Source organism: Sorex araneus, chromosome 6 (genome assembly GCF_027595985.1).
Source record: "Sorex araneus isolate mSorAra2 chromosome 6, mSorAra2.pri, whole genome shotgun sequence".
Taxonomy (NCBI): domain Eukaryota; kingdom Metazoa; phylum Chordata; class Mammalia; order Eulipotyphla; family Soricidae; genus Sorex; species Sorex araneus.
In genome coordinates, this window is record NC_073307.1 from 33,319,297 (window position 1) to 33,463,475 (window position 144,179).

A 144,179-nucleotide genomic window follows, 5' to 3' on the forward strand; every position below is an offset into this window, starting at 1 on the left:
GATCAGAGCTGCTGGGATTGCATTTGGGTATGTGGACCAGTGCTCGGGATTAAACTTGTGGCCTCACGCTTGCCAGGAGGTGTTCTATGAAATGCTGAGCAATTCTTGGGCTCCCTGTATTTTGTTCAGATCATTCCCACTTTGTATGCTTATTAGTACATAGGACTTCCTTATTGCCTTTGTGCCCTTTGAAAAATTTATGTCACTGAAATTGATTTTAAAATTTTCATATACAAATAATATAGAAAAATTTTTTTGCATGTGAAATGAGGCCACTGGGTAGGTAGTCTGACTAGTTTCTTCAGGGAAAGAGGCAATTTAGGGTGGGTTCGAGCCATAGTACAGTGAGCATGGTGTTTGCCTTGCACACAGCCAATCTGGGTTTGATCCCCAGCACTCCATAAGGGTCCCCAGAACTTTGCCAGGATTGATCCTCAAGTGCAGAGCCAGGAGTAATCCCTGAGTGTGGCTCCAAAAGGAGGAGACCCAGGAGCATGTGCAGACCCCGAAGCGAGGGTATGAGGCACGAGGCACAGAAGGAAGGTGGCTATCTACAAATCTGGAGGAGGACTCAGAAGAAAGCAAATCCACTCATGTCCTGAGCTGGGATTTCTAGCTCTCAGCACTGTGAGGAATCAGCTTCCAAAATCAACCACCACAAACATATTACTTGATATGTATTTATGTCTACCATTCCCCTGAGTGGTTTTCCTGGTGCATCTATTTAGTTTTTTTCTTCTAAGTGTCTCTGATATAGACTTTTGTTTCATGGTTATCAAGAGGAATGTATTCATCTCTCTGTATAGATAACAGCCTTTTTGTATGTTGTGTGCTAGTGTTTATTCCCTTTAGACAGATTCCATTCTATACTTTGTTGTTAATGTGCTGACTCATTTTATTCTTGTTTCAGAATTCTTACTATTTATGTCCATCTTCAAAGTTTAATGTTAATTTGCATTTTATTTTTTATTAATTTGTATTAAGATTTTTTGGTTTGGGGGCCACAACTGGCAGGTGCTGAGGTCTTACTCCTGACTTTGTTTTCCGGATAACTCCTCAAGGTGCTCAGGGGACCATATAATGTGCCAGGGATTGAATCCCAGGTTGACTGCATGCAAGACAAGTGCCCTATCCCCTGTACTCTCTCTCTCTTTTTTTTTTTAGCTATCTCCTCAGCCCCCCCCCTTTTTTTTCTTTTTGGGTCACACCAGGCGATGCAGAGGGGTTACTCCTGGCTTTGCACTCAGGAATTACTCCTGGCGGTGCTCAGGGGACCATATGGGATGCTGGGATTCAAACCCGGGTTGGCCGAGTGCAAGGCAAATGCCCTACCCGCTATGCTATCGCTCCAGCCCCTCTCCTCAGCTCTTAAAAAAAATTTTTTTTATTAGAGAATCACTGTGATGTACAGTGTACTCTCTCTATAGTCCCATCATTTGCTTTATATTTTTCTTTTTAAGCACTGCTGTCAGCAGTATATGGATGGTGGGGGTTGGGCTACCTTTATAGTAGTCAGAAGTGTGCTCTAGGGGTCCTTATATGGTGCCAGGGATGGAACTGGCATCAGCCTCATACGAGGTATATATGTGTAGGTTTACTCGGGGCTTTTTTGGATGCTGGGGTTTAAACAAGGACTTCACATTTGCAAGGCATATGTTCTACCATTGAATCACATGGCTGGCTGCTTCTAGACTCTTGATTCTGTTCCATGGATCTGCATACTTATTTCCTAATAATGCATGGTTCTGATTACTGTTGCTTTATAGTGTAACCCCAAGTCAGCAAGTATGATGATAACCCTATTTTAAAGTTTTTATGAAAAAATCATGTGGGGTTTTATGATTTTCTTTAATGGTATGTATAGTGTATGTAGGTTCTTTTTCATCTTCTCTTGTTATTTTAAGCTTTTGTTTTGTGGGTGCCATGAGATTTGGATAAAAATATCTTCCGTACATATTATTTTGTTTTGTATTATTATATTTTAATTTATAGCAATTTATGTTTGAATGCATTCCAAAGCGATGCATTTTATTCCTCTTCCATATGTAATATTCTTATTGTTATCTATTATTATGACTGTGATTATGAGTTTTATATTATTATGGGCCACACCCAGCAGTGATCAGGAGTTACTCCTGGCTTGATGTTTGGGGGTTCACTTCTGGTGGTTCTTGAAGCACCATATGGTGTCATGGACTGAACCCAGGTTAGGCACTTGATCTAACTCTTGGACTATCATCTCCAGCACACTTTATATGTTTGGTTGTTTTGTTTTGGGAAGCTACACCCAGTGCTGCTCAGGTTTTATTTCTGGTTCTGCACTTAGAGATCATTCCTGGTGGGACTTGGGGAACCATTTGTGGTGCTTGGGAACTTCTGTGTGCAAGGAAAGTGCCCTACCCATCATACTACCTCTCCATCCCCTAAAATTTATTTTTGTTTTGCTTTTTGGGTCACATCTAGTGGTGTTCAAGGCTTACTCTTAGCTCTGTGCTCAGAACATCGAACTCCTGTATGAGTCCTTTGAACCACATCCCCATCGCAGACCCGGTAAGTACTCTCAAGGTCAATTTAGAAAGAACAGTGAAAGTGAGACTTTTAGCAGAATTTGCAGGGGTTGAAGGCCTCCTAAGCTGTACTCTGGAGCTCTGGGGCCCTACCAGCATTTTTTGGCCAAGTGGGTATAGGATCAGTGCAAGGATTTGAGAATGCGAGGCTGCTCGGGTCCAGAGGTGCTGGGGAGTCCAGTGCTGGGAATCAAACCCAGGCTGGGAGCATGGCAGGCCTGCACCCTCAATCTATGTGGAATCTTAGTGAGTTCTGGGGTCCTGCATGACTCAAAACCATAGCAGACATTGTTTTTTTCTCAGTGGGAAACTGGGCTATGCATGACCACATGTGGAGATTGCTGGTGTGAGGGCTGTGTTCTGTCTGCAGGTGCATGTGTGTGCATGTGCATGCACGTGTGTGCATGCATGTGTGCATGCATGCATGTGTGTGTGTGTGTGTGTGTATGTGTGTATAGAGGTTGTACATTGTGGTTAGAAGCAGAAAAAGAAAACTTATCAAAAACAAGTGAGGGTTCTCTTTCCCCCTCCCCCGAAATTACAAAAATAGTCTTCACGTTGAAAAGGATTAATTCATAATTCATAATTATCAAGTTAAAAGAACATCAGTGAAGCCCATTTTGTAATGTGAAGTTTCACTACTCAAAGAAAACAAGCATTTTCATTACTTTGCATTCCCTTCCAGGGATCAGTACACGTGGCGGGGTGTTTTGACCTCAGAATTCTCCTATAATCTTGGGCTCTGAATTTTTTCAGTGAACAGGATAACATCAACCATCTCTACTGTTTTCTCCACTGTTCTTTGAGAAATGATGCTTTCCTAGAAGACAGAATTAGACTGACAGCCGTTTACAGCAGACCCTAGGGAGAATTTTTGTGGTATCAAGAGTAGGTAGAAACAAATTCTCAGGGGCTGGGCCAGGATGCAGGCCTCACACACACTATACCCAGAGTTCTGTCCTGCTACTTCATGGTCCCAAGCACCACCCCAAGAGCTAAGGGGGCTACTCTTCACTTGAGACTCACTCCTGTTGGTGCTCTGGAGAGCATGTGGTCCCAGACATCTAACCTGGACTCTTGCATGTAAAACACATTGTCTGGTGCTTTGAGTCATCTGTACACCCAAAGTTCTGTCCTGCTACTTCATGGCCCCAAGCACCATCCTGATGGTGTATGTGTGTGTGTGGTGTGTGTGTGGGGGGTGGTTCATGCAGTGCTGGGAATCAAATTAGGGTCCTACTCATGTAAAACATGTGCCTCCTTGTATGTTCATTGTAGCTCTGTTTACAATAGCCAGAATCTAGAAAAAAACCTGAGTGCCCGAGAACAGATGACTGGCTAAAGAAACTGCTACATCTACACAATGGAATACTATGCAGCTGTTAGAAAAAATGAAGTCATGAAATTTGACTATGGATGGATCAAAATGGAAAGTATCATGTTAAGAAAAATGAGTCAGAAAGAGAAGAACCAACATAGAAAAATTACACTCATTTGTGGAATATAAAATAACAGAATGGGAGACTAACACCCAAGATTATTAAAGATAAGTACTGGGAGGATTACTCCACAGATTAGAAGCTGGCCTTACATACTGAGGGAAAAGGCAGTTCATTTAGAGAAGGGATCACCAAGTAAATGGTGCTAGGAGGATCTGCTCGGGATGGGAGATGCACCCTGAAAACAGACTATAGACTATAGACTATGATGGCCACTCAATACCTCTATTGCAAACCACAACACCCAAAAGGAGAGAGAGATAGAGAGCAAGAGGGAATGCCCTGCCACAGAGGCGGGGTTGGGGAGGGATGGGGGGGATGGTGGGAGGGATGCTGGGACCATTGCTGGTGGACAATTGGTGGTGGGCACTAGTGGACGGATGGATACTTGACCATTGTATGACTGAAATATAAGCATGGAAGTTTGTAAGTCTGTAACTGTACCTCACGGTGATTCACTAATAAAACAAACAAACAAAAAACAAAAAACAAAAACATACTTCTAGCCTCTTTGATATCTTCTCAGTTCCTAAATGTTCAATTTTTATCTTTCACCACAACAGTTTGAATTTTTGCAAGGAGATTCCAAACTCTTCTCCCTGGCAACTGCACTAATTTACATTCAACTATGCATAAGAAATTTCTCTATGTCATTGCCAACATACATTTTTTTGTGTGTCTCTAAATGGTTTATATATTTTGGGACAAACCTGGCGGTGCTCAGAGTTTACTCCTGGCACTGTGCTCAGGAATCACTCCTTGCGGGGCTCGGAGGATCATATGTGGTGCCGGGAATGGGACCTGGGATGGCCCCGTGCAAGTGCCCTGCCCGCACTTGCACATGGTAAAGCACTGACATGGAAGTCTTATAAAAATAGAATGTTAAACTTGGAAAACATTTAAAGGAATAATGTAGTTTGTTTGAGAATGTACTTGTCTGTCACATTTGTGTGCTTTGGAGACAATTCTACTTTTAATCCTCGTAATGATACTTTCTCTTAGTACTTCTCACCTTACTAGTAAAGTGGGGGTAAGGGCCAAATACACTGCCAGAGGCCACACAACTCATGAAATATGGGCCTACGAACCAAGCATTCATTTTCTTACTTCAAAGTTCTTCTCTCCGCCCCCAGGCCCCAAGAAGTTAAATCATTTATGTGTTTTGAAAATGAATTCTTGGGAAGAAGGGATGGGGAGGTACAAGTAGTAGAGAGGAGGTGAGAGGCAGTTAAGAAGCCTGTAGTCTCATTGTAGTTATGAAGCAACAAAACAAGTGTTAGCAGCGCCTTTTAACCAATGGGTATTTATTCAAAGCAAAGGGTGCACCAGGCACAGTTCTTGTCCATAAGGCTAACAAATACAAATGACGTCACCAATTCACTTATTAGCTTATTTGATTGAATAAAATACATTTCATAGAAATGATTATAAAATGCATTGCAGATAGGAACAGAGTATCTCTTATACTTACAGATCTTTTGGTACCTAGAGAGTCACTAATAAAAACCCAGTCAACCCTTATGGAAAGTAGGAGTTAGCAAAACACCAGTTACTCATTTTAGTGAAAAATAAGAGCATGTTATTATTGCCATCTCAAATGGATTTTCAGCTTTGAGTTCAGCCAGCCTGTTAAATTCCAAATATCCTCCATCTATGATCTTAAGACCATTTGGTGTTTTTCATCTTATATCCAATCGTTGTGCTGTTTTTTTTGGCTTCAAGATTAGTTTGGGTTTCAAAGTTTAATTGAGCACTTCCACCCACATCTCAAAGATTCTTGACCTGGGTTGGGTGAGAATCAGCCCGATTATGTTAGAGAAACAAAAAGAAAGAGAAAAGCATGGGTGAGATGGGAGAGGTTAATCTCACAGTTCACACATGCAAGAGGGTCCTACGAGAACATCACAGCAGCCAGGAAGAAGGTTGGGGTTGGGGGATGGTTGGAAGTGAGTCTGTCCTTTGGAGCTGCCAGCTTTAGGCAGCAGGACACATGCCTCTGGGGCAGCCTGAAGTGTGTTTATGTGTGATGGAGCCTTTACTTTGAAAGGTGATGAAAGCAGTGACAGAAGAGAAGAGACTGGGGTTTTTTTTGTTTTCTTTGGTGGGGGACGGGGAAATGAGAAGCAGGGAGTGGAGTGTTGGCTGACTGTCACCATCACCATCTGAGAGGCCCCCCGCTGCCCCTTTCTGAGACCTCCCAGAGAGGTTAATGTGCTGTAGGCAGCAGCTGGGAAAACTCAGAGCCAAGGTCAACTTTTATTGCACAAGAACTGAAGCTCTCCCCACCCCTCGTTGGAGCGGACACCACCCTGGTGCACGTGGGCTCCTGTCCATCTGCTCGTCCGCTCGCTCACTTGCTCCTCCGCCAGCAGGGAGCACTTTCCTAGGCCCGGTCAGGAGCACTGTCTTCTAAGGGAAGCCCGAGGTTTCTTGGTATCCCAGGTCCTCGGGTTGGTCAGTCACCGTTCTCAAGTAGCTTTTGTAAGTTGTTTTGTATCTGGAAATAAAAAGAAGTTCCTAGTGTGAAACAGGATGAAGTGCAGAAAGGGCAGCCCAATTGCGGTGGCTTCCATAATGCTGGTGATTATTCTAACTTGATGAAAAAATTTCACAGGTTAAATGTAGATGAGGTGATTATACATAAATATCTATGACTCGGATTGTTTGAAAAAAATCCACTTTAGTTTTTATTTTGGGGCCATATCCAGTGGCGCTTAGGGCTTCCTCCTGGCTCTGTGCTCAGGGATCACTCCTGATGGTGCTTGAGGGGCCACAGGTGGTGCATGGGATCAATCCCTGTTGACTACTTGCAAGGCCTGTGCCTTAACCATCATCTTAGCTCTCTGACCCTCTAGGGATTTTTTCTTTTTTGTGTGTTTGATTTTAGACCACCCTAGCTGAGCTCAGGGGTAATTCCAGGCTCTGCACTCAGGAATTACTCCTGGCAGACCTCAGGGGCCCAACCATATAGGGTGCTGGGGACAGAACCTTGGTCAGGCATGTGCAAGACAAGTGCCCTACCCACTAAGCTATCCTGCTAGCTCGCCCCCCTTGGGATTTTTTTTTTTTTGGGTCACACCTGGCTCTGCACAGGGGTTACTCCTGGCTCTGCACTCAGGAATCATCCCCGGCGGTGCTCAGGGGACCATATGGGATGCTGGGAATTGAACCCGGGTCGGCCGCGTGCAAGGCAAACGCCCTACCTGCTGTGCTATCGCTCCAGCCCCCCCTTGGGATTTTTTTAACGTTTCCTCTTAGTGACTTTAAGAATACAGCACTCAGGGGCCGGAGCGATAGCACAGCAAGTAGGGTGTTTGCCTTGCATGCACTGACCCGGGTTCAATTCCCAGCATCCCATATGGTTCCCTGAGCACCACCAAGAGTAATTCCTGAATGAAGAGCCAGGAGTAATCCCTGAGCATTGCCGGGTGTGACCCAAAAAGAAAAAAAAATTAATCACCATGAATTACAAAGTTACAATGGTATTTGTGATTACGTTTCAACAGTATACTTTTCCAACAGCAATCTCTTCACCAGTGCTCACTCCACTCTACCAATATCCTCAGTTTCCCTCCCACCCACAACCAACCTCTATGGCAGGTACTTCTCCCCACCCCCCATTGTCTTAGTGTTTCCTTCCCTAACTTATCCCCCACTGCCCACTGCCCCCCCCCCAGCCCCCAGCCCCAGTGCCAAGCTTCCTATCGAAGACCAGTTTGTGAGTTTAAAAGAGAAAATTGCTGAATTTGCTCCTAGGCGTATACTGCTAGACTAGGATCATCCGTCATGCCTTGGTTTAGAAACAGAAGCTCTTTTGGCTCTGTCTTCCTTCAATGGTTAAATTCTAGACAACAGTTACTAATGCGAAACAGAGTATTGGACTGGTTTGTTTCGCATGTCTTCCAGGAAAGCATAATCCCACACTCACAGAATACCACCAAACATTGGGTATTCATGGTCGCAGTTTTAATGGAACAACCTCACTGTAAGCTAGGGCGAAAATGAACAGATCAAATGGCAAGTGGTAGCCACGCTGATTGGGTTTCACTTTGCCATGTTTCTGGTGGGCCAGCCTGTGCCTGGTCACGTACCTCTGCTGCGACCTAAGCAGGTTCCTAAGCCTGCGACCAAAGCTCTAGGAAGCCCTAGAGCTCCCCGTGGGAAGGTACAGGGGAGGGAAAGGAAGCTCTGTGGCCTCATCAGCAGGTTAGATTCTGAGGAGAGGTGACCAGAGCACAGCGCCGCGTCAGACGGACGTGGTTCACTGCCCCGTGTGCCGCCAGCTTGCTAGGCGCTTCTCCCTTAGCAAGTGTAACAGACGGGAACAGGGGCACGTGTCCCCAGCACTGCCACAGGGAAGGGATGCAGTACTGTGTAAGAGCCTGGGAGGGACACGGACACTGTCCCTGCAAGGACTCTGTGTCATGGTCGCATATCATCATAGAGGCAAACTCTGAACCAAAGAGGAAAACCAAAAGACCAGTAAGGAGGCTAAAACCCTTCCTTCCTTCCTTCCTTCCTTCCTTCCTTCCTTCCTTCCTTCCTTCCTTCCTTCCTTCCTTCCTTCCTTCCTTCCTTCCTTCCTTCCTTCCTTCCTTCCTTCCTTCCTTCCTTCCTTCCTTCCTTCCTTCCTTCCTTCCTTCCTTCCTTCCTTCCTTCCTTCCTTCCTCCCTCCCTCCCTCCTTCCCTCCCTCCCTCCCTTCCTTCCTTCCCTTTCTTTTTCTTTCTCTCTCTTGCTATTTTTCTCTTCTTTTCTCTTTCTTTCTATTTCTCTCTCTTTCTCTCTCTTTTTTCACTTTATTTATTTTTAAATTAGTGAATCACCATGAGGGTACAGTTACAGATTTACACATTTTCGTGCTTGTGTTTCCGTCATATAATGTTCGAGAACCCATCCTTCCACTGGTGCCAATTCTCTACCACCAATGAACCCAGTATCCCTCCCACCCCCAATCCCATCCCCCCACCCCACCCTGCCTCTGTGGCAGGGCATTCCCTTTTGTTCTCTCTCTCCTTTTGGGTGTTGTGGTTTGCAAAAGGGGCATTGAGTGGCCATCGTGTTCAATCCTCTCTCTCTTTCTCTTTCTCTTTCTCTTTTTCTTTCTGTTTCTCTATCTTTCTCTTTCTTTTTCTCCCTCCCTCCCTCCCTTCTTCCCTCCCTCCCTCCCTTCCTCCCTCTCTCTGTCTCTCTCTCCCTCCCTCCCTTCCTTTCTTTTTCTTTCTTTTTTTCTTTCTTCTTTTGGGGCCTCACCCAGCTGTGCTTAGGCCTTAGTCCCAATTAAGGGATTAAGGCTCAGGGATCACTCCTGGAAGTGCTTTAGGGGGACCATATGTAATGCTGGGGATCGAACCCAAGTCAGGCACATCCAAGGCAGATGCCTTCCCTCTGTATTATATTTTTTTGGCCCTAAAGCCCATCTTCTGTGTGGAAGTGAATTTTCACATTGCTGAGCATGGGACCTGCAGGCTGGGTGTGATCAGTGAGGCTTTCCTGCACACCCACGCTGGTGGCCCTGAGCTGCGGCAATCAGTGGCATGACATATCGGCCCCCGACACAGGAAAGAAATCAGTCACCTTTTCTAATTTCATTATGTTAGCTGTAAGCTCTTGGCAGAGGACCTCCACATTTAATTGAACTTGTGACCCCAGGCCGGATGGTGCTGTCTGTCTGTAAGAACAAAGAGAGAAATGATTGTGGGCAGGAATGGCAAAGACAGAAGCAGACTACACATGCTTTAAATTCATTTAAAACAAAGAAATGACCATGAGAGAAGAGAGTGAGCATCTAACTTGCTAACATCAGAAAGGCCCTGCGGTAACCCACAACTCCAGCCTCCGTGTCAGATCACCAATTCTCTCAAGCTAGCTGGAAATGTCACGGTAGAGGTCAGCGACTGCCTTGGCATCCTGACAAAACCCAGACAGTTCCTCTCTAGCATGCAGTTCCTCTGACACCATTTAGTATGGTAGCCTCTGACACGCTCTATCCCCTCACCCCAGCAGAGATTTGCAAGAATGATGGTGCTTCTCAGTTCTCGGTGAAGCTTTTGAAATGTTGAGGAATGTCTTTTTAAAGTATCAAATGCAATGTATCTTAAGAAGTGCTGCACAAGTAGAACCACCTCTATCGGAAAATGTAAGCATTAATGTACTGCAACGTAAATGTAAAAAAAAAAAAATTGTTTCCTTTAGCCATTTGCAGGGGTGGGGAATATCCTATCTGGGAAATCCTGGGATCTGGCTAGGTATGTGAGAATGCTTCTAGCCAGCTGTCTGTGGACTGTGGACTTGGATTGTGTGGCCTGTGAATGACATTCTAAATATCCAATGGCTCTTGGCAGAAAAAGGGGTCCCGCCCCTGATTTATGGTCTTATTCCATCTACACAGATCACCAGGCCAAGGCCAAAGGCCACTGGATTTTATTTATGTCAGCTGAAACTATAGAAGATGGGGAAGATGTGTGCATTTTCTTGGAGAGCTGGTCTAAAGTCATTTGCCAGGTCTTCACATTAAGAATAAAAACCATAGTCTGTATCTTCTCTCTGTGAATTGGATATAAGTTAATCTGTTGAGTAGTTGATTAGCAACTATTCCCATTTTCCACTGTGTCTGTTTTTTTATAATTTATTTATTTATTTATTTATTTTTGGCTTTTTGGGTCACACCCGGCGATGCTCAGGGGTTACTCCTGGCTTTGCACTCAGGAATTACTCCTGGCGGTGCTCAGGGGACCATAAGGGATGCTGGGAATCGAACCTGGGTCGGCCTCGTGCAAGGCAAACACCCTACCTGCTGTGCTATGGCTCCAGCCCCTGTATCTGTTTTTTAGATACAGGAACTTGGTAAGCTGCTGATGACTATCAACACTCAGTTTTTCCATTTATCAGAACTGAAATCTTTCCCTAGCCTTGATCTGTACTATCAAAACCCGAAATCCCTTAAAAGGAAGTGGAATCAAAATATTTCCATTTCTAGATGAGAAATCTGAGACTCAAAGAAACTGACTTATCAGTGTGAAATTCTGACAGCCTGTAGGCTGAGAGTGTATTAATAAAACTGGTACAACACAGGGATCTAAAAGAATCAGCCGCAACTAAAGAGTGATTGTCAGTGTGCCTTTACCTTCTCGGGTGGCAGGATGGGCTTCCCAGGATGACTTATATCACAGAAGGTCAAGTCCTGTAAATGTATTTTATGTACTCTCACTTTTTAAATTTTTTTATTGCTGTGCTTAGGGGGGCATGCGGCAGGGATGAAACCAGGGTCTCATACACACAAGGCAATTGCTCTTGATTCACATTCCAGCCCTAAGTCTATTTAATTTTATTTGGGGCCACCTGGCTGTGCTCAGGGTTTACTCCTGCTGGGACTCAGGTGACCATATATGGTGCAGGGGATGGATCCAGGGTTGGCTGCATGCAAGACAAGCAACTGACCCGCTGCTCCATTGCTCCTACTCCTATGTGTGCTTTATTAATAGACCTTCTGGTAATGGGTGTTTTCCTGACCTCATGTCACCTGTGAGCTTTGTCATTTTTTTTTTAAAGGATTGCATTTCATACTGTACTTTCTCCTGTGTTGATTATCAAAAGAAATATTCCATTTATCTTCTAGGAGTGGAATTTCTCCCTCTTATCACCTTGTTTATTAAGCAATAATAGGATATAAAGTACATTTCCCTGGTAAATCAGCCACTTTTATAATACTGGACCAATAGCAGCCATGTGGTGACCTCCTAGTAGAGTAACATTCTCAACAAGAGCTGAAAGCAAGGACAGAGTATATATATACATCTGTTTCCATTAATTAGGCTTTTGTTATCAACTGAGATGTGCATTTATATGAAAAACCACCCTGTGTATCAGCACCTGCATGAGCCACAGAACCAGACTCTTGGGTGAAATTATTTTAGAGCATGAAGAAAATGTGGCACCTAATTCTCAAAGTGATGACCCCTGGTCGTCCATATCACCTGGGAACCTAAATATTACTGCAAATCCTTAGCTGCCACCCCAAATCGATTGGGGTGCAAGTGGGGATGGGCCTTGCAGAATCACAACACCACTTTCTTTCTTTTTCTTTTTGGGTCACATCCATCGATGCTCAGGGGTTACTCCTGGCTCTTCACTTAGGAATTACTCCTGGCAGTGCTTGGGGGACCATATGGGATGCTGGGAATCGAACCTGGGTCGGCCGCATGCAAGGCAAACGCCCTACCTGCTGTACTATTGCTCTGGCCTCCACAGCACCACTTTCTTTTAGAACAGAGCCTGGATTTTGCAGCTGCAGCTTAGGTTTTCCATCTCTGGTCCAGGGACCAGTACTAGAGTAGGGTTGAAGTCACTAATCTAGGGGATCCCCCTACCCCTGCTCTAAAATCATGGCTCTCATGTTTGCATTCTTCCTTCCACACATATATGATGCACCCTCAATCTTGCTGCATCGTCCAGAAAGTTTACACACTTTTCCAGGAACCCAATTTTTGCTTAAAAGGGCACTGCTAATTTCTTATCATTGAAATACAAATGTTATTGCAACATAAATTAGTTTCAACTGATGAGCTGACTTTAAAAAATCAAGGCACCATGACTTATGATAATGTTAATGTTTCACAAATGCAATGTCACTATCATGATTTGACTTCTGTTCACAATGTGAATATACTGACTCCCTCTGATGCAGAATGATAAATCTGTGCCTCTTGATCCTCTTTAACCTTTCCATCCACGAGAGCCCCTCCCCTCGTCCAGAAGTTAACCAAGTTGTTTTCTGTATCTGAGTTTTGCCTACCGTTTAGATTCCACATCGATCAAAACAGTATTTTTCAGGGCCAGAAGGCAGCATGAAAAGATGTAGCACACTATTTTGATTTTAACAGCTTTATAGTACAGCCATGGAGTTGAATACTTTCCACATTGTGAGGAAGGCGGGCTTGGGTCACAGCCAGTGGTACCCAGGGGTCACACTTGACATGTGAAACCAGGAATCAAATGGGTTCAGTCACATCCAAGGCAAGAACTTTACTCCCTGTCTTCGTCTTTCCAAACCCTCCCCATAATTTTGTTTTGTTTTTTCCTTTCTAGTTACCATCTTTTTTTTTTTTTTTTTTTTGCTTTTTGGGTCACACCCGGCGATGCACAGGGGTCACTCCTGGCTCATGCACTCAGGAATCACCCCTGGCGGTGCTCAGGGGACCATATGGGATGCTGGGATTCGAACCTGGGTCGGCCATGTGCAAGGCAAACGCCCTACCCGCTGTGCTATCACTCCAGCCCCCTCTAGTTACCATCTTTTTATTCTGAGAATTGCTTTGACTATTTGAAGAGTTTTACTTTTTTTTTTTTTTTTTGCTTTTTGGGTCACACCTGGCGTTGCACAGGGGTTCCTCCTGGCTCTGCACTCAGGAATTACTCCTGGCAGTGCTCAGGGGACCATATGGGACGCTGGGAACCGAACCCGGGTCAGCCGCATGCAAGGCAAACGCCCTACCCACTGTACTATCGCTCCAGCCCCTGAAGAGTTCTACATTTACACACAAATTTCAGTAGCATTTATTCTTACTCCTTAAAGAATGACATCAGAATTTTAAAGGCAATTTCATGGGATCAGTATAATGCTCTAGGTAGAATAGCCATTTGACAATGATGATTCTTTCTATCCCTGAACATGGAAAAAGTTTACCATTTTTGTGATGTGTTCTTCCATTTCAGTAGAGACATAGTTTTTGACAAGTAAATCTTTCAATTCTTTTTTTTTTTTTCTTGTTTTTGGGTCACACCTGGCAATGCACAGTGGTTACTCCTGGCTCATGCACTCAGGAATCAGTCCTGGCAGTGCTCCGGGGACCATACGGGATGCTGGGAATTGAACCCGGGTTGGCTGCGTGCAAGGCAAACGCCCTACCCACTGTACTATTGCTCCAGTCCCAAATCTTTCAATTATTTAAGGTGATTCCTAGGCCTTTGATTTTGGGTACATCTTAAAAATTTTTTTTAAACTTTTTCTTGTAGTTTGTTGTTTGCATTTAGAAATGCAAGAAAATTTGTGTATTGCTTTTGTCACCCTCTTTCTTGGTGTATTTGTTTAATATTTGTCTGAGTATTTATAGTAAAGTCATTAGGGTCTTTAGGGTCAAATGATGACATCATTAGGGTCAAATGATGACAGTTTAATATCTATTTGGATTACTTTGTTTTCTTTCTTTGCTTGATTGTTGTGGTGAGGACTTCTAAGACTATATTGGAGAATAGGGGACAAAGGGACATCTTTCTTTGCATTGTGCCTTGAGTGTGATGCTGGCTGTGGGTTTCTTTATAGTACCATTACTATCTTTTTTTTTTTTAATAATTTATTTATTTTTAATTAGAGAATCACCGTGAGGGTACAGTTACAGATTTATACACTTTTGTGCTTATACTTCCCTCATACAAAGTTCGGGAACCCATTCCTTCACCAGTGCCCAGTACCATTACTATCTTGAGGTACATTCCTTCTATCCCGATTTTGTTTGTTTTTGAGCATGAATGATTGTTGAGTCTTGTCAAAAGCTTTCTTTGTATCTACTCCTCATGATTTTGATCTTTTTATTTACACAGCATATCACCTAAATTGATTTGTGTATATTAAGCTATCCTTTTATCCCTGGAATGAATCCTCCTTGGTCATGACAGATGATCCTTTAAAATACTCTTTGATTTGGCCCACTACGACTTTGTTTCGGATATTTGCATTGATGTTCATCACAGATATCAGCCTACAATCTTCTTTTTTTAGTAACCTCTGCATTTGGTATTTGGGTAATGCTGGCTTTATAGCATTCTGTTTGAAAGTTTTCCTGTTTGTTCAATGTTTTGTAAAAGCTTGAAAAGTACAGTTAATAGCTCTAAAGTAAATGTTTGGTAGAACTCACTAGTGAAACTTTCTGGATCTGAGCTTTTATTCTTGTGCCATTACTGTTTTCATTTCCTTACTTGTGATTGGCATGTTCAGGTTTTTCACTCATCCCCAATTCAGTCTCGGAGGTGGTATGATACTAAGAATTGATCCATTTCTCGTGAGTTCTCCAGCTCAGTGGAAAAATTATTCACATAACCTCTTATGCTCTTTTTTATTTCTTAGGTCTCTGTGTCATTTCTTTCCTTTCCACTTGGATCCTATTTATTTGAATTCTCTCTTATCTTGTGAGTCTACCTAAGGGTTTGCCAATCTTATTTATTCACCCTTTGTTTGTTCCTCATCTTAGAGTAGTGCTTCTTTTCATCTATTTATTTATTATTATTTTTCTTTTTTGTGTCACACCTGGCAATGCACACCTGGATTATTCCTGGCTCTGCACTCAGGTATTACTCCTGGCAGTGCTCAGGGGACCATATGGAATGCTGGGAATCGAACCCGGGTTGGCCATGTGCATGGCAAACACCCTCCCCGCTGTGCTATCGCTCCAGCCCCAGAGTAGTTTTCTCAAACTTTTTCCACCCACAACCCAGTTTTGCCTGATAAATGCAACATGGGTGAATAGTGCCAGACACACCTGATTCACTGTGAAGTTAATTTTTGTTTGTGTTTGGGCCACACTCAGTGGTGCTCAGGGATCACTCTTGGCAAGGCTCAGGGAACTGCATGTGGCACCAGGGATTGAACCTGGGTCAGTTACAGGTTAGGCAAGTACCTGCTGAACTATTCTCCCTCCTTATTTTGAAATCATTTTTGGTTGTGCATTTAGAAACTTTTTACTGTTGTCAAATATTTCCTATCTCATACATTCAGTTACCCAGAGCTTTAAGGAGCTGGGACTTAAGGGGCAGAGTGGTAGTATAGCAGGTAAAGTGCTTGCCTTGTGGCTGCCTGAGTTCAGTCCCTGGCATATGGTTCAAATACTCCATATGGGGGCTGGAGCGATAGTACAGCAGGTAGGGCATTTGTCTTGTACGCGGCCAACCCGGGTTCCCAGCATCCCATATGGTTCACCCAAGCACCGCCAGGATAATTCCTGAGTGCAGAGCCAGAAGTAACCCCTGTGCATCTCCGGGTGTGACCCAAAAAGCAAAAACAAACAAACAAACACAAACAAAAACAAATACTCCATATGATCCCTTGAGCCTACCAGGAGTGATTCCCAAGTGCAGAACCAGGAGTAAGACTTAAGCACCACTGGATGTGACTCAAAAACAAAAATAGATAAACAAGCAAAAAAAAAAAAAAAGAAATATTAGCAAAAAAAGGAAGCTGGGGCTTAGATGAAAGGCTTTCCACTTTTCACCATTGATTATGATGTTAGATATGAACTTGTTACAAATGCTCTATATTACTTTTTTTAAAAAAATTTAAAATTTTATTGAATCACCGTGAGATAGTTACAAGCTTTCATGTTTGGGTTACAATCTCACAATGATCAAACACCCATCCTTCCACCAGTGCACATCCCCCCCACCAGTATCTCGGGTATTACCCCCCCTTTCCGACCGTCCTCCTGCCTCTATGGCAGACAATATTCCCCATACTCTCTCTCTACTTTTGGGAATTATAGCTTGCCACACAGACACTGAGAGGTCATTATGCTTGGTCCATCATCTACTTTCGGCATACATCTCTCATCCCAACTGGTTTCTCCAGCCATCATTTTCTTAGTGATCCCTTCTCTATTCCATCTGCCTTCTTCCCTCCACTCATGAAGCAGTCTTCCAGCTATGGGGCAATCCCCCTGGCCTTTGTATCTACTGTCCTTGGGTGTCAGCCTCATATGATGCTACCCTACACTCCACAAATGAGTGCAGTCCCTCTAATTCTGTCCCTCTCTGACTCATTTCACTTAGCATGATACTTTCCATGTTTATCCATTTATAAGCAAATCATGACTTCATCTCTCCTAACAACTGCATAGTATTCCAACAAATGCCCTATATTACTTTGAGATAGATTCCCTCTAAAATCAATTTGTTGAGGTAAAATGTTATTGACTTTGATCCTGCTGTCTAACTTAACGTCAGATGTTAGTCATAAAAATAAGTGTCCGTACATACAATTTAACATTTACCACAATGTTAATTCCCTTTCAGGACCTTCTACCTGATTGGCACATTTATGCTCCTTCCCTTTTGGTAACTAATAATTTTCTCTTCTAGTTTCAAACTCATTTTTGTTTTATTTGTTTAGTCTACTCATCTGTTACTTGTTTTACTTTCTTACTATCCACACCTTTCTGGTGCTCAGGGAATCATGCACTACTGGGAGTTGTTCAGGGTTCCAGACCTGAGAGCTACCCCAGGCTGCAGTGAGCACGGTGGGGTGCCTGTTCAAATGAATGTCTGCATTCTTCAGGTATACACTTAGAAAAAGGTGGATAACTGGATTACACTATCTTTTCCTTTTCTCTCCCTCTCTCTCCTTTTAATGCAAACTACTCTCTGGAGTGATAGCACAGTGGGCAGGGCATTTGCCTTGCACATGGCTGACCCCAGTTTGATTCTTCTGTCCTTTTCGGAGAGCCTGGCAAGCTACTGAGAATATCCCGTCTGCACGGCAGAACCTAGCAAGCTACTCGTGGCGTATTCAATATGCCAAAAACAGTAACAACAAATCTCACACTGGAGACATTACTGGTGCCCTCTCAAGCAAATTGATGAACAACAGGGAAGACTGTGTTACAGTGCTACTCTCTCTAATAACCACAATACTTTACTCTCCCACCAGCAGTGGACCAGGGTTCCCTTCTCTCCACTTCCCCTCTGGCACTTGTTCTTTGTCTTTGGGGTGAATGTCATTCTCACAGGTGTGAAGTGATACCTTATTGTTCGGCATTTCTCCAATGCAATGCAATGCAAGATTAATTTTTTTAATCTGTATATTGTTTTTGGAAAAGTGTCTATTCAAATCCCCTGCCTATTTGATAGTTCTCTGGCTGTTGAGAATTTATTTTTTAATTTGGACATTAACCCTTTGTTGAATAAAGTGTGCAAATACCGTTACTTTTTCAGCAGTATCTTTGTTTTGATAAAAATGCCTTTCAGAGTGCAAAAGATTTTGAGTTTGGTGTTGTCCCATTTGTCTATTTTTGCTTTTGCTTCCCTTGCTGCGGGAGTCAGGTTCCATGCACATCTCTAAGGCCCAGCACATTGCTCATGTATTTTCAATCTTTTACTCAAGTCTTTAATCCATTTTGGATTTATATCTGTGTAAGACAGTGGTCTAGTTTCATGTTTTTGCATGTTGCTGTTCAGTTTTCTCAGACATTCCTTACTCCAGTGTAGACATTTGACCCCTTTGTTGAAAACTGATTGTCCATATGTGTGTGAAATTTATTTCCCAGCCCCCAATTCTGTTTCACTAGTGCATCTGCTCTTATTTCAGTACCACAGTATACTGATTGTTATTATTTTGTAGTATGATATAAAGTTGGGGAACCTGAGGAAGAATGCCATGGCATTGAATCTGTATATTGTCCTAGGTAACATCGTCATTTTAATTATTTCTCCAGTCCATGAGCATAAATCTTTTCTTTTTTTATGATTCTATTTATTTTAATAGTGTTTTCTAGTTTTCAGTGTGTAACTCATGATTAAAATATACTTCAAGACATTTAATTCTGTTTGATAGTTATAAATGCAAACTTTTTGTTTCTATTTCTGCTGGTTTGTGTATTCAAAAAAATAAAATTTGTTCTTTTATTTCACTTTATTATCCCTGTGACTCTTTATTAGAGAGTGATTTTTCATGTATATAATAAAGTCTGCAAGAGAATAATTTTATTCCTTCCTTTCCAGTTTGGATGCCTTTTATATCCTGTTTAATTATTCTAGGACTTTATCACTAGCATGAATAATTGTGAAGTGAACATCCTTGTTTCTGAGCTTAGAGAAAAGGCTTTGTTTATCACCATTGAGTATGATGCTGGCTCTATGTTTGCTCTAGATGGCCTGTATTCAATTCAAGTCCATTCCTTTTGTATCCATTTTATTGAAGGTTATTATGAAATGATGTTGTGTTTTGTCAAGTACTTTTTTTTTTTTTTAATCTTGGTGCTGTGTCTTTTTTTTTTTTTCTTTGCTTTTTGGGTCACACCCAGCGATGCTCAGGGGTTACTCCTGGCTTTGCACTCAGTAATTACTCCTGGCGGTGCTTGGGGGACCATATGGGATGCCGGGGATCGAACCCGGGTCGGCCACATGCAAGGCAAATGCCCTACCCGCTGTGCTATCACTCCGGCCCCGGTGCTGTGTCTTAAGACATGCTCCCCAGGTTTTTCTACTAGAATTCTAGCTCATTCCAATCTGGTTGGTGTGATTTCAATCTTCCTGAATTTGAGAACTTTTCTGTAGCCTTAAAAGAGATTCATCCTTGGGGCTGGAGTGATAGCACAGCGGGTAGGGCATTTGCCTTGCACGTGGCTGACCTGGGTTTGATTCCCAGCATCCCATATGGTCCCCTGAGCACCGCCAGGAGTAATTCCTGAGTGCAGAGCCAGGAGTAACCCCCGTGCATTGCTGGGTGTGACCCAAAAAGCAAAAAAAGAAAAAAGTGATTCATCCTGGAGAATATTCCTGTACAATAGAGGAATTTATATTCTTCTGCTTTTGGAGGGACTCTTCTGAATACACTATCCACTCTAATTCATTGTTTAAGCTAATGTTTCCTTGATTTTATGTCTGGATCTGTCCATTAAGTGGAATACAAAGCAGTTATTGTACTGATGTATGTCATTCCTTTAATATTTAAAAATAACTATCGACATTTACTCTGTATTTTTAGCTATTCCTATGTTTGTATTTCTGGAGGCAATACCTGGCTGTACTTAGGGGATCATATATGGTTCTGGGACTTGAACCAGGTTCAATTCCTCAACTGTTTGCATTGTAAGTGCCCCACCTACTGTACTATTTCTCTAGCCCCTGGATAAGTTATTTTTTAAGTCTGTCTAACCACTTTACACTTAAGCTTAGTATTGGTATTTTGCACTCCTTTCTATCTTGTCTCCCTGTCTATTCCTTCTGCAGTTTGATAAAGTTTCTTATTACACAAAAGATAAAAGGAAAAGAATATACTATAGGTTTTTCCTTGAGTTTTTTATAGTTAATTAAATAATTTTTTAAAAAGCTATATTTTCCTGAGTGATAGCACAGTGGGTAGGGCGTTTGCACAGTGGGTAGGGCATTTGCCTTGCACTTGGCTGACCCGGGTTCGATTTCTCTGCCCCTCTCGAAGAGCCCAGCAAGCTAGTATCTTGCCTACATGGCAAAGCTTGGCAAGCTACCTGTGGCGTATTTGATATGCCAAAAACAGTAACAACAAGTCTCACACTGGAGACGTTACTGGTGCCTGCTCGAGCAAATTGATGAGCAATGGGATGACAATTACAATGACAATGACAATATTTTCCTGATACTTGTAGGAGCTTTGGGTCATACCTAGCATGCTTGGGGACCAACCAGGATCATTTATTTGCATGCAAGGTAAGTACCTTAATCCTGTACTATCTCCAGCCCCGTTTAACATTTTGTGAAAGGCTGGTTTGATGATGAAGAACTCCTTTAGCTTGTGTGGGACTGTCTTTCATTTCTCCAATTCTAACTGACAGCATTGCTGCCTTAAGGATTATTTATGCGCTAGAATGTTTTAATTTCCAAGACATGAAGTGCTATTTTCTTCTGGTGAGAAATCCACTGATTTTTCTTATGGAAGTGGGGGCAGTCCCTGGTAAATGACAAGTTGATTTTCTCTTTCTAGTTTTAAACATCTTTTTTGCAGTTACTTGGAGTTTTAGGCTTCCTGGGATAGAGGTCTAATTCCTTCCCTTTTCCCTTGTTTGGAAATTTTAGTGTTTCTTCAACTAGGTTTTCTATTCTTTTCTCTTCTGGATTTCCCATGACTGAGACAGTATCGCATGGGTGCCTTAATTAAAGGTATCTCTCTCCAGTTCAACCAGTTAATTAGTAATAAGAAAATATATAAAAGTGTCCACTTCACTGATAAAGACAAATATGTAGTTTAAGGATATGGATAATCATTTGAGGTTAGTATCAAGGTTAAAGGACAAATTCAGAATAATGGTGTAAAGGTGGTGGGCAAATGACTAAGATAAAGACAAAGTAGTAAAAATAACTCTCATAGTAGTTCTAGATCTTAAACTGTTAAGAATACAGGTGGATTTCTGTTAGCTTCATGGTAATCAGAGGGCTAACACCAATAGTAGATACACAGAGGCTAAATGAATCTAAGCAACCCTTCTAAAGAAGACAGCCACAGGCAGAAAGCTGAGACCAAAAGGGCAGGAAGTACAGACCTACCAATAATCACCTTACTCAAAAAGACTATATGCTCTAATCAGAAGACACTGGATTTCTGGGTGTGAGAATGTCTCAATTAAGCATTTTAGCCTGGGGACATAGCTCAAGTAGAGTGCTTATAAGGTTCAGTCTCACCTACCATGAGTGGCCCTTATAGAAAATATATGTATGCATTTCATATTGTGAATTTTTAAGTACCAGAAAAATACTACAAAATTATTGGCATACTTAGACTTTTTTTACAGTTTAATGCTTTTATTATGATTAGAGAGGGAATGCTTTATAGGAAGTAACGTTTCACATGATCTAGAAATTCACTTCATATATGTTATTTCATTAACACAGGTTTACTGCAGCATGATTTATAATAGTTAAGATTTGAAAACAACTTTCATGTCGACTGACAGATAAATAAGCTATAAAGAACGAAACATTGGTATATGGACAATGTGGTTGGACATTGAAGGAATTATGATAAGTAAAGTACAAATTCCATAGGATCTCATTTATATGTGGGATCTTAACAACAAATTTTCAGTTATAAATAAGCCATGGGGGTGGGAAGAAGGAAGAGGTTTGTAAGGTACAGCACAGTGACTTAAAATGCCCATTTGAATATTGCTGAGTGTAGATATTAAGTCTTGTATCTATGTAAGCTGATGAAACCAGACTTGTATACTAAAAAAAAAATCAAAATGGGTAAAAGTATGCTTTCTAACATAGAATAATTTAATTTTTGGCACATTTTCATCCTCACATAAGTGGGTTAAAAAAAATAAGGATCCTATGTCTGAATAGATTTAGTTAGGTCAGGCATCTTAAAAATGTCTGGGATGGAAAATACTCAATTTCACATTGAACTAAGAGTCAGATTGGATCTTTGCAGTAGTCAAGAGGTTTACAAAGAGAGGAGTTCATAGAAAAGAATTATACATGAGTTATTTGAATTTCTGTTTTTCAATAAAGTCTTGACTCACTGACATTTTACACAGATAAATTTGTATATTATATATAATAAATGAACCAAGACCAACACTGAGCCTTAGGAGAAAAACTTAGTTTTATATTATCTGTTATCTCGGCTTGTCTCCAGTGCAAGAATCTACAGAGTCATATCATTCGTTTCTACGAATTTTCTACCTCTTCCTATATATTAATCTCCCCCTAGACTCTTAACGCAGTATCAGCCTAACTGCATCCTCAGGTTTGTTAGAATGGATGCCCAGGTTAAACAAACATGGTATTAGTCTGAATATCCAGCAGATGGTAGCACTATCTTACTCAGTAGGATGGGTGTCCATATTGGTGGTGAGTGACCCCAGCCGGTCCTCCAGGGTATTAATTCTGTGTCTCATGTAGAAGGTTGAGATGACTAGTACACAGACACTGGAAAAGGATCAAAGAGAAATTCTCAGTAAGTTAATGGAAAAAGCTTAGCCAGCACAGCATCTGAGGACAGACGTTTCCCCAAAATCACTTGGCCAAAGAGACTACGAAAAGATTTTTTTTTCTTTTTGGGTCATACCCGGCAATGCACAGGGGTTACTCCTGGCTCTGTGCCCAGGAATTATTCCTGGTAGTGCTCGGGGGACCATACGGGATGCTGGAAATTGAACCTGGGTTGGCCGCATGCAAGGCAAATGCCCTACCCGCTGTGCTATTGCTCCAGCCCCCGAAAAGATTTTTTTAGCAGACTGATGCTTCTCACTATAAGACTGAAAATCTTTTTTTGGTGGGGGGGGGCGGGTCAAACCAGGTAATGATTAGGGGTCCATATTGGATGCTGGGGAATCACACCCAGTCTGGCTGTGCGCAAAGCAAGCACTCTGTGCTGTATTATCTCCAGCCCTAGAGACTGAAATTCTTTTAGCCCAGCATTTCTCAATCACCAGTACTGTTCACAATGACAGGCTCCCTCAAGGCCAACCAAATAGATTTGCCAGCTGGTGGTCCTGGTAAACTCACATGCAGATGTGGACCTGGATCCCTGGGTTAGGGAGAGCCAGCTTTTCTTGTTCTTTGGGATCCATAAATGGAGGACATTCCCCTTAATTGTGAGATATAACCCTGAATTGGGCCAGGCTATTTTCAGCTCAACTGGTCACAGACTAGAGGCTTAAGAATAAGTTAAAAAAGCCAACACTGGGGCTGGAGTGATAGCACAGCAGGTAGGGTATTTGCCTTGCATGCGGCAAACCCGGGTTCGATTCCCAGCATCCCCACGCGGTGAACCCAGGTTCGATTCCCAGCATCCCATATGGTCCCCTGAGCACCACCAGGATTGATCCCTGAGTGCAAAGCCAGGAGAACCCCCTGAGCATCGCCAGGTGTGACCCAAAAAAAGCAAAAAAAAAAATGCCAACGCCCAGGTTTTCAATAAGGGGAATGACACTAAGTGTTTCCTGGACTTCTCTGGGCAAGGGGCAAGATGCTTCATAAGTCACAAAACACTTTCCCATCTAATAGTGGCAACTCTAAGTCTTTTCCTGGATTTGGCACATGTTACTTTCCCTTCTTGCCTTCTCATTATTTCTTTAATACTTTCTTTAATTATTAAAGAATTAAAGAAGAATAAGAGAAGAAGAATATGGACATAGGACTGAAACCTATGAAGGGTGGGGAAGAGGAGACAAAAAGATCTTGGTCATATTAAAGACAACTGAGAGTTATAGGGGCTCTTGGAGAGAAGAGAGTGTACTTTTGGGAGTTATTTTCTTAACTACTTATAGTAATGCCATTTACTTACACAAGTGCATAGAATATAAGAATATGGTGGACACTCAGACATTTCTGAGGCTTTACTTTGTGGAGGATCCCAGTGGCTTCTGGCTTACCTGTTGGGTAGAAAGCAAAAAAGCAATAGTTTGAAAAGTGTAACACACCTTGTCTTCATGGAGGAGGTTAGTGAGGGAGAGAATGGTTTCTGAGTTTTACTACTCGTTAATAATTAACTGAAGGCTGCTAGCATTGTTCTTTTTCCCTGGGGTGTCATTCTTAATGAGTCCTTAATAGCTCTTGAGTCCTTCACTTTGCACATATGGAAACATTTCTCATTGGCTGGAATGAATGGTCACTGGTGTGGATATTAACTTTGTGTTTTTTTTACTGGCATGTTCTGAATTAGTCTCAGAATTGTGAAGGGAATGCAATGAAGACCTTCTGCACTGCGTCCTCTACCCCCTGCCCCCATACTGGAGAGCACAGAATTGAGTGTTTTTGTTGAGTAAATAAATGCATAAAGGTCTACAACAGGAAGGGATGGGGGAGAAACCGTGAACCCCCCTCAACTGACACAGCTAATAATCCATTGATTACCATGTGCTGGGAGGCTCTTAGCTTTTCCTTCGGGCACTCTATTCACATGGGCATCTACCCGTGCTGGCTTGGCTTCTCCCTTGGAGACATTCAGAGCTGCCTGGGATTCGGCCACAAGGAAATCTATCAAGTGAAAATGGGTCTAGGTTATGTTTTATCACCAATATATCTCAACACACAGGATTGATGACAAACCAAATGAACCTCTTGACCATATATAATGGCCAAGAATATAAATGGATCTTCTCAGAAGCTGATTGGGACTGAAATCCATTTCTCATGCAAGGAATTGATAGAAAAAAAATTTGACAAAAGCTGATCCTTACTCCAAATCATGGGGGACCACTCGGCAAAATACTACTGCTGAAATAAGAAGGCGATATATTTTTCTTTCTTGCAATTTCCCTGGGCTGGAGCAATAGCACAGTGGTTGGGCATTCGCCTTTCACACAGGCAACCCGAGTTCGATTCCTCCGCCCCTTTCGGAGAGCCCGGCAAGCTACCAAGAGTATCGAGCCCGCTCGGCAGAGCCTGGCAAGCTACCCATGCGTATTGGATATGCCAAAAACAGTAACAAGAAGTCTCTCAATGAGAGATGTTACTGGTGCCGACTCAAACAAATCGATGAATTACGGGATGACAGTGACAGTGACAGTGCAATTTCCCTAGATTAAGTGTATATAAAGGGAATGGATTTTTTTTCCTCAGAGGGTGGGGGGGTTGTTTTGTTTTGGGGCTACCCTTGGTGATGGTCAGCACTTAACTCCTGGTGCTTGGGAGATCATGTAGGATGCTGGGGATAGAACCCAGACCACAAGACCACATGCAAGGCAGATGACCTATTTGCTGTACTATTGCTCTGGCCCTAAGGGATTTTTATTTTTTTAACCACACAGGCCTTTCTTTTCAAATTACTTGCTTCAGATTTCCTTCTCGTTAACTAGGAAGGCAAGTTTTATTTATCAAGGTTTATTTACTAATTTGTGTGATGCCAGGTGATGATCAAAGGACCTGGGGCCACTCAGCCAATCAAGCTGTACCTTGAATCCTCAGGAGGCCCTGGTGGTGCCATGGACAGAATCCAGGCCAATCTCCTAGAGCCTTGCATGCGCCCTAATCCTTTTACTAATAGATGGGATTAAGGACATGCCAGGGAGAAGCACATTTTAGTAAATAGAGAAAAAGTTTCCAGACCTCGAGAGTTTTCCGATTCTGGGGTCTGAGAACCAGAACTGCTGTAGCCTTCCATGTGTTTCCTTCTTTGCCGAACCACTCCATCCAGGTCTGAGAATTCATCATTGAAATCCTGAAGGGAAAGCATGAAGAGGCTGTTTTCCCACATGAAGTAGGCAGGCCTTTGATAACCCCAGGCCTGACCTACGAAATACGGAAAAGGAAGGATTACCCACTGTGACTGGGATTTTCCCAACCAATTGCTGAGTATATGATTACGGAAACTGAGACTTTTCCTCCCAGGGCACTTTGAATTCTGTCATTCAGTGGCCAACTTGTTTGAAACAACAAATGTCTATATGAAAACCAGCCAGTGGAATGCTGATGACTGAGAAAGATGTTTCTAAAGTGAAGCTGGAGCCGTCTCATAGGCACTGGAATAGACAGGTGAGAGAAAAACAAGGAAGAAAGCCTGAATGGCAAGTCTGATTGTGTAGACGGAGACGGGGATTAGTTATAGTTTTAAAAGATGTTTTTTTTTTGAGGCTTGGCGGGGAGGGAGTCATTCCTAGTGCTGTACTCTGGGACTATATGGGATGTCTGAGATTAAACCTGAGTTGGCTGCGTAAGTCATGCATGCTACTTCTTAAACTATTGCTCCTTAAAGATGTTTTAGAAATGAAAATATTATGTTTTCACAAATTGGATCCTAAAATTAAAATTTTAAACTTTTTTCCCTGTCTGCTAAATCAAAATAGGATTTAGCAATATGCCACACAAATGAAAGGATGGCAGAGTGGTAGCAGGAATGTTACATCTTATTTGTGTGTGTGTATGTGTGTGTGTGGGGGGGCACACCTGGCTTGTGCTCAGACCCATGAAGGTATATGCAAAGCATGTGCTCCAGCTACTGATGTGTCTCTTTGGTCCTGTGTCACTTTCTGCCTTACTTGTTTCCCCAAAGTACCTCAGAACTGAAGAGATAAGAAGTGTTATTAAAATGTCCTAGGCAAAAAAACCCACAAAAACAAAAACAGTGTATAAGGAAAAGGTAGTACAGCCTATTACTTTTTATAGATATTACCTTTTCCCTATTTCTTTAGTTGCCAAGAGACTTGTAACCAATCTTTCATCCTACTCTTTTCAATTACTAGTTATTAAATACAGATCTGGCTTTATGCAAAGATCTTTACGCTGATGACCATACCTCTGACCCTACCTCACCCTTACAGCCACATCACGAGGCTGGTGTTTTCATGGAGGGAAACAAGTCAGTAGTTAAAGAACCCTGTCTGTTGGCATAGTTCAGTGGGATGGAACCCAGATTTGAAATCAGCCTTGCTGGATTCCCAGTCAAATGTGTTTTATTCTGTTCTGTATTACTCCCACTACTCTTACCCCCCTCAAATAGATTTTTTTGGGAAGGGCAGATTTTGGGCCACCCCTGGTAGGATCACTGTATGATGTCGGATCAGCCCTGGGAAAAGTAAGCATCTTTTTGTTTGTTTGGGGGCTACACCCAGTGATGCTCAGGGGTTACTCTTGGGGAGCTCAGAGGACCAGATGCAAGGCAAGTACCTTACCCACTGTACAATATCTCTGGCCCCAAATGATGAGTTTTATGTGAATTTTAAGTGTGCAAGTACAGTAAGTGTTTTTTAAGATATAAATCACCACTACCTCATTTCAAACATTTCCATCGTCTTTTTTTTTTTAATTGAATCACCATGTGGAAAGTTACAGAGCTTTCAGTCTTAAGTCTCCGTTATACATTGCTCAACACCCATCCCATCACCAGTGCACATTTTCCAAAGAGTAACGCGCTCAAGAGAGAATGCGGGCTTCTCCAAGGGTGGAGAGAGCCCTACACACATCCTAGCACTAGACACGAAAGCATGAAAGTACACATCTTAAGAGGGGAGATGTGGGCAACACATGTGCTCAGGCACCGCATGTGATCAGCCATGTGGGCACAAGGAGCACATGGGCTCAGGCGCCAATTTCCATCATCTTAACAAGGATCTCTTTACCCATCAGTCACTCAGTCACTTCCTATTTATCTTTCATTCCTTTTCTAGGCAAATCATACACACACACACACACACACACACACACACACACACACACACACACACACACACACATATATATATATATATATTTTTTTTTTTTTTCTTTTTGGGTCACACCTGGAGAGGCACAGGGATTACTCCTGGCTCTGCACTCAGGAACCACTCTTGGCGGTGCTCAGGGGACCATATGGGATGCTGGGAATCGAACTCGGGTTGGCTGTGTGCAAGGCAAATGCCCTACCCTCTGTGCTATCACTCCAGCCCCAAATCATATTTTATAATGGATAAATTAAATTTTACTCTTTCAAGAGGTGAGAGACATTAGCAGTTGTTTTTATTTTTTGGCCATGGGGAATAATATAGCTGTGAGTTTTGTTGTGTATGTTTTTTGATCCCAGTACATTTGTTTGTTTTGGGGTTACACCTGGCTGTGCTCAGGGGACCATACAGGATGCCAGGGATTAAATCTTGGTTGGCTATGTGCAAGGCAAATGCCCTACCTGTATATATTATTGCTCCAGCCCCTATTCCACTACTTTTTAAATATCTTGCAAAGAGATGAATAAATGTTGAAACCATGGATTCATACCAAGGCATTTCAATATTTAACAATCATCAGTTAAGGAATCATCATTTGGACAAGATAAGTAGCTTTCTTAACAGCATGCAATATGGATAAATCTGTGCAAATGAAGGGGAGTTCTACTGTATAGGCACAAAGCTCTAAAAAAAGCAAAACATCTCTCTGTGCCTGGTAAAGTCTTCTTTCACACTTATTCCTGAGTGCTCTCCATCTTTCCTTCTGGTAAAGTCTTTGAAGGCAAGAACCAGTTTTGATCTTTCCCTGGTATCCTTCCACTGCACAACAGCATTGTGCCTCTTTGTAGGGGACACTCAAACAATCTTCAGGGAGGAATTATGACCTTTCCCAAAGAGATTTTTGAACCAAAACTATATTGCTGGGGACTGGAGAGAAACTACAGGCGGTGAAGTTGCATGCAGCTAACCCCTGGTTCCATCGCTCACACTAAACCATCAGCCTGGTTGGTTGAGAATCACTAGGTATGGCTCTGGACAGTTTTAGCACCAGTTGGGAGGGCCCCTACCAAAAAAACTGAGAAGCAAATGCAGCACAAGTTATGAATATGTATCTCCACTATTGTGGTTCTCTTTTGCAGGACAATCCTTCAGGTGTTTGGAATTCCCTTCTCCAAAACAGAAATACCCTGTTCCTTCAACTTTGCCTTTGGTTGTATGGTCCTGAGTTCTCCCACACCCCAGAGATGTACCACGATGGGGCCTGGGTCCTTTGTACTTAGTTATATAGGCAACTCACCAGAGGCAGCGACGAAGGGCGGTCTGCCCGGAAACTGTTCTCGAGAGAAGACGGATTGGGACTGTTAGCAACACTTGTATTCTGAAAATATTTAAAAAAAAAGAAAGAAATAAAGAAAAAAGAAAATCCGGTCAACTGTGGAACCCTATGAAAGAACATACAGACCCGATGTGGGAACTGTGACCCAGAGATGCCACACTCACCTCTAAGTGTCTACACACAGATTTTATTAGCTTGTAAGTGGAATCTCTGGAGAGTAGGGAGACAAATATGTACTGAAAAACAAAACAGAAAAATCATTGACCACTACTATCTGACAAAATGAAAACTCATGCATGCTAAATTGTTTTTGTTTTTTTTTGCCTTTCGTTATTTCATTTTTAAGTGATATAAAACAGTTCTTCGATCTGTATTCTCATTCTGCTGACTCAGATTATTTATTTTACTTCTGGAAGGAGGAATATATTCCCCCATAACCGCAACAAAACCCTTAAGCCCAGTTTAATTGACAAATGTCAAACAGAATGAAAGCTCCTGTATAGCCTTACATTGGTGCCCCAAACATGTTTCAAAGAGACAAGATTTTCTTTAAAGTCTCTTGTTTTTTGTTTTAATAACATTTCCCAAGGGCCCACTTTCCCTATTCTGACCTAATTTCCATTAAAAACTTCCCAGCAGCTCTTCCTAGTCTGGTTCTTTTTCTAGCCACTTCCAGATTCTTCCTTGTACAAATATGGAGATTTTTCTAGTGGAGGCTAAGTTGTGGGAAATAAATAAATCCAGAGCCAAACAAGTAATCTGGAGATTAGAAAAACTCACCCTCTCCTCATGTATTTGAGTCATACAATTTCTTTTTTAAATTTTATCTCCACAAATCTGTGCTATGATTCTCCCTTCTCTTTTTAGAACTTCATAGGATTCTCCAGCGTGTATTGTATTCCAGAGTAGCTAATATCATGGGTTCCGGCATTAGACATTCTTAGTTACAAAGTCTGAGTTTTCTACTTCGTCATTTGCCCCAAGCCACCCATTTACTTCGTGCCACCCCCTCTCCCCCCACGGTCCCCCCACCTTAGCTTCAGATTCTGTAACAATCTATACTTAGTGGCTGGGGATCTAAGGAGAGAACATTGAGTGCATGCTTGATGCTGGTTTTTAAAAAACAAACCTCAGTACATATTAATATATTTCCAAGACCATCAGAATAGCCTGTTTTAACTTTTATTATTTGGTTTTGGGTGCTGTCCCCTGTGCTCAGGAATCATTCCTGGTGGCGCTTGGAGACCTTTTGTGGTGCCAGAGATCCTTCCCAGGTCAGCTGTGTGCAAGGCCATCGCCCTACCATCTCTCTGGTCTAACAACAGACTTTCAAATATATTTCCTTGCTCCCTCCTTCCTCTTCAAGTTAACTAGCAAGGTCAGAAACAAAAGAAAGCTTTTATGCTTTCATAGAAATCTTCGATAAAATATTAAAGTATGCTGTTTGGAAAGAATGGTAATATGCTACTCCCTCTCTTGCCAAGCTCAAAGATTAATTTCAGTGGCAGTATTTCTGGTTCCACAGAATTCCAAGAATTTCTACAGAGAAGAGGGGCAGGTGAGACAACCTGGAAGCCAAGGGGGTCTGTGAAAGCCCCGAAGCTCTCCTAGCAGAAAGGACTGGATTTGGAGAGAGTCCGCTTAACCCCCAGTCTATCAACCAGGTGGTGGTACTTTCAAATCCCATTAAACTGCATGCGTCTAGGTGGCCTGGCCTAGCAGATGATAGGAAAGTTGAAGCATTTGCATACTTTTGATCTTAGTCAGGCAAGTATAATAAAATCATCTGGAATTTCTTCAGAAATTGGCAACTTTTCTGTTAGAATAAAAGAATAAACCGCCTTGTGAGAGTTAAGAACACAAGGGAAGTGTTTGAAGTCTGTGCTTGTAAAAATTGGTTTTAACGTCTTCTGAGTCATCAGAGCAAAGGAATTTCCAGCTCAGGACCTTTGTCCTTGGCCCAGAGCCTTTGAGGATCTGATGCCCTGAGCCCCGGCCTGGCATGCACTCACTCTGTCCGTGTCTGTGGTGATGACCAGGGCATTTGGCACCAGCAGGGCAGTTTTGGTTTTCTTGAGCTGGGTGACTGAGAAAGTCGGAATGGAGATCTGAAACAGAATTATCCAGAAGTACAACAGTTAATGCTGTGGTTCAGCCTTCACAAATCTCTACTTCTGAGCCTTTGAGTAAAAGCAACAACAAAGAGAAAGAAACCCAAACCAGCCACATCACCATCCTCAGTAATGTTGGGGGATAAATTCAGACCACTGGTTGTGCAGTGGGTCCTGAAACCCTAGGAGACCATAAAAAGGACATGGGGAGCAATGAACACTCCTGCAACTGATGATTCTGGATTAGATTCCGGGAAAGGAGAATTGTAGAACTGAATGGGCCCCTCAGAGCTCCAGAGAGGAAAGCTAAAGGAAGTGGTGAATGAATCCCAGTTAGACATTTTCTATGTTATTTATTTATTTTTTTGGTCAACTCTATCCACAAAAATGAAGTGTGGGAAAGAATTTGGGAATTATAAGTTGGGTAACTTTGGGGAAAAAAATGAATTCAAATATACAAATCTACCAACCTGAATGATGTAAGAATCAATTTAATTTTGCTTCTGAGCTATACAAATGTTTTCCCCACAATGTGTGAATCTTAAGGGCAAGGATTACCCCTTAAGAAGGAATTGTTGGGGCTGCGGTGATAGCACAGTGGGTAGGGTATTTGCCTTGCACACGACTGACCAGGTTCGATTACCAGCATCCCATATGGTCCTCTGAGCATCGCCAGGAGTAATTCCTGAGTGCATGAGCCATGAGTAACCCAGGTGTGACCCAAAAAGAAAAAAAAAAAAGAAAAAAAAAGAAAGAAAAAGAAAGAAAAAAAAAGAAGGAATTGTTAATGGCTACATTTATGAATCTCAAAATCTCAAATGACAATTAGAGAACCTTTGGGAAACAAAGTCTAATTCACTCTACCCTTTGAGTTGTAATGGGATGTGGCACATGCATTTAATTCTCCTAGATCTGAAGAGACAGATTAAATGCTCCTGATGAAACTAAGCCTACACTTTATAATTTCAGGGTGCTTAGAAATGTCCCTCCTGAGAGCAAACTTGTTGGCTGTAGTTTATATTGGGCCATGGTGCACCAAAGTCTGTTGGAGAGATAATCTGTCATAGAATTTAAGCCCAAATGTCCTTGACATCCTCAGGAAGGAAGAACATATGTCACTTTCTTTTCTAATCTTTGCACCTGTTACTAATTTTCAGTCTCTTGTCTGTGAGATCACATAAAGCAAAAGCAGTATGTACACACCTTTAAAAAACCAGAATGACTAATTGTGGGTCTTTTGGGTCTTTTCTCTTCTGGGTAGAAGTAGGATTAAAACCAAAAATGATTGCTAGAGCCGTGTTAGCATGAAACTGCACCTACTGGCCCTGTGAATTCTCCATCACTGCAAAAACCAGGTCTCTGCTCCGAGGTCTCCAAATATGCTGATCTGGTGAGAGGGATTAACTTGGCTTGGTTTTCTAAAAATTATCTCCATTAGAGTGAACTGGAGATCAAATAAATGCCCAATCTCCTTCCCCACCCCATGAACAAATTTTGATGTTTCAGAAATCTAGAAATTCTGGACTGGAGAGATAGCACAGTAGGCAGGACACTTACCTTGCATGCAGGCAACCTGAGTTGAATCCCTGACATCCCATGTGGTCCCTGAGCACTACCAGGAGTAAATCCTGAGTCCAGACCCAGGAGTAAGAACTGAACTGCCAGGTGTAGCCAAAAACCAAAACCAAATGAACAAAAACCAAACCAAAAAAAAAAATAAAAAGAAACAAAAATCTGCCTTGCATTATTCTGATTTGGGTAATACTTGGATCAAAATGATGGCTTAAGCTTCTCTATGTAATAAAGGAATGATAAAAAAATACTGAAAGAAGAGTATGCTGGTCTGTTGAGGCAACATTAATAAAGTGAAGAATTTTCATATTTATCACATGGTCTTCATCTGTAGGACTGCCAGTGGCTTTCAGGAGAGCAGTAAAAACAAAACTAAAAACAGAACCCACCATGTCACCCCCATAAAACAAGGTTTCTAATTGGATCCTTCATAAGTGTAAAAGCTGCTTCTTCAGAACCCTGAAAACTTGGGGAGATCAGGCAAACCCCAGGTAGTTTCTCTGCCTCCTGATTGGATGGTGTGATCATGGTACCCCAGCCCAGAGGAAGAGCTTCCAGTGGGCAGGAATTCTCTTACTTTCATGGAGAAACTGCCAGTTCCTTCAGGCTAGTTCCTAGAGTCTCAGGTGGCCATGGGCCTCTGTACCCTCAAATCTGAGCTTCGTGAGAAGGACAGGTGCCAATCAGTGTCCACTGGGCACTGGGATCAGAGGTGCTCCGCAGACTGGCTGGAAGAGTGCCAGTTTCTGTCCTTTGAAGTGTCGCTTCTCCCTTGCTGACCACAGCACCAGGTGAGGGCTGATAAGGAAAGGCCTGTTTGCTGAGACCTGGCTGATGGGAACTGAGGTGACTGCACCCAGAATGAAAATTAATTTGGGGCTTCCTGCACATCTTTGAAACCGACAATGGCACATCCTCAGCTGTCACCACAGCTCTCTGGTGATGTGGGGGAGAAGGATTAGAGACAGGTCAGGGGCTACTTGAAAAGGAGATGAGACAGTGGTGTTTGGGGGGAGAGTCAATCCAGAGGCAGTGTGAACAGCAAATTTGGAACAATAAGACTAATACAGGTACTTATAAACGTTGCTTTGCTGCAAATATTTACAATGTATAATAAAATATGTTAGCTTGAAAAGAAATCACACCCACCTTGGTGTCTTTCCCAAAGACCTTGGAATGAAAACAAATCCAGTTTTCTGATACAAAGAGCTTTCCTTGATAGAGTATTTCTTTCTGGAGAGCACAGGTAAAACCTGGACAAAAGAGTCCGAGTTGTAAAACCATAAAATCACTGAGAATTTCCGTTGGAGATAACACAGCAGTTATGGGGTGGGAGTTGTGGGGAGGCAAAAGAGAGCAGACACATGCTGAATAGATTGTCACTTGTTCTTAGTCACTTTATTCCCTTCAGACGGAGCAAGGCTGAGAGACGGAAAGTCTAGTTCTTAAAATCAGCCTTGAACTGATTTTGGCATGAAAGTCTGTCACCACTAGTGGAAATGAAAGAATGTTTTCGGCATCTGCACTGAGGAAGGTGGTTCTCCCCCAGGGATGACAGAGTCTCACTTCACTTTTGGGAGGAAAAAGGCTGGCTGGGGCCTGTGCTGGAGCAGCAGGACTCAGGGAAGGGGGTGAAGTAGGGTGGTTAGGGCGGCCCTCTGCCCCACACAGAGCAGGGACATGGCTGACTTGGGCCTGGCCATTCTGCTTCCTTTTCCCCCCATTTTTTGTTTGTTTCTGTTTTGGTTTTTTTGGGGGTCACACAAGGCTGTGTGCTTAGGGGTCACTCCTGGTGGAGGTCAGGGAACCATATAGGATGCTGGGACTGAACCCGGGTTGGCCTGCTGGCTGTGCTATCTTTAAGGCACTCTGCTTGCTTTTCATCTTTCTTACAGCCTCTCTCATCCAGTCCCATTATGATGGGGCATTCCAATCATCCAATCAGTGCCTTCTAGCAGGAAGTGTGGAGAAGGAGGGGATAGTTCTGGAACCATCTGGGATCATCCCACAGTCTGGACTGGCTCACTCTCTTTAACTTTTCTTTGTGGTGGCTTCGTTAGGGCACACCTGGTAACACTCAGGGCTTACTCCTGGCTCTGTGCTCAGGGATCACTCCTGATGGAGTTCGGAGGAGCATATGGGATGCCAGAGATGGAACCCAAGTCAGCCATGTGCATGGCAATCCCCTCACCCACTGAACTAACCCTCCAAGTCCATCTCTTTTACCTTTTGAAGGTACCTGGATAAAAGCAGAATGACGCTGACCCTTATTTCAGCACCAGGAGGTAGAGAGACACACTTGTCATTCAGTCCCCACACCAGTGCCCCCTTTCTCCCGAGATACCAACCAGCACCATTCCCAATATGTTGCCTACAAAGTTAAGAAGCGGCTGGGGAGCTCGAGGGTCCTGTGGCAGGGCGCAGGCCAGGCATGCGGGAGGCCCCACGTCAGACCCCTGGTACCATATGGCCTTGGAGCGCAGCCAGGAGTGACTCTGTGGCCCATCATCCCCAAGACTTGAACCTGAGTGAGCATCACTGGGCTGCCCGCCCCCCACACCCCCACCGGGAAAAACAGTGGCAAAACAGTGGTGGGAAGTCAGCACTTACTTTGCTGCAGCGGCTCCTCTGTGGGGACTTCGAGAAACACCTTGTGGAAGTGCATGTTGGCTTTGTACTGGAATGAGAATGAGCAGCGAGAGGTGAGGGGCTCGGCGCCCTCGTCTTCCAGGCCGTTGGGTCTTCCACACAACCCCTCAGCGGGAGCAGGGGAAAACTTCCCTCTGCTGTTCGGTCACTCTCCTACAGTCACAGTGCAGGGGCTGGGGGGACCGCTGGACAAGGACATCCCTAACCAGAAGTGACACGAAATTCAGAGGCGTCTCGGCAGGGACGGCCCGGGAGTCTCAGGCCACCAGAGGCGGGAAGGGTGCCCTCACAAGAGCACGGGCCTTCAGGCTGAGGTGATGTAGGGACTCACAGAGGTCGGGGGTTTTAAGTCTTGGAGAAATCTTTCCTTTGGTCTGTCTACTGAGCTAACTTCCGTCCAGGGGCCTCCCTTCCCCATGTGCCAGAATACAGAAGCAGTGCCTGCCTTGGGGGGCTGGAGGGTGCCAAGGGGCTTAGTGGAACAGTGTCAAGGTCTGGGCCATCTGCCCTGTCGCCATCAGTGGCAGAGGCAGTCAGGGGAGGGCAGACAGGTCTCCTGCAGGAAGCCTTTCTTCCGGCTCAGGCCACACAGAGTTTTGTTTTCAAGACACCTGGCTTCACAGCTGGTACCATGAACTTCCCCATGTGGATGACAGGGACAGACGGACGTGGGACATTTTCATGCCTGCAATTACCCAGGGACGAGTGTCCCCAGTCTCTGGGTCAGGACAGGGCCTTGGGGAGCTCTGTGACCTAGCAGGTGGCCCCTGGGGCCTCCTCCTGTGCCAGCCCTGCACCTCACACGGTGCTCGTGATGAGCAGTCTCAGGAGCGGAGCTGGGGGGAAGCGCGTGAGGCTCCCCTCCCTACTGTCTCTGAAGGAAGATGGGCTAGGGGGTGCACAGAGGGAGGCTATGGACGTTACCCAGAGGACAGCAGTCCCACATGAGCTATCTAGGGACAGACACCCCCCCCTCTAGCAAGCGATCTCACACCACCTCACCTCGTGCTGCTTTTCAGGAAAGGTATTTTGCATCCAGAGAAGCACTTGGTTAAAGTGAGGTGCTCTATGGGACTTCCCTGAGATTGGGGTTTTTGCTTGTTTGTTTGTTTGTTTGTTTGTTTGTTTGTTTTAACCTTCCTGGGAGCTCCCAGAGCTACCCTCTGTGGTGTTGGGGGTCAAACCCAGAGGCCTGAGCGTGGCTTAAACCATCTCCCTGGCCCTAACATTTTGGTTTTATTGTAATTATTTGTGATGTTGGGGATCAAACCTAGATCTGAGAGTTGAGTCTGGTTTTTATGGCCACTGTGAGCAGCCATTGCACAGAGGATTGCAAATACACACACACACACACACATATATATATATATATATATATATATATATATATATATATATATATGTTCTGAGCTTTTCTCTCTCCCTTTCCTTTCATTACACTTGTGTTTTTGAAGACATGTGGAGTCTTCAAAAAAAATCAATAGGTGGTGAGACTGATCTAAATTCAAACCCATGTGGCAAATAAGTATCACAGGACTCCTAGTGGAGACTCTCATGGGGAGAACACCTCTACAGAGGGCATCAGTTACCAGGACTGAGGGAACAGTTATTATTTAAGTTCTGATTGGCATGGCACTGCTGTGTAGTTGAAGCTGTGTTGTTTGCCCACAGCTTTCTTGTCTGGTTCTGAGAAGACACATTTTCAAACACTTAAGGGTGAAGTGTCAAAAAAATCCATCCCTAAACTATTGGCCCTGATATCCCACTGCTCGCTATGACCCAGGAGTGGGCAGGAGTTGTCTCTCTGGACACATGCTAGAGCAGAGTCCCCCATGACCTCTGCCAGAGTCGCCTCTTCCCTTGCATTCAAGATGTAACTCCCCTCCCTCCCTTCCTTATCACCCCTAACTGTCAGGCAAGTAGCACACAGTTGGGTGGTCCTGACCCCTGTTGGGTTTAGGGGTTACAGTGTCCACCTGCTGCTGGTGGCAGGGACGAGGGGCTCTTGACCACTCGCAGGGATGCGATGATGAAGACAGGCCAGCGTCCTTCCAGTGGTCTTTGGCTTTTTCCAACCCGAGCATTCCAGCAGGACTGGTGCATTTGGGGACACCCTCCAGCATGGCCCTTCCCACTGACCTGGCTGGAGGAGGATGATGACTTTTTCCGTTCCATCTTGGAGTCATTCTTGTCCTCTGTCTTACAGTCGTTCTTCTCACGCGCTAAAATGGCACCGTCAGAGCTGGTGGACTTCCTGGGGAAAGAAAATCCAGAGGGGGGAGGTGTGTTCTTATAAGGTGGCTCGTTGATGGGCTCCTACTGAATTTCATCTGGATTATTACACCATCTCACGGGAGGCTTTTCTCTTCTGGACAATGACAGCCACGCAGACACGCAAAGGATGCGGGCGCAGCACGTGTGGTGGGAGACGGGACTGGATTTGGCAGGCTGACGGTGCCAACTGCAGCGGGGGTGATTCATAGAGGGGAGAAGGAACAGTTGAGCAATACGAGCAATGATGTCATCTCAAAAGCATTTTTAGTCTGTGTGAAGACACTAGAAGCACATGTTTTGTTTTGGGGTCACACTTGGTGGTGCTCAAGGGGCTGTGTAGTGTTTGTGACCCAACCCGGGGTTCCGACATGTAACGCAGGCGAATGCTCCAGCTCCCCAGCCCTCTAGGGGCAAATTTTAAACAAGATTGTAGCAACAGTTCAATCAAAGAATGTTCTGTTTCAAACTCCTATTAATGTTTAAGAAGGGTTCATTGGATGGGGCATTGGGTTAAATGCCTTGGAGCACATAAGAGTCTTTATTCTTTATTGTTTGGGGATCCTACCCAGCTGTGGCCACGGTGCACTCCTGGAGAGCTTGGGGGACCATATGTGGTACTGGAGATCGAACCTGGATTGGCTGCAGGCAAGGCAAGCACCCTACCTGCTGTACTATCGCTCTGGCCCCAAGAGTCTTTATTCTTCAAGAGCCTGACTGCATATCAAACATCTTTTTTTTTTTTTTTAAGAAAATGGCAGTAAATGATGTGATGCCAAAACAATACAGGAATAGGGAGACAGTATGCTAAGACAAAAAGAAAGTGAGATAAGGGCCCAGTGGAGAATAGATATTTCATATGCTGGGACCAGGGGATGGGCAAGACTTGCATGTGCTGAAAGGGAAAAGGAAACATTTCTTCCATCTGTGGAAAACAGTGTCGTACAATCAGGATAACCCAAAACCATGCTTGGGAGGTGAATCTTCTTTTGTTCTACCTGGGCAGAATTTAGAGCTCCTGGGGTTCTTTCTAGAGGATTCTGCCTCTGGCTCTCCATGGTAGCAGATCTTCAACCCTATGATGAAAATCACTACAAAGTGGAATGCATGTACAAGTTTAAAAGGTATATATAAGAAACTTGTTTATGTGTGTTAATATATATGTACAAATATACATACATAGTTGTATATATTTTAAATAATTTATGGGAGGGGGGAGATGGTGCAAGAAAATGGTCATTCCATGATATAATTTCTTTCTTCTTTTCCTTTTTGGCTTTCAGGATCACACCTGGCGACGCTCATGGATTACTCCTTGCTCTGAATCAGGAATTACTCCTGGTGGTGCTTGGGGGACCATATGGGATGCTGGGGATCAAACTTGGGTTGACTGTGTGCGAGGCAAACACCCTACCTGCTGTACTTCAGCCCACCATAATACGATTTCTTGAAACAAATCATTTCTGAGGTGCCGAGGATTGGATTCAGAGACTCACACATGCAAGTACTCTACCCCTGAGTGGCATACCCCACCCAATATGACTTATTAGAAAGAGGCTGGGTTAAAATTGTAAAGAATTCCGTGGTATAAGGGTATGACAGCAGGACAGATTATGACAGCAGGACATGCATGGGGAATCAGAGAGTCCAGCTCTAGTCTTTCCGGCCAGGACATATGGACAGCATAATGTCTACCTCCCCCTTCCAGCCGCAGCAATCGGAGTGGCTGATGCTTGTTTTTTAGCTTGATGCTAAGGAACAAGCATCAGCCACTGCAATATCTCGGCAACTGTGGGTCACCTGACAGGGATTCATCCTCCAACGACGGAGTTAAGCCATGGCTAGAAATTCCTTTGGAATTCTATGGATTGTATTTTGTGACTGCTGGTGCTCTCCTTGAAAAACAAACCCATATTGTACAGACGTCGAGCAGCTGACTGAACTATCTCCTGTGCAGTAAATTGAGCTTCCCTCCCTCGCTGATTCAGATGAATAAATAGAACGTGATTGTTAAAAAAGGCATCAGAGCTGGCAGCCCTGTGGGTTGGAAGCAAGTTCTGCCGGGCAGGACAGCAGGGCCTTGTGCCTTCCTGGAGAAACAAGCAGATGGGGGCACATGTGCCTGGCATTGAGGTGGGCTGGGAGGGGTGCTAATTTCTTTGGGCCTCTCCAGCGGGAGAACTCTCCCTTCCACGGGTACCCGGGAGCAGGACCGGAAGCTCAGCTGAAAAGGCAGGGACGAGTAATTTCTGAGAGCGAGAACCGAGCATTAAAGCAGAAGCAGGCCTCTCTGAGTCACGGCTGGTGCCGTCAGACACGCGTGCCCGCCTGATGAGTGTGTCATTGTTATCCCAAGCCAGGGGACGTCAGAGGAAAACCAAGAGCATTTGTTTGTTTGTTTGACTGGGCTGGGGGGAGCTCCCAGGCATTGCTCAGGAGGGGTCCAGGGCGGGGATCCCTCCTGGCGGCACAGCTGTGTGGGCGGGCAGCTCGGTGCTCAGTGCAGCATGCCAAAAGCGTGTGTGTGTGTGTGTGTGTGTGTGTGTGTGTGTCTGCGCTCACATGCGAGTGTTTGTCAGCTGGAGCCAGGCGGCAGTACTGAAAGGGCAAGGTGGCATGCTGTGGGCGTCGGTGGGGGTGGGGGGTGGCTGATGGGAAAGCAGCTGGAGGGGAAAGAGGGGTCTGGAGGTGACAGGTAGCAGGACAGGCATGCAGGCGAGATGGAGCGTGCCAGGGAGGGTCAGAGAAGAGAAACGTGGAGGCCAAGCCAAGACTTACTCGTGGTCCTGAATGAAGTAGAGATTTGGAGAGAAGATGTGGGCTGGGCAGCCGGGAAGGAAGGGAAAAGCAGGAGTTACTGAACTGACCTTTCGAGGGAGAGGGAGCAGGGAGGCTTGTCGAGAAGGGCAAGAGTGACTGACCCTCACGGCTCCTCCTCACTCCTTCCCTCCTTCTGCCTCACTCCCCTCTCCTTTCTCTCCTCCTGGGCTCTGCGCTCTCCATCACAGTTCCTCAACATTTCTCTCACCCCGGCCCTCTCCAGAACGTCACTCCCACCAGACGGCCCCTAATCCTGTGCTCTGGCCTCTCCATTTATTTGATTTTCACCTGTGCCTGTTTTGGAATATACTAGGGGTACACATGGTCTGGGCTGAGGGGTGCTGCCTTCCACGAAGGGCCACTCCCAGGTGGAACAGAGCAGGGGCTGAACCATCTCCTGTGGCGTCTGAAATGCAACCAGAACCCTGCTACTTCCTTCTGCGAAACAAGTTTATCAACTGCTCTCTGAGACCGATGGGGACCCCAGATCCTCAGCCTCCTCCCTACTCTAGGGAGCGGGAACAGATGAAAGGCTGGGTTTCTGTGGGGTGGGGTGGGAGGGGTAAGGAGGAGTAAGGGAGAGAGGGGGCTCAGGTGTCAGGTCAGGCACCCTTCTTCCTTCTGCCCCCAGACCTACTTGCTCTGTCTGCAACCATCGTGAAACTGCAGACCCCCCACCCCCACCCTCCTAAATCATACAAACCCTGAGTGGCACCAAGAACTTACCGCAGGCAAATGATTTTCCTCTGGTCTGGGGACTCGGCCTCACTGGATAGGGTGGGGGACTGGACCGTTGGCGACCGGGACACCTTTTTCTTCTCCTCCACGCCATTCTCAGCCTCGGAGCTGGAGAAGAGACAGAAACGCTTCACCTTGGACATCCAGAGGCGGGGAGAGTGCAGAGGTGGGGCGGCGGCCTCGGGGGCCGGGGAGGTCCCAGCTTGGCGGCCCGAGAGCTTGGTCGGGGGCGAAGGCTGTGCCCGCTCCCAGTGGCCATGCACACCTCTCTCTGCCAGCACCTCCAGGACCGCAACCGCCGCTCACACCTGCCTCGGCAGCGAAAGGTCCAGTTTTATGCTGCAGGTGCACGTCAGAGTGAGCGGCCGGGCTGGCTCTGCGGCCCCATACCCTCTGGCACCTGCCATGGGGCGGGAGTGGCCGGGCACCTGCAGGCCGTGGGAGGGCCACTGTGTGCCAGCTCCGCATGCCCCACGCCCTCGCATGTGGCCTCCTGCCAGGTGTGAGCCGTGCTGCTGGGTACCCCCAGGCCCTTTGCTGACACTCTTCTCTGCCACTCATCAGCCTCCATTGTCCTGGTACAAGGCTCGCTCAAGGTGGGTGGTGGCATTTTTATCAACTGCCTGTCAGGAACTCGATGCAGCTCACAGTCCTCATGGGTGCCAGGTGAGGTGCACGTCCGGGAAGGGGGGAGCATCGGGGGTGCCCTCACTTACGGCCTATCTTGGTCCACACTTGCAGAACTGGCATCTGAGTTGGGGTTGGAGCTCAGAGCTCAGGCCTGCCACTGTGGACAGACACAGACGCAGACACACTCCCTCTATCATCCACCCACGCTGCCACCCATCTCTCTCGCTCCCTCGTGAAGTTGCAGTGGGCCTCAAGGACAGGACCTACACTCGAGGGACCCTGTGACTGATACAGACTCCGGGACCGTGCTGGCCTCTCTTCCAGAGAATGAGGTTTGACCTTGGCACATGGGTAAAGAGGAAGAAGTGGGTCAGGAGGATCTGCCCCCTCCCAAAGTACTCACAAATGGGGATCCTCAGTGTGTGTGTGTGTGTGTGTGTGTGTGTGTGTGTGTGTGAGTGAGTGACACTATGAGCATCCTTGTCAGGGAATGAGAGAACCTGGACTTAGGGTCACTGACTCCTGGCATCACACATGGGGCAGACATATGCCGAGGCACAGGCCTGCCCCTCACAGCACTCACCAGGAAGCCCCACCAAGAGGCTACTGTTCTGAGGGTTCGCTATCTCCCCCCTTTGCCGGTGGTGGACTGTCTGGCGGCTTCGGCTTCTAATGACCGCCCGGGCAGGAAATGTTCTCGGTTATGCTGAGCTCTGTGACCACTTGCTTTATGCTTTTCCCAGCTCATGAAAATTCTCCCCCAGACAACAAGTCCTATTGTGTCAAGTTATGACCAAGTACACCTGGCGAGACATCCCGGGAATGATCCACACCCGGGCAGGTGCTCCCAGCGAGTGGCGAGCACTGCTCTCGTCCTGAGCGGGGCGACATCCCGGCCAGAGGCCCAGCTTTCCACAGCCTTCATTTCTGTTGTTGTTCAGGGCTTTTTGGTTTGTTTTTGGGCCATGCACGGGGAACCGTATGTGGTGCTGGGGACTGAACCACGGGCAGCTGTGTGCAAGGCAAGTGTACCACTCTTTTTGACCCATCATGGCTTTTATTTTAATGAAAAGAAGCTTTTTGATTGTGGAAAAGGCTAAGTTCTTAGACAGAACTGCACTTTCTAGAAAAAAGGTTCACGGATGCTCTTGAAAAATTATTGGGTTAAAACGACATAGGTTTCAGACACCTTTTCTTAAATTTAGCATCATGCTAATGTCCGGATTTAGAAGTCCAGAATGGTCAGACAGCTGTGCAATTCACTGCCTTTCCATGCATCCTGTACACGTGTGTGGCTCATTTCTTCAAAAAGCCTCAGGCAACCCTCCACTGGGAGGCTCTATGGCAGGAGGCTGATTAGTTCCATAACGCATCTCAGTATTCATTCAGATACTGACTTGAATTGTACTGCAGCTTCACATGGAGGCTGGGGTTTTGCATTGGTAGGGACTCAGAGTCATATCTGCTTAGAAGCAGTCAGAAAAAACCCTTCTTCTGGGGGGCTGGAGAGATGGTACAATGGGTAGGGCACCTGCCTTGCACACGTCCAACCCAGGTTCAATCCCCAGAACTCCATTTGGTCCCTGGAGGCCCACCAGGAGTGATCCCTAAGCAGAGTCAGGACTAAGCTCTGAGCACCGCTGGGTATGGTCCAAAATCCACATGCACGCCCATGCACACATGCGCGCACACGCACGCACACACACACACACACACAAAGTTATTATCAGGGGGCCAGAAAGATAGTACAGGTATCAATGTGCTTGCCTTGCATGAAGCCCACCCCAGTTTGCTTTCTGGCATTGCATTCTGGTCCTTTGAGCATCACTGGGAGTGATCCCAGAAAACTAAACTTTAATGACAAGGACAGGAATGATCAGGTTTCAGGCAAATCATGACAAGACAGAAACTCGTTTTTGTTTTGCTTTTCAAGAAAACACAAAGATAAGGCCTTTTCAGGGACACGAAGGGGCAGCTTGAAAGATAGAGAAAACCAAACCGAAAACCAATCCTCTTCTTCGACATCATGTTTACTGGAAGGGCCCCTGTGAGTCTTGATCTAAGGCCCAGAGAAGCTGCGGGAGAGGCCGGGGACACAGGGCAGTGTCTCTGTCTGGAGAGAGGTGTGCCAGCTCAGGGGCTGCCACCTGGTGGTGGGCACAGGGCGCTCACACCGCAGCCACACTCCTGAGACCAACGTCTCACCAGCAACCAGGGCCACGGTTGCTCAATGCACAAACACAGCTGGTCAGTGGCTGAAAACAGGCTGCTGGTGGTCATTGCCGGGGCCTCACAACTTTGAGGGGGCACTGACTCTAGTCTGGCAGCTTTTCATGATTTATAATTCTTCGCCGGAGCCAAGGATCTTCCTCCCTGAGACGGGCTTCCTGGGTTTAGGGTAACCGAAGGCTCCCATTTCCTGTCTCATCTCCTGTCCTATCTCCTGTCCCATCCACCCACCCCTGGCCTTTCCACCTCCTGTTGACAACAGCCTAATACTCAGGTGTTGACAAGAGCAAGTCAGTAGCTTCCTGGCAGAAGGCTGACTCCACCACCTCACCCGTCAGAGCAAGCCGGCAAGTGGCACGACCCAGGCGGCAGAGCCCGGGCAGGAAATCTACCCACAGGCTCAGTGGGTCTAAGCCACAGCATCTAATTTGCCACCTGTCTGCAGGAGCAACGCTAGTTTTTCTTTTCTTTTTTCTTTTTTGGGTCACACCCAGCAATGCTCAGGGGTTACTCCTAGCTCTACACTCAGGAATTACTCCTGGCAGTGCTTGGGGGGCCATATGGGATGCTGGGGACTAAACACGGGTCAGCCGCGTGCAAGGCAAATGCCCTACCTGCTATGCTATTGCTCCAGCCCAGCAACACCAGTTTTCATGTCAGGGATCTAACCCCAGTGAATATCATACTCCGGAGTCCCTGCCAGCAAGGATATAGCTCTGGAAGAAGGAACTTTGTGTAGACCGTGTTGGAGAGCCGAGAGAACTAACAATAGCTGGGCTGGCCCAGATCTCACTGCTGGGCCTCCTGCAGCCAAAGGTGCTTGGCTAGCTGCCCGCCTGAGGGGCCCCTGGGGCTGGCAGGTCAAGGTGGAAGTACTTGGGGAGCAAAGAGTTGGGTTAGAGGGAAAGGGATGGGCTCCAGGGAGTGCTGGGCAGGTGCCTGAGGACAGGTGGACACATCAGTGGCCTCAAAGCAGGGATGCAGCTAGGGGGAGAAGAACTCAGAGAGTCCCAAGCCAAGAACAATACCCGAATCTCAGCTGTGCTAGCGGAGATGGGAGGAACAGCCCAACGCAGGCTCCAGCTGGCCCCAAGTCCTCTTTGCCCAGCCTCGGAGTTACTCTCCTGTCATCGCAGTGGACAACTCAGTGTCCCCAGGATGGACACAACTTCCTACCTACTGCCCACTTCATCTTTTCCATCCGCTGCTTTTCTTCCAGAGCCTCGGAGAATTGACAAACCTCTAAACAGGCTTTCCAAGACCAGGATTTTGAAGATGAAAGGGGCAGAACCCCAACTCAGCGCTTCTGCTACAACCACCACCACTAACCCTCCCGCATACAGACAGGGACTTTGCTTTGGCCGCTGCTGTAAGACAAGGTCAATCTGAGACAACAGCTGCAGTTAGAGCCCAGGCAGGACCTTCAGGTCTGCCCCTCTCGCTTTCTGAGCGCTCAGGGCCTGATTCCTGTACCCGGGACTGGCCTCCTGACGTCGGGCCTCTGCTCCCACCTACAACGGCTTCCAATGATGACCCAACAATGGGCGCCAAGCCCTTGAAAGTTGACCACTGCTCAACTTTCCCCCCAACCTAGCCCTCTCACAACCTTTTTTTTTTTTCTGGGGTGGGGGAGATCCTGGGGGCCCACAAGGGGGCAGCTGAGAATCCTACTAAGGAATGCTGCTCTGGCTTCTACAGTCTCCTGCTACCTTCCCAGCGCTTTCTCCTTCTCCAGCCCGTAGCTTGTCCCCTCGGCCTTCACCAGGACGATGCTCCCTGTTCCCTCCTCGACTACCCCCACCCACTGTTCCATGCCCAGCACACACCCTCAGACGGTTGAACCCTGAACAACACAGGTCCAAATTTGCGAAGTTCACACTCCATAGACCAATTTCTTCCCAGCCGAGTGCTCAGCATTTGCGGACTCACCCATCAAAACAAGGGTGGGCTGAGCTGGGAAAGTGGAATGTGCCTCTGAGGAGGGCCTGTGATGGTGCATCCGCTAGAGATGTTTCCACGGTGTTGGGGTTCTACACCTCTCGCCCTGTGTTATTCAGAACAGGCCAACTCTCAGTCCAGTGGATGTCGCTCCCAACCCTGTGCTTCTAAAAGCTAAAAAGCTGTGTTTCCAGACAGAAACAGAAATGTGACTCAGGGGAATGAAGCCTAGGAAACAGCACTCAAAGGACGGTATTAGTAAATCTTCTGCGATAATGGCAAATCTTCAAAAGGTGCAAGAAGTGATTGAAGATACCTCAGGAGCTTTAGAGCTATCAATGAAAAACCTCGGTGACAGAGCTGGTAATTTGGGCCTCTGGGATTATTTGCGGGAAGGGGGAAAATATAGAAATAGAATGTACCACGTGACAAGCCCTGTCATCAGGACTGCACAATTCTGGATGATTAGTGAATGTTTCCGAGCAATGCGTGGGAGGCTCCTCCCCACCCTTACCCCCAGAGCCTGTCATGGGAAGTAAATTCCTCTATGTTAGACTCCTCTTGAGTGAAATGCCATTTCTCTCACATTTCACCCCTCCACTCATATCATCTTAAGAGGAGGGGTGAGTCTCATACCCAAAATGCATGTATTTAGCCCAAATAGCCTTCTCTAACCTATTAACAGTGCAAAAACATTCCAGGTCACCCCAGGCCCTTTACAGCCAACATACTGGTCTGTGTGTGTGTGTGTGTGGGTGGGTGCGCTCGCGTATTAAGCTCTTCCTGGCCTGCAGCCCCACAGATAAGTTGGCTACTTTGGCCCTCAGCTGTCTGAGGAGGCATTTGGACTTGAACCATCTGAGATAGGAGCTGCCTCCTGCCACCCTGCTGTCACCGTGATGACTAAAGTGCATTCTTACTTCTAAAGGCTCTTCATTTCCTGGAACCGTGTTTTTCGGTTCCATGCAGGGAAAATGAAACTCAGAGAAGTGGAGGGAGGCAGGTAGCTCAGTGGCAAAGGGCACCTGCCGGGAAGAGTAAAGTCACGCATTCAGTTCCTCAGAGGCCACGTGCCATACCACAGCTCGGCCGTCTGCAGCCCCCTGCACCACAGTATCATGTATGCTCCCAAAGTGTCGGGAGTGCTCCCACAGTGTCAGGTGTGCTCTTGGGCATAGAGCCCCAGGCTGTGCAAGCACTGTCACCACCCAGGGGGAGCCGGCAGGGCCGCCATGAGAAACACCACATCTCCAAGGTGCGAGGGTACCTGGAGTGGGAGTATAGTGTCACTCGCCTCCCGCTCTGAGCGGGACCCAAATGTGTAGGAGCACTGCCAGGAACACCTCACATACTTGCTGCTATAGTTATTTTTGCAAAGGGATGTGTCTGGTCATGATGTAAAGCTTAGTTAATTGTGTCTGAGTTACTCAGGTTTGCTGGTTATGTGGGGAAATAATAGTATAGGAGTGACAATCCCCCCCCGCCCAGAGTGACACCCCCTCCCCAACATTGAAACCTGTACACAAACACTACAGCCCATATCGTCGATGGTGACACCCCACATTGAGACTACAACAAAGAGAAGGAAAGAGGACTCTATGTCATGTTAAAAGGAGAGACAGATAATACAGGGGTTACTGCATTTGCACTGCATGTGACCGACCTTGGTTCAATCCCTGACACCATATATTATCACCCAAATATCACCAAGAATGATCCCTGAGCAGAGCCAGAAGCTTTGAACACCCAAACATGCCCTCTCCCGCAACCCCCATCATTAAAGGATTTTTTCTTTCAATTTTTCCATTTATTTATTTATTTATTTATTTATTTATTGCTTTTTGGGTCACACGTAGCGATGAACAGGGGTTACTCCTGGCTCTGCACTCAGGAATCACCTCTGGCAGTGCTCAGGGGACCATATGGATGCTGGGAATAGAACCTGGGTCAGCCGCGTGCAAGGCAAACGCCCTACCCGCTATGCTATTGCTCCAGCCCCTCCATTTAATTTTTTTTTAAAGGGATACTAACACATTAGAAGAAAATAGTTTTCCCTAAAGACTTGGGTTTAAACCACTTCTAAACTATAAACATGAAGAGTTTTTGCTGTCCCAGAGCAAAATAAGAAAAAAGTTAAAAAGGACTTTTTAACTGAGCTGAAGTTGTCTCAAAAGTGTTCATAGAACCTACTTAGGAAAAGCCCATTTAATAGCTCTCTATCTGTATTTGTTTTTCCCTGTAACCAATCCCTGTGTTATGCACATGTTAATGTGAATGACGTGGAATTATTTCATATCATTGTCATATATATCATTCTGATATAAGTATTGATTTTCTCCATATTGTTACATACTTGTACAGGATCATTTTTATTATATGTATACAAGCATGAGCTAATTAGTACAGCTCCTCAGTGCTGTTGAAAAGCATTTATCCCAATGCTTCACAGACAACTAACTTGCCTAGGGGAGAAGAATTAGAATCGGTGTCATTTGTGCACGGCAATTAGTACTTCACTTTAGGAAATCAGCAGTAAAGCTAAATCTACTTCGCTTAAATCTTGAATCTCGACAGCCTGAACTTTCTCTCCTTCTCCACCATCAGAAAGTACACTCCCTGCAATGGTGCTCGAAGTTGAAGGCTCTAGAGACATCTGCTCTCTGCCATCTTCTCTCCGCCCCTCCTACTGGACACCCAGGAGACACAATTAAATGGCGGGGCAGGTGCTGGGCCCCACGACAGCCTTCGAGGCGCGGGTGTAACACAGGTGTTCCCTTTAGTACATGGTGAGGAAACTGGTGAGAACATTGAGGGATCCCAGAATCTGAGTGACCGGGATCCCCATCACTCTCAGACTTGGCTTTGTTTTCCCACACTCTGGCCAGGCTCTCCCCTCCCTGTCCTGTCCCACCTCCGCTGCCCTGGTTGGGGCTATTGGGGTCTCTGGCCAGAACCTCCCCTACCATGTCACCTTGAGTTATGTGCAACACTTGCTAGTTCCACTCCCACCTGTGTGAAGGTCACTTTGCGCTGGGATCGTCTGACCCAGCCCACGAACAGTTCCTTTTGGTTCTCCCTCCACTTCACGGAAGCCCAGCTTTCTCCTGGCTTGGGCAAACCAACCCTGCTTCCAAGAGTCAGCTCTGGCAGGGTGTCACCTAGAGGAAGGCTCCCAAATCCATTCTGTGCCCTCCTTTATCCCGTGCTTCTCCCCATCACTCCCTCAGCTCTGACCACTGTGGCAACTGGACACTTTCATGTACAGTGCATTTTTATGAAAATGATGGGTGACCCGCTGTCATTCTCTGTTTACACCACAAAGGCCCGGTCTTGTTTGTCTGTGTCCTGGGGCAGGGAGGAGGGGGGGGGGTGGTCAGGCAGGTGCTCTACTCATCTCCAAGAATTTCACAGTTCTTGCATGCAGGAGGCCCCATCCTTAAGAGTAATGCAAATCCTCCAACTAGTCCCCAAGGCCAGACTTTCTGATTTCTAGCCCTTCCCGGAGACAGTAGCATAAATAGCAACAGGAAGGATTATCTCACTCAGAATTCCTGGCCTTAGGAAAACTGGCATGGGAAAGGGCAGAGAAGTTTTGTGTGTGTGTGTGTGTGTGTGTGTGTGTGTGTGTGTGTGTTTCTCTGCTGGTGGTAAGATGATGATTATATTCTGACACACAGCCAAGTGAGGAGGGCTGCGGGGTTGTGAGGCAATGGCCCGCCCTTCCAACTCTTCCAGGCGAAGCCCTGACAAGTTAGTCCTGCAGAGGTTGTGGGCAAAGAGGAACCCAGTTATCATTTCTTCCCACGGAACTGGGTGAGAGGTGACAGTGCCAGCCTGGGCGAGGCCAAAGTAGCCATCATTAGTGCTGATAGTACACAGCTGAGCGTGCGCCTCTCTGCGTGAAGGGTTTAGAGAGCAAGGAAGGGGTGTGGGTAAAGGGGATGCACTTTTCCTCCTTTCACCCCTCCTCTGGAAAGAAGAAGGCAGAGGGAATTCCCTAGCCTCTGGCGAGTGGCATCTGCTAAGCAGCATGGTGCTGGGGTCTGAGAGTGGCTTCGTCACAGGGATGTTGATCCCGCTTCACTGCTTTAAGTGGGGGGCTCACCCCCATACCATGACCCCTCTCCCACAGTGCACAGTGGTCATCAGCCACATGGAACATGGCAGAGTACATGCATTGCATGTGTCAGGTCCTGGGTTTGATCCCCAGCGTGGCAAAAGCAAAGATCTGCATCTACAGCAGGTGCTTTTATTCTCTCTCTGTCTCTGTTTCTGTCTCTCTGTCTTCCTGTCACTGTCTCTGTCTCTCTCTTTCCTTTTTGGGCATTATGGTTTGCAATATGGATACTGAAAGCTTATCATCTATATTCCTTTACCTACTTTTAATACTCAGATCTTGTCCGGCGTGATCATTTCCAACTATTATTGTCACACTGGTCTGTTCTCTATCTAACCCAGGTTTTATCCCTCGCATCACATGTGGCTCCCCAAAACCACCCCCAGGGGTAAGCACAGAGCCAGGACTAAGCCCTGAGCATAGATGGGAGTGGCCCCAGAATTAAAAACAGAAATGAAAATCAATTGGGGGCAAGGGAGTTTAGAGAGTGCATGCATTTTCCATTTGTCCAGGGAAGAGAATCAGTCACGGATTTCATTAGGGAAACTCGGAGTGGCCTCTATTTTTGTGATTAACATTTGATTTATGTCAAGGCTGGCTGACTGGGTAATTAAACAGTGCCCATAAATTTTTATAAATAATTAGGAAAAATTTTCTGACACTAGGTGTGAAAATTTTATGGTGCAGGCAAAAGTATTCAGAAAAACAACTGCTTCTGGCCAACCTTATTTCAAGTATATCCCTGCCCACTCTGCTTCCCTGATGTTTGTTTTAATTGGAATATAATTAGCATTGGTTTAAGACGTACAATGCAATGATGCAACATTTGTTATTATTATTATTATATTTTTTTGCTTTTTGGGTCTCACCCGGTGATGCACAGGGGTTACTCTCGGCTCTGCACTCAGGAATCACTCCTGGTGGTGCTCAGGGGACCATATGGGATGCTGGGAATCAAACCCAGGTCGACCGCGTGCAAGGCAAACGCCCTACCCGCTGTGCTATTGCTCCAGCCCCGAAATGATGCAACATTTGTATGCATTACAAAATTTTAAGTTTTTGGGTCACAGCCAGCGATGTTCAGGAGTTACTCCTGGCTCGGCACTCTAGAATTACTCCTGGTGGTGCTTGGGGAGCCAAATGGGATGTTAGAGATCAAACCCAAGTCAGGCACATGCAAGAAAAGAGCCTTACCCACTGTACTCTCTCTCCAGCCCCTGCAACGCAAAATTATCACGAAAAAGAAGTCTATTCTCTATCATTTCCCAGCAGCTTTTAAATCTACAATACACTCTTACTGACTAGAGTCCTTTGCTATAGATTACATTTCATGACTTATTTTGTCATGAAATGTAATGACACTAGAAGTTTGTGTCTCCACCTATTTACTGGAAGCAAATCCTAACATTCTCTCATATCTGTAACTACTGTATTACGTAACTCTAAATGATAAGAATTGTGGGTGTGTGTGTGTGCCAGGGATTGAACCTACAACCGGCAGAGATGCACAACATGAGCTCCACAGCTCAGCCACATTCCTGGCTGAGGAGTCTTTCGGCGGGGGCCAGAGGCCGGCCAGTCAAGCAGGCTGGATGGTTCAATGCAAGGGCTGGAGAATGCAGTGCTGCTCAGGTTCTGCAGTGCCGGGGGCCATGTGGGCCACACCCAGCAATACTCAGGGACCAGGTGGTGCCAGGGATGAAAGCCCCTATATTACCTACCTGACTTCTCTAATTTTTTTTGGGGGGGTTGCACCTGGCGGTGTCCTAGGAGTTACTCCTGGATTTGCATTCAGTAATTACCCCTGGAGGTGCTTGGGGGACCATATAGGATGCTGGGAATTGAACCCGGGTTGGCCGCATGCAAGGCGAATGCCCTACCCGCTGTACTATCACTCCAGCCCCCAACTTCTCTATGTTTTTAAAAGATAAACACAAAACCAATAACAAGCTCATCAAAGATCAACAACTGAAATCACTAAAAATAAGTGCAGCCTGAGTATCATTTTGTGGGGTAGCAGCAAATGTCCCTGTCTGAGATTAGGACAGGCTTCCCCAGGATGCCACCAGGGCAAATTATTTTGAGCTGGAGAATGTGGGGAGAGGCTTTTGTCTGCATTCCCCTTGCTGCCTAATCAGGTCCTCCAAAAGGCACTCAGCTGCCCTAACCCTCGCCTCAATGTGGTTCGGCAGATAGAGATAACTGACTAGTTGCAGACAGGAGACTGAGGATAAAGACGAGCAGAGCAACTTGATGGCTAGCTATCCTCTCCCCACGATCCTTTTCAGGGAAGTATGACAGGAACACACTAGCCCTTTGGGGGCATCTCCTGCTCCCCAGAAATTGCTCTTGCATGCTTATTATCTCAGAGGGCTTTTAAGGCTCTTTCTGTAATCATTTAATTCCCCCTTCCTTTCCCTTCATTGTTGCTATGGCAAAGTAGATGGGAGCTACTTGGTCGTGGGTGCTCACAGCCTCTGTGCTCTCTGGGCGTTGGGTGGTACCCTGGGGAGGCGTGTTGTGCACTCTCTGGTAACAGAACTTGCATATCTTTAGCTGTGGTGTTTGTACACACCTGGCTGACTGCTGAAGCTCATACACCGTGGCAGTGCCAGGAGTTCCAGACGGTAGTGACCACGCTGGGTACATGTGGGTGGTGCCAGGGATTTAAGGTGCAGCCTCGTGCTTGCAGAACATGTGCTTTTGCCTCTGAGCCATCATATCTGGGTCCCTATAATGATTTCTTGGGAGTCTTGTTAAGATTTTTGGGGGGGACCGGGTTAAGGAGGTAACCAAAGGGCTGGAGTGCATGCCTAACATGGAGGGGCCCTGACATAAGCCCCAGAACCACACGATCCCTTGAGAACCACAAGGAATAGCCCCGGTGGCTCCCAGCAGGGAGCCAATCACACCACACAGTCCAGTATCAGTAGGGGTAGCCTGAGCCCCCCAGGTCACAAGTTCACAAGTTCACTATTTGTGAACCCCTGCTGTCCCCCATCCTAAATAGATTTTGGAATTGCAAGAACTAACACATTTAGAAATTTTGGACTGGAAATATAGGACAGTGGGTAAGGTGCTTGTCTTGCATGTTGTAGACCTGGGTTCAATTCCTGGCACTTCATATGGTCCCTTGAGCCCCACCAGGAATGATTTCTGAGCTCAGAGCCAGCAGTAAAGCCCTGAGTGCTTCTGGGTATGGCTCCAAAACCATTTTTAAAAAATCCTAAGAAACCACCTATCTTTACAATGCTCTAGTTTCCTCGTGAAGAAAGGAAATCTTATCATTTATTCAAGTTGTCTCCTTTTCACTGAGTGTGCTTCTTTCAGGCCTAATAAATTTATCTGGGGCCTAATATATTTCTGTTGCTTGTCTACCTTTTCCATCAGTTTCATTTTTTCAATTTGTTATTGCTGGTAAGGATGGTAACTTTTTTGTTTTTTTCTAAATTTTCTCAGGAACTCAGTCAACCGATTGAATTACGTGGGCTTCTAATCTCTGTAATGTTAGTTCGTTTAAATTTAACGAAGAAAATCAATCATTACCTATTCTCAGCATACAGGAAATCCGCCCTCCTGGGAGCCACCCCTAACTGCCCTCAGCAAAACGCTGATCACTTTCCCTTTCTTGAGGTCTCTGACAACTGGATTTTTTTTTTTTTTTGGGTCACACCTGGCAATGCACAGGGGTTACTCCTGGCTCTGCATTCAGGAATTACTCCTGGCGGTGCTCAGGGGACCATATGGGATGCTGGGAATCGAACCTGGGTCGGCCACGTGCAAGGCAAACGCCCTACCTGCTGTGCTATTGCTCCAGCCCCGACAACTGGATTTTTCAGTGCCTGTGAGCAGCACCCAACAACCTGGTGGTCATGCCCATGACCTTTGCTTTGACTTTGCATGGATCATGGTCAGGGCTGGCTTTCATCACCACACAGCTTGCTCCATTCAGAGAAATGCTCACGGGTCAGCCATCTGCACCTCCCCCGGTTTACCTCCTTCCTCCCTTACCATCCAACGCCTCTCCCTCACCACTCCCACTGCTTGTGTTTCTTGGCTGCAGAGACCGACCACATTGTACTTGCTGGTTCCGCACCCTCCTGGCCTTTTTATTGAGAGACTTAACTTCCTTAAGCGGGTCAGACCACACAGGTGCTTGGTTGCCTTCAGTTTCCTTCTGCCAACCTGCATAGTCCAACATTTCCCCCCCCCCCCCCCGCCGCCCGCATGTCAGCTCAAATGTAACCTGTCCACCTTCTGACCCTTGGATGCTGGACTCTGTCAAAGGGGGGGAAATTGGAAATTTAGCCTTGATAAGCCCAGTCTGGCCATGGCCTCTAACTGCATCGACCACACCCAGCTGTTCCTCTAGTTCTAGAAGACACGGATCATCTAGACTCAATGATATCCACATCACTTCCTTTAGTGGCCGCCTTCTCTCTCCTTCACACCTGAGCCAAGCCTCATGGAAGCGAAAGTCTGCACACGCTGTGTTGCTTGCTTCTTCCCCATTAACCCAGTTTACTGGGTCTGACCCACCATACCATTGCGCCACTACAGCTGAGTTCTATATTGCTAAATGCCATGGGCATTTCTTGGATTTCCTTAAGTGCTGCTCTTGGTAGCACTTGTTACTGGTGATAAGATTCTCCTTCCCTAGCCTGTTTTCCATGATTCTGTTCATTCTGTTTCATTAGGTTTGTTTCACCTACGGAGTTGCTTATTCTCCACCATTTTTGTGGCCTCTCCTTTTAATCTTTATCCCAGCATTGTGTGGTCCTCCACATTTCTCTCCATTGGAAAATTCCATTTACACTCATGGTTCTGACTATCACCTACATGCTCACAATCTTCAAGTCTATCTCCCAACACTGACCTGGTTAAGTTTTCTGACACCAACCACCAATTCCCTGATTAACTCTCCCAACTCCACCTGGGGATCCAACAACTCAATTTCATTCTGATGCTTCCTGGAGTTAATGCAGATCCGATTGGGAGATGGCTGCATACCACACGGGTGCCCCAGACCAGCGAGCTAGCAAACAGAAATATTTGTATTTCTTGGGTTTGTTTTGGGGACCACACCAGACTACCAGAGTGCAAAGAACCAAAGGAAGCACTTTATAGGTTCATTTTTCAGATTATATTAAAGAATAAATTCTAGAACAGCTACATGAAGAGGCCACATGAGGCTGGGGGAGGCTGACTGTTCCCATCTTCTGATTTCTTGGTCTCTCTGGTGACCAGTCCCATCTCCAGCCTAAGGGTTTGATCTAAGTCACCTCATAGCACAAATTCCATTTGGAATGAAGGTGTTTTCTATGAATAACAAAAGATACTCTCAAATCATTCAGGAAATTCCAAGTATTTGAGAAGCTCTCTATCAGGAATTAGGCCAAAGGACCAAACACATGTTTCAGTTTTAGCACAAACCTTCAGTCCCGTCTCAACTTGCACATGTGAGGTCCTTGGTTCCATGGAAGGCCATGAGCACTGCTGGGCTCAAGTGCTACCAGGAATGGCCTCAGGTCCTTTAGCACTGCTGGGTGTGGCCCCATAAGAGAAAAATGCCTGTACATATTCTTATCACAATAGACAAAAATTCACATTTACTCTTCTTCTGCTCAAAAACATTGAAATCTGTTCTAATGCTCAGTATAATACATCCTAATAATAAATAATACTACCTTTCAAAAATAGGATTCATCTAAAAAGAAAACCCAAAGCCCGTGCTCAGCTATCAATGAAAATAAAATTATTTAAAGGATATAAAATGCTTTAAAAGTTATATTATAGGTCTGGAAAGATTGATCAATAGGCTGAGTTCGGGGCTGGAGTGATAGCACAGCGGGTAGGGCGTTTGCCTTGCAGGCAGCCGACCCAGGTTTGAATCCCAGCATCCCATATGGTCCCCTGAGCACTGCCAGGGGTGGTTCCTAAGTGCACAGACAGGAGTAATCCCTGTGCTTCGCCAGGTGCGACCCAAAAAGCAAAAAAAAAAAAAAAAAAAAAAAAATAGGCTGAGTTCATGATTTGCAAGCAGGAGCCCATAGTTTGATCCCCAGCTTGGCATGGTCCTTAAAAAGCACTACCAGGAGTGGCCCCTAGCACTGCTAGGTATGGCCAACAAATTTCTATTATGGGGCTGGGAGTGTTGAGTCCATGGTTCAGCACTTGCCTTGCAGATGTAGGCCCTAGGATTGATTTTCAGTACCATACGGTCCCTCAAACATTAAGCCAGGAGGATTCCAAAACCCTAAACTGAGGGTCAGAGAGATAGAACAGAGGGTAAGGCAATTCTTTCCATGTGGTTGACCTGGGTTCAATCATCTACACCACAAACAGTTCCCTGAACCTGACAAGGAGTGATCTGGAGCACAGCAGAGCAAGGAGTAAGTGGGATGTGTCCAAACACAAAACAAAAATTGTATTTGAGGGGCCAGAGTGATAGCATAGCAGGTAGGGGATTTTCCTTGCATGTGGCTGACATGAGTTCGATCTCCAGCATCCCATATAGGCCCCCAAGCACAGCCAGGAGTAATTCCTGAGTTCAGAGCCAGGAGTATGGCTGAGCATCTCCTGAGCATCTCTGGGTGTGACCCAAAAAGAAATAAAAATTATATTTGATTGAGCATGGTTAGTCTGAATAGCCTAGAAAGCACGAGGCCCTCTCTGCTGCAGTCAAAGACTGAAGCACAGTTGTCTGAACGCTGATGGTATCTGTAAATGCCAAGAGAGGTAAGAGGAGTGTTCAGTATGCTCTGGCCTGGCCCTAACCAAGTCTAAGTTTACCCAGGGGTGGGTGGGGAGAAAAATAAAAGAAAAAAATAAGAGACCAAACCAAGTAAGAAAGCTAGGATTCAACTGGTATGCAAAGAGAGTGCCTTGCTTGGCTCAGTCTGATAAAATTCTTCACACAAAGGCTACCAGAACAGCCTGAGAAGTAGGGCAGTTTCTTCAAAGACTAATTAATACCTTCAGGTTGAACAGGATTGAACAAATCAGGTCATGCAGCCCTCACTCTTTACAGAAGATGAAACCAAAGCCCTGAAAGAAGTGATTTCCCTGAACGTCTCAAAGAATCTGCAGGAGTTTCCAAGTCGAAAGGGAAGCCCAGAGGAAAAGCAAACATTCTAAAGAGGGGCTCTTGGTTTTTCCATTCGGCAACTCCTGCAAGTCCGACTGGCCCTGCCAGTCACAGGAGATCCTGAAATAATTGCTCATGAATAATACTAATTTGGACTTTCCCATATTCTGTCCTTATTCGTCACTTGGACTGGAGCGATAGCACAGCGGGTAGGGCGTTTTCCTTGCATGCGGCTGACCTAGGTTCAATTCCTCCATCCCTCTCGGAGAGCCCAGCAAGCTACTGAGAGTATCCACCCACATAGCAGAGCTTGGCAAGCTCCCCGTGGTGTATTCGATATACCAAAAACCATAACAACAAGTCTCACAATGGAGATGTTACTGGTGCCTGCTTGAGCAAATCAATGAACAACGGGATGACAGTGCTACAGTGCATTCTGCACTCTAATTTTATCCCACTCATGCTAACCCATAAATCTCACTTCAAACATCACCCCTGATAACAATTTTCACAAGAAAAAAAAAAGAAATTACCTGGCTGTCTCTTTTCATCGGGGTCTGGTGATAGCTGTGGATTCATATCACAGGAGACGGCTCTGTGTGTGTGTGTGTGTGTGTGTGTGTGTGTGTGTGTGTGTGTGTGCTTTTCCCATGTCCCTGGGAAGCACTAGGGGAATGCTGCCCCTATTATCTCCATTACAGCAGATCAGAGTCACAGCACATATAAGGTACCTGGCAACAAAAAATGGCCACCAGCCCTACCTCAAATGCTGTGCTCAAGAATCCACCTTGGGGATTGGAGAGATGGTACAGCAGGAAGACACTTGCCTTGCACACAGCAACCTGGGTTTAATTCCTTTGTTTTGTTTTGTGTGCTCAGTGGTTACTCCTGGAAGGCTGGGAGATCATCTGAGATGCTAGGGATCGAACCCAGGTCAGCTGCATGCAAGGCAAGCTCCAATATCCACACCAGTGATATACCACTGGTGTGTCGTGCTGACCCCCATGGGTTAGACTCCTGACACCTCATATGAGTGCAAAGCCTGAAATAAATCCTGAACACCACCGATGTAGCCCCCAGACAAAAATAAAAAACAAAAAACTTCATTCTCACCACAAGACTACACTTTGCCACATGATGGAATAAAGCATGAATCCAATCCTTGTCCCTGGGAAGTGTAAAAATATGTTATGAAGGGACCACCTAACCGAAAAATAAAGTGAAAAAAGGCTGTAATAGATAAACTTTCACTTTCTATGCTGTCTTAGCTCATGGAAACTTTTCCATTATAGATGGAAAATATACAATGAAATTACCTTTTCCGTTATAGTAGGGTATATTTTTGAAAAAAGATTTTTACATATTACATTTAGAACCTCAAACTACTTTTTAATACTGGTATATGTTCAGCACCTGCCTGGATTTACTGTAGATGCTGAACAGATGATGAGGATGGAATAATATATTTTAGTTTTTATGAGATCACAAATAATTGAACTCATAAAAGGTGGTTTATCAGTATCAGAAATTTAGTCTTATTATTTTACGATCATATTTTGTTTTAAATCAAAGTTGACTCTTCATGAACAGTTTACAGGTTTTAAAACCATTCTTACCCACCATTTAACCCAATTTGGATTCAGACTGCTTTCAAAAGTTGATTCATTCTAAAAGGAAGAGAATTTTGCCAACCTTATAACTATTCAGAGAAAGGAGTCAAGCCATTGCAAGTAAATTCACTACATGAATTTCAAAAGGGTTTTGTGCAATTGCAGCATTTCTGGAAAACTCCTTTGGTTCTTTTCGTGACTACTTTTAAAGATACAACATCCACATCTTTTTTCCTCCCCCGAAACAAATCAGTTAATGTTACTTTACAGAAACACTCTGAGCTTCTGAAAAGAAGAGCTGAAAACGATGGTGTGTAAAACTTGGAATCTACAGATGCAAATCACCATGTAAAACTACAACTGAAAAACCACGAAGTCCCCCATGGTCAGGCCCGAGCACATGAATGCAGAAGTGCCCAGAGAGCACCTGGGTCTGACAATGTACGAAGAAGTTTCAATACCCAACTGAGAGCTAGTGGTGCTCTCTCTACCCAGCCCACTACAGGAGGCAGAACCCTCTGGATGTTAGAATAGCAAAGCATTTTGTTCTAGAGGAGAGAAAATAGTTTATGAGAGTTAAGAGATCTACTCAATAACTCACAGACATTTTGCCTCTAGTCTTGGTTCTCCCACAATCTAATAAGGGTGCAGAATGGATGATTTTAGTAGGCCAATTCAGATTAGATTACCCTTGAATTGAGGCTTTAATAGTCCAACAGCTGGTGCAACCTTGGGCCAGTCACTGTCTCTGTTATGCACTAACTGAGTTAACTGCCCAACCTCACTCTATTTATATATAAAACAGCACTTGGAACAGGGTCCAGCACTTGGCAATGGTGTTTCCTTATTTAAATAAACTTTGATGGATTTTCTGAAGTTATAGTATCTCTTCTTTGACAGAAGCTCAGATTTCAAAAAAAAAATACTTCTTTCCTATATTTTCCTTGTAGGAAAAGGCTGTATCTTATCTTGGTGGCAGCCGTAACACAGCATGGTGCCCGACACAGATCAGATCCAGGAAATGTCTTTTGAGAACCTGCGTCATTGTCCCTGAAAAGTATCCGCTGTGAAATTCTATCTTTCTTGCAGGTCAGGACCATCTTGTTCTCTCTCATTTGGGGTTCTGATGGAAAATCTGGTATTTTGTGATTTTTAGAATCTGAATTCAGGAGAAGTGTGAGAATTCTTTGCATAAAATTCAGAAAGGATCAAACCAAGGACAGACATTTGTCAATGTCATGTCAAAACTGGCACAACCTTATATATTACTGAATTTCATTATTAAGGGAGATGGGAGGGGGAAATGTTCTTGATAGCTTATATGGGCTCTCAAAACATTACAAAGTTACAAAGTATAGAGCACAATGTTGAAGTTGCAGGATCAGTGGAGGACTTGTTCTCCAGTGAATTATCAAAACAACACTGATAATGAAAGTTGTGTAAAAAAATTTCTTCCATCACTGTTGACAAACAGTAACTCAATTCACTACATACTGGGGATCTGAAAATAATTTGTGGGATCACACACTAATGGCTTTCAGATAATCGAAATAGCCAAAGACATAAAAATATTAGTCTATGTCTGCTGAGGTTCTTTCCTAGCACAGGATTGAAAGCACGAGTTGACACGGTTACACGAAGACAATGAGGATTATCATGATATACTGATGTGGGTGGAAATAAAGGAAGTCCAACATTTGTACAAACATCAAAATCTGCTTTAGGGCAGAAGACAAGGCATATCCAGCACCCACTGCAGTGCCTGAGGTTCTCTGCAAACACCCAAAGAAAGAAGACAGAAGCCTAGGCCAGCACAGAAGTGGGAAATTGTACGAGTTATTAGTATTATGGCGCTTTCCTTTTTCTTTTCACCTTAACTCACTGTTCACTTACAGCCATTCCATTTATTCTCCTCTATTCCCTCCTTATCTCTTTGTTCATTGTGTTGCCTTCACAGTTCATCTTTTCTACTTGCATCTCCTCTTTTTTATCATCACTATTGGGCTCCTCATGAATTCGGAGGGTAGTCAGATACGGCCATCTCCTCCAGTCCTGTTTAGGAACACTCAGTTAAAAGAGGGAGAACCAAGGAGATAAGAAAATGAATTGAGATAAAATGAAAAAAAAAAAAATAAAAAGCAAAAAAAAAAGATAATGAATTGATAACTGGAGAATGGCTCACATAGAATTCAACTCTTCTTCTTAATATCACGGGTCCACTTGGATAAGGTCATCTTAAGAATGCTGTGTTCTGATGAACTGATTTATTCACTGATAAACAGTGTGTCTTGGTTTGGGGCCACATCAGCAGTGCTCAGGGCTTATTCTTGTTCTGTTCAGGGATCAATCCTGGTGGTGCTCATAGGGGGTTCCAGGAATTGAACTGAGTAAACTGCATGCAAGGCAAGTGCCCTACCTGCTGTTCTACAAGTTGTTCAACCCTACCTACTGCTCTATAAACCACAAAAGTTCATTAGTTGGTAGATAACTATTTTGCAAGGGCATATAGAAGACACTTAGTTCATGGGAATATTAGGGAAGGTGGGAATATTAGACTCAGATGCTCAGTCAATTCTCTGCCACTGACTGAGCATGTGAGGTCTGCAATCAAGCACCGCACAAACACATTGAACCCTCACAAAGACCTCACAGAGGACTTGGTTTTGTAAAGTCCACACACTGACATGCATACATCTATTACATTAAAATATATTGCATCAACATGAGGTCTGAGAGATGGTTCAAAGGCCTGGAGCACAGACTTTGCACGTGGAAACTCCATTTTTGATCATCAATACCAATTGGTCCCCGGTATATTGCCAGGTCTAACCCAGTTCCCCCCCACCCACCCACACACACATTCTACAGAACTGAGTCAGGGTGGGGGAATGGGAGAGATTTGGAAACACTAGTGGAGGGATGTGGGCATTCAGGTGGTGGCGAGGTGTTAGATCATTGTATACACTGATGTATGCATGAAACACTGATTAGCAATGTTGCAAATCAAGTCACCTCAGGAGTAAAAACGGGGGGGGGGACATCAAAATGGACAGAGATTATGGTTCAATTTTTACATTTCTTTGTATAAAATAACTTTGTCATTTAAAAAATTGTAATAAGTTGGGGCCGGGAGGAAAAAAAATTGTAATAAGTTTTAGGACTGGAGTGATAGCACAGCAGGTAGAGCATTTGCCTTGCATGTGGCCGACCCGGGTTCAATTCCTCTGTCCCTCTTGGAGAGCCTGGCAAGCTACCAAGACTATCCTGCCCACACAGCAGAGCCTGGCAAGCTACCTGTGGCATTTTCGATAGGCCAAAAACAGTAACAATAAGTCTCACAATGGACACGTTACTGGTGCCCATTTGAGCAAATCGATGAACAACTGGATGACGGTGCTACAGTGCTACAGTAATAAGTTTTACATGCAAAACGTTGGGGTTGGAGAGAAAGCACATCAAGTAAGATCCTTTCCTGGCATGCAACTGACCCAGGATTGATCCCTGGCACCCATATAGTCTCCTAAGTCTTGCCAGCAATGATTCCTGAATGAGAGCCAGGATTAAGCCCTGGCTTAATCCACAAACCAAACCAAAACCAAAACCAGCAAAATTTTGAGATTTTATACATATATATACATATATATATGTATGTATACATATGTATACACACACGTGTGTGTGTGTGTGTGTGTGTGTGTGTGTGTGTGTGTGTGTATGGCTAAGAGTTTGAGTTTGGATAGACAATGTGGCAAGTAGAAAGCTTGCCTTGCCAACTCAGGTCTGATCCTCGGCATCCCGAATGGTCCCCTAAGCAGTGACAGGAGTATTGCTGAGTGCAGAGCCAGGAGTAAGTCCTGAGCATTACTGGGTGTGGCACCCCCCAAAAAAACCCCAAAACAACCAAAACAAAACAAAAGGTACCTAAGAATGACAGTCCAAGTAACATTTGACATTGTGATTTGGAGAAAACCAGTTTGACAGTTCTACAAAAATAGATTACTACATGACCCAGCATTTCTACTTCTGGGTATACCTCCAGAGAAATAAACTCATATATTCACATAATGAATTGCACACAAATGTTCACAGCAACATTAATCTCTATAATATAATATAGAAGTGGAAACCACCTCAATAATCATGGAAACATGGAAGAAAACCAAAATGTAGCTTTCCATATAATAGAAGAGAGTCCAGCCATACAAAGGAATGTCACATACTATCTCACATATGAACCTTCAAACATGATGTTAAGAGAAGGAAGTCAGACAGAAGAGACCACATACTCTCACTCCATTTATTTGTAATGCCCAGAAAAGGCACATGGAGCTAGAACATGGATTTGTGATTGACAAGGTGGTATTGGGTGGGAATGTAGATTAAATATAAACGGGCCCATGGGAGCTAAGGCTCTAACCAGGGAATGTGGTCATACAGCACTTTGCTTTTTTGTTTGTTCACTTTTTTTCTTTCATTCTTTCTTATGAAGCAAAATCTTGTGAAGCAAAATGACTCAATGTCTTTTTTTTGTCTGTTTTCTTTCATTCTTTCTTGTGAAGCAAAATCATTTTTATTGAAAGAAATTGAGAGATATAAGGCGGGGGGAGAGAGAAAGATAGTGTTCAAGGAAGAATGGCTCCTTTCAGAGTAGAAAAAGCTTCAATGTCTTTGAATGAAACATGTGAAATGGGTCAATGTTGAGATATATAAAATATTATCTCAATATATGATAAAAATAATCTGTATCTTGGGACGTCACGAGAACATGAGTTCACACTAAGGACTGCTGTGTAAGTTGGTTTTGAAGCAATTTATACAATGTCCGCCCTGCCCCGGACCAGCTCAGCTATAGATCAGTTGCCTGGGACCAAGGTACTCAAACTTTATTTGTATCACTTGGACAACTTTTTAAAAATTCTCAATTCCTAATTATCAACCACCCTGCTGAGGGCCAGACCACAACCAGACAATGAAAACAGAATCATCTGTGCGGGGTGGGCAGAATCCAGACTCCAGAGGGTTGGGGGATTGCTCCTAACTGGTGTTCAGAGGACCACGTGGTACCTGGGATTGAACCTGGATCTCCTACATACAAAGCATACACTCAGTCCACTGAGCTGCCTCTCTGCAACCTCTAAGCTTTGACATTTTTAAGTCTGTTCAGATGATTCCAACAGGAAACTTAACTTTGAGAACCACTAGCCTAGTATCCAGGAGGCCCTAGGGTTCATCCCCAAACACTGAAAAATTAAACAACAACAACAACAACAACAATAATCACCCCCCAAAAAAATCCACAAAAACATCCAACCTCTTTCTTTTCTTTTTTTTCTTTTTTTAAAAAATGTAGGAGTACTGTTATTTATTTAGCCATTGATTAAGCTGATTGAATTGGGCATGAACTCCACATTACTTTTTAAAAAATTCCATTCTGAATGTTAATTTTATTTTATTATTTTCTCCCTTTTTTTGGATTCACCGTGAGATACATCTACAAAACTTTCATGTTTGAACTTCAGTCATATAATCATCAACCACCCAAGATGGGTATCTTTTCACCAGTGCACACTTTCCACCACCAAAATCTCCAGTATACCCCCTTCCCCCGTTCCAACCCTTCCCCTACCTGTGTGGCAGCCAATTTCCCCCATACTCTCTCTCTACTTTGGTTACATTCGATATTTTAACACCAGTCTCACCATCACTCAAACCTGCCGAAAAGGCAATGCTAGACTATTTGTTTTGTATTGCTTGTTATGGATAGAATATAATGTCCAGGAAACTCTCTTCTGGGAGCTTTAGTTTATAGTCTTTGGGTCTTGGCCATTGATGAGGTTACATGGCACCAGGGGCAGTTTGTGGGTGTGACTGCCAAGCTTCTGGAAAACTGGAGACCTGGGAGGAGGAGGCCCAGTCCTGATCCAAGCGGGCTTGGAGATCTCAGTCATGGATTCCCGCATATCTGCCAACCTTCCTTTTCTTTAAGGAGAAAGTATCCTTAAAATGGCTGTGGAGGGGGACCTGGAGAGACAGGATAGTGGGTAGGGCCCATGCCTTATATCTGGCCAAGCTAGGTTGAGTCCCCAGTACCATACATGGTCCCTGAGACCTGCCAGGAGTCAGCCCTGAGCACAAGGTCAGGAGCACAACTAGGTGTGGCCCCAAAACAAAACAAAAAACTGTCTGTGAAGGAACCTCTCCAGGACTTGCACACTGTCATTTGAAATGAGTGAAAGCAGAACAGTAAAGCAGTAGGAAGACACTGAAGGAGACCAGAGCTTAGCAAAGGAAAGAACCGGGCAGTTTAAAATGGATAGAAAAGCTCAACAAAGCTGACTGAAAACCAGTGGATCATAGATGAAAAATACACGTTCATCCCAAATCCAGAAACGCTGGCATGAGAGCCATTTGCACACTGCACAGGCCACGCTGGAAAGGAAGGAATACTTCCGTCCTCTTAAAAGCAGCCCCAAGTCCTTTGGGCAGTTGCCTAGTTTAATTACATTTTATACCTTCCTCACCCCAGGACACACCTCCCAGCCACTCCAAGGAAGCTACAGTTAAAAAAAAAAATCTGTCAGAAAGCTAACAATGCAGGCTCTAAGAATATTCTTGTTTCCATTTAAACTTCAAAGCAAATCTATATGCAACAGCTGACTAAAGTATCATCCTTTCCAGAAAGTGAGGCAGAGAATTAAAGGTGCCTGCCAAGTACCCAACCTGCCAAGAATTAAGTAACTTGACAAGGTCACACTTTTCTGAGATAGGAAAGCCAGATTTCAAATCCTAGTTTCCTCAAGCCTGCATTCTTAACCACCTCCTATAATAGCCTTGACACTTGCTATCTGCCTCATGGAGCCCATTTGCTTCCTTGAATTTCTTTCCAAAATGTTAAAAATCGGAACACCTGCGTGTTTGTCTCTATTTTTCCAAACTCCTCTGTTGATGATTTTACTCCAATATTTATATTCCCTAATAAATTTTTATTTTTTCCTACCCTAGAATTTTCATTAAAATGAGCACTAGTAATCTGTCAGATGCGGTGACCTGTAAATTAAAAGGGAAAAAGCATATCTACACATTACACATATGAACACACGCATATAAGGAGATTATACATGGAGTAAAGTTTCTCTTGCTCTGTGGGTGCTTTCAAAGTCTGCAGTTAAGCAATCACTAAGAAACTGAGCTGTATTCAATAACTGCTCTTTTGTTTCCAATGCAAGAAAAGATCCTCAATCCAACCCTTTTCTGCTTGTGAAATACTCACTATATGCCAGGCACAAAGAAGGTATACTTAGATGACACATGTTTCCTTACATGTATTTACTATTACTTGAATTCATTGTTCATAGTCAAATGATCAATGGGATGACAGTGACACAGTGATAGCTACATTATGTCCCCCAAACCATGATCACTTCTATATGTCGCTTAAATTGTGGGGGGTGGGTCACAGTTTGGCGGTGTTGGTGGGGGGTATGGTTTGTTGGAGTGCCAACCTTGCCTTGCTGAGCAAGACTTGCACTCTACCACTTAAGTCATAAAACCAGAAGCCCATGATCACTTTTATTTTAATAATAATAATTATTTCTTGGACCACACCTGGCAATGCCAGGAATGATCCCTGAGAACAGAGCCAGGAGTAAGCACTAAGCACCACGAGCCTCCAAACAAAACTACAACAATAAAAGAAATAAAAGCGTATCTTTTAAACAGTGTCCAAAGAGTCAGAGCATTTTAGAACTATCTAGTAGGAACATAAAATTCCATATTAAAAAAAAAGTTAAAGTAGGGAAAAACTAAGACTGAGATGGGAAAATAAGGAGCGAAATGAACAACTCATGGCAAGAGGAAGAGCACGCTGTACATTTTAATCAAAAAGGCACCTGATTGATGGGTTAAGTCTGCAGCCTCTCTTCAAGCTCATAGAAAAATAAACCATGGTTCTTGGGCCAGTAAACATACCAAAATATTTTAACTGCTACCAATAGAAAATTGGGTAAAGAGATTTTTAAGAGTAGAATTTCCCCTGAGATTATCAAGTGGCTCGAAGAATATGAGCAACCTAAATTAGGAAGCACTGGGTTGGGCTGCCCATACTCACCAACAGGTGGTTATTGAAGGTAATTATTTGTTGAACTCTTGGGGAAAATTCAACAAGGGAAAACAAAATTGCAGTTTGCAACAGAGTTTGGGTACGGGAAAATGACTAATAGATTACATTGCACTAGTGTGTGGGTTTACAGAAATGTAAAAAAAAAAGTCCTTTGTACACACAAAGCATTCAATAAATGCAAACTGTTAATTAATAATGTTATTAGCAGCAGATCAATATTATAGGACTGACCATATGTTTGGAAAGTGAGCACTGATAAGGGAGATGGAAGGAGAAAGTCCAGAGAAAGGGGAGTGGGGGCTGCTTGAATGAAGGAATCAAGATGAGAGGAGGAGAAGCTATCTTTTTAGGCAAACAAAATTTGTGCTTGATTTAGATTTCCTCCGCTTCCCTCTGCTGTCCTTTTTCTGTTTTGGGAGCGTGTGCTCAGTCATGTGTCTCTGGCTTCCTCCTGTGATGGGTGACAAGGCTATTGCTTGACTTTCCTTTTTTATAATGACCTTGAAGGCGTCCACCCTGTAACACATTTGTTGCTTATTCTTCTGCATTATCACCTCCTAAGCATGAGGCTGTTGTTTGGCTATGAAAGCTAGGCATGCTGGCTAAACATGAGGTTGAAATGACCTTGGCTGATGGGTCTGCTGTAGAGTAGGACACTGAGGGTCAGCCTTGATTCTGGAATTGAAGGGTACAAATAATGCATTCAAGTTTTGACTGCAATTAAAGGGTATCTGAGCTTGAATTTGAGTAATTCTTTTTGAGTAATTCTTTTTCTTTTTACCGATTCTTATTTTTTATTATTTTTTAAATTTTTTATTAAAGAATCATTGTGATGTACAGTTACAAACTTATGAACTTCTGTGTTTGCATTTCAGTCATACAGTGATCATTTACCCATCCCTCCACCAGTGCCCATTCACCTCCACCAATGATCCCAGTATCCCTCTCACCACCCCCACCCCATCCCCCACCACCCCACCCTGCCTCTGCGGAAGGGATTTCCCTTTTGTTCTCTCTCCTTTTGGGTGTTGTAGTAATTCTTTTTTATTGACAGTGTCTCTGCTTAGTTGCATTAATTTTCGGAGCATAAGAGTTCTCTTACATGTACAATGGAGTGAAGGGTAGTAACAACTTCAATCAGCAATAAAATGAATGTCAATTACTAAGCAGCCCATCAGCCACGTGGCGCACATTCTCCATCAACAAACAGCAACTGATATTACTGTGCGTGTGTTGGGGGGGAAGGTTAGAGGTAACTATGCCCTTGTAGCTATAGATATAGACTTGGGCATGGGGTAATTTTTCTTATTCTTTAAATGCTGGTCATTCCTACATTCTTGGGAGAAAATATTCATTGAGACTCCTGGACTTCAAGAACTTTGTACTCAGTGACAAGTTATGAAGTTCAAAACAAAGAACTGATACTGACTTTCTAATACTGATATTGGCTACTAAAAATAATTTCAAATATGAAACTATCACAACAATATGTCACTGTGATAATGTATCAAAGTCCCTCTTATAACTACTTTGTTAACAAAGCAGAGGTTTAAGAATTCAGAAGAGGGTGTCTAAAACTTTAAGACTAAATCAAAAGTGAGTCCACGAGGAGCTGGAATGTTAGTACAGCAGAGAGGGTATTGCCTTGAACATGGCAGACCCCGGTTCTATCCCTGGCATTCTGAGCACCACCCAGAGTGATTCCTGAGTACAGAACCAGGATTAAACCCTGAGCACTGCTAGGTGTGGTCCCCCCAAAACACAGACAAAAAAAACCAACCCCAAAACAAAACAAAACAAAACAGTGAATTTAACAGGCCTGGAAATGACCACTTTGTAGGTGAAAATAAACAAAAGAATCAATGAACCAAGAGAATTTTATCAAAGACTGCAAAGCATAACATACCGGACCAAGGAAAAGACTGAGCTATAAGCCAAAACTTTTAGTCACTTGTTCAAGTTTAATTTGCAAGGGTCACCAGTGTTATTAGAATACAGTAATATATACATTGAGTACCACCTTTTTCTCCCACACATTGCTTTTAGCAATCCAGAAAAGCTGATACGAAATTTTAGATCACATTCATTATAGTATCTCCCCACAATTACTGAACAAATAGTAGGTATTCCAGTATTTGATGAACTGAGATGAATTAATGAAACCGTGAATTCCAAATGAAGGGCTATGTAGCAGCCTTGAAAGTCAGTGCTTATCTTCTATATTATTATTTATTTATTGCTTTTTGTGTCACATCTGGCGATGCTCAGGGGTTACTCCTGGCTCTGCACACAGGAATCACCCCTGTGCTATTGCTCCAGCCCCTCTTCTACATTATTTTTCTGGCATATAAAGAGTTTAAGTCAAAAGAATTAATCTGAGTGCTTTAGAAGAGGTTTTCATTGAATGACCCAGAGAACTTTTAAAATTCTAACTTTAAAATTGTTTTTGCTCTTTGACCACACCTGGCTATATTCAGAACTTACTCCTGGCTCTGTGCTCAAGTATCAGTCCTGAAGGGTTCAGGGGATCATATGTGGTTTTAGGGATAGAACTCAGGTTGCTTGGATGCAAAATAAGTGCCTTAACTGGTGTACTATCTCTCGCTTCCCTCACTCCTCCCCAACCCCATCACATGAGTGAGGGCCAGATGTTCATGAAGGCAATGGCATCAGAATCATCTGGGGAAGGGTTTGAGGGAACTGAGGCTTAAGGATTTTTAAGTCTGTTGAGGTGATTCCAATACAGAATCCACTTTGAGAACCACAGTCCTAGAGAACCTTTCACTGCATCAAATGATTGTCTTAAATGAGCATCTAGAACAGTATTTCCCAACAGGGGGTCATATGGCCCCAATGAACCCACAGGACATTCTAAGGGGGCCACAGGTGAAAACTGCATAAATAGGGTGTGGGGTTGGCACAAGGCTAGGTACCAACTTCTAGGATGGTAGAGGTAGTGGGGCTCACAAGAAGTAATCAAGGTCAGAAGGGAGCCACAGTCAGAAAACGGTTGAGAAACGGTTGAGAAACACTGGTCTGATCAGTGATCTTCACCAGTCAGTCTATGCAGATGTGGGAAGGTTGAAAGCAACTGGTCTACCGCCTTGGTTGTAACTGCTGGTCTGTGGACCCAGTGGCAATCCGCAGGGGTGAAAAAAAGAACCAGTAATCTAGATGAGTAGGATGTTAAATTCCAAAGCTCAGAAGCACTGTAGACTTGAAACATTCTGCTTTTTGAACTCAGTATTGCCAGTAATGAGATCTGGATGAGTTTAAAGTCCAGGGTTCAAGTCTTGCTAGTGCCTCTCAACACGCCTGTCATTGCTACTGTCTATGAAATAATGAAAAGACTATCCACATTACCTCTTCTTCAGGCAAGTGTGGAAAAGCATTATACAACATGCAGTTATCTGAGAAGATTCCCACCCCACAACTCAAATTTCTTAGTATGAGATTAGGATTTTATTTTGGGGTGAGGAAAACAAACATTTGCAAAGGACCGTGTCTATAGCACATTTTTTAAATTCTGTATGTATATATGTATATATATATACATATATACATATATGTCACTGTCATCCCGTTGCTCATCGATTTGCTTGAATGGGCACCAGTAACATCTCCATTGTGAGACTTGTTACTGTTTTGGCATATCAAATACGCCACGGGTAGCTTGCCAGGCTCTGCTGTGCGGGTGAGATACTCTCGGTAGCTTGCTGGGCTCTCTGAGAGGGACAGAGGAATCGAACCCGGTCGGCCACATGTAAGGCAAATGTCTTACTTGCTGTGCTATTATTATTATTAGTAGTAGTATTATTAGTATTTTTTTTTGGTAAAAGGAATCACTTTAGTTGACCATACTGAGAAGGGAACAAACACGGCAAGAGAATATGACCAAAGACTCAGCAGTGAAGAATCCTGTCTGGCGGACACCACACTGGAGAATGCTTCGGACCCCAAACAGAGTCAGTAACACCAGGGTGCCCCAGATGGAGCAGGTGCAGTCTCCCCACCTACTCCAGATGGAATCCTGGTCACCATGAGCTTCTACAAACATGGCTCCGGTATGTGGGGACCAGGACTATTTCTCCAAACTGCGCAGCCACTTATGTGGCTGCCTGACCTTTCCTGATATACAAAACAGTGCTCAGGAACGGCTCCTCTGCTCCTGAATGGCCATGATCCCAGATGCACAGAGACCAGTCTCGGAATGCAGTGGCTGCTGGCAGAGATGCTCTTGGACTGTGAACTAAGCTATGGCCCTGTGCAGCCCCAGGAGGGGAAGGGTTTTTGTCCCTCGGCCTTTTCCCCTTTGCGGCAGCATGGGGACTGCCACCTTTTAGAGCCAATTGGATGGGTAGGTAGGAGCTTGCAGTGATGGGATGCATGGGAAATCTCACAATGGCGGGGGGAACTGGCCCTGCTCCCCACCCAAACGAGACCCCAAGCAGCCACCCATGAACGGCTCCTCTGCTCCTGAACGGCCATGATCCCAAAGGCACACAAACCAATCTCGGAATGCAGTGGCTGCTGGCAGAAATACCTCTGGACTTAATTACTAAAATACCAGAATTCCAAAACCATGCGGCCGCTATTGCGGCCATCGACACCATAAGCTCTTCATTATCAGCAATAGAAAACAAATGATCTAATGATACCTTTTTGGCAGGTCTGATTGTTGGGGGAAAATTCCAAATAATAATAGTGGGTTTTCTGTCAAAAATTAAATGTAATCAAAGTAAAGAGAGAGTAAAATGAAAATCATCTGCCACACAGGCAGGGTGGGGGGTGGGATAGGGGGGTATACTGGGGTTTTGGTGGTGGAACATATGCACTGGTGAAGGGATTGGTGTTTAATCATTGTATGATTGAGACTTACACCTGAAAGTTTTGTAACTGTTCTCATGGTGTTTCAATAAAAAAAAAAAATGAGAGAGAATATGGCCAAAGTCATTGAAAGAAATCACAGCTATTAAAGCTATTCTTCCAAAATCCCAATACAAACTCCATTGAAATACACATGGCATATGTATATGTGTATACTAAAGTTGTTTTATTTAAGGACTATGAGATGGAAGAAGGAATTATAATTTCAAAAGAGAAAAAGGGCTACCACAAAAGGGAGAGAGCCTAGAGTACTGTATTAAGTACAAGAAAGGAATTATGCATCTTAAGTTAAGATGTGCAGGTCCTTAGAATGGTTAAGTCCGAATGTGCTTTTATAAACACAAGAACTGATATAGAATCAGGCCTTGAGTTTTAAACTGTGAGCAAATGCTAAAAAAATGCACAATGGTAACTGAATCTTCATTACTAGAAGATGTTACCATCCTTTCATACTAGTATCAAGAAAGCATTTTAAGTACTACCAAAAGCTTCCTGCCATCAAAATGCAACTGTACCTATTATTTACCTTAAGATTACTTAATGTAAATTGCGAATAAGTAAACATTATTTTCTTTACTTATTTGCAGTAATGATTCTTTTCCTTTTATAGAAAAGGATTTTTGTGGAGTCTGAGAGATAGTACAGCAGGTAAGGCCCTGGCTTTGCATGTGACTAACACAATCTCCAGCGTTACATATGTCCCCTAAGCACGGAACCAGGAGTAAGTGCTGAGCACAGCCTGTGTGGCCCCAAAGGAACTTAAAAATCAAACAAACAAATAACTATGTTTGGAAATACCATATACATAGCCACACTTCGGGATTTAAAAAAAAATCAACGAAGCAGGGAGCAGAAAACTATTATGGCAGGAAGCTGATCCTTGTAATAAAAAATACTTTGTTTCCATCCAGCTCCTCAAACCAGAAGCATTTTTGTAGGTCAAACAATGTGCAAATCCTGCTGTGTACAGAATCTTTCAGAGAAGATAGTGATGCCCAACAGTTGAAGCGTTTTATTATCTATTCCTTGCGCTCCCGCCTCCTCTCCCCTCCACCTGCTCTCCAACACCCCCCAAAGTATGAACTTGGTGCTGAGTATGCAACTAAGAGGCAGGCAGTCTTGGGTGGGGTGGTTACGGTAGTGGTGGGGGATGAATATTTTCCACTTGCCCTCTCTCTGGAGGGGACTCATGCGGGGGTGGAGGGAAACTCCTCTCGGGCTCCGAAATCAGAGGACAAGCAGGCACAGCTACGAGGCCAGTGACCAGATGTCATCCGGAGACAACTGCATCTTCCCACACATCAGGAGGAAGTAGGACAAGTGAAATCAAGGTTAGCGCCCGGTGCCTTCCAGGGACTGAGAGATCCAAATGTGGGGAGGTGGGTCCCCACCTTCCAGGCCTCCCTTGGGAGGACAAAACCAAAGCAAATGAAAAACCAACCACCGCGCCCTCGGCTCCAACAGTCCCCATCCCCACCGGCCCGAGAGGCTGCTGTATCTTAGCCCCACTAGGATACAGAAAGGGTTAAAAGCGGCCGCGTACCCCCCCAAGCTCCCCAAATCTTCTGCCCGACTCCAAGGTCCGGGAATTGTCTTTCCACCCCCGACTCGGGAAGACCGGGCAGCGCATTCCCCGCCGGCTGGGATGGGACGGCGCGGAGGCTACTTACGGGGCTGAGCCAACTTTGCTCTCTCTCTTCCCCAGCCCTTTGACAGGCTTTGTGTCGTCCACATCCTGCTGTAGTTCAGTCATCAGGGCCGCAGCCGGGGTCCCCGCGGCTCCCACCGTCCCGGGCGCCGCCGCGAACCGCGCCCTCCCCTGCGCGCTGCGCTCATCCAGGCCGGCCGGGCGCGCCGGGGGCCGCCAACCTGGACACGTTGGAGGCGGCGCGATTGGCCGGCGCGAGCGGGGACAGGCCGGGCGGGAGGGAGGGAAGGGGGCGGAGGGAGGGAGGGAAGGGGCGGGTCGGAGCCAAGTGACAGCCTCTTGCCCCAACCCCGGCGGCCGGGGAATCGGAGACGCAAACCTGTTGAACGAGTCTTTCTGGGAGAGGGAGCTAATTGGCCGCGCAGGTGAAACATTTGCCTAGCCAGGCACGCTATATTTCACCTCCTGCTAAACGACGCTTTTTCTTCTTCTTTTTTTTTTCTTCTTCCTATCTGGAGGTTGACTTGGTTACTGTGCAACGCGCAGCGGCTGCAGATACAGGAAATGGATAGGAAAGGGTAAGGGGCGCGCTCTCTCTCACACACATCTGCACTGTGTGGGCTGGCCTCTGCCCCAGCCTAAATTATTCAGACAGGATATTGCCTCACTGTGCAAGGCCTCTTCGGGGCTTAAACACCGGGTCTGCTCGATAACAAAGGTAATGAGAGGTAATTAGCATTTCTGGTCTCTGGGTTAACGCGCCAGTCGGGATGAGGGAACACGCATCCAAATCTCTTTAACAACTTGACTTCCCGTGCAGCCGACCACCCGAGCAACCGAACGCTCTTCTTCCCGCCTTCCCAGGACGCTGGCTTTTGCCTGGTTTTACAGTTTTCTAGTTTTCTAAGAGTAGTTGGGAGTAACTCACTGAAGGCTGCCTTTAATTCCCCTCCCAAGTAGCCCTGGTAGTGCATGACACACGGGGAGCCCACAACAACAACAAACTGACCTAAGGCTGCAAGACTAATTTTTCTTTTAAAAGTCAATGTATAAATATAAGAATAATTACAGTGGGTAGGTGAGGCAGTTGTCTTGCAATTGACTCCAATTTGATCCCCAGCACTACAAACCATCCAGAGAGCAATGCCAGAAGTGATTCCTGAATGCAGAGGCAGGAGTAAACCCTGAATACTGACCAGTGTGCCCTCCCACCCAACGTTACAAGAGGGTCAGAGATGTGGCTCAAGAGTAGAGCTCGTACTTTGCACACGCAAAGCTCTGGCTTTGATGCTGGGGTTACCAAAAGGGAAAAAAAAATGTTACAAGACATGCAGCCGGTCTCCACATATGCATATGGACTTCTTGGACCCTCTTGCAGTGTCTCTATCCTGTCTCCCAACCCTTAGGGAGGGCTGTTTCATGCATGTGTGCTTAAATATCTGGTTTGGTGGCAGAGAAGGAAGGAAAGAGCAAAGACCAGGCACTGCACAAAGATTGATTCTAATGTACTTTCCTACCAACTGATGCCTTAAGTCCAACCTGGGAGTAAAATGATTTAGGGGGACAAGTTCACCATCTTCTTAGTTGCTAGCACCTGTATAAATGAGTCGCCTTGTTGTAGTACATTGGTTTGTTAGCTGCTTACACACTGGAACTACATTTCCAAGTCAAAAGCACCTATCCTCCCAAACAACTTCAACCATTTGAGAGGTGCAAATTCTTTCTGTATTTTTGTTTTGGACCATACCTGTGTGGTCAGGGTTTACTCCTGGTTCTGCTCTGTGCTTAGGGATCACTCCTGGTGATGCTCCTGGCAATGCAAGACAAGTGCCTTACCCGCTGTACTATCTCTCCAGTCCAAGGCAAGTTCTTTCTGAATCTTTCTGCTTCTCTATTTATTACTTTATATCACGAGATTAGGAGAACAAAAGTACCTTGTCTGTGACGAACCTGGGTTTGATGCCTGGCATTGCATATGGTCCTTGAGCTCTATTAGGAGTCCCTGGGCATCAGTGGGTGTGCCCCTGCACCCCAAAACTAAAACAAGAAAAGAAGTCAAGGAAAATATATATAAATTCCCTATGCGTTGTTTTATACTTTCTTGAAGACAGATCATGTCCATTCACAGGGGGCCAGGTCAGGTGGAGAAAGCTCTATCAAGCTTTTTGGGGGGATCCAAAAGCTGCTTCCTGGTCCTTTCTCCAACTTTTGTTCTGTCCTGGGACTGGGTTGGATTTGGGGTATAGATAAGATTGTCACTATCCCATGCTCTGCGTGGGTGGTGGCTCTCCTAAATCTTTGGGGCCACCCCAGTTGCCCCATTATAAGGCCCAGATCAGAAAGAAATGGGTCTTTTTTGTTTGTTTTGGGGGCCACACCCAGAGTGCTGGGTGTCAAAGATCAAACCTAGGATGGCAGCATGCAAGACAAATTCCTTACCTGATGTACTCTCTCTCCAGTCCTGAGAAAGAACTCACTCTTTTTGCCTCCTCCACCCCAAGTTTTTAGTTCGTTTTTAATTTACAACCAGTGGTGCTTGGGTGCTACCTCAGCTCAGTGCTATAAAGGGTCACAAATGATGGTGTTCAAAAGACCTGCAGTGCTGGATACCCAGCAATTTTCTGCACACAGAGAAAGTATTGCAACCTTTGAGCTTTCTTCCCAATCCTCCCCCAAATAATGTTTTAATGAGAAAATATGCTTAGCATAACATTATCACTTTACTTATCAGTAAGTGTGCCATTTGGTAGCCCTGTCAGTGTTCAGTCATCACTGCTACCTATAGACCCACATTCAAAACTTGGTCACCTCCAATAGAAACACAATGCATTACATGATAACTCCTCAGTCCTTTAGCACTTGGTATATCTCTTCTACTTCCTGTCTTTCTGGATTGATCTATTCCAGGTGCCTCATGTAATTAGAAGCCTACCTTATTTTTCCTTTGGTGCCTGGCTTATTGCATGAAGCATGATGCTTGTCAGCTCCATACATGTTGCAGCACACATCGGTAGAGTCACAGGTTACTTCCTGGTGGTTTGGTTGATAAGCCAGGTTCACAATGAAGGCCATCCCAATATGCTACATCCTATTGCCCAGTTCACCATCTAGGTTTGTGTCATTACATTCTATGACTATCCCACAACAACACAGTCACTTAAAGAGACCTTTCTCAGAATTCATCAGTCTTTACGCAATGTCTGACTGTACTTCATTCCTTTCTATGGCTGAGTTTGTCCTCATGTGTATATCCCACATTTGCTGACTCATTGTTTATTGGTGAGCATGGCTGTTTCCATCAACGAATTTAACTTAAAGCTAAGGTGAATAATTCTGCTATGAATACTCGTGCACAAATCCCTGTTCGAGTTCCTACTTTTAATTCTTTTTCTTGGTGGGAGGGGGAGGGTAAGTATGTCTGGTGCTTAGGAGGCCCCTCTCAGCAATTATCTGCCACAGGACCAGTAGTTCGATGCAAGAGAGCAAAGATATGCTACTGCTAAAGTCTTACAGTGTAAGAGTCTTGGGCCACTCTGGGTGCTGGAGGGAGCGAGGAGCCTCCTGGGCTACACTCAGCAATACTCTACCCTGAGGTGCTGAGGGTTAACCCTGGTACTATCTCTCTGGCCCCGTTTGATTCTTTTGAGTAAATACCCAGGAGAGAAATTGCTGGATCATATGGGAATTTTGTTTAATCTTTTGAGAAACCATGGTCAGGTCGATTTTGACTCCTGTTCTATAAGGCATCGAAGTATCCCCAGCTTCCCTGGCATAGACTGACTGCTCAGTAAGAGTAGGAGTACACAGATGCCTTAAAATTTATTCTTCACTTTGGGAATAAGGTCATCAAATAGCGTGGTTTTATGTGAAATCAAGAGAGGAGGAGGTAAGAAGTAGGGGGTGCAAATAGCAGATAGTCCTTTTCTAGAGTGAGGAAGAATTAGAAAGGATAAAGGACATTATTTTGATAATGACATTTACTTAAGTCTTAAAAATATTGTTAGGACCAGGGAAATAGCTCAGAGGCTAGAGGGAATGCTTTGTATGTGGGAGCCCTCGGCTCAATTCCCAGCATTTCATGTTTCTTGCAGAACAACTAGAGTGATGTCTGAGCACTAAACTGAGAATATCTTCTGTACACTTCTGGTGTGGCCCCCAAATAAATAAGCAATGATATTGTCAAACTATATCCTAATTGGTTTGCTCTTGGGGTGATTATACAGTAAAATGGAATGCAGTCTCTAAAAGTCAGCAACAGGAGTGATAGATACAGCTGGCAGAGAGTTTGCCTTGCATGCAGTCAACCTAGGTTTGATCCTTGGCATCCCATATGGTCCTCCCAGCACCATCAGGAGTAATTCCTGAGTGCAAAACCAGGAGTAACCCCTGAGCATCACCGGATGTGACCCAATCAATCAATCAATAAAAAACAGCAGCCCAACAAGAGGAGAAATTTCATTGCAATGTATAAAATAATATATACAATGATGTCAAAATATTGGAGGGGGTCCGCTTTAATTTGTTGCTAACGAAAGATTCTTTACATTGCTTTTTTTGTTTCTTTACATTGTCTTTCTCACAGCTCTGGAGACATAACTTCTTATGGCTACAATCAAAGGAAAGTTCAAGAGTTGAGAATGTGATTGAGTAGACATATATGCCTTGCAGCTGGGTTTGCGCCCTTATACCACAAGCCCCCACCCCAAATGACAACTGTGAATCCCCTCCCCAATAATTTCTTTATATCAGGAATTCTAACCATCACTTTTTAACTTATTGGATCAGGTCTGATAAAGAATGTTTAACCCATCACCTTCCAAGATGTTTTGTCTATTTACCGGATGAGATTATTGATCAAATGTGGATGTCTTCTTAACATTGTTCAGATTCACCATGTATCTGTCCTTAGGCTCAGAAACAGAGTTCAAATATAAGTTTGGAGATTTGAGAAGAGATTTGATTGCAATGTGTCATCAAATAGATACTAAATTTTTAGCACGTGGCAGTGCATGTTTTTATTAGCTCATATAAGTACGTGTAAGGTCATCAAATGCTTGTCATTTTATGTATATTGTCTGATGACATATATTTTAGAATATGTTGATCAAGATTAACTTGGAAGCTCTATAACAATTTAACTATATGGTATTTAACACATATTGTCATAAGTCTAAGATTTCAATGATTGCCCATCTGGCCACTCCTGTTTTCAATTTACGGTCAATATTCCAAAGGAGGGAAAGGAGAACAATATGGTAACACTGAAGAATCAATTATAAATCTGAAAACCAAGTTTAAGAATGGATGTGGAGAAGTATCATATACGGGAAACTTTACTGAAAAACTCTCAACTAGAAAGGAAAATTTCTTTGCGGGTGGGGAGAGAGAGCAAGACCACCCCAGCAGTGCTCAGGGCTTACTCCTGGCTCATACCTGTTATACCTGGCAGTGCTTGGGGGTCCATAAGCAGGGCCAGATATCAGCTACATGAAATGCATATGCTTTACCTCCTGTACCTCCAAAAAGGGAAGGTTCTTGATGAATATAGTACATATATAAGAACCTTCCCTTTTGGAAGGTTTATATATATATATACATATATACATATATATGCTAATATATATATAAATGCACACACATACAGCTGTATCACTGTATCACTGTCATCCCACTGCTCATCAATTTGTTCGAGCGGGCACCAGTAACATTTCCATTTGAGACCTGTTTTTACTATTTTTGGCATATCGAATACGCCATGGGTAGCTTGCCAGGCCTTGCCGTGTGGGCGGGATACTCTTGATAGCTTGCCAGACTCTCTGAGAGGGACGGAGGAATCAACCTGGGTCAGCTTCATGCAAGGCAAACATCCTACCCGCTGTGCTATCGCTCCAGCCCAGAAATATATTTAAACAAAATGTTTTAAAATTAGTATTTCCAAGCCAACTTATCCCCGATGCAGAAAATTTGAAATACTGTAGTTTTATCTCTCACCTACTGCCTGAGTAGAAGTGACAGGCCATGTTCATCAGGCATGTGAAAAAAATAGGCATTTATTTTTTTAATGTTTTGTTTGGCTTTTTGGGTTACATCTGGCAACACACAGGAGTTACTTATGGCTCTGCACTCAGCAATTACTCCTGGCAGTGCTCAGGGGACCATATGGGATGCTGGGAATTGAACCTGGGTCGGCCACGTGCAAGGCAAATGCCCTACCCACTGTACTATTGCTCCAGCCCACAAATAGGCATTTCTAACAGCAGTTCCTTAATGCATGAGATAGAGAAGTGAGCAAAATGGACAAAAGAATGTTCTTGGGACACATATCCTAATAGGAAAAACTGAAGGTGGGTAAGTAGGCGCAGGAGAGATAGTACCACGGGGGAAGGTGGTACTGCCTTGCATGTGGCACACAGATGACCTGGGTTCGATCCCTGGCACCACATAGGATCTTCTGAAGCTTTCCAGGAGTAGTCCCTGAGCACAGAGTGTCAGGAGTAAACCCTCAGCACAGCCTAATGTGGCCCCAAACAACAAGAATCACAATAGTAACAACAGCAAAATCAAGCACGTAAAAGATGTAGAATTGACGGAGAAGAGATAAAAATAAAAGAGACTAAGGGGACCTGTGTTACAAAGATCAGAGAAACTCTTTTTTGGTGTGTGTTTGTTTGTTTAGGGGGACACACCCCGGGGTGCTCAGTGCTCAGTCCTGGCTTTACACTCAGAGATCATTCCTGGCGGTTTACTCTCTACACTCCGAGATCACTCCTGGTCTCTTGGGGGACCCTATGAGATGCTGGGAATTGAACCAGGGTTACTCCCAGCTCTATATTCAGGAATCACGTCTGGTTCCTTGGGAGACCCTATGATATGTTGGGGATCAAACCTGGGTTGACTGCTTGCAAGGCCAGCACCCTCCCCATTGTGCTATTGCTCTGGCCCCCAGAAAAGCTCTTTGAGAGATCACATGTCAGAGGACAGTTGAACAGAGGGAGAAGGAAGTCTAGGTGGAGTTTGTCAGCCAGAGGAACAAATGTGGGTAGAGGCTGAAGGCAGGGCTGAGCTGGGCTTATTCTAGGCTTATTCTAGGGACAGGAAGACGCTTCAGCTCTCCACTGAGCCTGGAGTATAGGGCGCGAAGAGAGGAAAGGAGCTGGGACCTGACCTCAGAGAGACATATTCTTTGTCCACCTGTTTATCTGTCTTTTCAAACAAGAGCGGAATCTTCTCAAAACCAAGGTGCTTAGCTGCTGTATCCACAGTGTCCGCATGATTCATGATTGACACTCAAGAGGTATGTGTCCAAACGACCCACCCATAGGCGGCTGACCCTCACCACCCTCCCTGTACCTGCACCTCCCACAGTGTTCTGAGGTCAATGACATCAATCTCCCCTCTACACCCTTCAACTTGCAAGGGGATGTAACAGAATCCATGAAAAAGAAATACAACTGGGAGCTGGAGCAATAGCACAGCGGGCAGGGCATTTGCCTTGCACATGACCCACCCAGGTTAGATTCCCAGCATCCCATCTGGTCTCCTCAGCACCACAAGGAGTAATTCCTGAATGCAAATCCAGGAGTAACCCCTGTGCATTGCTGGGTGTGACCCAAAAAGAAAAAAAAAATACAACCTAAATCCTCCCTCAGCTCCCGGTCCCCACCACTAAAATTCAACCCTTTGGTTTGTGCTCTTATCGCTCAGTGGCCGGTGGACGGCAAGTGCTTCAAATGGGTCAGCAAGGTCCCCGGGCTCCCAGATGGTCTAGCTCTGGTGCAAGTCTGAGCAGCACTGTTTATAAACCGCAGGCAGCAAGTGAGAGTTATGGAATGTCTCGTATTTTCTTAGAGAAACATTCATACAGCGACTTCCTCTCCTTGTTTTGAAAACTCAGGCTCACGCCATCAGCCCTTGCTGTTTCTTCACACCCAGTATTCACTGGCGTTGGTCTGCATGTGACTCGGAAGCTGTGGGCAGCATTTTTCTGCTTCTCACATTTTCAGAAAACATAATCTATACCTCAAACGCTCTGTTTTCTTCTTTCACATACTTTCATTTTATTTCTCCTTTCTGGAGGGGATAGTTCCTTTAAGTGTTTTGACATCTTTTCTTCCAATCTGTTCTTTAGCTAATATGACTAATTAATTTTTTTAATCTAGCAAATTAACCGGAAAAGAAGGAACAAGGAAGAGGAGAACTCAGACAATGCCCCAGGCAGATAAAATTTTTCTATTTCTCTCCAAGAGCTACAAATGTGCTTTACATTTATGCTTTGATTGACTTATAAAGAGACCTTTCATTTGAGGCAAATTGTGCAGTCTGCTTAGCCTTTCCTCTCTTCCAACCAAAATTTTGCTTATGCCTTTGATGTGGAGGTGGGCTTTTGGGTGATGGAGATATAAAAGGAAGTAGCTGTGCTGAGTGCATGCTTTGCATGCCAGAGGCCCAGTTTCAATCCCTTGCACTGAGTTATTCCTTGAGCATGACTAGGAGTAGCCCCTGAGTACTGCCAGGTGTTCGTCAAAAACAAAATTTCAAAATGAGAAGTACCGCATGTGAGAGGTTATGATTTGATCCCCATAATACCGCACACCCCCAACACACACATAGCAGTGTTTCCTGATTCCTCGGGAAGGGCCTGGGCCTTCCCGGGGAGAGACGGCTGCACCCAGAGCCTCGTTGCCGCCGCTGTTTAGACCTCCAGAACCCAGCCAAGCCATGCTCGAGGCTACTGTCCACACATTCAGATAAGCCTCATGCATGAAGGAACTGGCAGAGTAACCCAAGTGCGCGGGACCTGGAGCTGAGATCTCCAAAGCTGCTCAGATCAGGACTGAGCCTATTTCACCCAGATTCCCTGTTTTCCAGCAGCTAGGCAATCACAACCAGAAATTGTCCCCAGCACCATGTAATTCCATCTACGGCCAATGTCCAGAGATTATATAACCAAGCTCCAGGAAACTGATAGCTGACATCTGATAGCCTAGTTCTCCCTCTTGGGGAACCTGGCAAGCTACCAAGAGTTTACTCCCTGCATGGGGGAGAGCCTGGCAAGCTCCTTGTGGCGTATTCATATGCCAAATACAGTAGCAATGATGGGTCTCATTCCCCTGACCCCAAAGAGCCTCTAATGCGGCACTATTGGGAAGAACAAGTAAAGAGAGACTGATAAAATCTCAGGGCTAGATAAATGGAGATGTTACTGGGCCCGCTCGAGCAAATTGATGATCAACAGGATGACAGTGATACAGTGATACAGTGATGATGAGATTTCAGGCTCATTGAAGGAAGAGAGGCCAATGACCAGATATTTACATACCATATGTTGATAGAACCCTACTCAAAAAACATCATGAGGGACCAGGAAGAGGGCACAAATGGAAGAACACAAGCTTACATTGTGGGAGGCTCTGAGTTTGATCCCTGGTACCACATGACCCCCACCCTGCCACCTTAGCATGGAACCACCAAACCATCCATGCCAACTGAGGGGCCCAGCATAGCTGGGTGTGACACAGGGCACCCCTGAACCCCAACTCACCCCATTCATGTATCAAGACCAGATAGTAGCACCAAGTGACATCATGACATCAAAGGATGGGAGGGGTAGAGAGGATGTGTGTGGTCTGTTCTGGGTCACACACAAAGTCATTTCATGTCCCCATCTATCCCAATTCCTGCACACACACAGAGGAAGAGAGAGAGAGAGAGAAAGAGAGAGAGAGAGAAAGAGACAGAGACAGACAGAGACAGAGAGACAGAGAGAGTAAGAGAGAGTAAGAGAGAGGGAGGGAGAGAGAGAGAGAGAGAGAGAGAGAGAGAGAGAGAGAGAGAGAGAGAGAGAGAAGAGCATAGAAGCATCTGTACACTTGTCAAAAAGGCTCTCGGCTGGAAGTCAGGAGAACTGGGCGCTAGTCCAAGCTCTGTGCTTTGTCCAGGAATGTGAATCTATTAATGGAATACAGCCTTGAAGTAAGAGAATGCCGGCCCTGTGCAGGGCCCCATGGCCTCCTGGCTACAGCCACATCACTCTCTGCCTCATATAAACTCTAAGAACCAGGTTCGCAGCACTTTTTTAACATAGAAATCTTGCAAAAGATGGGAATTTTAAGTAGCTTTCATGAGGACAGAATAATTGTTGAAATTTATTTCCTCAGGAACCTCAGTGCATCTTTCTACTGAGTTTTTGTGCTTCTTTGCATTTGTTTCAGATGAGTATAGAATGTTCCCCTGAGTGTTTGGGACAGAGAAGTCAAAACCAGAATTTAATTTTTATTGTTGATAGTAGTCCATTACAAAATGATCAAAAGGTTTCTTTTTCCTCCATGTGAAAAAATAGACTTCGAATCAGAAAGTGGCTCAGTGACTTAAGAAGATCCCAGGTAAGCGGGAGGCCCTGAGTTCAATCTCCAGATTTGCTGCTTCCTACAGGTGAGTTCATCATAACCCCACAACTATCTGGGATCCCACATGGGGAGACACATGCAGACACACACAGACACACACATAAATACATACATACATACAGACAGACAGACACACACACATGCACACACTTTCTCCCTTTAAAGACACACAGTAGAGGGAAATTCAGTATTGAATCCCTAGGGCACTCTACAGTCTTCGATTTTCTACCCTGGGGTCCAAGAGATTGCTGGTGGTATCTGCACAGTAAGCAATGCCCTTTACTTGAACTAGTGGAGTGAAGGGTCCTGGCAATAAAGGACTCCTGAACTAGAGGGGCTGGTAGGAGGCAAATAGAAAGAAGATGATTAAGATGTTTGAATCCTAATAAGCATCTTGCAACCTTGGATGAATGACCGTCCTCTTCCAAGCCTACTTGTTCTTAGTTGGAGAATTCTTAGAGAGGGGAATAATACAGTATTGATTTTACAGGGTCACTGGAGGCATTTAAAGAACTAATGTGCAGACAGAAGTTCAGTAAGTAAGCATTCAGTTTGTAAATGGCTTAATCATTGAAGCAGAATAGTTTTCTTTCTTTCTTTTGTTTTTTTTCCAGGGTGGGGAAAGGGGTGGACAATGCTGGGTAGTACTCAAGTTACAAGGCTCAGTGCTGGGTGGATATAAAACCTGGGCCTTCTGCATGCAAGGTATGGGGCTCAGCCCTTGGAGTCACCTCCACAGAATAGAACTGGAAGAAATTGGAAATTTTGCCTCCTTCTGTTCATCAGCTTTCTGTAGTGACCAACCACAGTCTCTTACGACACATGCTGGAGGAATGATATAGAGAGAAGGTAAAACCTCCCTTCCCTGAGTACTCAGCCCTCTCAGGCTAATTTCAGTACCTCAGAAGCTCAGGCTGAATCTTTAGATTAGAGGCATTGGAACATTTACCTTTCTAGAGCTCAGACATCACTCCTTAGATCCCTCCCCCAGACTTCTGGCACCTTATTTTTTGGCATAAAGCTGTGGCTTATCTAATAAAGGAGATATTGGAATTCAGAGTTCGGCAAAGGGCTAGAGAGATAGTACAGGAGGTAAACACTTGGTTTGTATGTAGCCAAGCACGGTTTGAATGTCCAAAACCACACAGTGTCCTCTGAGAGTCCCCTCAGCCCCCCCAAAAGAATTAATCAACGTGACTGCTCGTGGAGTAAAGGCTTATGAGAACCAGAAGGGTCATATGTCCTGGCTTGCTTGGGTCCTGAAGTGACCGTGCTGTCTGACATAAATACAGGAGTCCCCCTTTCTATGTCAAAAGGTGAGAATTTGTTTAAAGCCAAAGATGTAGTGCTGGCCAAATGCAAGTAACATATTAGTTATGATGAGATGAGACAGCTCATCCTAGGCTTAGATGAGATATCTACTGACTAAACTCTTAGATCTGACTGGCTTGTCTCAGCAGGCACCCCCACGCCCAGGCTTCCCTCCTCCTGGCAGCATGTGGGGGCTCTCAGTGTGGGGGGAAAACAAAAGAATGCAAGAATGTTAGCTTTTGCAACAAACTGAAAAACAGCTCAAAGCTTATGCTTAGTTGATGTCAAACGAGAAGCCGCTCTGTGCATGGAGTTGATGGTTCCATGACACAGTGAAGAGTTTTGGGGAAATAGGGGCTTTAATGCTTCACACTCCCCTGCCCTTCCATCTACAGATCAGAGCCTCACCGAGGACCAGTATGAATCCAAGGCTTTGCTGCAGGCTGTGAAACTCTGGGATTTGCTGGTTTCAGAGAAGCGAGCTATTGTTTAATTTCTGAGATAAATCTCAGAACTCAGAAAAGTTAACCTTGGAACTTCAATAGCAGTAGAATATTGTTTATAGCATGTAGACCTTTGAGACAAGCCTTCTAAATATTCAGATATGAGTGGTCCATCCTGCTTTGGCCAAGCTGTGGATTTTTATTTTTAAGTAACAGATTTTAGCTCCATTGTTTTAAAATTCAAATGCTGTTAAGTGCCTACTTTTTAAATTTTTAAAAATGATGTTGTTATTTTATCGTGAACTTTCACAAATTGTTCTCTTTCAGACAGTTGCTTCCTTATTAGCAGAACTTGAGGGTAAACATAAAACCATTTTTTTTTTTAAACCATTTAAAAAACCTCTCTAGCCATGTTGAAGGCTGGGAGACTTTTACGTTACTAAATATAAAACTTAAGAGTGTGACAACTTTTTATTTCAGGAACTGTAAAGTTGCCTTGAAAGAAGAGGAAACTCACCATAAGGAAGTTTGGGTGTATGAAATTACAAAAAAGGTGTGACTTTCCTGAATACCTGTTTTTCTAACTTTTATTTTATTTTTATTGAAACACAGTGAGATACCCAGTTACAAAATTGTTTCAGTCATATAATGTTCCAACACCTGTCCTTTCACCAGTGCACATTTCCCACCACCAGTGTCCCAATTTTTCCTGAATACTTAATGTGATGTTATAAGGAGCTAGTTTTGTTGTTTTAATGTATTATTTATTTTTAATTGTAGCTTAAATAATATGGCTATAACAGTGTTTTAGTTCATAGTATTGAGGTATGAAGTTACTGCATGACAGCAGCTCCCAAGTACTTTTTTTTTTTTTTTTGCTTTTTGGGTCACACCCGGTGATGCACAGGGGTTACTCCTGACTCTGCACTCAGGAATTACTCCTGGTGGTGCTCGGGGTGCTGGGAATCGAACCTAGGTCAGCTATGTACAAGGCAAATGCCCTACCCGCTGTACCCGCTGCGCTATTGCTCTAGTCCCACCACCAAAGTACTCTTGGCCCTCACTTCCGTCGCTATACCACCTCAAGTTTGATTTCTGTCCCATCATATGTCATTCCACTATTTGTGATCAGCAATTAAGGTTATGGTGCACACTACCCTGGCACTCTACTTCCATCCATGTGCCTCGCCTGTCCATCTATGCTACTTCTGGATGATTTTACTGTATTTAACAATGTTACTCATCTTGCCCTACATCTCTTGTTCTATTCCTTCTTGATCAAGAAATAATAATTAGAAAGACACTATGATGTATAAGTCATTTAGACATTGCATCCAACCTTAGACTGTATTTCATTATTTGCCATACAGGATGCATTTTCTCATATGCAAGGCAGCATGGGAAAGACTGGAGAGATAGTACAGCAGGTAGGGCATTTGCCTTACATGCAGCCAGTCTAGGTTTGAGCCCTGGCACCCTAATATGGTTCTCCAAGCACTGTCTGGAGTGATGCCTGGGCAAAGTGCCAGAAGTAATCCCTGTGCACTGCTGGGTGTGACCCTCAAGCAAAACAAACAGAAGAAAGGCAACTTGGGGGCTGGGAGATAGTAAGTGGTTAGGGTTTATGTCTACACTGCATATGACCCGTGTTTGAGTCCCAGCACAACATGGTCCCCTGAGCATCACTGGGTGCAGTGTTGGAGACCTCCAGCACCTCTGAGTGGCCTGGATATCCATGGCACTGCGGGATCTGAGCGGCCTTGTATCCTGGGCCTTGCTCTGAACCAGTGGCACAGTTGGCTGAAAATTGCCAGTGTGGCCCCTGGACCTCCTCAGCACCACTTTAAAAACTCCCTTCCTAGTGCCCCCCCACTCCCCAAAAACTAGCAACATAAAAAGCTCGGCTCAAATCCAGAATCAAACTTTCCTGGGTTATATTGGGAATCAAATCATTACTGAAAACCCACACAATTCAAGATTAGATTTTTTTCTCTGACTCTTTCTGGGTTAATAAAGACATAAAAAGACGAGGAACCAAATCAGACATAAAGTGGTAACTACTGTCTTCTCCCAAGGTTGGGGGAAGAGCTTTTAATCTCTCCTGGCTATATAAAAGCACATTCCTCCCATGAAATTCCCCGCTAAATTATGAGCACTTCCAATTTCCATAATGTGACCTTCTCCTTTTAGCCACACATCCTGTATGGAAAATAGCGAAGGAAAACTCTGGAACTGATTTAGAAGCGACTACAGATCCACATGTCTTTATCCCAAACCCATGGGGCCAGATGTGATTTGAAACCCAGAGATATTTTTGGATTTTTCAAGAGGTAATAGGGCATATTTGCTGCAAGAGGACACAGAATCTCAGGGTTCGTGATCCAACGTTCTTGTTTCTTCTGCTAACTTCATGATTATTTCTGCGGTGATAAAAATGACAGTGCTGAGAGTCTCATACCACTACCATTCATGTCCTGACAGCAAAATTAGCCAAGCAGGCTGGTTTCCCAAGCTTTCTCTCTCCAAACTGCTGAGAGGAGACTGTGGACTTGCAAGTAACCAAGGAGATTTTTGTCTCAAGAAGAAAATGCAGGTTGTCTCAGTTTTGAGGCTTAGACAAAGCTTCAGAGTAACATGACCCTCCCAGAGACAGAAGTGACCCTCTTCTCTTCCGAAACACACACACACACACACACACACACACACACACACACACACACACACACACACACACACACACACACACCCCTTTGGTGTGAGTCTTTAGGGCCAACGGTTGAGAACCAGGTTCAGAAATTTTCCATCGCCTATTCACTCAGCCCACAGCCGCCTTCTGAGCTGGCTGAAAGAAGTCTCACATCAGAGAATAAACATCTTTTCACAGGAGCTGGGGCAACAGGAAGCCCCAGACCACAGAAGCCCCCACAAAGAGGAGGCGATGCTACAGAGGCCACTGGGGTGGGGGATGCTCTGGAACCATGAGGGGGCTGACCCCTGATATGGCGTGTACAGTCCCAGGCTCTGCTCTCCCATGGACTCGTTCAGCCATAGTCAAAGAATGGCTTTTGGCAGAATGTGACAGCTGGTATGTTTCCTTAGCCTATGCGCACCTTGTAACAAGCAGGAGCCTTTTGAATGGGCTCATGGCCCCATGGCTTTTATTATCTTATGTCTGTGACATCCATTTGTATCCTCTGCTGAGATTAGAATCTGAGGACCCCCACGTGACCTGAAGTTATAATAAAGGTTACCTCAGTATTTCATTGTCTGAGTCTAACCCGCTGCAGTGATACCTTGATTATTCTGAGGATACTTAGCAATTTAAGACATGTGGTTAGAAAATTAGGCTGGGAGAGAGCTCAAAGGGCTGGGGCACATGTTTTGCATGTAGCAGCCCCAAGTTCCGATCCTTTGGCCCTGGGTGGTACCCGAGCTCTGCCAAGTGTGTCCCCAAACCAGAGAAAATTGAGGAAGGAAGGAAGGAAGGAAGGAAGGAAGGAAGGAAGGAAGGAAGGAAGGAAGGAAGGAAAGGTTGTTAATAAAGTCATAACTGCTCTATTTGATGATCAATGTCAATGTTTAAATACTGAGTACAGCAGATGTGTATGTGGAAGTTTCCACGCGACTCCTACTCTTGCTCTGGAAACCGAGTTACAGGTTCGGTCCTGCTGCTTTTGGATTTCTAGCCCCTGACACTGGTCTTTTTCTCTTTTTCTTTTAAAAAATCTCCTAGCATTGGCTAATGCGTGCTTGAATAATAGATTTGGGGGGATTAATTTTAGCAATCAAGAAAACCTTTAGAAAAAATCCCAGAAAGAAACGAGCTTTTGTTAATGTCAGTTTATTTTCCATCCACACATGTTTGTGAGTTCTGTGTTGCCTGGAGCCAGGCTGGGCAGCCGAGTGAGGCCAATCTCCTGGAATTCCCCCAGAGCTATTCCCTCTGCCTCCTGTCAAGCTCCAGGGGTCTTTTTGGTTACAGCAGGTCATTTTTTTCCCCCAAAATAGATCAGTTTCCAAATCAACACCATGATCCAAGAGCACAGTTGTTAAATTCAGATTAAGGCAAAATGAGCCTATCATGAGGTGTCTAGATTAGGAAAGGGATTAGAAAACAAACTTAATGAATCAAACAGACAAAAATAGATTGTACTTAGCCACATGGAAACAACAACCCCATCCAAAAAAGGGGCTGGGGGAACTAGCTGAATGGACACTTCACTAAAGAAGATGTATATTTGGCCAAATGGGACATGGGAGGGAAATGCTAATTATCACTTATGGTCTGGGGAATATAAATCAAAACAACAATGACCTCATTCCCCCACCCCTCTCCAGAGTGACATATATCAAAAAGGCCTGGAACAATAAATGTTGGTGGGTGTGGAGAAAGAGGAATCTTCATACACTGTTGCTATAATGTAAATTGGTTCAGCTTTTAGAGAAAACAGCATGGAGATTCCTTGTTGTATTAAAAGTATTTCTACTCTACTCCAAGGTATGGGAAATCTCGAATTCAAGAAGAAAACGTGGATTCAAGAAGAAAATGTTGACATGTTGCTTTTTACAACACGAATGGAAATGGAGAGGGTCATATCAAATGAAAAGAGTCTGAAGAAAGAGGAAAGTCCTTTGATCTCTGTGGGCTACAAAGACCCAAAGCAGGGAGTGGATGGGGGCAAACAAAAAACAATGGACTTTTAACACTCAGCTCTTGTCCAGGGTGATATTTCCAAAGGGATATACATGGTAACCTTTCAGTATCTGTAATGCATACCACAATGCCCAAAAGGACAGAAGAGAGAGAGAGACAGAGACAGAAACAGAGAGACAGAGACAGAGAGAGACAGAGAGAGAGGGGAGGGAAAGTGGGGAGAGAGAGAGAGAGAGAGAGAGAGAGAGAGAGAGAGAGAGAGAGAGAGAGAGAGAAGTGACTGCCACAGAGGCAGCCACGGAGCAGGGAGGGTGATGGAAGGAAAGATGGGGACTCAGGTGCTGCTGGGAAATGTACACTGGTGGAGGGATGGGTGTTGGAACACTGCATGACTGAAACCTAATCATGAACAGCTTTGTAAAGGTCTATCTCACAGTAATTCAATTTTAAAAAGTCTATTAAAAACAAAACAATGAACTCAGGTGACAGAATGAGTGGTTGGCAAATGGGGAGGGAAGGGGGCTCCCAGGACTGTGATGGGAGGATATTAGTGTTGGGTGGTGGTTGGGTATGATGACATATAACCTGTAGAGGTAAGAAATACCCCTAAAGCAATTGTAGTCATGTGAGCTAATAATGAATGTTATCTAAATACAACAACAAGCCAAAAAGAATAGATTATTATTATTATTATTATTATTATTATTTTTGCTTTTTGGGTCACACCTGGCCATGCACAGGGGTTACTCCTGGCTCTGCACTCAGGAATTACTCCTGGCGATGCTCGGGGACCATAAGGGATGCTGGGAATCGAACCCAGGCCGGCCACGTGCAAGGCAAATGCCCTACCCGCTGTGCTATTGCTCCGGCCTCCAAGAATAGATTATTATTATTATTATTATTATTATTATTATTATTATTATTTGCTTTTTGGGTCACACTGGCAATGCACAGGGGTTACCTCCTGGCTTTGCACTCAGGAATTACTCCTGGCGATGCTCAGGGGACCATAAGGGATGCCGGGAATCGAACCCGGGTCAGCCGCATGCAAGGCAAATGCCCTACCCACTGTGTGATTGCTCCAGCCCCAGAATAGATTATTCTTAACAAGCTTAGTGTAGTGCATCAAGGAACTTAATTCTGAGACTAAATATTAACCATTTTAAAGCATCCTTTTTTTTAAAAATCATGTTTCTACACCATGTGCCAGCTTTGTGTTTCCTAAATGCAAAGCACTACTATTTTATATTCTTAAAGGGAAAGTATCTTCAAACACACACCTATAAAATTCTAAGTTATATGAACAATAACCCAAAGCTAAAGGATTCTTATAACTACCTTACTAAGAAAGATAGGCTTCAGACTTCTTCCTTAAAAAATTGTGGAACTTTAACCTTGATCCAACATTTTCTTTAAGCCAGTCTTACGTTGCTTTATTAAAAGTTATTAATATGGCTTGCTCATTCTTGCTAAGGAAATACTTATTTGGGGCCCTCTAAATATAGGACAGCCCCTGATCCCCTCCCCCCCATACACCTGCCCCGTAGAATCTGCTTTTTGCTATTAGGGAGAACTGCACAATTCTTATCTGGAGGTACATTTGAGTCTCTTCTATTTTTTTTCTTTTTGCTTTTTGAGTCACACCTGGCAATGCTCAGTGGTTACTCCTGGCTTTGCACTCAGGAATCACTCCTGGTAGTGCTCAGGGGACCATATGGGATGCTGGGAATCGAACCCGGGTCGGCCGCGTGCAAGGCAAATGCCCTACCTGCTGTGCTATCGCTCCAGCCCCAGCCAGAGGATTTCTGACATGGGAATCCAACCAGTTAGTGTTCCTTGGACTTGAAACCTAGCTCAGTCTCTTCCACCTTCTTAGTCCTGTTCCTCTTATCCCCACATCTGTTCTCACCAGGTGGGGGTTTTGAGATTCTTGTTTCCCACTTCTGATCAGGAGAGTCAGCTTGGGAGATCTGACACAGCTATACTTAGAAAGGCCTGTTTTCAAGGCTGACCTTTAGCTGACTTTGGAGAGAAAACTTGGATGTGTGTGTGTGTGTGTGTGTGTGTGTGTGTGTGTGTGTTGGGGTAAAGGTGGCTCCCTGGACTGAGATTTAGGGCAAGCACCCTTGTCCCTTCTGGGAGTTTATTTTGAGGTATAAGCAAGACAGAGGCTAAGTGATTAGCCTCTACCAATCTACCAATACCCTCAGGTCCTGGCCTCCAAAGCTCTTCTCAGGGCAGAAACATCATCCTTATGCTGTTGTGGTCTTGATTCTGGGGAAGCACTTCCACCCCACGATCCCACATGGGCAGGAGAGAGCCTACAGAAGCCTGCCGATGAGGCTTGCCAGAGCCACCTGCATCCTCTGCCCCACTGGCCCAGCTATGATACCCCTGGAACCAGCTGCAGCCACATCCACCATTGTGGGCTTAATTCTTGGAGCCCTTCCAATGACCCTCCTAAAACAGGGTGGTCTTGGGAACCCCAACATAAATCCCTTCATACACTACTGACCCTCTCACCTCCTTTTCCTATTCCCACACACTTTCAGTGAAAGGATGAATGAGCAGAGCTTTAGAAAAGTTCAAGGGCAAGGAGGATATTCACCTCAGAAGACTTACTTCAATGAACAATGCCTCCGTCCTGTTGAAAATCAGGAAATCAATGTATCAGCCATGAACAATTATTTACAGACTTTGCACTTAAAGAATATGAGCTTTGAACAAAGAAAATTTTGGAAAATCTGTCGGTAGCTTTTAAAAAATTAACAGTTTTGTTGAGATAGAATTCCTATGCTGTTCCCAGAGGCACAGAAAGCAATCTCAGAAACGCAGCAGCTGCTGGCAGATATACTCCTGGACTCTGAACTAAGTTACAGCCCCGTGCAGCCCCGGGAGGGGAAGGGTTTCTGTCCCTCAGCCTTTTCCCTCCTGTGACAGCATGGCGACTGCCACCGTTCAGAACCAATTGGACAGAGAGGTAGGAGTTTGCAGTGTTGGGACGGGATGCATGGGGAATCCTGTGATGGGGGAGGCAGAACCGGCCCTGCCTCCTGCCCAAATGAGACCTGAGCGGTCGCCCATGGACAGATCCTCTGCTCCTGAACAGCCATGATCCCAGTGCCACAGAAACCAATCTTGGAATGCAGCGGCTGCTCGCAGAAATACCTCTTGACTTAAAACCAGAATTCCAAATCTGGACGGCTGCTTTCGAGACCATGCAACATCATATGCTCTTTGTTACCAACAATAGAAAACATACAATCTAATGATGCCATTCCAACAGGTCTGACTGTTGGGGGAAAAACTCCAAATAAGATAGTGAGTTTCCTGTCAAAAATTGAATGTAATCAAAGTAAGGAAAGAGTAAAGTGAAAATCATCTGCCACACAGGCAGAGGGGGAGTGGGAGGGGGGTATGCTGGGGTTATTGGTGGTGGAACATGTGCACTGGTGAAGGGATGGGTGTTTGAGCATAGTATGACTGAGACTCAATCCTAAGAGCCCTGTAACTGTTCTCTCGGTAACTCAATTAAAAAATTTAAATAAAAAAAAATTAAAAAATTTAAATAAATAAATAAATAAATAAAAAATAAAGATGCCAAAAAAAAAAAGAATTCATATAATATTGAATTCACTTTTTGAAAGTAATAGAATATTTTATTTTATTGGTTTGGGGCCCATAAAGCCCTTTGCAGTGCTCAGAGCTTATTCTTGGCTCAATCCTCTGGGGTCACTCCTGGCATGGTAGAAGACCATATGTGGTGCCAGGGATTGAACCAGGGTCAGTCACATGCAAGGCAAGCACCTTACCATTGATATTGTCAATCTCACCCCTGAATTCACTTTTTTGTGTGTTCAATTCATGGTTTTAGTATCACTCAACAGAGGTGTGCAATGAACACCAATGTCTAATTCCGGGCAATTGTGGTTATTTTCATCACCACAAGAAGAAACTCTGTACTCATAAGTAGTTATTCCCATCATCCCTTCCTACAGCCCCTGGGAACCATGACTAATATTTCAATCAGTATGGACTTGCCTTTTCTGAACATTTCATAGAAATAGATTTGTGGGGCCTTTGGTCTCTGACATCTATCACCCATGCTTCAGCATATAACAGTATCTCATCCTTTTAATTAGTTGAACATTCCAATCTATGACTGTACCATATTTTATTTATCCATTAATCAGTAGATGGACTTATGGATTATTACCATTGCTTAGCTGCTATGAATAATGTGACTATGAACATCCAGGTACAAGCATTTGTATATACGCATATATATATATATACATTTATATACACAAATGGAATTGCTAGGTCCTTTTAACATTGTTTAACTCTTTGAAGATCTGCCAAACTATTTTTAAAAGTGGTTGAATCATTTTATATTCCTACTGATAATGTATGAGGGTTCCAATTCTTATACTCCTAGCACTTTTTGTTATTTTCCATCTTTCCTAGTCATTCTAGTAGATCTACAGTGGTATCTAATCATGGTTTATTTATTATTGCACTGTAGTACTGTTGTCCTGTTGTTCATCGATTTGCTTGATTGTGAGACTTGTTTTACTGTTTTTGGCATATCAAATACGTATGCCATGGGTAGCTTGCCAGGCTCTGCCGTGAGGGTGGGATACTCTCTGTACCTTGCTGGGCTCTCCGAGAAGGACAGAAAAATCAAACCTGGGTCAGCTGCATGCAAGGCAAATACGCTACCTGCTGTGCTATCTTGTTACTATTATTATTATATGGTTTTTGGGCCACACCCAGTAGTGCTTAGGGGTTACTACTGACTCTGCATTAAGGAATTACTCCTGGCAGTGCTCAGGGGACCATATGGGATGTCAGCTTGGTTGTGTGCAAGGCAAATGCCCTACCCATTGTACTCTCTCTCTGGCCCTTCTCATCATTGTTTTAATTAACATCTTCTGAATGACTAATCACATTGAGAAACATTTTGCATCTTAATGACCATATCTTCTTTGGAGTAAAAGCTATTCAAATTCCCACCCCTCCCCCCACTTTTTTTTTTTTTTTTTTGGTTTGGGGGTCATACCTGGTGGTGCGCAGGGCTTACTCGTGGTTCAGGGATCACTCACAGTGGTTCTCAAGGACTATATGTAGTACTAGGGATTGCATCTGGGTCAGCCACATACAAGGCGAGTGCCCTATCCACTGTACTATCACTCCAACAACTATTTACTTATTTATTTATTTAGAATAAAAATGTACTGCGTTATTACTGTCTTGCAAAAAAAAAAGATTTAAAGTTCCCTACATCACCACCAAAGTTCTACTGTCATTTTTACTACCTTTTTTACTGCAACCTCTTCTTGGCTGGAATGTATTCTCTGCATGAAGAGGTCCTGGTTCAATTCCCAGCATACATGTTCTCCCGAGTATCATATAGAGGGACCCCACCATCTTCCCCCCACCCCTCAATCTGTCCCCAGCACTACCTCAAACAGAAACAAATATACAAAAAGAGAGCACCTCCTGAAGACTCAGTTTTCTACCAGGATAATGGGCTACTGATAATTCCTACCTAACTTTTTTTTAAAGTTAAGGCTGAAAGAGCTCTGTTCCATGCCTGGCTGCAACATAGGAGACATCCAATAATCATTAGGTTGCTGCAATTAAAAAAAATTACTGGGCAGGAGAAATAATATAGTTTGCTTTACATGCATTGGCACACCACAGTTTGATTCCCAACACTGCCTATGATCCTCCAAACCCTGCCAAGAGTGATCCCTGAGTACTGAGACAGGAGTAAACCCTGAGCACCACCATGTGTGACCCTCAAACAAAATTAAACAAAATTTATAAAAAAAAAAAAGTGATTATGGAAGCAAGGCTGAAATTAATTAAGAATTGCCTCTGAAAACTGTAGAAGAAAACTGTAGTTCTCATTTGGCTCCAACCTTTCATTTCCAAGAAAGAGACTGTCAAATTACAAAGAACTATAGCTCTGCTTATGGTTAGACTCTGAGTATTAGAGAAAGAAAACCTGAGATACACAGCAGCAAACGGTATTCCTTCTGACGTCAGGGACTAACAGTGCCATGGCTGCTCAGTATTCTGAAAAAAAGCCCTCGGTTGAAAGACTGTGGGTGGGTGGAAGGAGGTAGCTCATCACTGTGTAAGCCACTTCTTATTTCCCGTTGATGAAGGGACAATGTCACATAACTCCACTGATGGGAAAAAGCAAAGCTCCTTACCTATCACTTAGATATAAGACTTTAAGAAAGGTCACTTGATATTTCTATTAAATATTTACTTTGCTTTATAGCATTGCCTCAGAACTTTCGTATTAATGACTCAATCATTTGGTGTTCACAGGTATAGAGTGGTTTGAGGCCATAATGAAACAACTGTTTTATTATTATAAGCGTGGATACTGGATAAAGTTCAAAGTCAAATAATCTTCATTTAGTCTGATCCTGAGTGACAGGTGAACTAATATATAAGGAGGCATTGTTTAACAGAGATTAATAGCTTATTAATAATACTTAATAGAAAGAACCCTTTCTACATTTTTTTAACCAGCTCAGAGTAAAAAACTGCCACTATAATCACCATTAACATTTAAATTCTGGATTTATATTTCCTATTGTGTAGAACTTAGCAAATATCAAAACAGCTTTTGGAAAAAAAGCCCCAATAATACAGCATTTTTGATTTTGTTCAGTTGAATCTTAGCTTGTAAACCCCGGAAGCCACCGTCCGCCTCTCCCTCTACCCTCCCACCCCCCATATCTTCAAGAGCCTTACAAAGGACAGAAGACGCAAAATGACCTTAGGGTAATAAGCAAGTGACAGCATCTTTCGCTGAAAATTACAGGCCGGAAGCAAGATGTGGTCACTTGAGGGAGAATGACAAAGATAAAAATGTCCATTGTGGGGCTGGAGTGATAGCCCAGCAGGTAGGACGTTTGTCTTGCACGTGGCCAACTCGGGTTCAATTCCCAGAATCCCATATGGTCCCCCAGCACTGCTAGGAGTAATTCCTGAGTGCATGATCCAGGAGTAACATCTGTACCTGTACATCGCCAGGTATGACCCAAGAATCAATCAATCAATCAATCAATCAATAAAAATATCCATTGTGACTAGGTTGTGAGATGTCAGTTTGAGATAGAAATCAGCTAAAGCTGGGGGCTGGAGCGATAGCACAGCGAGTAGAGCTTTTGCCTTGCATGCGGCTGACCCGGGTTCGATTCCTAGCATCCCACACGGTCCCCCGAGCACCGGCAAGAATTATTCCTGAGTGCAAAGCCAGGAGTTAACCCCTGTGCATCGCCGGGTGTGACCCAAAAAGCAAAACAAACAAACAAACAAAAATCAGCTAAAGCTGTTTGAAGTTATACTGTTGTGCTTATTATACAGGCTGGGTTTCTTCTCAGCACTTTATGAGTACGGGAAGCACCAGCAGAAGCTACACAACCACTTTAGCTGACGAGGAAGCACCCAACAGGGGCAGACTCCCCCCCAGATGAGCTGGGAGTTTGCAACACCTGGATGCTATGTTAGTTCTCAGTACAAATACAAATTAGTGGCAGTAGAGTAGGTTTTGGATTTCTGGACTCTTATTTCTTTACAACCCCTACAATGTGACAATCAGTGATACAGACAAACAGAAGATTCAATGATATTTTTTCACTTTGAAGAAGGGTAATAAAGCTGCTACCACTTCTATCTATATTTTACTCTAAAATAAAATTCTGTTTTACTTTAGTGAATGTTATTTGTGAGTTACAAACATGTGTTAGGTTAAATATGTGATCAGTTTGATACAATCTGAATGCTCAAAAAAACCCGTGTAGAAATATATTTTATTTCCATATTTTCCACGAAACAATCATTTTGAAAATCCCTTTTGTGTTATAATTATTAGTAGATAATCTCCCATTTACTGGTATGAAATAAATCACTGTCACTGTCATTCCGTTGTTCATCGATTTGTTCGAGCGGGCACCAGTAACATCTCTCATTGTGAGACTTATTACTGTTTTTGGCATATCCAATATGCCATGGGTAGCTTGCCAGGCTCTGCTGGGCAGGCGTGATAACTCTCGGTAGCTTGCCAGGCTCTCCGAGAAGGGCGGAGGAATCGAACACGTTGGCTGTGTGAAAGGCGAATGCCCTACCGCTGTGCTATCACTCCAGCCCATATAATATATATATAGTATGTGTATATACTATACTAAATGTATAGTATATATGTTTTATACTATACTAAAAAACAGTGAAATAAATAACAATAATAATATTTAAAAACTATCTAGGTTGTGCAACATATCCTTTAACTTACAAAGGGACATGCAAAATGACAAATTCACATTTATAAGGTTTGAAGTATGTATTTACTTTATTTATTTTTATTTTTTGCTTTTTGGGTCACACCTGGCAATGCACAGGGGTTACTCCTGGCTCTGCACTCAGAAATCACTCCTGGCAGTGCTTGGGGGACCATATGGGATGCTGGGAATCGAACCCGGGTCGACTGCGTGCAAGGCAAACGCCCTACCTGCTGTGCTATTGCTCCAGCCCCTGTATTTACTTTTTTAAAGAAAAAACTTACAAAATTTGTCATGGACACTTAATATTCACTCAGCAGACATTTATCCAAGTTTAAATATCATTGATTTCATAGTAAATCTACCTGTTCTGAAAGTCACTAAAAGTTATTATTTTTTTTTTTTTGGGGGGTCACACCCGGCGATGCACAGGGCTCACTCCTGGCTCATGCACTCAGGAATCACCCCTGGCGGTGCTCAGGAGACCATATGGGATGCTGGGATTCGAACCTGGGTCGGCTGCGTGCAAGGCAAACGCCCTACCCACTGTGCTATCACTCCAGCCCCACTAAAAGTTATTTTTAAAGACCTATTTTCATAAGTGGGAGAAGGGAGGGGAAAATACCATCTGAATAAGAATAGAAGATTCCCTGAAAAAAATTCAGCCTCCCCAAGAAGGTGCATAGAATGTTAAACTTTATATAGATTCTCTTATCTAATTTCTCCTCATTTGAATTGCTCTGTTGTCTGGAACAAAGTCCTGCTCCCCAAAGGTCTCCCTGTTTTGTGATAGGAAAAAGAAGCGTGGGGCTTATCCCTGGGCAGAGACATCAGTGAGTACCAGCGCTGGGTCCTTAGTCCTCGACATTCTTCGACTCTCAGCATATGAATTTGGAGAAATGAAATTTTGAATCCCATCTGAAGGTGTGTCTTTATCCTTCTCTTTCCCGGGAAGGATCTCAGATTGGAGCCATGTACAGCTCAGAATGCTATTTACCCTGATACACAGTAGGAAAGTGGGGAAAATGTTGCATTTTAACTTGAGACAGGGTTTGACCATTTAAACTTGTCTTTTTTTCCCCCGTCAAGCTAATTCCTTTTCTCCCCCCAGATGAACTATGACTTTGAGAAAATTCCTTAGCTTTTTCCCCATGTGTCTTTGAAGTCAGAGGAGATTTATGTGACAGGGGAGGAAAAAATAAGTTGCTATTGGTTGGACTCTTTAAGTACAGAACTTTAAGTTCCTCATGATTTCTACCTGTATTCAAAACTCTGGAAGGATCGTCACCATAGAGATCCATACTTCCTCAAAACCATTCTAAAAGGCAGGGTTTATTTTTACTCCATCTTACAAATGAGAAAACTAAAGTCTAAGAAATTAGATAAATGGACCAAAGTGTCAGAGTAGATTCAGACATAGTCCTTAACGTCATTGATAGTTTCTTGGATTTACTCCTGGCTCTCTGCTCAGGGGTCACTCATGACAGTGCTCAAAAGACTACTTGTGTGTTGGGGGGTTGAAGTGGGGTTGGCAGGCCCCTTACCCCTGAACTATCTCTTCATCTGGGTTGAGCTGGGGCCCAGTGAGCTGGGTGGTCCCTGGGCCTCCTGATCCCTGGCTTTGGGAGGCTGGATTATTTAGACAAATAAGTTAATTGCCTAAATCTCCAAACTAGAATTTCCTCTGGCATGCTCCTTATTAAACACCTCTTCCAACCTCCCCATGATACCACCCTGAACTCTATAAATAAACACACGCTTCCAATTGGAGAGCCCAAAAATCTCATAGCTGCCAGGAGCGCCCCGAAGAAACCCTCTGTGTTGCTCCTTCCGGTGAGGTCCCAGGGACAGAATGTGCAGCCCAGGAATAAGGCTGGCCCTGCGGGGGGAGTTGGACTGCATGTTTGCTCATCTCAGCACTGTCCTTTGTAGCCGAGGAGGACTCTCAGTGACCTGGTCGCTCTCCCTGGTCACACTCTTGGCCTCTTCACATCTTGCTGGGTGCCTCCCACCCCAATCACGAGTGTCCTTTCAGACTTTTGCCCCTTCTCCTCTCTTGTCACCCCATTTGGTCTCCTTTGCTCTCTGGGCTTCCTCTGCCTAGATGCTCTGCACAGCTCGTGGCACAAAGCAGACAAGAACAGAAGGCGCTGGAGGAGATTATGTGGACAAATAGTGACAGGCAAGACTCAGCAGCGACAGGCAAGGCCGACCCTCCCTGGCGTGTTGCTGACAGCACCGCAGAAGGACCCAAGCTTAGCCAGGGAGTTGAGGCCTGGGTCAGGAGTGTGTGCAGTGCAGGGAGAGGTGTGTAGGACGCTGGAGTGACATTTCAGGCTTCTGACCACACCCCCGGCCCTTTCATGGTGGTTTCTGGAACATCTTCAGGGGGTTCCCAAAGATTCGATCCTTGCTATTGGAAACATGGGTGAAGTGAAAAAAGAAAAAAAAAGAACTGCAAGGAGCAGCAGATGAGGCTGAACTGGTACTTGCTTTTCTTATTTAAGCAGAAAACCATAGTCCACCATTACAGTGAAAAGCCACCAAAGATTATGGGCTGACATCTGTAAAAAGGTCCCATGAGTGAAGAGATGGAAGCTTATGACTCTCACTGCTGGGCAGGGCAAAAGGGCTCACACCACTCAGGAATTCCCAGATTCCCTCAGGTAGCTCTACCCAGTTACACAGGGAGTGATTCCAAGAACTTTCAATTCCGTTCCATTTGCCAGAGTCTATTTTGACAAACATGGGGGTGAAAGAGAGAGGGAGAGGTCGAGGGCGGGGTAAGGAGGGAGAAAGGGAAACATGTAGGTGTGAAAATGAACTTGCTCGATTTTCGTACTTTGTTATAATAAAAGCTTTTTGTTTCTTGTTTGGGGGTCTCATTTGGCAGTGCTCAGGGCTTACTTTGGGCTCTGCACTTAGCAATCAGTCCTGGCGAGTCTTGGGGGACCATATATTGTGCTGGAACCCAAATCGGGCTATACTGTCATTCTGGCACCTGATCAAAACCTTTTCATGCACGTGGGGGGCCTTTAAGTTGAACTCACCCAAGACAAATTTTCACACAGTTCTGAAATGTCTTTTAATAGTGGGCCAAACTTCGTTTAAAATGGGGAGACTCTCAGGGCCAGTGCACAATGCTTTGTTTACACGAGGCCCAGGTTCCATCTCCCTGGGAGCACCACAGGGAGGGAGTCCAGACATCAAGCCCCTCCGCCTCACCAAGAAAAAGTGAGTCAAAGATAAAAGCATCAGTTATTCAGCTGTGATTCCTTTTTTTTAACATCACAAAGTCACAATAAAGCAGTTATAGGTATTCTGAAAGGTGAGTACTGAGCAAAGAAGGTTTTTGTAAAATTAGTTTCCCTGCAGTTTCAAAATTACCAAAAATAGGGGACTGATAGCAGGCAGTCACCTACAAGCCAACGTGCACTCTGCTTGGGACTTCACTGCCCCGAGCAACCTCCAGGGCTCGGGGGGCCCAGTGTGAGCCAAGCCTGCAGAGACAAGAACTCATGTCTGTGGGGAAGCACAGGTGTGGAAGCTGAGTCAGGTGGGCATTTGAGGGTTAGATTCTGCAGCTTTAGTGTCTTTGAAGAAAATGAACGAATTAAAAAAGATCGATAAAATATTTGGTATGGAAGTGAACATTTAGAGTGAGGAAAGAAACCAAATACCTGATTTTTTTTTTGCTTCAAACTTGTTTTACTTTAATAATTTATATATTTGCATATGTATATATCTGGATATTTGATTGCTTGTTTTTTTTTAATTTTTTAAATTTTATTGAATCACCGTGAGATAGTTACATGCTTTCATGTTTGGGTTACAATCTCACAATGATCAAACACCCATCCCTCCACCAGTGCACATTCCCCACCACCAATATCCCAGATATACCCTCCCTTTCCCACCCTCCCCCTGCCTCTATGGCAGACAATATTTCTCATACTCTCTCTCTACTTTTGGGCATTATAGCTTGCAGCACAGACACTGAGAGGTCATCATGTTTGGTCCATTATCTATTTTCGGCATGCATCTCCCATCCCAACTGATTCCTCCAGCCATCATTTTCTTAGTGATCCCTTCTGTATTCCATCTGCCTTCTTCCCTCCACTCACGAAGCAGTCTTCCAGCTATGGGGCAATCCCCCTGGCCCTTGTACCTACTATCCTTGGGTGTCAGCCTCATGTGATGTTACCCCACACTCCACAAATGAGTGCAGAACCAAATACCTGATTTTAAAAACTTGGTACATTGCTTAAACATCTTAAAATCCAGAGAAGTAATATAACCCTCATGAATTAGCTACCTGATATACACTATGATCTTTTCTTACCTTCATTTATTTGTTTTGGAGTAATACCTGGCTGTGCTCAGGACTTACTCCTGGTTCTGCACTCAGAAATCACTCCTGGTGGGACTTGGGGGACCAGATGTGGTGCTGAGGATGGAACCTGGTCAGCCATGTGTACCATCCACTTTACAATCTCTCCATCTCCATAACAAATGGTGACACACTACCCTACTTGTTTGTGTTTTTATTTATTTTTGGTTTGGGGGCCATACCCAGCAGTGCTCAGGCTTACTCATATCTCAAGTTTAGGGATCACTCTTGGTGGTACTCGGGGAACCATATGGGGTGCCAGGGAATAAGATAAAGATCAGCCATGTGCAAGGAAAACACCCTGCCCACTGTACTACTGCTCCTGTCTGATTTTGCCATATTTTAAATTAGGAAGTGAACTGACCTTTTTGTCGAGGAAAAGTGAAATATTTTTAGTAGTCTAGAGAAGAAGAAGGCGCAGGAGGATGAGGAGGGGGAGGAGGAGGAGGAGGAGAAGGAGGAGGAGGAGGAGGAAATGATAGGGGGAAGAAGGAGGAGGAAGAGGAAGAGGGAAGGAGGAGAAATAAGAAAGTAGAAGAAAAGGAAGAAGAGGAAGAAGGAAAAAAAGAGGAAGAAGGAAAAGAAAAAGAAGAAGAAGGAAAAGAAGAGGAAGAAGAGGAAGAAGAGGAAGAAGAAGAAGAAGAAGAAGAAGAAGAAGAAGAAGAAGAAGAGGAAGAGGAAGAGGAGGAGGAGGAAAAGAAGAGGAGGAAAAATAAGAGGAATAGGAGGAGGAAGAGAAGGAGGAGGAGGAGGAAAGGGGGAGGGGAAGAGGAGGAGGAGGAGGAGGAGGAGGAATGGGAATGGGAAGGGGAAAGGGAAAGGGAAGAGGGAGAAATGTTTGGTGTAGTTACAATTTTTATCAGCTACATTAACAGGGATATAAACTTAATAGAGAACTTGTTTTGACTTGGCATTAACAAGAATGAAATCTACCACTCACATTTACACAACAGATTACTAGAAGAATTTGCCAGATGCCTGGCTCCGTGCATTTCCAGCTGTTTCTTTCCCATCACTCATGACTTCAGAGGGACAGCACTTGTGGGATATGCTTGCACCATGATACCATCTCTGACCCTGCCTTTTTCTGTCACCAAGCTTTGAGAGTTGGCTTATTGGGTTCTGGGAATATTCTTAGAGTTAGGATGACTAACCACTAACTATGTATATATAGAAATGATGACAAATTATATCAATATATTCCACTGGTCACAAATTACATTGGTATCTACAAACAACTTCTCCTTAGCTGAAGGCCCAAAGTGCCCTTGACTACTTGACCCAATGTGTGACATGTGAAAGGTTAGAGAGAGACAGTTTTTTGTTGTCTGTGAACTTACAAAAGTTTATCACTGTGACCATCTAGCCAGGGACCATTCCTGAGCCCATGAGACCTTAGAAGAGGCCAGTGTAAATGAGGAGAGAAGCTTAAGCTTCAGTGATTTAATCATAAAAATGAAACTTTGTAATGTGCCTGTCAGGCTGAGAGGCCAGGGTGGAGTGGGTTTGGGGTGGGAGGGAATCTGGGAGCACTGGTAAGGGGAGTTGACACTGGTGGAGGGGTTGATGTTGAATTATTGTATGCCTAAAATATAACTATTAGTAATGTTGATTATCATAGCTCTTTAATGAAAAAAAAAAATACCCCTGATGGCAATGCATTCTGAGAAGTGGTTAATACAAAGTATGCTGCCAACATATAAGAAAAGGCTTCTGCAGGGTGAATGTAGTAAGTCATAAGGAAGTATTCCCAGATTTGGGTTTTGTTTTGGATTCAGGCCACTCCCAGCGGTGCACATAGAATGGCCCGTGCTCAGGAGTGACCTGTGGGAGTGCTCGGGGGACCACATGTGGTGCTGCAGATCAAGTCAGCATCAGTCTGTGCAAGGTAAACATCCTCACCACTATACCAACTCTCCAGGTCTTCTCCCTAGATGTTAACAAGGACTTTTCAAGAAGCTCATCTTGAAAGGTGAGTACACGCTCCGGCCGAGCCTCACGAACCAGTGAAGTCCAACAAAACCAAGATAATGTGGAACTTTGTGACCTTGGACTCTGGGTTCAACGGGACTGGGAGCAGAGATCCTCTGCCATTTCCCCTTGTCTCCGAGTGTCCCAGGGATCACGCCCATAAGCCACCACGCTGGCGCCAGATAATCTCATCCTAGGCAACCATCCAGATGGAACGGCTTTTCTCTTGGAAGGGAGCAACACAACGCCTGCGACCCCCATGCCACTGGACTCTGCGCCAGGCTATTTCATTTGGGGCACCCCAGAGGGAGGCAGGTGAGAGCCCTCACCACCCCAAGGGACCCATCCCTGGCAGCTGAAAACCCCCACAAGACAACTGCCACCATGCTCAAGGCCGCTCCCCACACACTCGACCGAGCCTCACTCATGAGTGAACGTGTTCCTGGACCTCTTGGCTGCAAATGCGGCCACATGACACACCACAAGACACTCCCTACCCATTATCCAAGAGTACCATACCACATTTGATGGGGTTCAAATAGTAGGCAACAATAATAGCACTGTCCTCCCATTATTCATCGATTTGCTTGATCGGGCACCAGTAACGTCTCACAACAAATTGTGAGACTTGTTGGTACTGTTTTTGGCATATCGAATACATCACGGGTAGCTTGCCAGGCTATGCTGTGTGGGTGAGATACTCTCGGTAGCTTGCCAAGCTCTCCAAGAGGGGTGGAGGAATCGAACCTGGGTCGGCCACATAAAAGGCAAGCACCCTACCTGCTGTACTGTCGCTTCAGCCCAACCAATCATAGAGGGAAATATATATACATATGCATGTATATATACATATGTTCAGATATATATATATGAAAGCTCACATCACTCAACCTTTAACAACATGTTAGTGATATCCTAAAGTTTGTCTTAATGGCCCCTGCTAAAATAGAACAATCTTCACACTGTTTCCTTTATTGATACTTTTTGGTAGCATTTTCAGCGGCTTTTCATAACAGACAATATAAAATATATTCTTTCAGTTGTGCTTTGGGAGAGGGATTGGGGCTTGGGATAGAAACATCCCAAATATGGTGGTGGGAAGGTGTGAAGGTGGCGGGATTGGTGTTTGAATATTAAATGCAATCAAATGTTGTGAACTACCTTATAAAATAAAAAAAATTAAAAAAAAAGAAAGGTGAGTAGTATTATTCTGGGGCGATCAAAAGGCGCCTCATGCATGTTCAAAGACAGAACATGTATACCCGGCCGAGGCGCCCTGTGTAAGTGTGGGGAAAGTGCCTGGAGCAGGCCGGCCCCTTCTTTCCCATCAGGCTTAGCTGCTGGGGCATTCTGTTTGCCACTGCTTGGATCATTCTCAGCTTCCCATTAAAGGGGCCTATTCTTCTGTCCTCCCCTGCACTCTAACTTTCATAGCTCACCCCATTCGTCTCTATCAACCTCCCAAGGGTCTGCCGGTCACTCTCTGAGACTGGCTGGTCTCAGACCCAGTGACAGACCCAGTCACCCTGACTTCCCAGGCTGACTGACTCCCCTCCCCGACAGGCCTGCCTCCCATGGGGACACTAACTTTCTTTGTATCCTCCAGGCCATCTTGTTTTCTGTTTTCTGTGACTATCACCCCTTAACCTTGCTCCTGGGGAAGGGAACCCATTTCTGAGAACCCAGCCTTCCGCTAGCTTTAACTCCTGTGAGGCTGATCTAGTGAAAAGCAGCAGGACCCGTACCCATAGGGTTTTTCTGTTGTTCAGATGCCAGCCCGTGCTAGCAGACATACTCTAACAGCTGGTTGCTGTTAGGGATGGGGGAGTGAATCTGACGACAGGTCAAACAAGGCTTTTGGGAGGATAGAAGAGAAGCTGCAAACAGCACGGGCTTTCCTTAGGCTAGCCACCACGGCCATCATTGCTGTGACCTTAAGCTAGAGCACAGCTGGAGTTGGAGCAGGTGCAGGCTGGCCTCACCTTCCCACATGCCAGCATGTGGGCCCTCCATGGGGCTAAGCGAGCTCCTTTATGCCTGCAAAGCCCAGGGCACCCGCTTCTCCACACTTGCCTGGCTGGGCGACTTTCACATGCTGCCTGAAACTGAAACTGATGAACACTCTGAGGAAACAAGGAAACAAGGAAAATGTTTAATGTTTGTTGTTGCTGTCAGATGCGGGGGCTAAAGCCCTCAGTGCTGGGGAGAGGAGACCCGTGTGGTGCCAGTGATGGAATCCAGAGTCTTCCACAGGCAAATTTATTCTACTCTAGCCTTATCCCCAGCTCCTCAGAAAGAAAATATTGGGGGAAAATTAAAGCATCTCAGATCTCAATGCTAATGTGTATCCAATAAATTTCCCACAGCTCATTCATTTGATACAAATTCCATATTTTTATTTGTTGTGTGACTAATTTGTGGGACTATTAATTCATCAGAGCCTTTCCTAGTCAATGACTTGTAGAGTTTATAGCAATTCATATCGTTTTTGCAAGGTTGCCCAGTGTTCTGTATTTTGGGGACATGGATGATTTCTTGTGAATTCCAAATGTTGAGGTACTATGAAGCATTATGAATGCTGAAGATTATCAAAAAGAGATCAGTTCAATGAAGGTTTGGAAAGCAATCTATAATTTCAGCAGTTTCTCAGAAAACCTCCATTAGCAGGAATTGTTTTTAAACTTGAGGAAGCCTGGTAAAAGCTGAAATATTAAAAGCATTCCCTTTAAGATCAGAAACAAAGCAAGAATGTCTGGAACAACTTTTGGGGGGCCACACCCCGTGGTGCTCAGAGGCTACTCCAGACTTAGTGCTTAGAAGTCACTTTTGAAGGTGCTGAGGAGCCATATGCAGTGCTGGGGATATAGTTAGGATCAGCTACATTCAAGGTAAATGCCTTAACTCCTGTACTATCTCCCCAGTCCAGGATTATACTATTTATTTATACTTAATATTATAATGGAGTCTCTTGCCCCTGAGCCTGGCTGTCTTCACCAGGGCCCCTCGGAGGGGGTGGGTTGAGTTTCCCTCCCCGCCCCGAGCAGAGCCCTCGCAGCCGAAGACCTCCAGAACCCAGCCACAGCCATGCTCAAGGCCCCTTTCCACACATTCGGATGAGCCTCACGCATGAAGGAGTCGGCAGAGGAACCCAGGTGTGTGGGACCAGGGGCTGAGATCTCCAAGTCTGCTCGGATTGGAACTGGGCCTCTTATGCCTCGATACCCCATTTTCCTGTAGCTAGGCGATCACACCCACAAACTGCCCCCGCTGCTGTATAATCCCATCAACAGCCAACATCCAGAGACTATAAAACCAAGCTCCCGGAAGAGACTATAAAACCAAGCTCCGACATCTTATAGCCTAGTTGTCCGTCTGGGAGCCTGGCAAAGTCCCCGTGGCGTATTCATATGCCAAAACCAGAAACAATGATGGGTCTCATTCCCCTGACCCTGAAAGAGCCTCTAATGCAGCACCGTTGGGAAGGAGAGGCTTCTAAAGTCTCAGGGCTAGAAGTTACTGAGACCACTTGAGAAAATCGACCATCAATGGGATGATGATGATTATAATGGAGTAGCATGCTTTATAATAATATGTTAAAATATTTTAAAAAGGGTAAGAATCAGAGCAAACCATTTTAGTAAATACTATTTTCTACAAAGAAAACCTCTTAAGAATCTTAGGTCAATTTAGAAATCAGTATTTCCCTACAGCATCAGTCAAACTAAATGCAATCACAAATAGATTTCTAATAATATGAAAGATGTAAAACAGATAGTAATAAACTTAACAAATTATATATAAACTTTTATTTTTTTATGGTGTGACATACTCTAAAAAACTTTTTTTTGGGGGGGGCAGGGGTCACACCTGGCAATGCACAGGAGTTATTCCTGGCTCTGCACTCAGGAGTTACCCCTGGCGGTGCTCAGGGGACCATGTGGGATGATGGGAATTGAACCCGGGTTGGCCGCATGGAAGGCAAATGCCCTACCCGCTGTGCTATCGCTCCAGCTCTCTAAAAAACTTTCTTGAAGGATATTAAAGACCTAAATAAAAGGAGAGTCATCGCATGCAAAAGGTTAAATTTCCTCAAATTGAGTCATATATTCAAAGTAACTTCAGTGAAAAAAAAACCTTACTTAAAAAAACATTCTGAAGTTGAAATGGAAGAGGAAATGTTAAAGAGTAGACAAATACTTCTGAACTAGGTAAGAAGTCTTGTCTTATCAGAGAACAACACTTATTATGCAATAAGAGTAATTAAGACAGCAAAGTATAACAAAACTGTCGTGGCAGATTTGTAAAGAAAGGTAAGACCATTCAAAAATAATATGGGATAGTTTTATATCCACATGAAAATTTAAATGATTCTAGTTCTTACAGAAACAAAAACAAACCCCCAATATATACAGTATAATTTGAAAGGAAACTATGCTTTGAGACAAAAATACATAAGTACATTATTATACCCTGAGAGTAGAGTCAGAGTTAAGAACAAAGTGCAAATTAGGAAAATAATAACAATTTGATAAATGAAAACAAGAACTTAGACATAATACTGTATAAACAGACAAATCACACATTGGAATAAAATAATTGAACACATATAACTAACAAATGCTTAGTACATGGACTATTTTTAAAAGATTTAAAAGAAAAAATAGCAGCTCTTCACCTCTTCTGTCCCAAAGTGTTATAAATCCATAAGCAGACTTTTTTCCAGAAGAGAGAAGGAAATGACCAAGAAATAGGTTGAAAAGATGCGTCTTTTCTAGCAATGGGCAAAATGTGCATTTCAAACCACATCAAGCAACCAGAGAGAAAGTATAGAAATTAATTGAGTTAATTAACTGGGGTGCTATCGGGCTTGCAGGAATAAAGAAGGTCCATGCAACCTTGCATGTGACTGACCCTGGTTAAATCCCTGGCACAGCGCCAGGAGTAAACCCTGAGCACTGCTGGGTGTGGCCCCAATGTATAAAACCACAGTGAGATACCATTTCACATATTCCAAATTGGGAAAAAGACTCCAGGCAATGCAAATGTGGAGGGGAAAATGTACCTGCCAGTAGCAGCACAAATGACATAGAACCTTGGGATACAGTTCCACATCCTAAGTTAATTAAGTCCCTAATCTATGTCTCAATAATTCCTCTCCTGGGCACGCAGCCTAGAGACACTCTTGAACACACACAGCAGAGGAATCAGGGTGAGATACAGCATCGGTTGCATGAAAGAAAAACGGAAATAAACCCAGAGTGGGGCCAGCACGGAAGGGACAGACCCTTCTAAAGGGTCTTCTACAGTACCGTGTCATAATATGCTCTTATTCTAAACCTTTGGTCACTTCCCCTTGCAGTTTCAATAGAATCCTGACCACCACCACCACCCCCAGCCCGCCCCTTCCTTCATCCTCTGCTCCTCTCTCCGGCTCATCAGATGTCACTCTCCCCAAGTTCTTTAAGACACAGGAGCTTCCCGACCTCCAGGTACCTGCTCCCTCTGGTCCCTCTGCAGTCAGGTCCTTCTTCATTGCTCAGGAACGGCTACTCAAATACCAGTTTTGTAGACAGGCTTTTACGTGCCAGGCCGTCTACATTCATTTTCCTCATCTTACTCTTTATCCCAACCCTCTACCACAGCATGAATTAATATTTGAATGATGTATGCATTCATTCATGATTTGGCCTTATTTAGACGTTATTAGCCTCCAGGAGGGCAGGACTAGTTCTATCTCATTCATGATTACACCCTCTGTGCACTGTAGCACTGTCCTCCCATTGTTCATTGATTTGCTCAAGCGGGCACCAGTAACATCTCCATTGTGAGACTTGTTGTTAGCTGTTTTTGGCTTATCAAATATGCCGTGGGTAGCTTGCCAGGCTCTCTGAGAGGAATGGAGGAATTGAACTCGGGTCGGCCGCATGCAAGGCAAATGCCCTACCCGTTGTGCTATGTACCATGTCATAATATTGGTACATAATATTGGTAAAGGGGCTGGAGTGATAGTACATCGGGTAGGGCGTTTGCCTTGCATGCCGCCGACCTGGGTTCAATTCCCAGCATTCCATAAGGTCCCCTGAGCACCGTCAGGAGTAATTCCTGAGTGCAGAAACAGGAGTAACCCCTGTGTATCTCTGGGTGTCACCCAAAAAAGCAAAAATCAAAAAAGATATCTCACCCTCTGTGCATACCACATAATCTGGTCCTTAGGTTGACTGGAAGAATTGAATAAAAACATTGCATAAATTGTATCTGTGTTTTGGAGTAGTTTGTTAATTCGAGTGCATTTTATTACTTCAGTTCATGGGAAGACCACATAAGCCTCATATATTCTTTTTTTTTTTCACTAATAACTAAGGAATGCACCAGATTGATGCATATTGATTTTGATTTCTGTCAGTTCACTGAATTCATTATTTCTAGTAAATGCATGTGTATTTTGTTAGTAGTTTTTCCTGTTTCTTTTTTTTTTTAATTTTTTATTGAGTCACCATGTGGAAAGTTACAAAGTTTTCAGGTTTAAATCTCAGTTATACAATGCTCAAAATATTCTTAATAACTAGAAGTTAAAGGAACAGGTTCACCTGGTCTTAGTTTTGACACCTTGTAATAACTAACATGAATCTGAATGTTTCACTCAAAGCAAATCATTTCTCAATGACTTTATATCATCACGGAGCCATGCCTGTGGCCCCTCAACTGCACATTTTAAAACAAAATCACTCAAAGATACTAATAGAGAGATCTGGTGCTAAATCTTCAAATATATGCAGATGAAATAATATATAGGCTTCTTTTAAAATATACAGATAAAATAGACATAGCTTTTTATTTATTTATTTATTTAGTTAGTTAGTTAGTTATTTTGCTTTTTGGGTCACACCCGGCAATTCACAGGGATTACCTCCTGGCTTTGCACTCAGGAATTACTCCTGGCGGTGCTCAGGGGACCATATGGGATGCTGGGAACCGAACATGGGTTCAGCCGTGTGCAAGGCAAACGTCCTACCCGCTGTGCTATTGCTCCAGCCCATAGCTGGAGCTTGCAAATTCTGTTTTGAATTTGGGCTGATGCAAGATTTTATTTAATTTTATTCAATTTATTTACATGTATTTAAGTTATATGTAATATACTTAAATTAAACTTTGCGTGCTTTGTTTATTTTTTAATGCTTACCTGTTTGTGTACTTTACTTTATTTTTGAGGAGGGTCACACCTGGTGATGCTCAGGGGTTACTCCTGACTCTGCACTCAGGAATCACCCCTGGTGCTTGGGAGACCATAAGGATGTTAGGAATTGAACCCGGGTGGGCCGCATGCAAGGCAAACGCTCTACCCACTGCACAATCACTCCAGTCCCTGTTTGTGTACTTTAACTGAATTAATTTTTTCCTGTTTAGAGGTTGAACTGCAAATAGTTTGTATTATTACATAAGATATGGATTAAGCAGATGCAGTGATTCAAGAAATGCTCAGCAAAATATGGAAAGAACACATGGCTTTTACATTTATAATCATGGGACTTGTGCTGTTGCTAAACAACATTGAATACAAGTAAAATAAACTCATCTTATTGATGGATGGAAAATTAAGCTAGCATTTGTTGTCTTAAGTAAGATTTTTTTATAAATTAAGATTCTTGGTCTCTAAAACCTCTCTTTAAAATTATTTAATAGTTTTAATGACCTGTAAATTTCATTAAATACAGTGGAACTTATTTTTTTATTTGATATTTTTGTTTAGTTTTTTGTTTAGTTTGTTTTTTGGCCATACCTGGTGATGTTCAGGGGTTGCTCCTGCCTCTGCACTCAGAAATTACTCCTGGTCAGCTTGGGGGACCGTATGTGATGCCAGGGATTGAACCCAGATCAGTACGTGCAAGGGAAGTATCTCACCCTCTGTACTATTGCTCCAACCCCAGTTTCTTATTTGATTTTTAAAAGCTATAATTTTGTATAAATGATTTTAACCCTTGACTCTTGAGATGGGGTACTGTGTAAAATTCAGGTATGGAAACCATTTCCATACATTCACTTGTGAAGTTTATAGCAAATGAGGATAAGAAATGTTTTCTAGTAATTCATTTGCTCTGACACTTGGCCACTATGCCATAGAAGTTGCTAGAGAATAACTATGAAAGGAGATGAACAGTCAAGATATAAGTTGTCATTAAAATATAACCATTAGAGAAATACTGATATAAATATCAATATCTAAAAGGGTATGTTTTAAATCTTATTAAAGCTTTCTATAAACCAGGGCAGCGAGATGGTACAGCAGGTAGGGACTTTGCTTTGCACATACTGACCTGGCTTTGATCCCCGGCATCCCAGATGGTCTCCTGAACCCCGCAAGGAGTGATCCTTGAGCACAAAGGCAGGAGAAAGTCCTGAGACTGCCGTATGTGGACCCTGACCTACTTCCTACCTCCAAAAGGCTGCCAATAAGCCACTACCCAGGTATAATTTAATACTTCATTTAAAAAGCCCAGAATAGGGCAAGTACTTAGTTTAATAATTACTAAGTATTAATAAGCCAGATAATTTGGACACCGAGTCAGGTGTCTGGTGCAGCCATTTGGTTTGGGAGCTGAGGACCTGAGTACCAGGCTGGGTCAGCCTTGAAATCCCCCTCTGCAGGGCAATTGTTCCCATTCGCTCGCCAGATCACATCCCTTTGCTTTGTCTCCCCGACAAACACACACACCAGCCCCAGAAACCAGATGTTAAGGGGTGCTGCTGGGTGCCACCCCCCGGGCCAAGAGGGAGCCCTCCAGCTCGCCAGAGCACCCCTGTGTTGCCAGAGGTGGCCTTGAGAGGACCCCACGGTAGGTACCCACCTGAGAAAGACGGAGTTGGGGCTGTCAGTGGGGCTGAGCGGGGCCCTGGGGCTGTTGGGGGCCGTGCTGGCTGTCCTGGGGCTCCCGGGGATCTCAAATCTGAACACCAAGTCGCTGGAAGACATTCTTTTCTTTACCATCCTGCGTGGGTCGCAGAGTGAAGAAATCAGCTCAGGGGCTCATGTCCCGACCCCCGCAATAAGGTGGGAAAACCTCAGCGCCTCAGCGTTGCCCAGCGCGCACATTGCAGGAAGCGTTCTCTTCACATGACTGCCGGGCTGGCTGAGGAGACTTTTTTTTTTCCCCTCCAGTTAATGAGTGACACAGAAGCACAGCCCAGGGAGGCTTTCATCCTACCCACATTTGCTCTGAAGGAAAAATAAACGTGCTTGGGAGAGCAGCTTTCTGTTTACTCACAGCATACCTCAGGAGATGCTTGGGGAGCAAAAAAGACGTAAAAGAAAGAAAATAAAAAGCACGGGGGCTGGCGGAATCTAAACATTAGACGAGGGGATGCTTTTTTTTTTTCCCTAAGCCCTGGCTGAGCCTGTCCAACGGGGGAAGGAATGTGGACGCCTAAAGGCTGCACACACTGGAAATAACCAGTCCACCTGCTGTCACAGCCAAGTGCTGGCAAGACCCACTCGAGCTTTGAAAGCTACATTCCTTGGTCCGTGGGACAGGAAGCTTCTGGCATTCTTAGGGAAGCATCATGTACAAAGTCAGGGGCGTGGGGGCGCAACCTTCTCCAGCTTGTGTACTTTGCTGGTAACAGGAGACTGTGATCTGTACCAAAACAGCAACCATCACCAGCCACAAACAAATAGAAAGCGCTAGAAGACTGCCTGCTGGCTGGGGAGGGATCCCCACCCTTCTAGAGCACGGTCTCTGGCACGCTTTGCTCACAGGGTGAAATCAGGTAGGAGAAGGTGCCACAGAAATTCACCACCATGCACTCTTGTCACTGATATCACCTGGAATAACCGTTGGACCCCGTGCAGGAAGTTCAGAAAATGCGTTTCCTCATGTGCCTGATCACTTTTCATGGTCTCGCACAAGGGACAAAAGGTTATGCCTCCACCTTTGTTACCAGGCTCATGAAGAAAGGTCTGCCCCGGAACAGGTGTGTTCTCTCCATGTGTTCCCCTGGCCCGTGGTGGCACTCTGGAGAATGCCTGGCTGAAGGGAAGTATAGCAGCTGTGGCTATGGAGGAGAGCCAAGGTTTCCCGGGAAATCCAACCTTTAGCCTTGGCCTCAGCAGCACTTTGCTCTAACCTGCAGATAAACCCCTCAGGGCCAGGTCTGTGCTGCCGGTGTACAGTACAGGCTTGGAGGCGACTTTTCAAATAGGAGAAAGTGTCTGCCTCTGGGTAGGGTTTCGATGGTGTCTCATGGAGTCACCAGCTTCTCCCAAGTGGGTCTGGGGTTTCCCTGGTTTTCTCGCTGGACAGCCTCAGGGATCCCCTGCTACCCCGCACAATGTGAGTACCCAGTTCTCAGAGCCCTCCAACTTCCCTTCTTGTTCTTCCTTGGCAGGACACAATTTCTATTTCTCACTTTGCCCCTTACCTCTATGCTGCTCTCAGTTGGAAAGATATTAAATAAGCTAAGTTATGCTGAACTATTGGACTCAACGAACCAATCGATGGAAACTTAAATAATAGCAATATGCTCCCAAGGGACTTTCTGCTCCTTCTAAATAAAAAAGCCTAATCATCACAGATGCCAGTAACTGATGAAACATATGATGTTGCTGCCCTCTCTGATGTTTTGTTCAGCTAAAGCTGGGGGTGATGCTTAGCTTAGAATAAAAAAGTTCCTTACGTGGAATCCCAGGGTAATTGGGCACATGCACACATATTATATTTTGCGGTCATATCTAGTCATTTTCAGGTCTAGATTTGGGGTCATATCTAGTCATTTTCAGGACTTACTCCTGACTGCACCCAGGGATCATTCCTGGGGGTGACCATATGGGGTGCTGGGAAGAACCTATTTTGGCTCTGTGCAAGGCAAGCACCCTACTCACTGTATTATTTCTCCAGGCCTTATACTAACCATATCTATTTGTCTATCTACCTAGCTACAATTTTCTTTAAGGCACTATGATTTACGAAGTTTCTCATACAATGTTCCAACACTAATCCAATCACCAGTGTGACCTTCCCACCATACTACCTATTATCATTTGAGTCTATATTGTATTTCTGCTGGAGAATGTCATGATAATATCTCATTTAATCCTTGCCCAAATGACATTTTTTAGCAGGTGACAAACTTCATTCTAAAAAATTTAGGTGCCTTGTCCATAATGAAGTGGTCTTAAGAGTTCATTCCGGGGGAATGTGCACTGGTGGAGGGATGGGTGTTTGATCATTGTGTGATTATAACCCAAACAAGAAAGCTTGGAACTGTCTCACAGTGATTCAGTCTCTGTATCACTGTCATCCTGTTGTTCATTGATCTCTTATAGTCTAGCCCACTGATGTGCCTAAAGCAGCACACATGTGTTTGGTTTTAAATACTTGCTTGTATTCTCTGATATAAATTCTCCGTCCCTCTCAGAGATCCCGGCAAGCTGCGGCTGGCACGGAAGAGCCTGGCAAGCTCCCCATGGCGTATTCGATATGCCAAATACAGTGATTCAATAAAATTTAAAAAAAATGAAGTTGGCTTCATTTTATATTATAAGACCTATGATATTAAACTAAAAAGTGAAATAAAAAATAAAATGAGTTCATTCATGCCAGAGGTTTTTCATTCACTCAACAAACATTTTCTGAGCATTTATACTTAAAAGGGGTCCAGACAGGGATAGAGAGATAGGTCAAAGGGCTGAGCACATGTTTTGCATATGGGAGGCCCAGGTTCAATTCCCAGCACCACATGGTCCCCCAGCACCACTGGGAGCAACCACCAAGTACAGATTCAGAAGTAAGTAACCCTCGAGCACTGCCTGGTGTGGCTCCTGTAAACAAATTTAAAAAAAAAATAAAAGAAGGTTAGGGAATTTGGGTCTGGGATGACTAGAAAAGACAGCATTTGAGTCCAACTCTGAAGAGCGAGCAGACAGTGGGAAGGTAGGATGGAAAACAGAGTAGAACAAGGATCGGGTGTGTATGGGAGTGGAGAGATTCAGAAGGAGGCTGAATTCTAAAGGGCCCCGAATGCCAGTGGGTAGCTCAAGCATTGCTTTGACAACAAAGGGAATAAATTGCTAACAGGTTTAGTTGTGGACCTTGTGCATGAGAAGCTTTGGAAAAAGATGAGTTGGACGTGACAGCCGTCATCAGCAGACACGGTCCTTCCATTTAGGCAGCACCTCAGCAGTCTATAAGGGAGGGTGTCCTGAAGTTGCTGAACCAGCATTGATGGGGTCGTTAATTCTAAGAAAGTGTGTTGGGGTAGCTGAAAGGGGTCTGGTTTGCTGTGCAGGCCTCAGGCCAGGGGTCTGAGTAACTTCCCAGAGTTTTTGGAATCCCAGATACAGTAACCAAGTGAGTGGTCCCTGGACATCAAACCTACATCAGCAAAGGGAACAGAAGGGAAAGGGGGTAAAAACAAAAATATAAAATGAGAAGTGTCAAAGGTGAGGCTGGATGGAAGTTACAATAGCAGAAGAGACTCAAATGCCGTCAAGAACTGAAAAGGCAAGAAGAGGTGGGGTAGGACCCAGTGCAGAGTCTTGTGGTCTCCCTCGGGACGTGGGTAGGGGCAGATGCCTCTACCTGGCCGGGGGGCTGCCCAAGCTGTGACTGGCCTCCTGGATTTCACTTCCTGCCTGTGTGAGATCTTTCAAAATGTGCTTATGTTCCAACGGAAATGAAGTTCTGCGGAGACACGGCCACTGAAGGAAAATGTGAGGCCATTCTTAGCCTGGTTCCTGGGGACTGTGTGGTGCCGGGGACAGAACCTGGACTTCCCGCATGCGAAGCAAGTGCTTCAGCTCCTTGGTGCATCTGCCAGTCTCAGCTGCTCTTGGAGATGAATGGCAGCTGACAGTGACTCAGAACAGCAGATGTAGAACTGCTATCTGACCCCTTAGACTGTTCAGACTAGAGTCCTCTGCTCAGAGGAGCCAGAGTGGCGGCCTCCATTTTTGTGTAAAAACTGAAACAAAGACCAGGCAACCTTAGCTAAACAAAGGAAGCCTGATGACTATGTAAATATAACTATAAAAGGCATATACACATCAGGGAGGAGAAATCTATGATAATAACTAGAACACAACGAAAACAAAAGGAGTAAAGAGACTTTTATAGCCTTCCACAAAAGTGGAGCTTAAAACCAAACCAAACAAGACAAAAGCTGACACTGAGCAGACAGCCTCAAGTTAGGTCACCCACCATTCAAATAGCTCATTTTTCATATGTGCTCCGGGAGCATCTTCAGTCCCAATGTTCTAGCTGAATAACGGCTGAGTTAGAGAAGACAGTGATGACCTCGGCTTCTCCCATTTGCTGCTTTTCTTTTCCTTCCTTCCTTCCTTCCTTCCTTCCTTCCTTCCTTCCTTCCTTCCTTCCTTCCTTCCTTCCTTCCTTCCTTCCTTCCTTCCTTCCTTCCTTCCTTCCTTCCTTCCTTCCTTCCTTCCTTCCTTCCTTCCTTCCTTCTTTTTGCACCACACCCAGCGATGCTCAGGGGTTACTCCTGGCTCTGCACTCAGGAATTACTCCTGGCGGTGCTTGGGGAACCATATGGGATGCTGGGGATTGAACCCAGGGCAGCTGCATGCAAGGCAAATGCCCTCCCCTCTGTACTATTGCTTTGCCCCCTTGCTAAGTTTTTCTAGCATCTTTGGAGTATGCTTTTCTATAAAGCAAAGAGTTACTAGGTTGGACTTGCCTCCAGGTATGTTCTGTTGGGCCTTGAACATGTTTTCTAAGCAGGAATTTCATTTTTTTGATTAGGGGAGTGTTAGGAGCCACACATAGCTATGCTCAGAGGTCACTCCTGGTGGGGCTTGGGGGCCATGCACGGTGCCAAGAAATGAGCCAGACTTGCCTTCACCCCTCGACCACCTCTCTGGCCTGAAGTTTCATTTCTTATTTCATATAAAACATGTTTCTCTGGACTTCATCTGATTTCCGCCTAGAAAAATCAGATCTGGCTAGACTGGAAGTGGTAGCTTCACATATCAAGTGGAGCAGGAGATTTGAAAAACCCAAGTTCCTACTCCAGCCCTGTTACTAACTTGGGTAAGTCTTTTCATCAGTATTCATTATGTTTGTTTAAATTTGTAAAATGAGCTTAGAAATTTGAATTTAGCTCTCCCTCCCTTTTTTTGGTGGGGTGCAGGTGTTCAGGGGACCTTGTGGTACCAGGAACTGATCAGGATCTTCCTTCTTCTTTTTCCATGTTTTTTTCCCCTCTTGTTTTGAACAAAACTGGCAGTGGTCAAGGCTTAGTTCTGGCTCTGCACTCAGGCATCACTCCTGGTGGGCTTGGAGGACCATATGCGATGCCGGGGATTGAATCCAGGGCAGCCACATATAAGACAAATGCCCTATTTGCTATACTATGACTCTGGCCCCCTTGCCAGGGCTGTACTATGACTCTGGCCCCCTGACCAGGGCTGTACTATGACTCTGGCTCCCTGACCAGGGCCTTTTTTTTCCCCCTTTTTGGGACACACCCAGCGATGCTCAAAGGTAACTCCTGTACCTGCACTCAGGAATTCCTCCTGGCGGTGCTGGGGGGACCATATGGGATGCCAGGGGTCGAACCTGGGTTAGCTGTATCAAGGCAAAAGCCCTACCCACTGTACTATCACTCTGGTTCCCATGACCAGGGCCTTACGCACAGAAGTGCACCAGCCCTTTGAACCATCTTCCCTGCCTGAGAAGCTGATTTTTCAATATTTGGGCAGTCACGTGTCTGCCAATTGATAGAGTTATTACTTAGGACCTTTTATTAGTTTGATTTGGTTTTGTGTTGCGAGGGACTGAACTCACTGTAGGAAACCTGTGCTCCACCACTGAGCTATATCCCTAGTGCCCACCATATTTTTTTTTAAAGTATAGGGGAGTTTTAAAGTATAGGAGAGATAATACAGCAGGTAGAACACTTGCCTTGTAGGTGGTTGACCTAAGTTGGATCCCCTGCATCCTGTATGGTCCCCGAGCATTGCCAGAGGGTGATTTCTGAGTACAAAGCACATGCATAAACACGAGCCTGCCCTCAGTCTCAGCACCACAAGGCCCAGAGCACTGCCGGGAGTGGCCTTGGTGGCCCTAGTAGCACAGCTATACCCATAGAAACAATAAAATGGAGCAATGAGAGACTTCAGAAACCACCTCCTAGAGATGCTTGGTGCTAGGGACCTACTGTTTATGTCCAGAAAGGCTAGCTGACCCACGTGAGGTCAATGTGCTGTTGGCAGCGGGGCCAGAGCTGCCCTCTGACCCTCTCTTCACTCTTGGCCTGAGAGTCCGGCTGTTCTTGGCACGAGGCACCCCTCCTCCTGGAGCTCATGCAAGAATAACAACATGGCCGAAACTCCCAAGCACAGTTCAGTATGGTCTTTCTAGGGGACAAGAGAGGGCCCCTATTACATCATCTACAGCTTTCATTTCCCACAGTCATGGTGGAAGGGAACAATTTTTTAAAAAACTCGTAGGCATGCACTTTCTTAGATTCTAGCATTATTTACAATGTATATGTGTATATGATAAGTTAAAAAATTATAGGTGAGGTAACATGGTTACAACAATATTAACATTTATGGTTTTCATGGTCAAAGTTTCTGCCCCTTTACCACGGCCAGTGTGCCTATGTCACTTGCAGTTTACCTTTCCATCCCCCTCTTCTGCTCCCCTTTTTATGTACATAATTAAAATATTCACAATTCTCTGTTTTTTAGAGAGGAATTTCCTTCCCATATTTTGCAACGGGACTCTAGGAGCAGTACATATTTTATTGAAAATACAGATCCTCAGAGCTAAGGATGTAGCTAGGTGGATATGGTATGTGTGAGGCTCTGAGTTTGATTCTTGGCTCTGTGTGGCTCCCACAACAATGAAAAGAAGTGAAACATAAACCAGCGCTCTCTGTATTTGAAGTCTCATGATGCCACGTGAGAGCTTCAGTTTTTCTATCTATAAGGTGGACTTTATAATAGTATTTACCTATTAGGTTTGGGAAAGTGGATTTGTTTATATTCATAAAGACACTGAACACTCCCTAGTGTATGCTGAGCATTCGATAAATAGTTGATCACTAGTCCCAACATTTACATTTATTATTATCAACTGTTTTAAAAATTTATTTTTTCTTTTTGGGTCACACCTAGCGATGCACAGGGGTTACTCCTGGCTCTGCACTCAGGAATTACCCCTGGCAGTGCTCAGGGGACCATATGGGGTGCTGGGAATTGAACTCGAGTTGGCCTCGTGCAAGGCAAATACCCTACCTGCTGTGCTATTGCTCCAGCCCCTATTATTATCAACTTTTATAATGATTATTAGCAACCTATGTAATAAAATCACAGGGCCCTATTTGAAGTAACTACAACTGCTTTTGGAAGGTTTTAAACATAGTCAAGAATAGAATTTTGTAGTTAAGTGGATGGGCATGAAAAGTTTCATGCTGAGTGAAATGAGTCAGAAAGAGAGAGACAGACATAGAAAGACTGCACTCATCTATGGTATATAGAATATCAGAGTGGGAGACTAATACCCAAGAACTGTAGAAATAAGTACCAGGAGGTTGACCCCATGGCTTCGCGGCTGGCCTCACGTTCCGGGGAAAGGGCAACTCAGAGAAGCGATCACCAACTACATTGTAGTTGAAGGCGATGTGGGGGAAAGGAGTTGCGGGCTGAATGAGGGCTAGAGACTGAGCACAGCGGCCACTGAACACCTTTATTGCAAACCACAACAGCTAATTAGAGAGAGAGAACAGAAGGGAATGCCCTGCCACAGTGGCAGGGTGGGGTGGGGGGGAGATGGGATTGGGGAGGGTGGGAGGGACGCCGGGTTTACGGGTGGTGGAGAATGGGCACTGGTGAAGGGATGGGTTCCCGAACTTTGTATGAGGGAAGTATAAGCACAAAAGTGTATAAATCTGTAACTGTACCCTCACGGTGATTCTCTAATTAAAAATAAATAAATTATATATAAAAAAAAGAATATAATTTACATAATATCAAATCCACCTGCTTAAAGTGTATAATATAGTGGGTTTTATTATATTTACAGTTACACAAGTACCACCATTATCTAATTTTAGAACATTTTCATCACCCCTCCCTCAAAGAATCCTGTATCCATAGAAGTTACTCTTTCTGTCTTTCATATCCTTTTCTCTGTTCTAAGAAGCCACAAATCTACTAATTTTCTGTCTCTATAGACAGCTTATAGCTCATGTTTAGAAAAAGAAGTTACCTATTCTGGACATTTTATATAAACAAGAACGTTCTGTCAGTGATCCTTCATGACTTGCTTCTTTCACTGTGCAAAGTGCTTCAAGGTTCTTCCGTGCCTTATCACTGATTGTGACTTCATTTCATGTACAACTCAATATTATTCTATTACATGTTTATGCTACATTTTCCTTATCATTCTTCTTGAGGCATATATTTATTTCCTCCTTCTAACCACAATAAAAAAACCCTGCTCTGGAAATTTGTATACAAGTTTTGTGCAGACGGGTATTTGCAGTTTTCTTGGTTGTATAACTAGGAGCCAAACTGTTATGTTTGATTGTTTGGAGAACTGCCAAACTATTTTCCAAAGTTGTTGCGCCATTTTAAGCTTTAACTGGGATGGGAGAAGCTTCCAATTTCTCTATATACTTTCTAAGACAGTTTATTATTATTATAGCATGCTAGTGGATATAAAGTTGTAACTCATTGTGGGTTTGATTTGCATTTTCCTAAAGCAAACATCTTTGCATGTTGTTTTGGCAATTTTTAAAATCTTTTCTTTTGGTGGAAAACATTTAAATTCCTTGCCTGCTTTAAATTTGGGTGACTTCTCTTTTTATTATTGGGTTGGATTCTTTATATATTCTGGAATATGTCCCTTATATATAAATATGATGACGAATCTCTTTTCCTATTCCATATGCTATCTTTTCACTCTCTCAATGGTGTTTTTAAAGCACAAAAGTTTTAATTTTGATAACATCCAATCTACCAACTTTTTATTATCACTTGAGCATGTTGTATCTAAGAACAATTGCCTAACCCCAGGCAGTAAAGATTTATTCCTCTGGCTTTTTTTAACCTACGAGTTTTATAGTTTCAGCATTTATATAAGTGTAAGCGTTGACCAAAGAAATAACCGCCCTAACTCCAGGTTGTGAGGAAGAGTTTTATGGTTCTAGCATTCACACAACTGTGAGGTTTCAAATCATTCTTCTGTGTATTGTGAGGAAGGAAGAAGTCCAGTTTGATTCTTCTGCTCTGGGTCTGGCCGTATCTGCTTTCCTTGAACTTCCATTAAAAGCCTTTAATTTTCTGCCTGAATTATCTTGTCTTTTTGTTGAAATGGGCGGAGCTTTAGCACAACGGGTAGGGAGTTTGCCTTGCATTCGGCCGACCCGGGTTTGATTCCTCTGTCCCTTTCAGAGTGCCTGGCAAACTACCGAGAGTATCCCGCCCACACAGCAAAGCCTGGCAAGCTACCCGTGGCGTATTTGATATGCCAAACACAGTAACAACAAGTCTCACAATGGAGACATTACTGGTGCCCGCTCGAGCAAATCGATGAGCAACAGGAGGACAGTGCTACAGTGCTACAGTGCTTTTGTTGAAATGAATTGACCTTAAATTCTGGGTTTATTTCTAGCTAACTCCTCTTCTAAATTTTATTTTCCTTTAAAATACAACTTAAATTTGTATGTTTATTTTTCTTCTATAATCATGGTGATAACAAAGAATAGTCATAATGAGGTTTCTTTACAAAAGTTTTGGGTATTTCGAAGAGAATGAGTTATCATCTCTTAGAACAGGCAAACAGAGGCTGGATAATACAGGGGGTAAGGCACTTACAAGCTGTTGACCAGTTTCAATCCCTGACATTGCATATCCTTGAGCATCTCTATGGGTGATTCCTGAGCACAAAGCCAGGAGTATGCAAAATCAAACAAACAAAGGGGCCAGAAAGAGAGTGCAGTGGGTAGAGCACTTGCTGTTCACACAGCTGACTTGGATTTGATCCCTGGGACCGCATATGGTCTCCTGAGCCTACCATGCATGATACCGGAGCACAGAGCCAGAAATAAGTCCTGAATACTGCCAGGAGTGGGCCCCAAAGCAAACAAACAATAAACCAGGAATAAGCCCAGGGCACAGCCAGGTGTAACACACCCACACCAACCAACCAACAACAGCAAAAGGACAAAAAAAAAAAAGATTGACAGACTAGCACATATTGATGCTATAGTTGATTTACAGTTGATACAGTTGGTCAACTTAGTGTTTGTCCTACTTTAAAACTTCAAAGACCAATAAAAAAATTTCAAAATGAAAAAGAAGAAACAAATGGATACATAAAACCTGTGAAAAGAAACAAGGATGTACTGGATTCCGAACGAGGGGCGGAGCTGCAGTGAAGAGGCTCCCTGTGAGAACTCAGGTCGTGTGTCTTTCAGGATGTGAGTCAGGCTGGCATCATCTACCCCAGAAGTCACCTGACTAATAAACAAACGAAAAGGATTCTCAAGGAGTTGTCAAAACCCTGCAGAAGATGACTTCACTGGGACTTGAGCGATAGTACAGCAGCTAGGGCGTTTGCCTTGCACGCGGCTGACCCAGGTTCAATTCCCAGCATCCTAAATGGTCCTCCAGCACTGCCAGGAGTAATCCCTGAGCATCGCTGGGTGCTTTGGAATGGGATGTCGAGTGATGCGAGAAACAGTTCTGTAATCAAGGCCCCGCCCCACTCTCCCCATTTTGCAGATGAAGATGAGGCTGAGAGAACCATTCCAATGTCTCACAGCTTGTAAAGAACAAAGCTGAGATGCAAACACAGACACATGATCCTCCACTGAGCCCAGGCCACGGACAGGTACTTCGGAAGTCCCTGGTCCAGCAGAGTCTGAATTCTGCCTGAATTCTTCTTGTGCCTGTGAAAACGCCACAGAGTCGGAAGGACTTGGGTGAGGGGGCTGGGCCGTCCCGGTGGCTGCGGAACATGGACTCTTATTCTGGAGAACTGAGTTTCTGTGTTTCTCGGTAGACTTTTAGGGAAGGAGGACAGGAAGTAGCAGAGGGGTGGCGGAGACAGCTCTGGTGTGAGATGATTAGAGAGGTGAGGCCTGAGTACGATCCTCAGCTCAGCGCAAGCACATTGCCCCTGCACCCCCAGGCTGAGTACTACTGCCAGGGGGGCCCCACAGGACAAAGGGCAAGGGAACCTGTTGATTAGTAGTTTCTACACACCCGGCACTTGATAGCGAGAAGCTTGCTTAATCCTCCTACTGATACTGGGAGACAGATGTTAGTTCTCCCCAAGAACCAAACCCAACAGTCATGATCTCTTTCCCGTTCCCAAGTGCGGGGCAGAGGAGCCCAGAGTGTCTTCCCTCGGGGAGACGCTGTTTCATGAGAGGGAAGCACAATGGAGGGTGCCATCTCCTCAGCCTGTTCACATCCACCGTCAGGCGTCTTCTGTTCCAGTCGTGCCTCATGCACGTCTGTGCCCCACTGTTCCATGCCCCTTCTTGGCCCAGCTCTGTGGTGCACCTAATCACATTCCCATCAAATCCCATAAAAGATGGGATTCAGTGAGAGACTTTTCACTGCAGTTGGCATTCTAGAGACATTAACAGAAGCCAAATAGTTCTCTCTACCTCTACTAGACCCTCTGCTCAGAGCTCTATAACATTTCAACTGGCAAGAGCTGAACCACCAAAAGTCTTGTCTCTACTGTCTACTGATAAGGAAGTCCAAGAAAGTGCACCTAAACCCCAGCCAAACTATTTTTAGAGATGAAAAGGGACGTCAGACCCATAACGACAGAGTGAATTGTGGTGTGTTCCAGTCCCCATTTTCCTGAATGCCACCTAAAAAGAGCCTGAGATCACAGCCGCAGGGGTTTTCAAGCTTCCTGAGCATTGCTTTCTATCCACCGCTGATGCTCGGCTTCCTTGCTCTGGCTGCAAACACTCTGAATTATGCACTCCAGCTGGGAGCAAACCACACTGAGCCCGCATTTCCTGAACACCCCAAGGCAGGCAGGAGCCTTTCTCTGTTTTATTTCCCAGCACTTGAAGACACACAAAAGCCACACCCTTGCTCACAAGTGGCAATTCCCTCCTTGTGGAGACCCTGGCTCTGAGACACACACCCCTCCCGCCCCCCACTGCACTCTTTGCAAGGGTGCAGGGGCAACGCTCTCAGGTCTGAGACCTGTCACTCACCGGTCCAGCACCAGCTCCCCCGGCTTCATGCTGCGCCCCAGGAACACGTTCTTCCAGGACTTGGACCGAGAGTGGCATGTCTGCTGGTTGGTACATGCTGCCGGCAGGCTCTGCTGTCTGGAGCACATCCTCTGGAGGCCCAGCTGGTCCTCCGGAGATGCTGTGGAGGACCAGGAAGGAACTCTGAGTTGACTCCTGCTCTGACCAATGGCAGCTCTGTGAGCTGCGGACTACTGTCCTCTCCCCGGGGCAGTGCCACAAGGTTTCTCTTTCAGAATTTGCTCAGAGAGATGTTGTCAGCCACACCTGAAGTCCTCTGAGTGGGTCATCAAGTGACCACGGAAACCTCTGACTGAGGTCATCACTTGGCCTTGTCATCACTTCCACCCGTCCCTTCCCTATGCCTGGTTCAGATTCTGGCACTTCTCCCCACTTTGGCAGAAAGTACTTCTATTCAGTCCTCTCCCCACCAAAATGCTCTTCAGCTTATCTCTGAAAGGCTGCAACTGTACAGTCCTTCAATCAAACCTATCCCACACAGCACCTGAGGGATTGTTTGTCAAACAGTCCCATCACTACTTTCTCCCTGCGTCTCATTCTGTGTCCAGAGAACTCACATCCATCCATCTATCTGTGTATGTGTGTGTGTATGTGTGGCTTTTTGATTTTTTGTTTTGCTTTGGTTTGGGAACCACACCTAGTGTTACTCCTGGCTCTGCATGCAGGAATTACTCCTGGCACATGCACAGGAGACTATAGGGGTGGGGGCTGGAGATATAATCTGGGTTGGCTGCATTGCAAGGCAAGCACCCTACCTACTGTACTATCTCCAAGCCCAGTATATGGTTTTTTTTTTGCCACCCAGACCCAGAGGTGCTCAGGGCTCACTCCTGGCTCTGCACTTTAAAATCACTCTTAACGGGGCTGAGGGACCATATGATAGGGTGCCAGGGATCAAACCTGGGTTGGCTGCATGAAAAGCAAGCACCCACCCCCTGGACTGTTTATTCGGCTCCTATTTATATAGTTTGTACTGTGTTCACTACTGCTCTCGCTTCTCAGGGGGACTCAGTCATTCATTATTTATTTGTGACAACACAGTTTTGCTGAAAGGACTCTGCACAGGGAAACATCTGTTTTTCATCCTTCCCTCTCTTTAGCGATTCTGCTCCATCTCCCCTGAAAACACTAAAGGAATTATTTCTAACCCAGTGGCTGGCATTCTCTCTCTCCCCTTCCCTGCTTCTTCACATGCAAATCTGTCCTCCAGTTCTGAGTTTGACAGAAGGTACTGGTGGTACCTGGTAGATGCAGGGCCTCACGTGGATGAAGGCCCTTCTGCCAGGCACCTTTGCAGCCCCTGCCTGCTCTACCTCAGGCTGGCTGTGGGTCCTGCCAGTGTGAGGCAGCAGAAATGAAGCTGTGACCGTCTGAGACTAGACCACAAAGAACCTCCGGTGTTTCTGCTTCCTTTCTGCTCTCTCTTCTGTCAACACGACAGGCTGTGTGTGTGTGTGTGTGTGTGTGTGTGTGTGTGTGTGTGTGTGTGTGTGTGTGTGTGTGTTTGGGGTGTGGGGGGCGATGGTGATGTGAGACCATACAGGCCAAGGCTGAGACAATTCAGTGGATGCTACTTAGCTCCCTGGGTACCTGTCACCCAATCTCGGGGGGAATGGGGGATCCCGGCCAAACTGAACTGGTCTAAAAGAACTGCCTGCCAGCCTGTAGCTTTATAGGAAATAATGAATTGTTTCACGTTATGCTTTGATACAGCTTTTAGGTGGCAATTAGCTAATGGCCACAGATCCTACATTCATATAGAATTAGATTACTTGAAAGTAACTCCTCCCTATTGCTTTTTCTTGGGGGTGGGGGTGGGGTGGGGGTGAGTGCTCAGGGCTAACTCCTGGCTCTGAGCTCAGGATCAGTCCTGATGGGGCTTGGGGACTTGGGGGACTCATATAACAAGGCAAGCACCTTCCCCTGTATTATCTCTCCAGCCCTTCCCTATTACTATATTTTCAACTGTGATGTTTGCGCTAAGTGAACGTACTTCTGAGAACGTCTTGAGCCTCAGTAAGTGAGCAGGGGAGGCTTAGGGACTTGAGTGCGGTGGAATCTCCCTGAGACACTAACCTAACAGCTGTGGGAGGCCTTGATCAGCCCCCACCCCGCCCCCTCCCCCAGCTCCATCCGTATTTCCCTTTAGCCCTCCCAATGTCCTACTTTGCTTCCCCAGGTAAAGCAAAGAGCAGAACCACTACCCACTCTTCCCGGGTCTGTTCCAGACGTCCATCTTCTCAGCCGCCAGTGACTGCAGTCCAGGCTCTGAGACAAAGTCAGCTTCCAGAACCGTCTCCGGCCCACTCTGTGCTATGTCCTCGGACATGGTGTGGATGAGAGGCCTGTGGATTCCAGCTTTCTTCTCTGCAAACAGCGATGAGAAAAGGTTCTTAGGCAAAGCTTCACCCTCTCAGCTAAGAACAAATAGACACAGAAGCGACAGCTTTTGAGAAAGCAAGGCCCAAGCTCTCCTGGTCACCGGCAAAAAAACACTTGCAACTGACTTGGAGACTTTGAGTTATGGGCTAAAGCTTTAGCAAATATTAACCCTCATTTTACTGCCCTTATTATTAACGAGGGAAATGAAAGTTCAGAGATGGATGGATCCTGAACTGTGGATAGATCCAAAGTCACAATCGATTGGAGGTAAAGTCATAAATACAGAAATGGTTTGATAATCTAATTTGTACTTTAAAAACAAGAAGTGGGGTGCTGGGGATAAGGCTTAGTGAAAAGGTGCATACTTAGCATGTTGTGAGGCCCTGGGTTCAAACTCCTCACTCCTGCCACTACCTAATTTTTAAAAAAATCCCTGCTTCTATTACGGGATACTTACGCAACTTCGCACAAGCCAGAGGTGCTACTTCAGAAAAAGGAAGGAACTTGAGGCCTGTCCTCGGCTTCTCATGAGATTAGAGTCAATGACAGACTCAGGATCAAATCAGCTTAGGAAACGAACAGGGGTGGTCTCCGTTCAGGGAACGTGGATGGAGAGGCTGCAGTAACTTCAGTGACAGCGAGGACCATTGTCACGGGCTGGGCCTTACAACCATCCCAGCCTCCATGGCTTTCTCGCCCTTGTCCTCACTTCTTACCTGTAAAATGTAGGTTTGGGGGCATTTGGCACTTTCCTATAATGCGGCCTGTGTGGGGGACAGCTGCATGCAAGTTCTATGTCTCAGAGACACTGATGAAGGTTTGTGTTCAAGAAATCAGAACGCTGCTCTTGTGAGGGTCTGTGTGTGTGTGTGGGGGGGTTGACCTACAGTGCCTTGGGGTTTCTCTTGGCTCTGCACTCAGGGATCACTACTGGCAGGGCTTTGGGGACCTTATGCGGTTCTGGGGATTGGCCCAGGGTGCACGTCCAGTGCCTTAGCCCCTGCACTCTCTCAGAACAGCGTTTAAAGTTCAGACTTAACCAAACTGAGACCTGTTAGAGGCCCGTAGGAAGACCCTCACTTGGAGATTCTCACTGTGGAGACAGATGATTCTTTCTGCTGCAAGAGGGTCTCTGAAGCACTGCTGGGTGGGTCTGGGGGCCACTCCCAGTGATACTTGGATAAGTGGTGGGGATGGACCAACGCCTGGTTCCTGCTCAGGCCCAGCACTGTGGGGCTACACTTGGGGGCTACATTCACTGGAGCAGGGGGACATGTAGTGTTGAGGACTGAACTCAGGTCCTCCAAGGCATGCACCTCAGCCCCTGAATTACCCCCCCTCCCCGCACCCCAGAGAAACGTGATTCCTGAGAGGTCCTTTGGCTTGAGATTTAAATTTTATCATAATTTACTGAAGGATTCTTCCCTTCCCACACGCCCCACCTCTCCCTCTCAAAAACCAAGAACAATAGGAAAGAAAAAGAATCTTATTTTGTTACTATATTGATCTGGACTGTGCCCAGCAACTTTCATACCTCCTTGCAGTAAACCCAGCTCGTTATTATTCTCACTTTATCAATATTGATCCTGAGCATGTTGCGTTTCTTGTCAGTGACAGCTGCTGCGACACAGCCAGGGGCTTTATCCACACACAGTTTTTTTCCAGGGGACCTTAGTCAGCCATATGACTTTAAATGTGATTGACATGCTGCTGACACCCACCATCTCAGCGCTTTTTCCTGCTTCTTTCCACGCCACCTCATGGAGACAACGCAGACTAAGTGTGACCAGAGCAGGTTTCTCAATTCAAGGCTCTCTTCTAAACTTTCTGCGTGCTGTTGCCCGAGCCAGCTGGCTGGTTGGCCAAAACAGCAAGTACGGTCTCCCTGTTTTCCCTCACCCCCTCATTTCCCGCCAGCAGCCAATCACGAGTTTGACCATTTGTACTTTCAGATGTCTTTACTTCCGCTCACTCCACTACACAGCTGGTCCATCAATAGCCCTTATGGCCCCATTGCCGTCCCTCTGCCTGCTTCCTCTCCAGCCCCCCAGTAATCATGGGCTGGGAGGATGCTAAAAGAACATTCAGATTGTGACTTCGTTCCTTCAAACCTAACCTTTGGATGGATGATTCCCCATTTCACCGACAACAAAATCTAAATCGCTCTCCATGGCCCTGAGTAGGTTTTTGCACACCCTCCCCCCACCCTTAACCCCCCCCCCACCCCATGCTGGTTTCCTTTCTGGACGTCAGGTTGGGACTGACTCAAGTGCTCTACTTGGCCCAGAGCGTCACACATGCTCTGGCCTCTGCCTGAAGAGCTACACGTCCAGTTTGCTTTGTCATCATTCTGCCTTGGGTCCAAGGCCACCCACTCATGGGTGCCCTGGCTGCGCCCCATCATAGGCAGCCCACCCTATACAGAAACTATCACATCACTCTGCTTTTTTTTGTTAAAGTTTAAAGTTCCTTTTATTTTAGTTACTGTGATTTACAATTTTACAATGCTGCCGATGATAGTTTCATGCATGACTATTTAACACCCTGCCCCACACACCACCCCCACAGTGTTCATTTGACCATTTATTGTTTCCTCACCAGGTTTTTTTGTATCCCACATAGGAGACAGATCATTCTGTATCTGCTCCGCTTCTGGATAGCATCACTCAGCTGAATCTCCTCTAGTTCCATCCATGGAGCAGCAAATTGCACGATTTCATGTTTACTTACAGCTGAGTAGCATTCTGTGGCGTCAGGAGACTGTAGTTTCTTTATTCAGGCATCTATTCTTCAATGCTCGGTTATTTCCAGGTTTTGGCGATTGGTAACAGTGCTGCAATGAACATACAGGGGTATGAACAGCGTTTTTAGGCAACTTTGGGTAGATGTCCAGAGGTAGAATCTGTGGGTCATCTGGAAGCCCAAGTCCTGGTTTTTGTGAGTAGTGCCAGTATTGTTTTCCAGAAAGGTTGAACCAATCAACACTCCCGCGAGCAGTGGACGAGAGCTCCTTTGCCCCATTCCCCGCCAACACGGGTTATCTTCACCCTGTGACGTGGACCAGTCTCACGGGGGTGAAGTGACATCTCATTGTTTTCATTTGAATTTCCCTGGTGGCCAGTGATGCAGAGCATGTTTTCGTCTACCTCCTGGCCATCTGGATGTCTTTTTTGAGGAAGTTTTGGTTTATTTCTTCTCCCCACTTTAACAAGAGTTTCTTCTGTTATCCCTTTGTTCATTGCTTTGCTTCTCTTTCTCACCCCAACTCCTGCCGCATATATTTATCCCAACGAGGATGCAAGCAGATGCGTGAGCATGTGTGTTGCTGCCAGCGGGGACGGGGTGTCTCTGGGCATTCCAGTGCCTGGAACTTAGAACTGCTCAGTAGACATTTTTCAGAATTTTGTTTTAAAACTATACTATTGTCTTTCTCAGCTTCCCAGCCATTACTGTTGATGGCACATTTAAACATCATTCAACTTGCACGTGGCTGACCCTTGTTTGGTCCCCAGCCCCACATCAGCCCCTCCAGGCACTGCTAGGAGCCACCACCCCCAAGCACAGAATTGGCAGTAGCCCCTGAGCACCCCCAGGTTGGTTCAAAACACACACCCCCTAATCAAAAACATGTAGCCCCCCCTACACCATTTCAAGCAGATTTCAAACAACTGTACTTTTCAGTAAGGTTTTGATATAAGATTGTCATCTGTTGGGATTTTTATTTTTTAACTTCTGTATTTGGTCATACCCAGTGGCACTCAGGGCTGACTCCTGACTCTGTACTCAATGCTCACCCCCTGTGGATTTGGGGAACCAAATGGGGTGCCGGGGTGGGAATATTTCTGCATGTAATTTTATTATTTATAATAATAATTTTTTAAACTAATTTTGAAGAGAGGCATTACAATATCTAGTTCTATTGTTGCTGTTTTGTGGTGGCAGAGCCTCTAAACCAACCCACTGACAGTGTGTGATAAATTTTAATGTATAGAAATGTTCAGAAAGAAGGGATAAGAGTGTTACAGAAGTCAGTTGTCAAATACTTCTGCACTGAGGGAAATTAGGAAAAGAACAAAAGGGTAATTCTGGATTTTTTTTAAAAAAGGTTTTTATGCCATACCTGGCGATGCTAAGGGATGATTTCTGACCCTGTGCTCAGGGATCACTCCTGGCGAGCTCGGGTACTATATGGGATGCCAGGGATCAAACCCAGGTTGGCTGCAGTCCAGGCAAGCGTCCTATCCGCTGTACTATCTCTCTAGTCCCTCTAAAACATTTTCGAAGCTATGCATTTGGGGAAAGGGTCAGGGATCCAAACTACATGACAGTGGGACCTTATGCATCACCCGCTGGCGTCCAAACGCTCTGCTGACGGGGCTCACCTGCAGAGCCGTCCCCCAAGCGCTGGCTCGGGTCTGCCCCCGGGTCTCCTAGCAGCCAGTCTGTCCTATCCAGAATACAGAGAAGAATTAAGGGCCGCACTGACTCTGAGAATCCTGATTCGGTGAGCACCACCCCCTTTCTCAAAGCTGGGAGATGCGGCTCCTTCGCATCAGGACCCTCCAAGTCCTGAAGGTTGCTAATGAAGTGGTTCTCCCTGAAAGGTCGACGCGGGAAACGGGAGCCGCGCCAGCAAGATCCATCTCTGAGGTTTTGGCGCCACCCCGTGGTCAATAAGGCCTATTTCACGAACCAGTCCCAGTCGCCTAGAGCTTCCCAAGATTCTCTACCCCACTTCCCAGGAATGTCTGTGGATCACTAAGAGAGCTGGAGCCTACTCTCCACTCACAGAGATTCTGAATCTGTAGGCTTAGTGACGGGACTTGGTATTAGATTTTTATATTTTTATATATTTATATATAATAAATATATAAAATTTATTATATTTTAAATTTTTCTATTTTTTAAATTGAATCACAGTGAGATACACAGATACAAGATGGTTCATGATTGGGTTTCAGTCATATAATGTTCCAACACCTGTTCCTGCTCCACTGTACATTTCTGACCACCAATGTCCCCAGTTTCTCTCCAGTTTCCCCAGCCCCTGCCCCTCTCTCTCTCTCACCTCTTTCTTTCCTTTTGAGCCTTATGGTTTGCAATAAAGTAACTGAGAGGTTATCATGTAATATCCCTTTACCTACCTTCAACACCCAGTTCTTGTCCAGAGTGATCATTTCTAACCATTATTGTCATACTAGTTCCTTCTCTATCCTAAGTGCCATTTGCCCTCCACACATTTGTGGTCAGATTCTAACCATTCACTAGTCCTCCTGGTCCCTGTTCTACTTGGCCTTAGACATTAGTTTCATACTATTTTTTAATATTCCATAAATAAGTGCAATCATTCTATATATGTCCCTCTCCTTTTGATTCGTTTCACTCAACATCAAACTCTCCATGCCCATCCATTTACTAGCAAATATCATCACTTCATTTTTCCCAATGGCTGCATAGTATTCCATTGAGTAGATGTACCACAGTTTCTTTATCCAGTCGTCTGTTCTCAGGCACTTGGGTTGTTTTCAGATTCTGACTGTTGTGAATAATGCTGCAATGAACATAGGAGTGCTACCTGTTTTTGGGCCCCTAGGGTATATTCCCAGAAGTAGTATTGTTGGGTCAAATGGGAGCTCAATTTCTAGTTTTTTGAGGAATGGCCATATTGTTTTCCAAAAAGGCTGGACGAATCTACATCCCCACCAACAATGAATGAAAATCCCTTTCTACCTGCATCCACACCAGAACTGGTTCATTTGGATGTCAGTCTCTGTGGTGTGAGATGATATACCATTGTTGTGACTTGCATCTCCCTGATAATTAGTGATATAGAACAATTTTTCTTGTGCCTTTGGCCATTTGAATTTCTTCTTTGAGGAAGTTTCTCTTCATTTCTCTTTCCCATTTTTTGATGGGGTTAGATTTTGTTTTCTTGTAAAGTTCTACCAGTGCCTTATATACCTTCAATATTAACCCCTTATCAGATGGGTATTGGGCAAATAATTTTTCCCATTCCATGGGTTGTCTTTATATCTTGGTCACTGTGTTTTTTTGCGGGGGGCGGGGGTGTGGAAGCTCCTTAGTTTAATGCAGTCCCATTTATCTTTGCTTCCACTTGCTTGGTCAGTGATATTTCATCTTTGAAGATACCTTTAGCTTCAATGTCAAGAGAGTTCTGCCTATGTTTTCCTCCATGTACCTTATGGATTCAGGTCTCACGTTGAGGTCTTTGATCCATTTTGATCTGACTTTTGTGCCTGGCATTAAAGAGAGGTCTGAGTTCATTTTCTTTTTCTTTTTACATGTAGCTGCCCAGTTTTTCCAACACTACTTGTTGGAGAGGCTTTCCTTGCTCCACTACATATTTCTTGCTTCTTTACCAAAGATTAAATGATCATATATTTGAGGTCTGTTTCAGGAGACTCAATTCTATTCCACTGATATGTGGGTCTGTCTTTATTCCAATACTATGTTGTTTTAATTACTACCACCTCGTAGTACAGTTTGAAGTTGGGGGAGGTCATGCCTCCCGTGTTTTCTTCCAAGGATTGCTTTATTGATTCATGGGGATCTATTGTTTCATATGAAATTCAGGAATGTTTGGTCTATTTCTTTGAAAAATATCATGGGTATCCTTATATATAGGGACTTCACTGAATATCTGTATAATGCTTTGGGGGAGTATTGCCATTTTGGTAATGTTAATCCTTTCCATCTATGACCAGGGGATGTGTCTCCATTTCCTCAAGTCCTCTTTTATTTCATGAAGTAATATTTTGTAGTTTTCTTTGTATAGGCCCTTCATCTTTATTTAAGCTGATTTCTAGGTATTTAATTTTCTGAGGCACAATTTTAAATGGAATTAAAAAAATTCTCTTTCTTCTCCTTCATTATTTGCATATAGAAAGCTACGTATTTTGGAGTATTGATCTTGTAGCCTACCACTTTACTATATAAGTCTATTGTTTCTAGGAGTTTTTTTGTAGAATCTAGGATTTTCTAAGCATAATATAGTGTCATCTGCAAATAGTGATAGCTTGACTTTTTTCTTCCCTTCCTATCCAGATGCCCTTGATGTATTTTTCTTGTCTAATTGCTATGGAAAGTATTTCCAGTATTATATTGAATAGGAGTGTTGAGAGTAGGCACCCTGGTCTTGTGCCTGATCTTAGAGGGAAAACTTTTAGGGTTTTATTTATTTATTTTAGCTTTTAGGTTTTCCTTTTTTTAAAAAAATTTATTTTATTGAATCACTGTGACAAAAGTTACAAAGCTTTCAGGTTTAAGTCTCAGTCATATAATGATCAAAGCACCATTCCTTCACTAGTGCACCTGTTCCCCCACCAAGAACCCCAATATACCTCCCACCCACCTGCCCCGCACCTGAGTGGCCAATGATCTTCACTTTATTCTCTCTATACTTTGGATACATTCAATATTTCAACAGAGAACTGGTTATTATTATTTGGAATTTTCCCCCAACAATCAAACCTGCTGAAAAGACTTCATTTGATAGTTTGTTTCCCATTGCTGAGAATGAAGATTATAAGAGCTCTTTTAAATTCAATTTGGATTTATGTTGTTTTAGCTCAGCTCACAGTCTAGATGCATTTCTATAAGTCTGGGTGCCAAAATGGGTTAGTAGACCTCCTGGATCATAGTCTTTAAGGAGCAGAGGGGCCGGCCGTGTCGTGCGTGGCTGCTCCAGATCTTATCTCGCTTTTAGGTTTTTCCTACTGAGAATAATGCTTACTGTGGCCCGGTGGTAGATGGCTTTGACTACATTGAGGAATGTTCCTTCCACTCCCATTTTGCTGAGAGTTTATGGGTGCTGGATATTATCAAATGCTTTCTCTGCATCAACTGATACGATCATGTGTTTTTTATTTTTTCTTTTATTGATATGGTATATTATGTTGATTGACTTACTAACGTTAAACCTTCCTTGTATCTCCAGGATGAATACTACTTGGTCATGGTGTATGATATTTTTAATGAGTTATTGTATTCTATTTGCTAGAATTTTGTTGAGAATCTTTGAGTCTGTGTTCATCAGTGATATCAGCCAATAACTCTTTCTTTTTTGTGGTCTCTGTCTGCTTTGGTATCAGGGTGGTATTTGCCTCATAGAAACTGGGAGTTTTTGTTTCTTCAGTTTCCTGAAAAACCTTGAAAAGGATTGGAATAGGCCCTTTTTAAAGGTTTTAAAGAATTCACTAGTGAATCTATCTTGGCCTGGGTTTTTGTTTTGGGGAAGACTTTTTAAAAAATTTTATTTTTTAATTGAGTCACTGTGAGAACAGTTACAGGGCTTTTAGGATCGAGTCTCAGTCATACTATTCTCAAACACCCATCCCTTCACCAGTGCACATGTTCCACCACCAATAACCCCAGCATACCCCCTCACTCCCCCTCTGCCTGTGTGGCAGATGATTTTTACTTTACTCTTTTCTTACTTTGATTATGTTCAATTTTCAACAGGAAACTCACTATCATTATTTGGAGTTTTCCCTTCACCAGTCAGACCTGTCGGAATGGCATTATTAGACTGTATGTTTTCTATTGTTGGTAACAAAGAGCATAAGATGTTGCACAATTGCAAAAGTGGCTGCCCGGATATGGAATTCTGGTATTAAGACCAGAGGTATTTCTGCCAGCAGCTGCTGCATTCCGAGATTGGTTTCTGTGGCGCTGGGATCATGGTTGTTCAGGAGTGGAGGAGCTTTACATGGGCGACCACTCGGGGTCTCATTTGGGCAGGAGGCAGGGCCGGTTCTGCCTTGTTTTGGGGAAGACTTTTGATTATCATTTAAATTTCCTTGACAGTAATAGATCTGGCCAGGTATTCAAAATTTTCTTGATTTAGCCTTGGGAAGTTATATGAATCCAGAGATTTATATATTTCTTCTAGGTTCATCTGTTTCATGGCATAAAGATTCTCAAAGTAATCTCTGATAATTCTTTGGATTTTACTGGTTTCTTATGATGTCCCCTCTTTGATTTCTTATTTTGTTTATTAGGGTTCTTTCTCTCTTCTTTTTCTTTTTGAGTCTTGCTAGTGGCTTATCAATCTTGTTTCTTTTCTTTTTTTCAACCTTGTTTATTTTCTCAAAGAACCAGCTCTTCGTTTCGTTGATCATTTGGATTGTTTTTGGGGATTCAAGCTCATTAATTTCTGCTCAAAGTTTTATTATGTCCTTTATTCTGCCTGGTTTGGGCTCTTTTTGTTGGTCATTTTCAAAGATCTTAAGATGTGAAGTCAAGTTATTTATACGGCCTTTTCTTCCTTCCTGATGTATGCTTGCAAAGCTAGAAACTTTGCTCTTAAAACTGCTTTTGCTGTGTCTCACAAGTTCTGGTAGCTCATTTCCTCACTCTCATTTGGTTCCAGGAATCCCATTATTTCCTCTCTAATCCACTTTTTCAGTAGTGAGCTGTTCAATTTCCAGGTGTTTAATTTGATTCTCCATTTCTCTGTGTGATTAACTTCTATTTTCAGTGCCTCATGGTCTAAAACGACAGTTGATACAATTTCTATCCTCTTAATTTTATGGAATTATGTTTTGTGGCCCAGCATGTGGCCTATCTTGGAGAATGTCCCATGTGCACTGGAGAAGAATGTATCTTCAGCTTTTGGGGGATGAAAAGTCCTGTATACCTATTAGTCTCTTCTCATCCATTTCATCCTTCAAAGCCAGTATTTTCTTACTGAGTTTTAGTATCTACCAAGGGGTTATAAGGCAATGTTGAAGTTTCCAACTACTACTGTGCTGCTACCAATGTCCTCGAAGTCTATTTGCAGTTGTTTTAAGTATTGCATTGGGTGCATATGTATTTAGGAGTATAATTTCTTCCTAATGAATGTATATCTTTATTATTAATAAATGACCGTCACTGTCTCTTGTAACCTTTTCAGCCTAAAATCTATATTGTCAGATACTAGTATGGTCACCCTGACATTTTTGAAGAAGTTGTTTGCTTGAAGAATGGTTTTTCCAGCCTTTCACTGTGAGTCTGTGTTTGCTCTGACAATTCAAATGTGTTTTCTGTAGGCAGCAGAATGTTGGATCTACTTTTTAAATCCATTTTGCCACTCTATGTCTTTTAATTGGTGCATTTAGACCATTTACATTGAGAGAGATTAAGACCATTGACATTGAGCCTGGCAAGCTATCTGTGGCGTATTTGGTATGCCAAAAACAGTAACAACAAGTCTCACAATGGAGATGCTACTGGTGCCTGCTTGAGCAAATTGATGAACAATGGGACGACAGTGCTACAGTGCTATTAAATTTTTTTTATTGAATCACTGTGAGATCGGCCATTACAAAATTGTTCATGATTGTGTTTCAATCATACAATGTTCCAAAACCCATCCCTTCACCAGTGTAATTTTCCAGCACCAGGGTTCCCAGTTCCTCTCCAACCCCTTCAAGCCACTCCTGCCACCCCAGCCTGCTTCTATGGCAAACATCTCTCTTCAAGAGAGATTATTGTCATGGGATTTTGTGCCATCTTTCTTTAGAAGACTGCTGTGTTGTGGGGTTTGTTTTGCCTTATAAAAGTCCCTTGGGTTTTCCTTTCAAGACTGGTTTTGAGGCTATGAAATTCTTTTTTTTTTCTTAAAAATAAAGTTTATTAGCTAGTGCAGTTTCCATATGTATATTTAACAGTGAAATGGTAGATTCCTTTTTTTTTACATTAGCTCTTTTGTAATTCTTTTTATTTATTTATTTATTTTTAATTAGTGAATCACCGTGAGGGTACAGTTACAGATTTATACACTTTTGTACTTATGCTTCCCTCATACAAAGTTCAGGAACCCATCCCTTCACCAGTGCCCATTCTCCACCACCAGTAAACCCAGCATCCCTCCCACCCTCCCCAATCCCATCTCCCCCCACCCCACGCTGCCACTGTGGCAGGGCATTCCCTTCTGTTCTCTCTCTCTCTCTAATTAGCTGTTGTGGTTTGCAATAAAGGTGTTGAGTGGCCATTGTGCTCAGTCTCTAGCCCTCATTCAGCCTGCAATACCCTTCCCCCCGCATGGCCTTCAACTCATTATAGTTGGTGATCCCTTCTCTGGGTTGCCCTTTCCCCAGAATGTGAGGCCAGCCTCCAAACCATGGAGTCAACCTCCTGGTACTTATTTCTACAATTCTTGGGTGTTAGTCTCCCACTCTGTTATTCTATATACCACAGATGAGTGCAATCTTTCTATGTCTGTCTCTCTCTTTCTGACTCATTTCACTCAGCATGAAACTTTCCATGCCGATCCACTTATATGCAAAATTCATGATCTCTTTTTTTCTAACAGCTGCATAGTATTCCATTGTATAGATGTACCAAAGTTTCCTCAGCCAGTCATCCGTTCTAGGGCATTGGGTTTTTTTCCAGATTCTGGCTATTGTAAACAGTGCTGCGATGAACATATAAGTGCAGATGTCGTTTCGGCTATACTTTTTTGCCTCTCTGGGATATATTCCCAGTAGTGGTATTGCTGGGTCAAATGGGAGCTCAATATCTAATTTTTTGAGAATCGTCCATATTGTTTTCCAGAAGGGCTGAACCAGTCGGCATTCCCACCAGCAGTGTAGAAGGGTCCCTTTCTCCCCATATCCTCTCCAACAGCGGTTGCTTTTGTTCTTTTGGATGTGTGCTAGTCTCTGTGGTGTGAGGTGGTATCTCGTGGTTGTTTTGATCTGCATCTCTCCGATGATTAGTGATGTAGAGCACTTTTTCATGTGCCTCTTGAGCCTATGAAATTCCTGAGCTATTGTTTATCCATGAATTTGTGTATCATTCCCTCAAATCTGAATGAGAGTCTAGCTGGGTAAAGTATTTTTGGTGAAGCCTCCATGTTGTTAAGCTTTTTATCTATATCCCACCATTGTCCTCGGCCTTGGAGGTTTTCATTCAATAGGTCTGCTGTCAATCTAACGGGTGCTCCATTGTATGTCATTTCCTTCTTTGATCTTGCTGCTCTCAGTATTGTGTCTCTGTGATATTTATCTTTCTGATTAGGGTAGGTTTTGGAGTCTTTTTATTACTAATTGGTACCCTTCAGGCTTCTTGGATCAGGATGTCTGCATTCTCCAGCTCTGGAAATTTTTTAGCCATGATGTGTTGAACTGTTTCTATCTCATTGGAATTGCCTCCCTATGCTTCTGGGACTCTGATAATTCTTATGTTGTTCTTCTTGCATTCATCCCTTAGTTCTCTGTTCTGCCCTTCAGTTATTTTGAGGAATTTTTCTATCCTTTGCTGTTCCCTGGAGGTTTTGTGATTCTCATCCTCAAGCTCACTGATTTGGTCTTCAGCTGTTGTGACTTTACTGTTGAGGGCACCCATTGGGTTTTTCATTTCACCTACCAAATTTTTAATTAACACCATTTCTGTTTGTAGTTTTCTTAATTTCTGCTCTAATTTTCTCCTATATTTTATTGGCTGCTCATTCCACTGTTTCTTTCATATCCTCCATATTTTACTGGATGTCTGGTCTGTTTCTCTCAGATAATTAAACATCCTCACTATTTAGTCACTGAAATCTTTATTACAGAGATTATGTATGTGGGATTTCCTTGTTGAGGTTCAGGGCTCCTCTCTTCATCCTCTCCTTCTGCTGGGGTTCTGTGCTGTTTCCCCAGGGTGCCTATGGTATACCAAAGGTGGTTCTTTCTAATAGACTATCGTCCCCTCCTCACTGCCTGGGAAGGATCTGGGGGAGCTTGGTGGGTGGTGGTCTGAAAAAGAATATGGTGGGGAAAATTAACTAGTGGCCACATGAGTGACCTCCCCGCTCTGAAAATCCATGTCCACCTGTGGGAGTAGCCAGGCACTAGGGTCATGCAGCTACCATTTTGGTAGATTCTGTGTCCCAAACTGCCTCCAGCTTGCTGACTCTGAAGAAATAGCTTCTAGAGTTTATTTTAAAAACAAGTTTCCCAGGTACTTCCGCTTGAACTGATGATTTTAAGGCTCAGAACTTCTTTGGAAATTAGCCTCTTATTGGCATGACCACTTTCCCCTTTTCCCTTGTGTGAAGCGTAAGACTATTTCACACTGTAAGTTTTGAATTTTTATGAGGATGTTGTGATATAGTCACACGAAAATGGATGAAAAGGTATGTGTGTGAAATCAGGGATAAGTAAGGGTATTTATTTATTTATTATTTTAAAAAAATTAAAAAAAATTATTGAATCACCATGAGATACTTACAAGCTTTCATATTTGGGTTACAATCTCACAATGATCAATCACCCATCCTTCCACCAGTGCACATTCCCCACCATCGATATCCCAGGTATACCACCCCCTTTCCCACCCTCCCCCTGCCTACATGGCAGACAATATTCCCCATACTCTCTCTCTACTTTTGGGCATTATAGCTTGCAACACAGACACTGAGAGGTCATCATGTTTGATCCATTATCTACTTTCGGCATGCATCTCCCATCCCAACTGTTTCCTCCAGCTATCATTTTCTTAGTGATCCCTTCTCTATTCCATCTGACTTCTCCCCTCTGCTCATGAAGCAGTCTTCCAGCTATGGGGCAATCCCCCTGGCCATTGTATCTACTGTCCTTGGATGTCAGCCTCATGTGATGCTACCTCACACTCCACAAATGAGTGCAGTCCCTCTATGTCTGTTCCTCTCTTTCTGACTCATTTCACTTAGCATGATACTCTTCATGTTTATCCATTTATAAGCAAATTTCATGACTTCATCTCTCCTAACAGCTGCATAGTATTCCATTGTGTAGATGTACCAAAGTTTCTTTAACCAGTCATCTGTTTTAGGTTTTGGTAACTCGTGTCCTTATTGTTCGTTTCCAGGAATCTTTTGATTTCTTCTTTGATTTCCATTCTAAACCACTCATTGTCCAATAGCGAGCTGTTTAATTTCATTTTGATTTTGATTTTTTTGCTTTTTGGGTCACACCTGGCGATACACAGGGGCTACTCCTGGCTCTGCTCTCAGGAATTACCCCTGGCAGTGCTCAAGGGACCATATGGGATGCTGGGATTCGAACCCGGGTTGGCCGCGTGCAAGGCAAACGCCCTACCCACTGTGCTATCGCTCCAGCCCCTCATTTTAATTTTTTATTTGTGTGTGATTTATTTCTAACTTCAGTGCATCGTGGTCTGAGAAGATCGTTGATACAATCTCTATCTTCTTAATTTTATGGAGGTATGTTTTGTGGCTCAGCATGTGGTCTATCTTGGAAAATGTTTCATGCACACTTAAGAAGAATGTATATTCAGCTTTTTGAGGATGAAGTGGCCTGTATATATCTACTAAATCCCTTTTTTCCATTTCTTCCCTCAGATGCTGTATGTCCTTGCTAAGCTTGAGTCTGGTTGATCCATCAAGAGGTGATAAAGCAGTGTTGAAGTCTCCCACTAGTATTGTGTTGCTATCGATGTCTTTCTTCAAGTCTATGAGTAGTTGTTTTAAGTACTTTGCTGGTCCTTCATTAGGTGCATCTATATTTAGTATTGTTAGTTCTTCCTGTTGTACAGATCCCTTTATCAATAGAAATGATCTTCACTGTCTCTTGTGACCTTCTTCAGTCTGAAATCAATGTGGTCTGATACTAAGATGGCTACACCAGCTTTTTTATGGGAGTTGTTCGCCTGTAGGATTGTTTCCCAGCCTTTGACTTTGAGCCTGTGTTTGCTCTGACTGTTGAGATGTGTTTCTTGCAGGCAGCAGAATGTTGGGTTCAATTTTCTAATCCATCCTGCCATTCTGTGTAAGTAAGGGTATTTAGACAGACCGAACTTCCTTCCTTCCTTCCTTCCTTCCTTCCTTCCTTCCTTCCTTCCTTCCTTCCTTCCTTCCTTCCTTCCTTCCTTCCTTCCTTCCTTCCTTCCTTCCTCCCTTCCTTCCTTCCTTCCTTCCTTCCTTCCTTCCTTCCTTCCTTCCTTCCTTCCTTCCTTCCTTCCTTCCTTCCTCCCTCCCTTCCTCCCTCCCTCCCTCCCTCCCTCCCTCCCTCCCTCCCTCCCTCCCTCCCTCCCTCCCTCTCTTCCTTCCTTCCTTCCTTCCTTCCTTCCTTCCTTCCTTCCTTCCTTCCTTCCTTCCTTCCTTCCTTCCTTCCTTCCTTCCTTCCTTCCTTCCTTTTTTCGTTCCTCCCTCCCTCCTTCCTCCTTTCCTTCCCTCCCTCCATCTCTTCCTTCCTCCCTTCCTTCCTTCCTTCCTTCCTTCCTTCCTTCCTTCCTTCCTTCCTTCCTTCCTTCCTTCCTTCCTTCCTCCCTCCCTCCCTCCTTCCTCCTTCTTTCCTTCCCTCCCTCCTTCCTCCTTCTTTCCTTCCCTCCCTCCGTCTCTTCCTTCCTTCCTTCCT

General features: G+C 44.4%; 1 protein-coding gene across 4 annotated transcripts; it reads right to left on the reverse strand.

Moving 5' to 3' along the window:
• Positions 1 to 5,353: 5,353 nt before the first annotated feature.
• GRAMD2B (GRAM domain containing 2B) lies at positions 5,354 to 114,297 on the reverse strand. Of its 4 annotated transcripts, none has more exons than XM_012933058.2 (15): positions 114,030 to 114,160; positions 41,432 to 41,551; positions 40,664 to 40,706; positions 37,754 to 37,868; positions 35,576 to 35,642; positions 34,115 to 34,218; positions 31,295 to 31,390; positions 29,447 to 29,518; positions 29,244 to 29,324; positions 25,857 to 25,968; positions 24,663 to 24,785; positions 24,094 to 24,181; positions 22,629 to 22,733; positions 9,642 to 9,735; positions 5,354 to 6,563 (listed from the first exon to the last, which is right to left on the reverse strand). In XM_012933058.2, the coding sequence occupies exons 2-15, from the start codon at positions 41,535 to 41,537 to the stop codon at positions 6,522 to 6,524; spliced, it is 1,248 nt and encodes a 415-aa protein (XP_012788512.2). In that variant the 5' UTR covers positions 41,538 to 41,551; positions 114,030 to 114,160; the 3' UTR covers positions 5,354 to 6,521. The 4 variants fall into 4 exon arrangements, with proteins under 4 accessions (XP_012788512.2, XP_054999237.1, XP_054999236.1 ...); XM_055143262.1 differs by lacking the exon at positions 114,030 to 114,160 and adding an exon at positions 73,731 to 73,957; XM_055143261.1 differs by lacking the exon at positions 40,664 to 40,706 and having other exon boundaries at positions 114,030 to 114,297.
• Between the last annotated feature and the right edge of the window lie 29,882 nt (positions 114,298 to 144,179).

Coding starts and splice junctions, on each gene's coding strand:
- GRAMD2B (XM_055143261.1), bottom strand. CDS start 114,169: ATGGTAAAGAAAAGAATGTCTTCCAGCGACTTGGTGTTCAGATTTGAG. Junction 22,734..24,093: donor CTTATATTCTATGCACTTGT/GTAAGTAAATGG, acceptor ATCCTTTTCCAG/TGTCTGTGTACTAGTCATCT. Junction 6,564..9,641: donor ACATAATGAAATTAGAAAAG/GTGACTGATTTC, acceptor TTTTATTTCCAG/ATACAAAACAACTTACAAAA.